General features: G+C 50.3%; 6 protein-coding genes, 2 long non-coding RNA genes and 6 other non-coding genes across 22 annotated transcripts; 8 read left to right on the top strand and 6 right to left on the bottom strand.

Annotated features, from left to right (window-relative positions):
• The first annotated feature begins 2,122 nt into the window (after positions 1-2,122).
• On the top strand, positions 2,123-16,696 carry FDFT1 (farnesyl-diphosphate farnesyltransferase 1). Of its 2 annotated transcripts, XM_054193760.1 has the most exons (8): positions 2,123-2,272; positions 3,659-3,756; positions 8,996-9,179; positions 11,105-11,233; positions 11,728-11,919; positions 13,184-13,360; positions 13,621-13,773; positions 14,954-16,696. In XM_054193760.1, the coding sequence occupies exons 1-8, from the start codon at positions 2,156-2,158 to the stop codon at positions 15,173-15,175; spliced, it is 1,272 nt and encodes a 423-aa protein (XP_054049735.1). In that variant the 5' UTR covers positions 2,123-2,155; the 3' UTR covers positions 15,176-16,696. The 2 variants fall into 2 exon arrangements, with proteins under 2 accessions (XP_054049735.1, XP_054049736.1); XM_054193761.1 differs by lacking the exons at positions 2,123-2,272; positions 3,659-3,756 and adding an exon at positions 4,684-4,871.
• Positions 16,697-17,624: 928 nt separating this feature from the next.
• Positions 17,625-30,946, bottom strand: CTSB (cathepsin B). Of its 5 annotated transcripts, none has more exons than XR_008465191.1 (10): positions 24,647-24,798; positions 23,722-23,807; positions 23,227-23,341; positions 22,874-22,992; positions 22,106-22,191; positions 20,976-21,122; positions 20,180-20,296; positions 19,140-19,268; positions 17,992-19,022; positions 17,625-17,789 (listed from the first exon to the last, which is right to left on the bottom strand). XR_008465191.1 is itself a non-coding variant. In XM_054193755.1 (10 exons), the coding sequence occupies exons 1-10, from the start codon at positions 30,912-30,914 to the stop codon at positions 18,925-18,927; spliced, it is 1,134 nt and encodes a 377-aa protein (XP_054049730.1). In that variant the 5' UTR covers positions 30,915-30,946; the 3' UTR covers positions 17,802-18,924. The 5 variants fall into 5 exon arrangements, 4 of the variants coding, with proteins under 4 accessions (XP_054049730.1, XP_054049733.1, XP_054049732.1 ...); XM_054193755.1 differs by lacking the exon at positions 17,625-17,789 and adding an exon at positions 30,830-30,946 and having other exon boundaries at positions 17,802-19,022; XM_054193758.1 differs by lacking the exon at positions 17,625-17,789 and adding an exon at positions 30,840-30,915 and having other exon boundaries at positions 17,802-19,022.
• On the top strand, positions 29,199-35,914 carry LOC128906514 (uncharacterized). 3 transcript variants are annotated; one of them, XR_008465193.1, is made up of 4 exons: positions 29,813-30,332; positions 32,492-33,551; positions 35,332-35,442; positions 35,754-35,914. It is a non-coding gene; the product is annotated as an uncharacterized LOC128906514 (long non-coding RNA). The 3 variants fall into 3 exon arrangements; XR_008465192.1 differs by lacking the exons at positions 35,332-35,442; positions 35,754-35,914 and adding an exon at positions 29,199-29,662 and having other exon boundaries at positions 29,978-30,332; positions 32,492-34,062; XR_008465194.1 differs by having other exon boundaries at positions 35,332-35,914.
• Positions 35,915-39,991: 4,077 nt separating this feature from the next.
• LOC128907145 (uncharacterized) lies at positions 39,992-62,544 on the top strand. Its single transcript, XR_008465488.1, has 4 exons — positions 39,992-40,069; positions 56,503-56,606; positions 57,022-57,144; positions 57,597-62,544. It is a non-coding gene; the product is annotated as an uncharacterized LOC128907145 (long non-coding RNA).
• On the bottom strand, positions 51,299-56,670 carry LOC128907143 (gallinacin-13-like). Of its 2 annotated transcripts, XR_008465487.1 has the most exons (5): positions 56,538-56,670; positions 55,198-55,387; positions 54,754-54,844; positions 54,295-54,412; positions 51,299-53,122 (listed from the first exon to the last, which is right to left on the bottom strand). XR_008465487.1 is itself a non-coding variant. In XM_054195608.1 (2 exons), the coding sequence occupies exons 1-2, from the start codon at positions 56,596-56,598 to the stop codon at positions 55,266-55,268; spliced, it is 183 nt and encodes a 60-aa protein (XP_054051583.1). In that variant the 5' UTR covers positions 56,599-56,670; the 3' UTR covers positions 54,851-55,265. The 2 variants fall into 2 exon arrangements, 1 of the variants encoding a protein (XP_054051583.1); XM_054195608.1 differs by lacking the exons at positions 51,299-53,122; positions 54,295-54,412; positions 54,754-54,844 and having other exon boundaries at positions 54,851-55,387.
• Positions 62,545-64,124: 1,580 nt separating the features above from the next.
• On the bottom strand, positions 64,125-66,442 carry LOC128907142 (gallinacin-12-like). The gene is given in 2 exon segments (XM_054195606.1): positions 64,125-64,585; positions 65,806-66,442. Coding segments are annotated over 2 exon segments (282 nt in total). The 5' UTR covers positions 65,939-66,442; the 3' UTR covers positions 64,125-64,436.
• Positions 66,443-69,751: 3,309 nt separating this feature from the next.
• Positions 69,752-72,032, bottom strand: LOC128907144 (gallinacin-11-like). The gene is made up of 3 exons (XM_054195609.1): positions 71,975-72,032; positions 70,884-71,012; positions 69,752-69,879 (listed from the first exon to the last, which is right to left on the bottom strand). The coding sequence occupies exons 1-3, from the start codon at positions 72,030-72,032 to the stop codon at positions 69,752-69,754; spliced, it is 315 nt and encodes a 104-aa protein (XP_054051584.1).
• Positions 72,033-85,301: 13,269 nt separating this feature from the next.
• Positions 85,302-85,373, top strand: TRNAW-CCA (transfer RNA tryptophan (anticodon CCA)). The gene has a single exon. It is a non-coding gene; the product is annotated as a tRNA-Trp (tRNA).
• A 964-nt stretch (positions 85,374-86,337) lies between these two features.
• On the top strand, positions 86,338-86,410 carry TRNAR-ACG (transfer RNA arginine (anticodon ACG)). Its single transcript has one exon. It is a non-coding gene; the product is annotated as a tRNA-Arg (tRNA).
• A 2,450-nt stretch (positions 86,411-88,860) lies between these two features.
• On the top strand, positions 88,861-88,933 carry TRNAH-AUG (transfer RNA histidin (anticodon AUG)). The gene has a single exon. It is a non-coding gene; the product is annotated as a tRNA-His (tRNA).
• A 1,801-nt stretch (positions 88,934-90,734) lies between these two features.
• On the bottom strand, positions 90,735-90,807 carry TRNAR-ACG (transfer RNA arginine (anticodon ACG)). Its single transcript has one exon. It is a non-coding gene; the product is annotated as a tRNA-Arg (tRNA).
• Positions 90,808-91,771: 964 nt separating this feature from the next.
• TRNAW-CCA (transfer RNA tryptophan (anticodon CCA)) lies at positions 91,772-91,843 on the bottom strand. Its single transcript has one exon. It is a non-coding gene; the product is annotated as a tRNA-Trp (tRNA).
• Positions 91,844-92,524: 681 nt separating this feature from the next.
• Positions 92,525-92,596, top strand: TRNAW-CCA (transfer RNA tryptophan (anticodon CCA)). Its single transcript has one exon. It is a non-coding gene; the product is annotated as a tRNA-Trp (tRNA).
• Positions 92,597-106,319: 13,723 nt separating this feature from the next.
• Positions 106,320-106,859, top strand: LOC128907844 (gallinacin-10-like). The gene is made up of 2 exons (XM_054197186.1): positions 106,320-106,475; positions 106,723-106,859. The coding sequence occupies exons 1-2, from the start codon at positions 106,418-106,420 to the stop codon at positions 106,857-106,859; spliced, it is 195 nt and encodes a 64-aa protein (XP_054053161.1). The 5' UTR covers positions 106,320-106,417.
• Positions 106,860-107,992: the final 1,133 nt, after the last annotated feature.

Below are 107,992 nucleotides of genomic sequence, written 5' to 3'. Positions count from 1 at the left end.
CAAAACAGTGTAAATAGTTTGAGTTCTGAGGTTTATTGGTCCCCGTGTTCAGACTACGGTGAGCAGAAAGCGTAGGGTATTGAGCAGGTGATTACTGTGGTCTGAAGTGACCTTCCCCCTTGACTTTAGTATGGGTGCAATAGCTTATGGTGGAGTTAGCAGAAAAGAATATATCCCTCTGCCAAAACAGCTTCACTAATTCCATATTGGATGATCCTTCCTCTGCTTGTAGCCGAGTACCTGTGTGCTGCGATTAGGTGTGGTTAAAAGTGAGCGGCTGTTGCCTCTGTCAGCTCTTACAGGAACGGCTGCCTCCTCCCAAGGGCTGAAAATAACCCTCAGCAGTGCTCAGTGGAGCTCATCTCTGCCTGCCTGGCATGGGCTCTGCCCTCACAGGTTGGATTTTTGTGGTGAACTGCCAATTCCAGATCTCCATGTGTTTAAAAAAAAAAAATAATGTGTGTGTATATATATATTCTGTTTAACAGATTATAGGGGTGGCCACTAAGGATGGGGGAGACTGTGAGGCTCAGTCAAGTCACTAGCTACACCTGGGGTCACAAGCCTGACAGATCTGGGGTGTGTCTAACAATGTTTGTGAGAGGGGTTGCGTTAAAATTCATGATCTGCAAGATAACTTGAAAGCAGAAAGGTTTGGGAATAGAGATGACATGGTCCCTCCTTTGTTGAGCTGTGTGTCTCTATGCAGTAGGAAGAAGCTGTCACTGTCCTCTCTGGATCTTGGTTTATTTTAATAATAAATTGTTGACTTGAGTGAAAAATAAAAACTGGGGTTAGAACTGGTGATGTTCAGTGTGTCTTTTCTGGTATTTTCTTGGTCAAAAACTGAGGTGTACAGGGAAACTCCTGTGTTTGGTGCTGTCCTTTGGAGGATCGTTACCAGCAGCTTTCCTCTGCTGCATATTGGTGGCTCAGCAGGAAAACTCGCTTCATGGGAACGGGATTTAAACGTGGGTTGCAAATCAACAGGGAACACTGGAGTTAAAGACCTCAGCGATAGGCTGCTTCCCAAACAGGACCTGCACGGCCTCCCCCCTGTGAACCGCGATGCCCTCGAGTTGGTTGCAGGTTATGGGATTGCTGAATAATCCAAGTAGTGGGGTTACGGTGGTGAAGAAGATGACACGGAGATGCTGGGAGGGTTGGAGCCCCTCTGCTGGGAGGACAGGCTGAGAGAGCTGGGGGGGTTCAGCCTGGAGAAGAGAAGGCTCCGTGGAGACCTTCCAGCCCCTGCCAGTCCCTAAAGGGGCTCCAGGAAAGCTGGGGAGGGGAGCCATGGGAGGAGGGGGAATGGTTTTACACTGAAAGAAGGGAGATTTAGATTAGATATTAGAAAGAGACTCTTCACTGTGAGGGTGGTGAGCCCCAGGTCCCAGAGAAGCTGTGTTTGCCCCATCCCTGGAGGGGTTCAAGGCCAGGTTGGCCGGGGCTTGGAGCAACCTGGGCTGGTGGGAGGTGTCCCTGCCCAGGGCAGGGGGTGGCACTGGATGATCTTGAAGGTCCCTTCTAACCCGAACCATTCTGTGGGTCCTGCAGGGGAAAATGGCAGGAAAACCCTATTTTCAGTTCTGTTTTAAAACAAACAATCAAAAAAAAAAAAAACCACACAGAAAAGAAACCTGAAAGCGCAGCCGGGTGTCTGTCAGGTAGAGCTGGCCGAGCCAGAGGCGGGGAGCCGGGGGAGGTCTCCCAGCAGGCCGGGTCGATCCCGCTGAGCAAAGGGTGGCTCCAGAGGTGACAGTGCCACCGGTGACAGGGACAGACGGTGACACAATACAGCTTAAAGGGTGGTGTGCCTTCCCCGGGCCTGAAGGCAGGGGTGCTCCGTGGCGGCGAGGCCACGCGTGGGCCGTCCGCTTCCTCCTCCCGCCGGCGTGTGGCGACGGGCGCCGCCGCCCAATCAGCGCCGGCCGGCTGCCGTCACACCAGCCCTGCCGCCTTCCCATTGGCCGGCGCTCCCCTGGTGCGAGCGCACCTCGGCCAATAAGCGGCCTGGCCGTTTCACCGAGCGATGGGGCGAGCCAGCTGATTGGCGGAGGGGCGGGGCAGAGGCGGTGCCGCCCCGACTCCGGTTAAGCGGCGGGCGGGGGGGTGGCGGCGGCGGCAGTAGCAGCAGCAGCAGAAGAGGGGGGGAATGAGCGCGGCCCCCATGGAGCTGCTGAGGAAATGGCTGGGCCACCCCGAGGACATCTACAACCTGCTGCGCTTCAAAATGGGCGGCTACCGGGCCGTCATGCCGCGGATGGACCCGGTGAGCGGAGCCGGGGGTGAGGGCGGGGGGAGGGGAGGATGCGCTGCGCTGTCTCCGGTGCCCGGGGCGGGGGTGGGGAGAAGATGCCGCGGTGATGTGGGGGCCGGGAGGAGGAGGAGGAGGAGGAGGGTGGGGTGGCATCTCCCTGCGCGGCTGCGGCGTTGCCATGGGTGAGCGTTGCACCGGTGTTACCGGTGGGCGGCACCGGCTGCTTCCCGGGCATCGCACCGGCTGCGGGCACCCCAGGCATTCATTGCAGAGGGTCCGGCCTCACCGTGCATTGCCCGGGGCCGGTACCCTGCGGGCATCGCACCGGCTCTGAGCGATGCGCGGGTCCCGGTGCTTTGCACCGGCTTTATGCTTCCCGTGCATTGCACCGGCTCGGAGTGATGCACGATTCTCGGTGCTTCCCGGTCATTGCAGGGCTCCGGTGCCTTGCACCGGTTTCGTGCTTTCTGTGCGTTGAGTGCCGTGCCGCGGGACCGGTGCTGTGCATCACTCAGAGCCGGTGCGATGCACGCAGGGTACCGGCTCCGGGCATCGCACCGGCTTTATGCTGCTGGGGCATGGCACCGGTGAGGCCTTTCCGCACATCACACGGCTCTGGGAATCGCACGGTTCCAGTGCTTTGCACCGGCTTCGTGCTTTCCGCGCATTGCCCGGGGCCGGTACCCTGCTTGCATCGTACCGGCTCCGGCTGATGCCCGGTACCGGTGCTTCCCGGGCATCGCACGGCCGGGGGGATTTGCATCGGCTTTGTGTTTCCCGTGCATTGCACCGGCCCCGGGAATTGTACGGCCCCGCTGCTTTGCACGGGCTTTATGCTGCCCGGGCATCGCACCGGTTCCGAGTGATGCAGGGTTTCGGTCCTTTCCGGACATCGCACGGCCCCGGTGCTTTCCGTGCACGGCTTCGGGGATCGCAATGGCACCGGGCACGGCCCCGGTGCTTCCCATGCATCGCACCGGCCCCGGACCCCGCACGGCCCCGGTGCTCTGCATGTATCGCACCGGCCCCGGTCCCCGCACGGCCCCGGCGTTTCCCATGCACGGCCCCGGTCCGGCAGGGCGGCGGTGCCCCGGCGGCGCGGCGCGGGTTAAGGGGGCGGGCGGCCCGTGGGGGCGGAGCGGCCGCAGCCCCCCGCTGCCGCCGCCGCCGCCGCGCCCCATGGCGGCCAGCACCAAAGCCGTGTCCCTCTTCAAGCGGACCCTGGCCTTGTCCCCGCCGCGGGGTCCCCCCCGGGCGCTGGGGCGGCTGCGGGGCGGCGGGCGGAGGGTGCAGCAGCAGCAGCAGCAGCGCGGGGGGGGGGTCGCCGCCGCCCCCCCGGCCCCGCCGCCGGCCGCCCCCCGCCTCCAGCCGCCCCCCGGCACCCCGGTCTGCCCGCAGGACTCGCTGGGACGCGGCCTCCGGACCTGCTACCGCTACCTCAACCAGACGAGCCGCAGCTTCGCCGCCGTTATCCAGGCCCTGGACGGAGAGCTGCGGTGAGCTGGGGGCGGGGGGGGGAGGGGGGGGGGGCGACGGGGGGCTGGGGGTGGCGGGGGCAAGGTCTCTCCCAACGCTGAGGCTCCCCGGGAGGTGGCGGGGGCAACGGCCCGCAGGCATCGGGGGTACCCTGGAGGTGGTGGGTGCAATGTCTTCCCAGTGCTGGGGTTCCTCGGGAGGGGGGGTGTGTGTAGTGCTCCCCTTCCCCCGAGGTCGGGGGTCCCCATGAGGTGGTGGGTGCAGTGACTCGCTGACACTGGGGGTCCCCAGGAGGTGGTGGGTGCAGTGCCCTCCCCCGACACCTCGGGGCTCTTTGGGAGATGGTGGGTACGAGGGTCCCTGATGCCACACCCCCCCTGGAGGTGATGGGTGCAATGCCCCCCTGACACGGGGGTGCCTTGTAAGGTGGTGGGTGCAATCCCCACCCCTCCCCGCCCCGGCACTGGGATCCCCCAGGAGGTGGTGGGTGCAATGTCCCCCCGACACTGGGGCTTCTCAGGAGGTGGTGGGTGCAATGCTGCCCCCCAAGGCTGAGGGTCCTTGGGAGGTGGTGGGTGCTAACCCCCCACAGACACTGGGGCTCCTTGCGAGGCGGTGGGTGCAATGTCCCTGTGACACCGGTGGTCCTCAGGAGATGGTGGGTGCAATGCTCGCCCCCCAAGGCTGAAGGTCCTCGGGAGGTGGTGGGTGCAATGCCTCCCCCCACCCCGGGCTGAGCCGTCTGGGAGGTGGTAGGTGCGATGCCCCCCACCCCGTCACCGGGGCTCCCAGGGAGGTGCTCCATGCAATGCCCCCAAAATGCCATATTTCCTTAGCTGAGCCGCTGGGAAATGCTCCCTCTTCCTGCCTGTGCAGCAGATCCCCGGGGTGCTGGGCTGGGCTGGCTGGCGACAATCCGTGATGCAGCCCGTACGTGAGGATTTTCACGTCGGAGCTGGCTGGACGTGACGCATCCACCCTTCAGCTCCTTGGCCAGCAGACGGTTAAACGCAGCGCCTGGCCATGTGCTGTTTGTGACACCCTGGGAATGTGTCCTGGCAGTGCCAAGGGCTGGCGCTGGCCTCCAGAGAGCAAAATCCCAGGGCTGACCGAGGGTCTGCACCCAGCCTGGAAGGTACTTTTGGAAGCAGCTGCCTTAAAACCTAGGAAATCATGGGAGGGGGATTGCTGGACGCTCAATTTTTTTGCTGTACAAATTTTCCTGACCCAGGCGAAGTTTCAGATGGTGGTAGGTGCAAAGCTCAGCTGGCCTGCTGCTTTGTGCATGTATATATTATATATTTCTATATTATATTCATATAGAAATAACTGATTTCAGCACATAGATCTCTCTCCAGTTAATCCCAAACTGGGATTAATCGTCAAAATTAGGGGTTGTTCCTATAAATTCCACCAATCGCATCTAATGCTGCGGTTGCCAGCGCCGGGCCTGAACACTGGGTTTTCTGTTGGGTTTCTGAGCCCCGGTTTGGCGTTTTGGACGGTGCCCCATCGCTGTCGTCTGGCGTTTATGAAATGATGTCTGCAGCCGGTTTTACAGGAAAGGCAAAAAAAATCCAGCGGTTTGGCCGGGGTTGCGTGGAAAGGTACGAGTGGGGCCAAGAATAAATTTTTTTTTTTTTTTCCACGCTTGGTGTATTAGCTAATGTAGAAATTAAGGAAAAAAAAAAAAAAAAGAAAGGCGGCCAATCAATAAAACACCTTGAAAGCTTTTAGCAGTGCCTGCATGCCATGTGCTGGCTTCCATCGTCCTGCGGTTATCTTTTTTTGTCTGTCTTTTCTGTTCTTTAATCCTCCCAGCCATTGCAGTTTGCTGGGATCGGGGAAGGCTCCCTACCCTCAGGGCACAGAAACTTCTGCCTGGCATCCTAAAAATGCTATTGCCGGATTTTTGCGACCTGGGGCTGCCCAGGGGTTGCGGCTGAATTACAGCCGGCTTGTTGCGAATCAGAAGAAATTAATTTTCAAAGCCCAATTGTTCCGCTGAAGAGTTTTGGGACAAAAGAGGGAAATGACAAATAGGCAGAATATATGAATAGGCGGAGCAGCAAGTTTAGCAAAGGAATTAATTTTGCCGGATCGCGTCAAAGAAGTGTTTTCATTGATGTTAACCCCGTTAAGGGGTTAAACTGAACCCCAGTAGTTACGGACTGCTTAATATTTGCCTCTTCCTGCTGGTTGAAGGAGCTGCTGGTGTAGGATTCAAGCCCAGGGCCTGCTCCAGAGCGCTGTGTCCTACACCACAGCCCGGTCCCCTCCCTTTGCCGCTTCTTTGAAATTAAAATCTCCTTGTTTGAAGGCTGGGGAAGCGTGAAGCTCTTGCTGCCTGGTTCGCATCCCTGCTCCCAGGAGAGTTTCCATGCGTCCCCCCAAGGACTGCTGGAAGATGGAGAGGTTCTGGCTGAGTGCTGGGAGCGATGCTCCCTAGGCTGGCGCATGGGGAGTTGAGCTAAAATGTTTGCTTTCTTCCTGCTTTATTTTTTTTGGCCCTGTAAACCATGTGTTTTGCTGGCCAGGGCCCTGTCTCGCCCGTTGCTCCATGGTCAGGGCGTTTTCTTGGAAGGTGGAAGGCTCCAAACTGCAGCATCGTCGGCAGCTGAGCCAACATCGTAACTTTTTGGTGGTGGAGTTAGGAGCCAACATTGTAACTCCTGTCCTGGTGGTGGAGAGAAGAGGGATGCTCCTGCAACAGGATACCATGGTCCTGCCTGTCCGTAGGACCCTTCAGGATCAATTCCTGCAGGTTCAGCTCTTTGGTGGAGAGGACCAGCCTTGTGCATGTGGTGGCAAGGAGAAAGGAGACCTCCTCACCTGGGAAGTGTGGAGCTGTGCCTAGGACAGGGCTGGAGCTTGAGCCCTGAGATGAAATCATGCTTAGAATCATAGAATGGTTTAGATTGGAAGGGACCTTAAAGATCATCTAGTTCCAACCCTCCTGCCCTGGGCAGGGACACCTCCCACTAGACCAGGTTGCTCAAAGCCCCATCCAACCTGGCCTTGAACCCCTCCAGGGATGGGGACTTGCTCTTTGGAAGTGGATGCTTCCAGTTGTGCAAAGGGGAGGTAATGCTGGAGTGTCTTCCTCCTGGTAATGTCACGCGTGTTTGTTGGGAAGACTGAGTGGCTTTGGTTGGCCGCTGTCATCCCCATGGGTCTCGGGTTGGAGCCCAGCTGGGACCACGGTTCCTGGGAACCCTGCAGAGAAATGGGGAGCTGCAGGCAGACCACGCTCACTGTGTAATTGTTTTTATGATCTTACATTTCATAGAATCATGGAGTAGTTTGGGTTGGAAGGCACTTTTAAAGCCCATCTAGTCCAACCCCCCTGCCATGGGCAGGGACATCTTCAACTGGACCAGGTTGCTCAAAGCCCCATCCAACCTGGTCTTGAATGTTTCCAGGGATGGGGCATACATCACGTCTCTGGGCAACCTGGGCCAGGGTTTCTCCACCCTCAGCGTAAAACATTTCTTCTTTTGATTTGCCCAGATTGCCACGGAGCTGAATTCAGTGTGTGATGGGAGTTGGGGATGCAGTTAAGACTTGGATGCAGAAAAGGGGTTAAATAAGTGGAGTTATTGCTAGTTCTTCTCTTGGCATGGCGTAAATTTGAGAGGACCTCCTGGGATGGCATTTTGGATGGTGTTTCAGCTTCTGCTCCACCTTTCTTGGTTGCTGCCAGAGGAGGTCCTTGCTGAAAGGCCTTGGGAGTCCTGGGCACTTGCAACCTGCGGGATGAATGTTCGCAGCCCGGTTGAGACGGGAAAACTCAGCCATGCAAAGGAACGGGAGGGCACGAACGAGGTGCTCGTGAGCGCTCGGATGTGTGCTTTGACAGAAGTGTTAAATACCCTTCAATTAAGGAAAAAAATACCAAATTTAACAGTATTGGCTGTAAGAGCCGTTCAGTTTTCCCTGGCTGCTTAATCACCGCTCGTGCGTTGTCATCCCAGGAGAGCCACGCTTCCGCCTAGTAATTAGCATTGAAGCAGTCTGAGCAAGTTTCCATTTGTTAAACAATTAATAAATGCATCATCTCCTTGAAGTATCGCTGTGCTCCTTTAGAGCTAAGGGATTATTTTCTCTAAATCCTGGACTCGGAGCCGGTATTTCTCACCAGCGGGACTTTATTTTTTTGCATCAGCTGTGGAAATGTGGAGGCCGGGTTGGGGAAAGTGGCTTTCCAGCAGCTTTCTGCAGGCGTGCTGGGACATGTGGGCTGTGACACATCTTGTGTGCAGAGATACCAAATCCAGGGTGTTTTGGCTCTATTTTCCAGTCCTGACATTCCAGTTACACAGTAAGGGACCCCCTTATTACCTCCCCCCCTCCCCCCAAACAGGCTAAAAGGGTGCTGGGTGCAGAGAAGGGGAAGTAATAGGAAAAATCCACCTGCTTTTTTTCCCCTTCTTTATTTTCCATTTGGTTTTTCCAGGAGCAGACCTTGGGCTCTGTCCTCCCAGGTCCTAGTGAGTGTTGGTCGAGAACCTGGGATCTTGCCTGCAGGGTTGGGTCTTTCCTGCAGGATTGGACCTCGCGGTGCCCTGCCCTGCCCAGACCAAGGGAGACTTTACAGGCCCATCCCTTCCCTGATAGACATGTTAGAAAGCCAAAACCCATGCCGTAGTTCTCTGCACGAAGGGGAAAAACCTGGGTTTCCCACCCCGCTCAGGCATTCTGCAGCTTTTGTGGTGATCAGCCCACGGGGGGTTTGTGCAGAGGCACTTCTGCTGCTCAGAGTGAGGGTTCAAGGAGATGATGATCAAGGTACTGGGAAGCACTGCTGGTGGGGCTTTCCATCCCTAACCTGCTCCCGTGACCCTGGGATTTGAGGAGCACACTTCTAACACATTTATTTTACATTCCTGCACTGCAAGGGACAGCCACTGTCCCCAGACGATGGCTGGGGAAGCTGGTACCTTGGGTCTAGTTGAAGATGTCCCTGCTCGTTGTAGGGGAGTTGGACTATAGATGACCTTTAACGATTCCTTCCAACCCAAACCATTCTATGATTTGATGGAGGAGGGATTGGACGTGGGCATCCCTTGACCAAAGCTGGTTTCCAGACTGTAGGAGACACTGGGATCTTCCAAAAGCATCAACAACCTGGTGGTGCCAGCATGTGTCATGTGGAGCTGGAATCGCCTCTGCCGAAGGCTGTGCGGTTAATCGAAGCTGTTTGTCCCACCTAACGAGCAATCCCAAGTAAGGGATGATTGTTTTTTTCTCTCCCCCCAGACACGCCGTCTGTATATTCTACCTAGTTCTCCGTGCCCTGGACACTATAGAGGATGACATGTCCATCAGCTTAGATGTGAAGGTCCCGATGCTGCACGAGTTTCACTCCTATCTTTATCAACCTGAGTGGAAATACATGGAGAGCAAGGAGAAGGACCGGCAGGTGCTTGAAGACTTCCCAACGGTAAGGCACCCACCTCCTTGCTTCAGCCGCCTTGTGTCACCTTTCTGTGGATAGTTGTCCCTCCACGTTATGCCTGTCTGTGTCTGCCGAGCTCGTTCGGTCACTGGTGAGCCCGTAGCTCTTTGGAAGAGCTACATCACCTGCACGTGGGGCTGGATGCAGAGCTGGCGTGGGAAACCCAAACATTGTGTAATTCCCTACACGAGCCAGAGGTAACCCGTGCCAGCTCTGAAAAGTGGCTCTTTGCCTCTCCCGTTGGAAGAGCGACTGTCTCCTTGGGGAGAGCGATTGGGATTTGTTGCCCAACTCTGTATTGCCTGGGTTGGGTGTCCTGTGACCCCTAACAGATACGGAGAAGAGGAAAGCTGGGCTGGCGTCTGGCTTATGGATGGCCCAGTGTTTGCAACAGTCCTTGGGGATCTGCTCTAGAGCTACAGGAGTCTGTTTGCAGATACTTGATATACGTATTAGATAAAAAGCACCCTCACTCTTAGGAACGATGTTGTCCAAAATCTTGTTGCTCTAAGGATCCTTCTAAAAGGAAGCCGTAGGAAGTCTCCACTCGCAAGCTAAATCAGTATTGGAGCCTGTTCTCTGACTAGAGGCAGATTGAGAATGTCTGGCCGTGTCCAAGCCATTTAGCTCTCTCAGCATCCAGAACAGCATGGTTGCATCCCAGACTGTCCTTAAGAGAAAAGGTTTCTGGTCCACGCTACTTCCCAAGCTCCGCCTGGGGATTACTTGGGGATTACTTGGAGGTGTTCAGCCTGGAGAAGTCTCCCGGGAGACCTTCCAGCCCCTTCCAGTCCCTCAAGGGGCTCCAGGAAAGCTGGGGAGGGACTCTGGAGCAGGGAGGGGAGCCATGGGACAAGGGGGAATGGTTTTACACTGAAAGAGGGGAGATTGAGATGAGATATTGTGAAGAAATTCTTTGGTGTGAGGGTGGTGAGCCCCTGGCCCAGGTTGCCCAGGGAAGCTGTGTCTGCCCCATCCCTGGAGGGGTTCAAGGCCAGGTTGGACGGGGCTTGGAGCAACCTGGTCTTGTGGGAGGTGTCCCTGCCCAGGGCAGGGGATTGGAACTAGATGATCTTTAAGGTCCCTTCCAACCCAAACCATTCTGTGATTCTATGATTTTAATAATACCTAGTAGAGGTGTACTCTCAGGTCATGCTTCTCTGTATAGTGGAGTCAAGCCATTGAGACAGAAGAAGCGTCAACATGCTTATTTTACAGACAGACTGAGACACAGGGCGAGGAGGAGAGCCTGAATCTGTGGTGGTGTTCATGTCCGAGCTGTAGTTGTTCAGACTGTTGTCCTTACCAGATGCACACCTTGGGCTGGCTGTGGTTACCCACGGGTGGAGAAGAGCACTCAGCACAATAGGGGAGGATGTTCTTTGCAGCGTGAGAACGACTGAGTCATTAAATCATGTTATTGGAGATGTAGAAGAAGGATTTTGTGCTTTCTCGGTTGCTTGATGCCTTTCCAGTTGTGCAAAACGTGCCTTATGGAGCCAGAGCTGGAGAGGGTTCAGAACGGAGCAGCAGAAAGCTCCCTTGTCTCTCCCTGTGGTTGGCGTGATGGGATGCTCTCACAAATTACAAAAAAACCCACAACTGTGTCTGCCAAGGGTAGCTAGTTTTGGCCTGCAACTCCCGGATGATACTAGTCGAAGGCCACAGAGCCTTCTTGAAGATATTGCTGTGTCTGATCTACCGCCAGAGACGGTTCTGTTCAGACTGAGACGTGCTTTAGGGGCCTTGAAACAACTCCGTTTGCAGGAGTTGTCCTCCATCTCCAGCCAGGGCGGGATAGGCGCCCGGTAAACAGTCTTTTTCTGATTTCTTAATAAACATTGAGCTCTGCTATTTTTTTCCTAAAACTGTCATTTTTTTTTTTCCCTCACGGTGGTTTGTGCTGCCAGATCTCCATGGAGTTCAGGAACTTGTCAAAGGTTTACCAGGAGGTGATTTCAGATATTTGCCACAAGATGGGCGTCGGGATGGCAGAGTTCTTGGAGAAGAAGGTTGACTCTCAGCATGAGTGGGATAAGGTAAGTCAGCCTGGACAAGAGGACCAGACCAAACACGAGTAGGGTCCACCTTGTCTCTGGGGGAAGAGGAGACAGAACATCCCTGTGGGAAGAGGACTCAGATGTTTCAGGGAGGCTGTGTGGCCTTGGGAAGGCTTTGAGAGACTGCTGGTCCTGTGGGTGGCAGCAGGATGGCGTGGATTGTTGGTGTCACCCACCAGCACATGTTTTGGGTGACCCATCACATCAGCTGTTCCCCTGTGGGCGGTTCATTCAGCTGCCGGAGGCAGAGTGGCACCTTGGTGGGACATCCTTGGTGAGGTGTTTGCTGGGCATGGCAAAGCTGAGACGTCCCAGGGAGGGCCGTGCGAATGTGCAGAAAACATACTGTCAATTAATTCTGAGCATCATTTTCATAAAACTCACTGTGGCAAACTGGCCGCTCTTTCTAACTGTTCCTTTTATCTTGGTTTTTTTTTTTCTTTTCTGCACCTTCCTCTCTTGGTGCTTCACAGTATTGTCACTACGTTGCTGGGCTGGTGGGGATCGGCCTTTCCCGTCTCTTCTCTGCATCAGAGCTAGAAGATCCTATCATCGGGCAGGACACGGAGCTGGCCAACTCCATGGGCCTCTTCCTGCAGAAAACCAACATCATCCGTGACTATCTGGAGGACCAGCTGGAGGGAAGGGAGTTCTGGCCCAGAGAGGTGAGGGAAGGAAATTCTTTACTAGGAAGAAATTCTTCACTCTGAGGGTGGTGAGACATTGGAACATGTTGCCCAGAAAAGCTGTGGCTGCCCCATCTCTGTTCAAGGCCAGGTTGCATGGGGCTCGGAGTAACCTTGTCTGGTGGGAGGTGTCCCTGCCCAGGGCAGGGGGTTGGAACTGGATGATCTTTAAGGTCCCTTCCAACCCAAACTATTCTGTGATTCTATGAAAACATCGCCTTGGGGTGAGCGTTTCTGCTGTGCCTCTTTGGGAGATGTGCTCAGGCTGAAGGTACTGTTGTTGCTGCTCTGATACAGTGAGTTTTATCCTCTCATTGGAAGCGTTCCTGATGGAACTTCCTTCGAAATTCCCAAAGCCAGCATTTTTTCCACCATTTGTTGGTGTCTCTTGATAGTCTTTCATACTTCTGTCCAAGACCTGTAACAGATGGGGCCAACTGTCCATGCTTCCCAGGACACGTGTCTCGGGAATGCATTACCGGGTGCGTAGCAGAAGGTGCACAGCTAAAATTGTAGGGTCTCTGATGTCCCTTTAAATCAAAGTCCCTTTAAAACAGGTGAGACTTGACAGTCTGTTTTAATTTTGTCAGGACCCTACAGTAAAGCTGTGCTGCATCAGATCGCTACTGTTGGTTGTACATCTTCTTGATAATAGTTCTTCTAATGACGGCTGGGTGACAAGTTCCATATCTATCTACAGATGTGGGGATGAAATGATGTCTCCCCACACTGCCAAGAACTTGTTGTGCCAATTTTTCCCCTCTCTGTTATGTTGGTTCTGGAAATGAGGGAGGATAAGGCTTGGTGAGATCTCGGGAGGGTACCTAGTCTGTTCCCAAAGGCAGGACCAGCTCTGCCTGAGCCTGACAGATGCTTGTCCGCTCTTCTTCAGGCCCTCCAAGAATTTTTCTCCCCCTTTTCCATGTGGCTCACCTGTGTCATAGAGCATTTTTTGATGTCAGCCCAATGTGTGAGGCATCTTTTCCTTGCCCTGCCTAGAGAAGATGTGGAGATGAGTTGCATCCTCCTTCTTTGCAATCCCTTTGTTATATGCAAAGGCCACTGTCGTGTCCTTGCAGCTTGCCCACCCTTCTTTTCTTTAGCCTAGCAAGCCCTACTCCTTCAAGGCTTTCATGGGTCTCTGGTGGTTCTTGTTGCTTTCCCAAACCTCAGGCTGTGACTGATGTCTCTCTTACGGCACGAATGTACCCTCCAACTTGTGAGTCCTTATCTTGATGTTTAGGTTTGGAGCAGATACGCAAAGAAGCTCTCGGATCTTGCCAAACCAGAGAACATCGATATGGCTGTCCAGTGTCTGAATGAGCTCATCACCAATGCCCTCCACCATGTCCCTGATGTCCTCACATACTTATCCCGCCTGAAAAACCAAAGCGTCTTCAACTTCTGTGCTATCCCCCAGGTGAGTTATGCTTTCAAGTGGTTCTTCATCGTCTGCAGCCCAGCTGATGAGAAGCTGGAGGTGTTGGAGCATTATATATCATGTCAATATTAGCCTGTTTTATTCTCCGTCTCTCTTTTTTTCCGGTACCTGCCATTTCTGCTGGTGGTGAGATTGTGGCTCCACTCCTGAGTGTTTTGCCATTGATTTCACTTGGGCCAGGGTTACTCCCTTGGCAAGCTCCTTGCAATGCAGTAAGGCCTCTTGGTGTTTCTCCTTAGGTGATGGCTATTGCCACGTTGGCTGCCTGCTATAACAACAAGCAGGTGTTCAGGGGTGTTGTGAAGATCCGGAAGGGACAAGCCGTCACTCTAATGATGGATGCCACAAACATACAAGCTGTCAAAGCCATTATGTACCAGTATGTGGAAGAGGTAGGTTGAGCAGCTTCCTTTGAGTACTTTCTGTCTCATTGCTGCTATGGAATTGGGAAAACCCATGAATCTGTTGATCCTGTCCTTGAGTCTCTTAGTCATTTCATGGTGGCAGGGCATGGTGACCCTGATATGGTTTTGGCTTGGACCAAACTAGGTGCTTGATGTGTTCTCTTGGTCTGTGCCTGTGTTGAGAGGCAGAGACATAGGTCCTGCTGTCCTTCTGGTGGAGAACCGGAGGAGCCAGGTGTCACAGTGTAGGACTTCCCTTGACCTGAGCAGGCCCAGAGGACCTTTCTTGCAACACACCTTGGAACAGGTTGCATCATCTCACCACAGGCTGCACGCAGTCTTGTTTTCACTGTGTCCGTAGTTGCAGCTGGCAGCATGGTGTGGTGGCTCTTCTCTTGTGCTCCATGGCCAACAGTAAATGAGAGTGGCTCTTCACGGGTTGTTAAAGCAGTGGGACTCCCAACTTCAGGGTACTGTGGAGGTTAAAAGGTCATGTGGAGGAACATCTGGTGGATGGATTCATGAAAAAACCCAACACTCCAACCCCCAAAACCAAATCCAGCGAGGGCTGTTAAATAAAAAGACATTACATCTGCACCAGGGAGACCCCAAACCATGCATGATGGGAGGTCCCTTTGTGGGCTGGGCAGCCCTATGGCAAGGGACACTGACACCTTAGCACCTTATCCCAGAGGAGGGTCTTTGCTTGTGCACGCCTCCGTAAGAGTCAAGCAGACAAGTATCTCAAAGACCATCAGGTTTGAAAACCCCAGAGACCATGGGGTTGTCTGATGAAAGTGGCAATTTCCTGGCAGTCACACCAGCTGCTGGTCACACTGAGGGTGTCTTCACTGGTTTGGGGTGGGCTGCGGATTGCTGGGCAAGAAGCACTGGTCCCAGCAACATCACTTGGGGTTGAGGGACTGTGTCTGGGGCCATGTGGTCCATCTCCCATCATGGGGTGCCCTCAAGAGGCTGCTTGGCTTAATGCACTTCCCAAGGGAAATGGGCCCTGACCCCATCCAGACATCTCTTGCTCCATGGCAGTCCACCACTGAGGTTGCTCTTGAGGACATGGTGGCCCTAAGGCTTCCTCTTTCATGTAGTGGTCCCATTTGTCTCCTCAACCTTGGATGGGAACCATAACTCCTCCTTCTTCCCTCCCCAGATCTACCAGAAGATCCCAAGCACAGACCCGTCATCCAACAAGACGCAGCAGGTTATCGCCTCCATCCGCGCCATGAGCTTGCCTGGCAGCCCCATGGCATCGCGCCACCACTACTCCCCCATCTACCTGTCGTGCGCCATGCTCCTGGCTGCCCTGAGCTGGCAGTACCTGAGCACCATCACCAAGGCCACTGAGGAGTACGTCCAGGCGGGCGAGAACTGATGGGCAGCGGGGATGGCAGGGGGAGAGATGGTCGGTGGCTGGGCAGCGGAGGCAGAAGGCTTCCTCGTCCCCTGCCAGTGGGGATGGCCAGGCAGTGGGGTGCCACCGGGCCGGGGACGGTGACGAGGATGGGATGCCGGTGAGCTGCAGCCCCGGGGCGACGGTGTGGTTTTGCTCCTCACCACCCTTGCCATCTGCTTGGATGGTTACAAACGCTAATCGGAGTCTTACTGTTTGAGGTTGAATATTTTTTTTCCCCTTCTTTCCTGTTGGACAGTTTACCTGAATATTTTTTTTTTCTTTTGTTTTTGGTTTTTTTTTTTTGGTTAGGATGGTTTTCAATAGAAACTGCAGTTGCCTCTTTTCTTGCTTGAGATTTGAGACACCTTTCCAGCTCAGAGCTGAGGAAGACCTTCTGGGTTTTGCCTCCCTTTCTTAGGCAGCCTCTTCCCCCATCGCCTCTGGTGTCTGCTCCGCACTGGAAGGACGCTGCTTCAGCCAGGAGAGGAACACGCTTCCTTATCCAGGGAAAAGGCTCTGGCCACCTTCTGGCCCTCAACCCAGGCTGGTTGACATCCTGCGGCCTGGAAACAGGCAGAGGCAATCTTGAAGTTTCTGTTGTTGTGCTGAAGGAGGCTGCTAGGCTTGAAACAAGCCCTTTTAATGTTAATTGACGGTGGAGGTGGGATGCTCTGTCCACTTCGATGTGCCCCCAGCTGAAAGCCATCGACTGCAGCTCCCTCCCCTCTGGCAGACGGCGCTCTGCACTTGCAAAGCTTTGTGTTTCAGCAGCTGGGGGGTGGTTAAAATGAGAAGGGAGCTGCCTGCATGGCTCTGAGCTGCTATCCCCCCGCCTGACTCCAGTGCTGGGGGGGTCCGGGCTCTGCAACCATTTCTTCAGCCCAAGAGGATGGGTGGCCGTGGCAGAGCAAGGCAGGGGAGCGAGGGTTTGCACCGTGGGTTCCTCATGGGATGTTTTTTTAGGGGACCTTGGTGCGTTGGCCACCCTGAAAGGCAGCAGTGACCCCTGCCATGGGCTGGGAAGGCTTGAGCCACTGAGGGGGAACCCAGGGCGGGTGTCCCTGTCCCACTTGGCTCTAGCTTGGGATGATGCTTTGGGTAAGACCGACGCGGAGGCTGGAAGATGCTTCCACTGCTGTTCTGAAACACATCAGGCTGGACTTGCTTCAAGAGGAAACAACGCTTTAGAGGCAAGTCCTGTTTTCCTAGGGTGGATTTCAGTTTTCAGGTTGCCTACCCACCTGCCCCTCAAATGCTGCTTTGCCTTTGTGAAAGGAAGGGCAGCCTGTGTCCCGGTACGGGACGGAGCTGTCTACTGGGTGCAGTTTGGTGGCCTTTGCAAGGCCAAGCCCCTGTGGCCAGACTGTTGCTCAGAAGAAGAACCTCTACTCCACAGGTACCGATGTAGATAGTTTTAGGCTGTTGTTCAAAAGAAGCTTGCGATAGCTCTCTTTGTGCAGCTTCCTGTCTTGTTAAAATTAAAGTTTTCTTTGGGAAAAAGATTGTTTGATAATTTTTTTAGCTATCATTTCGTTTCCATGCGTAACTCTCCATCATGCCACAAGTTACAAGCCCTCAGCTCAGATGAAATGCAGATCATAGAAGGGTTTGGGTTGGAAGGGACCTTAAAGATCAACCAGTCCCACCCCCCTGCCCTGGGCAGGGACACCTCCCACCAGACCAGGTTGCTCCAAGCCCCGGCCAACCTGGCCTTGAATCCCTCCAGGGATGGGGCAGCCACAGCTTCTCTGGGCAACCTGGGACAGGGGCTCACCACCCTCACACCAAAGAATTTCTTCCCAATAATCTCATCTAAATCTGCGCTCTTTTAGTTTAAAGCTGTTCCACCTCATCCCATGGCTCCCCTCCCTGCTCCAGAGTCCCTCCCCAGCTTTCCTGGAGCCCCTTTAGGGACTGGAAGGTCTCCGTGGAGCCTTCTCTTCTCCAGGCTGAGATGCTTCCTTGCTGCCACTCATGGGCATCACAGTAAAGCCTGGTGTTCCAGACCCAAAGGACACGTTTTAACCAGGGTGAGGGACAGCTGAGGGTCAGTAAATTAACTTGTAATGCCTGTTGCCCTGCAGGCAGTGGGCATGGTGGCTCAGACCTGCCCTGAAGGCAGCTATCTCCAGTGCCTCGGTGCATTCTCTTCCCTGCCGGTGTGCAGAGATGCTGGGGCTGGTCCTGGCTGCACTCTGGTCCATGGTGAAGCACCTCCTCCATCACCAGGAGTAGGCAATGCCCAGGACCTCAGGAGTCAGCACAAGTCACATTGTCACCACTATGGCCAGAGGACAGGGCTGGAACCGATCCCACTTATGTGAAGAGAGAAGGGTCTCCCCCGGCTTCCACAACACACAGAGCAACAGGAGAATTATTTGAGGTGGTCTGAGGTCAAGCAGAAGCAACCAAGGGCCAGGAGACAAGACACTGGAGAAATCATTTATTGGCACAGTTGTTCCAATCATATACACCACAGCTCTCTCTCACTGGTGTCCCAGTAAGCAGAGGTCAGGGGTTACTGTACTGTGCAAGGGAGAGCCCGCTTCACGCATTTCAGGCCTGTAGCCTCTGCTCAGCAATATACTTTGTGCTTTAAAATGTAAAAAAAAAAAAAAAAAAAAAAAAAAAAAGGAGAAGCTCTTTCACTATATTAGTGTTGGCAAATCACATGATTCCTCCTACACAGCTATTACACCTCCCCCCGGTAACAAAAATAAGTTTTTTCTTCTCTCTTAATGCCTGTGGCTCAAAAAAAACCCAACCCCTCAGTTGTGTGCAAGTTAGCGAGATACCTCCAAGTGTTTGCATGAGTTCCCAGACGCAGCCTCGGGGAACATCTCTGCTCAGCATCACACCAGCTTTGGACACAGGACCTCGGCCAAGACATGACCCACCACGCTGCCCAGCCACCCATGGTGCCAAGTGGTTTGCTCTTCCCTATCTGCTCGCAGGACATTTGATCAAAGGCTCGTGGAGCTCCGGCCAGGCCCTTCCCAAGGATCAATAACCCCAGACTACAGCAGAAAAAAAAACAAACAAACAAACAAAAAAACACCAAACCCACCCAACACATCAAAAAAGCTGAGGAACAAGTGGTTTAAAAACAGCAGCCGAAGGGATGGAGTGGAGCAAGCGATGCACAAAGGACGTGTGGCAGGCAGGAGGGGCCTTAACGTGGCCTGGCCAGCCCCACATCAAGTTCATCAGTATTTCATCATGAATAGGTCTAAGTTTAACCAACTGAAGGCACACGCTCACGTACCCTGCTGGTTTTGGGTGCCAACAGTCAGACCAACCCCATCAAGGGTGCAGAAATCACATCTGGCCATGGCTTCCCAGCAGGGTCCACCTCTGCTGCCCCACTAAGTCCCTCGTCCCAGCACAAAGCTACCGCTTCCTACCCTCCCAGGAACAGACTGGGCTGGAAGGGGTCCGGGCTAACCCCAAACACCATGGTGCAAGAGGCCAGCGAGCCCTTCAGCAGTCCTTTGAGCAGGGAACGCCCCACAGCTGCGACCCACCAGGAGCAGAGGGCTTGCAGAGAGCAGTCCCACCTCCAGCTCCACCATACAATTAAAAAAAAAAAAAAAAAAAAAAAAAGATAAAAAGCTTTAATAAAGTAACCTCAACTATAGTCTCATAGAAGGGGGGGGGGCTCTGCACCCAACCCACTATCAGTTAAAAGCATCGGGGACTCGGCATTATTTGTGGTTTGATGAAGAGGGTTACACCCTCTTCCAGTACTGCTCCGGCCTGGGGATGCCAGCCACGATCTCCGACTCGATGCCGCAGTGGTCCTCTCCTCTGAGGATTTTAAAGAAGCCTGGAAGCACACCAAAGAGCAAAACTCAACCTCCCCATCGTGCCAAGAATGGGGAAGGGGTTCCCTCCGGCAGCCCCCACCCGCCCCCCGCAGGCAGCATTCCAGGGGTGGCCTCACCGTTGTCCCCCCAGTCGGTGTTCCAGGAGTTGGCGGCCAGCCAGTATGGAGTGCCGTTTTCCACCCCCCAGCCCAGGATCCGGATGGCGTGACCTCCAACCTGCTCACCGGACACGTGCTGGTAGACCCCTGCAAGGCAACAAGCCAACATGTCAACAGGCGCCTTGTCTCCTCCTGCTCCACACCCCCACCAGCTTGTGAGATATTTGATATCAAAGCACAGAGACCAGCTGAGGTGTTCTTATTTTTTTTTTTTTTCCTTTTGGTTAAGTAGAAACCTGAAACTACTGTAGAGTCTGGAGGAAGAGTTGGTGCCAAGCATCAGCTCAGCATGCAGGACACCCAGAGACACTTGGTCCCAAAGGTGGCACATCACAAGCAATTTGGAACAGGGAATTGGGGTCCACACCAGGAGAACCATCTGCCAGGATTTTACCTAAAATCTTAGCTGTTCTTAGCCGTGATTCTGGGGGGTGCCCACTGGGGCTTCCTCCCTGACCTGGTCCCAAGCACCTACTCCCCTTGCTATAAACCAATGGATACAGGAGATGGTATCTGCCCATGCTCTTGTAACACTGGATACTCAAGTGTGAACTTGAGATCTCCTGACAGGAGACCTCGCTCTCTACCACTCCCTGAAAGGAGGGTGTAGCAAGGGGAAGGTTGCTCTCCCAAGGAACAGGCGATGCGACAAGAGGAAGTGGCTTCAAGTTACGCCAGGGGAGGTTAAGATGGGATATTAGGAAAAATTTCTTCACCCAAAGGGTTATCAAGCATTGGAAAAGGCTGCCCAGGAAGGTGGTGGAATCACCATCCCTGGAGATATTTAAAAGACGGGCAGACATGGTGCTGAAGGACATGGTTTAGTGGTGATTTTGTCAGAGTTACGTTGATGGTTGGACTCAATGATCTGAAAGGTCCCTTCCAACCTAGGCAATTCTATGATTCAGACTTAAGTAGAGGGGCAAGGGCCTCAAAAGACAGACCCTATGGATGAAGTAGGGAAGAGGGCTCCCTACAGCTTCAGGGCTGGTGCTCACCAGACTTGTACATCAGGAAGTCCTCATAGACAATAAAGGCTCCTTCCACCGGACCGTTCTTGTAGATCTCAGCCATGATTTCCTTCTCACTGTGAGGGACACCGTAGGATGTGATGCCTAGGGAGGAAAAAAGTCCCACCATCAGTATGGCATTGTCAGACCACACAGGTCTTGGGACAGCTGGACAGTGTCTGCTCAGCATGGCCCTGCAAGAGGCCTTCGTCACTTAAAGGTTAAATTCAAACCCAGCTGCTCCAGAAGCACCAACAGAGCCAGACGGGGAAAGCAGGCTCCAACCATCCATCTTCCAGAGGGAAAGCTTTAAGCTGAGTCCTATTCTGTACCCAAAGACCTATTCCAGACACCTTCAGGTGGAAGTTTTCCCCTTCTACACCCTGATTTCCAAAACAACCCAAATTACTCAAGGTTAAGACAAATCTCCAAGAAGCAGCCAGACTCTCCTACAAGTATAGGTCTGGCTACCACCAAGGAGTAGGATGGACATGGCTTTGACATCAGACTTCCACAGGGCTCAGCACCATGCTCTTCAACCCAGGCATATGCACCATGAGGACTCAGATCAGTTCCCCCACCTCAGTTGAGTCTCGGCAAATACAACCTGCGCGTCTGCCAGGCTTATGGTTTGCTCCAGGGCCACCCACCCTGAGGGCACAGAAAATAACCACCGTGAAAGAGCTTAGGAAGAGGTCCAACCCTGTCAACCCCACCAAGTTACCACTAGGAGCAGCTCTGGAGCTGCTGCGCATCGAACAGTGTGGGAGGCCACCTCCCTTACCGTAGTGCTTGTCCTCCTTGTACGAGGGCGAGTAGCCGGGTTCACAGTGACGGCTGCACCTGGGGGTTTCACCCCCCTCCCCGGTGCATGGTGGCCGGGAGCCGTTGACGTGGTGCTCACAGGGTGGGATGGAGTAGGGACGGCAGCCTGTTGAGGACAGAGGCGGCATGAACTGGCTGTCCCCAAGCACCCCTGTCCCCAACAGCCATGCTGGAGAAGGCCCCAAGAAAGGGTAAGACCTTTCTGACCTAGAAACCCCACAGATCAGTGGGGTGCGAGCAAGAGTAGGTCTTCCTCTGCCAGATGAGCAATGCCTGCATCAGCGATGGGTTTCCCCTCTGGACCTGCCTCCCACCACCTCCCTCTTGACAAAGTGATGGACAAGACGGAAACGTGAAAAAACTCATGGCCATGCTAGGAGGAGGCAGAGGTTTCCAGTCTGGAAACTGTTTGCAAGGGCATGTAGCAACAGGACGAGGGGCAATGGCTTTAAACTAGCGCAGGGTAGGGTTAGATTAGACATTAGGAAGAAGTTCTTTACACTGAGGGTGGCGAGACACTGTCCCAGGTTGCCCAGAGAGGTGGTGGAGGCCCCATCCCTGGAGACATTCAAGGCCAGGCTGGATGAGGCTCTGAGCAACCTGATCTAGTTGAAGATGTCCCTCCTCACTGCAGGGGGGTTGGACTAGATGGCCTTTAAAGGTCCCTTCCGACCCAACACATTCTATGATTCTATGATTCTAACCCCTTTTAAAGTTCCTTCTTGAGGGGGAAACATGTCAGGAAGACTCCTGCCCTCATCCAAAGTGTACTGAACTGGTTCAAAACCAGCAACAACAATAAAATTAACAGCCCGATTCATTCCTGCTACGGAAGCAGAAGCCTTGTGGGCTTGTTAAGTCTGGCTACTGTGCTCCCTTCCTGGATGGGTCTCCTACCACTAGGTGCTGCTCGGGGATCCTTGTCCCCAGAAGGGACCGTGGGGACAGGAGCAACCAGCTGGGACAGCAGAGGTGTTTGAGCCCAGACCTGAAGGAGGGAGCAGCCACAAAGATGCTGAAGGACCCTGAAGGACATGAACCTGTAACCAAGCAGAGATGCTCCTCTCTGCTTTCACAGCCACAACTTACCCACATGGGAATCGTAGAGACCCCCAGACACGAGGCCTCTCTCTGTCCAGTACCTCCAGGCGCCGGAGGGGTAACCACCATTGCACCTGGAGAAAGAGACAACAGTTCCAGCTCCAGCCTGCTCAGAGACACCCTCTTTTGGGGGGAGGTGAGGGAAACGGAGCCAGCTTGGAACGGCTGCAGAGATGCTTTCAGCACGTTGAACCTTTTTAAGTCTGTCCCTGCCTTCCCCAGGATTTCTAGGCTTCAAGACACCAAAGCCTCAAGGCAAGAAGGAGCTAAGAGCACCCATGCCTCCAAATCCCAAAGCAGTGGTGCCTCCTTGCCAGGTCCCCGCTCAGCTTCTGCCACCAGGAGCAGCAGAAGCCACACAACCTGGAGACCCAACTCCTCACCCTGCTCTCAACAACCGCAAAAGCCACAGGCAAAAGGCTTGTGCCTGAAAACCAAGGCTTTGGGGCTATTAAAAGATCCTTTGGCTCAGGGACTGTCAACTCTGTATGGGAAAGCATCGCTATGTGCTTGCCCTCCCCTCCACCACCCACCATCATCCTACTGGAGGCAGCATGTGGCCCTGAGGGACCTTCAGTCCATGCTGTCACCTTTACATTCCCACCTAACTCCATCATCTACAGCACAAAGCACCGGTGGGGCTTCCTGCTCTCCAGGGAGACTAGGAAGACAGGGCTGAAACGATCAGCATCTTCAGGTTGTGTCCCTGCTCCTCCCACCCACCTTTTAAGTGCCCAAGAACCAAGAGCAGCTCACCCCATGCCACACTCGAAGCCGCAGCACGACAGCAAGTCCTCCGCTGAGACCTCCACGCTCACCTTGGCGTTCGTGTGAACGCAGATCCTGTCCGAAATCGCTTCTACAGCACCGAAAGCCTGTGGGCAGCCCCCAAAACCCAAGGGAAAAGCATTAGAGCTGGCCATGGGAGAGAAACCTTCTCATGAGTGCAGCAAGCATGAGCTTCGCTGGGAGAAGCCCATCAAGAAGCTCAGATACTGCAGGATCCTCCACGTCCCCCCATTTATGCAGTTCAGCAGCAAACTCAACAGCATGGGTTTTTGTCCAGCAGACTCTGGATCGACACAACCTTAAACCATCCATGCTCTTACCCAGCAAGAGCCGCAAGAGCCCTGGTCTCTTATCTCATTGATGGTAGGACAGTTAGGCCACTGAGTCCGTGAGTCAAAGTTATCGGGCAGCTCCATGTCTGCAGCAAAATCCACCCTGCAAGCGAGAAGAAGGAAGTCTCATTACAGGAACACCACAGGACTCTCCAACCTCCTCTGAAGATGACCTGGAGGACAGGCGCTCTTGTTGTTTGCTTACTGAAGGAGAATAAATACTGAAGTCCTCACACCAGGTCAGCAGTTACTCCAGTGTTTTAAGTTTCAAGGAGTACAAGTTACACGATTGGTCAAGCATCTGGCAGGACAGAGGATGGCTGTTTCCCCCACCATCATGCTTAATTCCATGCAAGATGTCCACCAAGCTGCACCCAGGGGAAACCTGCTCACAGCCTTCTGGGGAGACCCTCACCCACTCCAGACACATCAGGAGCATCCACACAAGCTTTTACAGGACCCTCATCTTCTCCCAGCACTCACCTCTCGGGGAGCTTGGGCCCACCCAGGAAGGTGCCACAGAGCTTCTTCACATAGCTCATGTCAGCATTGTGGAAGTTGTGCCCTGCCTGGGAAGAGACACAGAAAAATGGGACATGACTCTTCATGGCCACCACGTGCATTGCTGGGACCAGCCTGGTGCTCCAGATCTCCCTCACACCCAACCAGGGTCTGACATTTGCTATAAAACCCAGGGGCCAAGAGCCAAGCTACCTATAGACACAGAACACAGCCCCTTCCATCATGACCAGTAAGCTACGATCCAACTCTAGGCTTTGGCCACAGCGGCCTGGCCAAGGAGGTCACCGATACAGCTTGACACTTGCTGCTTGTTTCCAGCTTCCTACAGTTTCCTCCTACTCTACAAATTCATCAGTGCTGTGCTCCAAAGAGGAGAAGCTGCACAGTTACCATCACCGCAGGAATCCCTGACAGCATCAACTCATAGAATCATGGAATCATTTAGGTTGGAAAAGACCCTTGGGATCATCGAGTCCAACCATCAACTCCACTCTACAAAGTTCTCCCCTACACCATATCCCCTAACGCCACATCTAAACAAGTCTCAAACACATTCAGGCATGGTGACTCCACCACCTCCCTGGGCAGCCTATTCCAGTGTCTCACCACTCTTTCTGGGAAGAATTTTTTCCTAATGTCCAGCCTAAACCTACCCTGCTACAGCTTGAAGCCATTCCCTCTTGTTCTATCGCTAATTACCTGTGAGAAGAGACCAGCACCAACCTCTCTACAATGTCCTTTCAAGTAGTTGAGAAGTCAACTGGGACCAAGGCTGGTTTGATGCAACCATTGTGGTGAGGCTCCCAAAGCTTAGCTATTGACTCCTACAAAGAGACTGTTGAGCAATGCACCGAAAAAAACCCGCAAAACCCAACCTGGTACTCACCTTCCAGGTGGTGTTGAGCTTGTTTATGTGGTTGACCAAGTCGGTGGAGAGAGGAGGGTAGTAAGGAATGCTGCGAGCATTGGCGAAGGCCACCAGGACACACAGGATGGCCACGGACGTCCACATCTTGGCTAGAGAACGGGACACTCCACCTGCAGCCAGATATGGGCATCATTGGAAACCTTCCCATGGCAGGCTTGGACCACAAGCGAGGGCTTGGCAGAAGGACTGTCGCAGCAACACGTGGGAGGATAAAACACGTGGCTGCACCAAGTCTCTCCCAATCCCGATTTACCCCAAAGGTCAGGAGAGACGCAGGAGCGGACTAACAACCCCCCTCCTGCAGCTCAGAAGAAACCAGACAAGGCAACCCTGTTTGTCGACCACTGCAGGATTAGGGGCAGCAGGAAAATACCTTTTGAAGCAGATCCAAGGGATTTGGAGGGTATTAAAAGCTGTGTTTACTTCCATGAAAAATGGAGAATAAGGACTAGGAGAAGGAATAAGCAACACCCCACCTCCACGGCGAACTGCAGCCCCAGGGACTTGCTAGCCCCTGCCCTAAGTACAGTGCACTTCCCTTTGAAGATATCACTCCAAATCCCATTTTTGGACTTTACGTCCTCGTTTCTGGCCAGCCCATTGCCCTGAGGGCCCTGATTGGGGTCACAGCCCTGGGGTGGTGACCCCCTGCCCATGCAGAGGGGGGTCCGCATGCACCCGAGCTGCCACCAGGGCTTTTCATGAGGGAGGCTGTGAAACCACATTCCTTGGTGCTGGGCACCAGGAAAGTCCCAATTTGAGGAATGGAGAGGCAGGGGAAATCCAGGAGCATGGCAAGAGTGGACCACAGCCTCACAAGCATCACCCAGCCCAAAGATGCTCCAGGGCTCGCTGGTTTCTCTGCTCTCCCACCTCCTTGAGCCTAATTCACGTTAAATTGCCCAACTCCAACTTAACCCCCAACGCCAGCAGCCACCGCTTGCTCCGCGTCCCCACGCCTGACTCAGACAGGCCACGAGCGGCTCAACCTCTGCAAACACACCAGAGCACCCTCCTCCTCCTCCTCCAAAACCTCACAGCTCTCCTTCCACCAACACCACATCCACCCCGATGACCACCAAAAGCCTGGTGAGCAACCCAAGACCTCGGATATGCCACGGGAGCCTGAACAGCGGAGATACTCAGGCTTTAATTCCTACTCATCTCAACGAGCTGAGGTTGTAATCACCTTTGCGAGCCTGGGCTTTAAACCCTTCTGGGCAAATACGCCCGAGCAGCCGGACACGCAGCTCTTGCCAGTGGTGGCAGAGCTCGCTGGGCAGGCGATGGGGATGGGGAGACACACACGCATTTCCATGCAGGCCGCCTCCACCCACTCGCCGCCAAGTTTTCCAGAGAAAGAAAACCCAGCAGGAGTGCCCTACTTTCTGCCAGCGACAAGCCCAGGCGGCTGCAGCTAACTGTAGAAAGGGGCTTTTCTTTCTTTCTTTCTTTCTTTCTTTCTTTCTTTCTTTCTTTCTTTCTTTCTTTCTTTCCCCCTCCTCCTTACACCATTTATTTATTCTTCTTCCCACCCCCCGTGCTTCCAGTGGGATGCTCAGCCCAACAGCTAGTTGAGTTCCAGCAGCACGTGTGTCCTCCTACCCCGAAATCTCCCCTTTCTGAAGGGGTTCCATGCGTTTTTGCTCGCTTAGGAGTTTCTCGCAGGCAAGGGACTCGCTGGCATTGCTGGTGTTCCCGCCGTGCTCCCTTGCTTGCACAGCAGGAAGGAGGTTACGCCCAGTAAAACAAATACCCGTTTCTAAGGCTGGTGTGGTTTTCTGCCTTATGCCCCTTCAACGTGGCCATTGGAAGACCAGGTCGGATGGGGCTTTGAGCAACCTGGTCTAGTGAAAGGTATCATAGAATGGTTTGGGCTGGAAGGGACCTTCAAAGCCCACCCAGTTCCACCCCTCTGCCCTGGGCAGGGACACCTCCCACCAGCCCAGGTTGCTCCAAGCCCCGGCCAACCTGGCCTTGAACCCCTCCAGGGATGGGGCAGCCACAGCTTCTCTGGGCAACCTGGGCCAGTGTCCCTGGCCATGGCAGGAGGGTTGGAACTAGATGACCTTTAAGGTCCCTTCCAACCCAAACCATTCCATGGCTCTAAGAAGCCTGAGCTGAAGTACTTTTTCTAATGAAAAATATTTTTTTTTTTTAACCACAACCCTCTGTACTTCCTGCAGTCAACTTTATATTTTCTGCAGCAGTTTTGAGGCCAGAAGCTACCTGATACACATTTGTTTTCAGCAGGATGCCTCTAACTTTGCTGACACGCTGCAACCCGCCCCGCAAAGCCTCCCACATCGACACAACCGCTCGCACGGGGCTCTTGATGGACGCACACGGGACATCTCACCTCCTCCGGTTACCAGACCACACCGGCTGCAGGCTGCGAGCTCCCGGCAACCCGAAACCAAACCGAAAAAAGATACCAGGTGGTTTCCCCTCCGACAAACGCTCCTGTTTTAAGCTCTGCTGCACTGCAGCCACCCCCACGAGGTGGCCCACGGCCAGCAAGCCCAGCAGAAGCAGCAAGACATCACCCAGCGCAACCCAAATAGCCGGGAGCCAGTGGGTCGTTTCAGCAAAGAAACTTCTTGCCAAGTCTCCCAGGGGCATGAACCCCCCCGGCCCTGGGAGAGTTGGGGGGGTTCAGCCTGGAGAAGAGAAGGCTTTGGGGAGACCTTAGAGACCTTTCCAGTCCCTAAAGGGGCTCCAGGAAAGCTGGGGAGGGACTCTGGAGCAGGGAGGGGAGCCATGGGACAAGGGGGAACGGTGTTAAACTGAAAGAAGGGAGATTTAGAGGAGATACTGTGAAGAAATTCTTTGGTGTGAGGGTGGTGAGCCCCTGGCCCAGGTTGCCCAGGGAAGCTGGGACTGTCCCATCCCTGGAAACATTCCAGGGGAGGTTGGACGGGGCTTGGAGCAACCTGGTCTGGTGGGAGATGTAGGGGAGGGTTGGACTAGATGGCCTTTAAAGGTCCCTTCCCACCCAAACCACGCTCTGAAGTCTCCTGTGGGCACGAAGTTTGGGGAGGGGGAGCTGATATCCTCAGCTGGATGGCACGGAATATCCCAAGGCCTGGGTGGAGAAGGAAGGGGAAACCCTCGAGCTCATGTGATTTCTTCCTCCCTACCCGCCCCCGCGCTCCACCGCCGCCTCGCCTCTGCTCCCGGCTTTAGCCCCGTGCACAGCAGGTCTATGTATAGAGCGAGCGCAGGCACGGGACGCGCTGGATGTATTTCCACCGCCAGCAAGTCACGAGCAGCCGGAGACGCGCCGACCCCACGGCAAGCTGCTGGTTTCCACCATCACCCCCCGCCTCTCGTCCCGCAGATACGAGCGGTGAGACACTTCCCGTGGCAGGGGTGGTGGGGGAAGCGATAACGCTATCTCCTCCGCACACGCTTCCCCCCACCCCTAAACCCCCCCAGCTGTTTTAAAACACCACCAAAACAGCAACACCAAAACCAAACTTGCAAAACAGCTGCTGCACCCGACGGGTAACATGCTCTTCTTTCTGCAGGGTGATCAGGCCAGAGGAGTTTCTCCAGCAAGCCCAGGACATCCCTTCCCTTTTCACGCCCCCCCCCCAGGTCTCCATGGTGCCCCACAGCTTCAGGACAACCCTGGCAAAGGCTGTCTTCACAGCCCACATCCCACCACAGCTTATGAGCTGGGAAACAGAAGCAAAGCTTGGCTCTGGGACTCCTTAAGACACAGCAGCTTCACCCTGGCATATTCTGCAGATGGCAGGAGGGCGTTTGGGGCTTGCAAAGAGCCCCCCATCTCCCCCCCCGAGGTGTTCCACATCCTCTTGGGCTACAGACCTGGGAGCTGAGGACAAATCCCCTGCCCCCTGCTTTGGTATCCAAAATATCTGGTAATGCAACATCATAGAATGGTTTAGGTGAGAAGGGACCTTAAAGCTCATCTAGTTCCGACCCCCCTGCCAAGGGGGATGGTGGAGCACCTCCCACTGGACCAGGTTGCTCAACCTCTTGAAGGATGAGCATGAAACAACTCCGGAAAGCTGTTACCCACCAGCACACCTGACCCTGGTCAGGACTCTCACAAGTCAGCCAGCTGGCTGCTTAAAAAGAGGAAATTTGGGCTCCCTTGAGCCCTGGCTCCCAGCCAGCGAGCAGGAAGCAGCGAGGCCGAAGGCTCTCCCACACGAGCTGCTCGCTGCAGCGTGCGAGGGCAGAGGAGCATCTGAAGCGAGATGGCTGCGGCTGCTGCTGCACCACCCACCCGCAGTCCCTCTGCGCTGCAGGCAGCGAGCCAAGGAGGAGGGGACATCACCCAGGTGCCTTCTCCACCCCTCCTCACCAGGAGATCTTGGAGCCAGAGGCGCTTCCCTGACTGCTTTCCCCAGTTCCGACTGTTTGGACCACGTTATTCCAGAGATCAGCAGGATCCCACAGCCTCCTCCCAGCAGCCGATGGAGACACACAGTGCCTGCCACAGCAAACCCCTCTGCAGAGCCTTCCCATGAAGGTCTTCTCCACACCACCCCCAGAAATCAAAACCCATGAGTCCCGCTTAACTGGGCATTTCTCTGCAGTCAATAAAACCTCCAAAAAAGGCTATTCCAAGCCTGGCTCACATGACTCAGCTCAGGCAGACCAGGCCAGGAGATAAGTCCTAGCCCTGGAGCACCTCTCAGCTCCTCCGCTGTCTGGGCCAAACCCCTCCAGGCACAGACGGAGGCACCCACACCCCCTTTTCCAAGGGTTTGAGGAAGATAAAAGCCGTCCCACCCCCACAGCTAAAACACTCCCCCACGCCTCAGGGGGGAGAGGTGCTCAGCAAAGCCCAAGTCATGTGTCCTCCTCCTGCGAAGCTGCCCTTTACCCAAGCGGAGCTTTGTCCTTTGTTCTGGCTGCCAGGGTTTGTGCATGACTCTCAGCCACAATAAAGCCGGCGTATAAACAAAGGGATCCAGCTGAGCTTGCTGCGCCCGCCAGGTTAGCTTGGGTGCCCTAACCTCATGGCCTGCTGACTTCATTACGGCCATTACTGCATTATCAAAGCTTGACTTTTTTGGTCTTTTTAAAAAAAACAGTAAGAAGTAAACACGAGCCACTCTTTCCTGCACCCCTTCCTTTCCAGGAAAGCCATGCCATTAGCATAGCTTAGGCAAAATAAACACACCTGGAGACAAGTTGCAACACTTGCCCCTACAGCTTGCATTCACAGAAAGCGCAAGATTCCCCCACAATGGAGCTGCACTGATTTTAATTTTGTTTTGTTTTGTTTTTTTTTCCCCTTTGCTCTTACAGACCACACCATAAACCAGAGTCTTGCACAAGACCTCAGCCGCCGCAGGCACCCTGCGCTATGGAAATTCCTCGCCCTCAACTTTGCAACCTGGAAGGAAAGACAAGAAGGGAGCGACCTTCGCCGTATCACGCCCGCAGCCCAGCCCTGAGAGCACGATAGAGGGACGACAGGTATATGGCACACCAGAATGATGCGAGGCAGCTTCTATCCAGCTCCACCTCCACGCCGGGGTCCGAGTGCCAGACCCAGGGAAGTGATGCCAGACCCATGCTCGGCCGAGCATCACGGGATGTTCCCAGCAGCCCTTCGGCGGGTGCCAAACCCACCTCCTTACCGTCAGCTGACGAAATATGGGTTTGTTTTTTTTTTTTTTTTCTCCCCTCCATCTTCATGATGAAAACAAGGCTTCCTCTCCCCCTCCTCTGCCCCTTGCAGGAAGGTTTGCTGGTTTTGGAGGCGCACGGAGGGTTAAATACCGTTTCCGTCCCCCCCCTCCCCCTTCCCCCGCAACAAACCTCGCCAGGAGCATCCCTCCTGGACCCGCCAATGCTCCTGGACCCGCCACGGCCAAAAAACACCCTAAAACCGCAGCTGGAAGACGTGGGGGAGACGCTGCCGCTGCCCCAAAGCCGGGGGGTGGGGGGTGTCCCTGCCCGGCCGCGCTGTGGCAGTGGAAGGGGGTGCCCCATCCTCACCCCCCCCACGCCCCGCTGCGTGTCCCCCCCACGCCGGGCGGTGCAGCGCAGCATCCCCTGTCCCTTACCTGTCCCCGCCGCAGCGCCCGCATCCCCCCACCCGGCCCCGCTGCGCTCCTTATGGCCGGCCCCGGTCCAGCCCACCCCGGGACTCACCGCCCCGCACGGCCCCGCACAGCCCCCGCCGGCCCCGCGATCCCTCGGCGGCCGCGGAAGGGGCAGCGCCCGGCGGCTGAGTCATCCCGGACCCGGCCCGCCCCCGGCGTGACTGAATCCTGCCGGCTCCCCGCCCCCGGCCCGCCTCCAGCCCGCCGGCTTCGCTCCTCATCCCTCTCGAGTCCCTCCTCCAGCCTGACTCCATCGCTCCTCAGTCCCACTCGCATCCCAACTCCATCCCTCTTCAATCCCACCCACATTCCACCTGCTTCCCTTCTCCATCCTGCCTCCATCCCACCTCCATCCCTCTTGGTTCCCTCCTCCACCCTGCCTGCATCCCTACTCCAGCCTGAATCCATCCTGCCTCCATCCCACCTGCATCCCTCTTGATTCCCTCCTTCAGCCTCCCTCCAGCCCGCCTGCTTCCCTCCTCATCCCTCTCGAGTCCCTCCTCCAGCCTGCCTCTATCCCACCTCCATCCCTCTTCAACCCCACCCACATCCCACCTGCTTCCCTTCTCCATCCTGCCTCCATCCCATCTTGATTCCCTCCTCCAGCCTGACTACTTCCCTCCTCCATCCTCCCTCCATTACACCTGCATCCCATCTCTATCCTTCTTGGTTCCCGCCTCCAGCCCACCTGCTTCCCTCCTCATGCCTCTTGAGTCCCTCCTCTAGCCTGCCTGCATCCCACCTCCATCCTGCCTCTATCCCATCTGCATCCCTCTTGATTCCATCCTTCAGCTTGCCGGCATCCCACCTCTATCCTGCCTCCATCCCACCTGCATCCTTCTTGGTTCCTTCTTCCAGCCTGCCTGCATCCCACCTCCATCCTGACTCCATCCCTCTTGGTTCCCTCCTCCAGCCTGCCTGCATCCCAGCTCCATCCCTCTTCAATCCCACCTGCTTCCTTTCTCCAACCTGCATCCATCCCACCTGCATCCCATTTCCATCCCTCTTGATTACCTCCTCCAGCTTGCCTGCAGCTTGCTTGCAGCCTGCCTGCATCCCTCCTCAGTCCCACCTGCTTCCCTTCTCCATCCCACCTCCATCCCTCTTGGTTCCTTCCTCCAGCCTGCCTGCAGCCCGCCTGAATCCCATCTAGCTTTCCTTCTCCAACTTGCCTACATCCCTCCCCAGTCACACCTGCATCCCACCTGCTTCCCTTCTCCATTCTGCCTCCATCCCACCTCCATCCCTCTTGGTTCCCTCCTCCAGTCTCCTCCATCCCATCTAGTTTTTCTCCTCCATCCCACCTGCTTCCCTCCTCCAAACTGCCTCCATCCTGCTTGCATCCCTCCACTATCCTGTCTCCATCCTGCCCACCTCCCTCCTGCCTGCATCCCACATCCATCCCGCCTGCTTCTCTCCTGCATCCCACCTCCGTCCTATCTCCATCCCCTGCCCATCCCACCTCCATCCTGCCAGTGTCCTTTGAAGTTTTCATCTGGAAGTCCAGCAAGTTTTTACTGTGTGATTACCGTGTCAACCGACTTTTTTTCCCCCCATCTTGGCTGATTTTCAGAACAAGTATGAACAGCACAGAAAAGTTGTCTTAAGAGCCAGTTTCAAGTCCTGTTCTAAACCGCAATGATGCTAAAGATTCTCTTTAGTGAGAAAGACCATCCATTTTTTTTCCTTTCTCACCCCTCCCTGGGAGAAGGTGGGGCCAGCAGATCAAGAGAGGTGATTCTGCCCCTCTACTCTGCTCTCGTGAGACCCCACCTGGAGTACTGCGTCCAGCTCTGGAGCCCTCAGCACAAGAAGGACATGGACCTGGTGGAGTGGATCCAGAGGAGGCCACAAAGATGATCTGGGGGCTGGAGCCCCTCTGCTATGAGGACAGGCTGAGATAGTTGGGATTGTTCAGCCTGGAGAAGAGAAGGCTCCAGGGAGACCTTAAAGCCCCTTCCAGTCCCTGAAGGGGGCCTAAAAGAAAGCTGGGGAGGGGCTGTTTGCAAGGGCATGTAGCGACAGGACAAGGGGCAATGGTTTAAACTAGAGCAGGGTGGGTTTAGATTAGACATTAGGAAGAAGTTCTTTACACTGAGGGTGGTGAGACCCTGGCCCAGGTTGCCCAGAGAGGTGGTGGAGGCCCCATCCCTGGAGACATTCACGGCCAGGCCGGATGAGGCTCTGAGCAACCTGATCTAGTTGAAGATGTCCCTGCGCACTGCAGGGGGTTGGACTAGATGGCCTTTAAAGGTCCCTTCCAACCCAACATGTTCTATGATTCTATGATAAAATACATTCCCCACCACCCTCAGAAATGGACAGACTGTTTGCCCTGGAATAGAAAATAACAGCTCTAATAAGTGAGCAAAATTCTGCTAAAACCCAGCAGCCGGCGTGGAAAACCAAAGCTTTGCGATGTCTGGGAAGGGAATCACTTGGGACTTATTTCAGATATTGAAAAGGGGAACCCTGGGACCTTGTCAGCAGGAACTGAGACAAGCAGGGATGGTCCATGGTGCTTCAGGGATAGAGCAGAAAGTTTGGTCCCCAAAGGCCAGAGGGATGCAATACTATTGTCTGGCTTCTCCAGACTTTCAGGCAGCTTTAGATGCCTTGTAGGAGCTAAGACTTTCTGGCAGGGTACGAGGAGATGCCAAAAGGGATGGAATAAAACCAGATGATTAGCCCCCATTTCTTCCCAGCTTTGTCTGCAGCACCTGGGCAAGGCTGCCCCCATCTCTTCAGCCACCTGAGAGCGTTTCTGCAAGGTAACAAACGCACCCCTTGGCAGCTGGTGAGACCCCTCTCCCTGGGTTGGGTTTTTACAAGCATTGTGCCTCATTTACATACCTTTACACAGGCTTTAGTGTTTGCATTCTACTTTTTGCAAGCTTTGTTATATATTTCCTTCAGAAAATCAGTGAGTATAGTTGGTTTTTTTTTTTTTTCCCTGCTGCTGTTTATATCCAATCATTTTTGGGGGTCACATTCACATTTTAAAGATTGATTTTTTTTTTTTTTGGTTTAGAAGCCTTCCTAGTGAAGTGATGGAAAAAAAAAATCAGAAAAACAATATTGAATACACTAGACTGCGGTATTTAGGCGGTAAAATTGGAGATGTTGTTGCTGTGTTTAAGTGAATTTATGCTTCGATACACTGTGTGCAAAGGTCACAAAATCATGGAATCATAGAATGGTTTGGGTTGGAAAGGACCTTAAAGATCATCTAGTTCCAACCCCCTGCCCTGGGCAGGGACACCTCCCACCAGACCAGGTTGCTCCAAGCCCCGGCCAACCTGGCCTTGAACCCCTCCAGGGATGGGGCAGCCACAGCTTCTCTGGGCAACCTGGGCCAGGGGCTCACCACCCTCACACCAAAGAATTTCTTCACAATATCTCATCTCAATCTCCCCTCTTTCAGTGTAAAACCATTCTCCCTCATCCCATGGCTCCCCTCCCTGCTCCAGAGTCCCTCCCCAGCTTTCCTGGAGCCCCTTTAGGGACTGGCAGGGGCTGGAAGGTCTCTGCGGAGTCTTCTCTTCTCCAGGCTGAACCCCCCCAGCTCTCTCAGCCTGTCCTCCCAGCAGAGGGGCTCCAGCCCTCCCAGCATCTCCGGGGCCTCCTCTGGCCCCGCTCCAACAGATCCATGTCCTTCTTGTGCTGAGGACTCCAGAGCTGGGCGCAGTACTCCAGGTGGGGTCTCACCAGAGTGGAGTAGAGGGGTAGAATCACCTCCCTCGCCCTGCTGCCCACGCTTCTTTGGATGCAGCCCAGGATGTGTTTGGCTTTCTGGGCTGAAAGCCCGCATTGCCAGCTCACCAGACCTCCTTCTGTGTGTATCCACCCAGATTTTTCCAAATGCAACTTTGTCAGCCACTTTTAAACACTAAAATTTTCCTTCCCAAACTACAGAATTTGCTCTTTCAGGTCTTTAATATTCCTGCCCTCTCCTCCTTCCTTCACATTTTTATTCCTGACTTCATGTCCCTGTTCAGGCATCACAATTCACTCTCAAAAGTCAACATTGCCCTTCTCAATGACAGTTTTCCACTTCCCAGTCATCTTGTCATTGGGCGTTGAACAACCTAATCTACAAAATATTGCAGGTTACCCAACAAGAGCCACTTGGGAAATAAATTAAATAAATGAATTAATGGGATTAATGAGAGTAATGAAATAAAAATGCATTTTTGGCCTAAAAGCTGTCACTTCAAGGCTGGGTATCAGCATTTATTCCTTTAAATTGAAACAAATAGAGATTGTAGGGGTTTTTTTTTTGTGTGTGTATGGTTGGACTCCATGATCTCAAAGGTCCCTTCCAACCATGAAGATTCTATGATTCTAAATTGACAATTAGCTAGTCTAGATTGGTCAGCCGTGTCATTTTAGACAACATATTTGGGTTTTTCATCTGCAAAATAGAAAAGCATTGTCTCAGTGATTTGAAAGGGTACATCAGGTGTACATCTTGTGCCCATATTTGCAAACTAATTTATTCAAATGTGAGTTATGTCTGTGTCCCTAACAGCCATCTAATTGCTCCTGTAGAATTTGCAGCTGACTTGCGTGCCCTCGCCAGCGGCAGAGCATCTCCCGCGACTCATCGGTTGGGTTTTCATGGGGATAATAACGGTTATTACGGCATGATCGGCTGCCATAGTAAGTAACTTGCCCAGGGCGACTGGTAAGCAGGATTTTATAAAGCCGTAACCCTGCCTGGTAAATCCTTGCTGGAAGGGTTAGACACTGACATAATTCTCACCTCTCCATGGGAGCTGGGACATCCCGAGTTCCAATCCTCACTCTCCAAGCTTTCAACAGCTGCCAGAGCTACTGCTGGAGCACACGGCTTTAAAAAATTCACTAAAATATGCTTTCATACTCACCAAACTGGCTATTGGCTAATTCTGCTGGATTTAGGCTTTTTCAGTAGCAGATGGGGGTATGTTGACGAGATTTTTTTTGCCCAGACAGAAAATGAGCTCTGCTGCCCACAAAGGCCACCTGCATCCTGGGCTGCATCCCCAGCAGCGTGGGCAGCAGGGCGAGGGGGGGATTCCGCCCCTCTGCTGCGCTCGGGGGAGACCCCCCTGCAGTGCTGCCTCCAGCGCTGGGGCCTCGGCACAGGAGAGACACGGAGCTGTTGGAGCGGGGCCAGAGGAGGCCCCGGAGATGCTGGGAGGGCTGGAGCCCCTCTGCTGGGAGGACAGGCTGAGAGAGCTGGGGGGGTTCAGCCTGGAGAAGAGAAGGCTCCGCGGAGACCTTCCAGCCCCTGCCAGTCCCTCCAGGGGCTCCAGGAAAGCTGGGGAGGGACTCTGGAGCGGGGAGGGGAGCCATGGGAGGAGAAGGAAAGGTTTTACACTGAAAGAGGGTAGATTTAGATAAGATATCAGGAAGAAATTCTTTGGTGTGAGGGTGGTGAGCCGCTGGCCCAGGTTGCCCAGAGAAGCTGTGGCTGCCCCATCCCTGGAGGGGTTCAAGGCCAGGTTGGCCGGGGCTTGGAGCAACCTGGGCTGGTGGGAGGTGTCCCTGCCCAGGGCAGGGGGTTGGAACTGGATGATCTTTAAGGTCCCTTCCAATCCAAACCATTCTGTGATTCTATGAAACTTTTCAGGAGCAAACAATAGCCCTGCCATTGCCACCCCAAACCCAGCCAGGGTCAGCAGGCTCTGACCTCACCATCCCTCTGCTCACCCAGATCTGGATTCTGTTTGTCCCAGCAATGGTGGGAAGAAGCGTTTTGCTTATGTCACCCATTCCTGAGTCACCTCCCAGCAAAGTCACCCGCTTCCTCGTGAGCTCGGCTGAGTCACCAGGCACTACGGGTTTGCATAACCGGAGTTCCCTGTTTGCAAGGATTCACAGGGAATAGGGACGAGGATGCTGCAAGATCCTCCAGATCTAGAAGGGGCCTTCAGCTTCTTGAGGACCATCAGCAGTGTAAGGCAAAAGGGGTGTACAGGGGTTGGAGAACACCAAGACGCCCCCAGTTTCCACCTACATTGCTGCATGGATGGAAATCCAGGCTCAGTTGTCAGCTTTAGCTCTGCTGATGCCATTATGGCACAGCCGAGTGCTGTTGCTTTTTGGGACAAACCTGCAAAGGGTGAAGGAAAATTCTTAAAAAAACATGCTCTGCCCTCAATAAACCTTCTCCACTGTCATCACCACGGCATTGCGGTGTTTTTTTTATCTCTCATCTACAACAGGAGCACGCAGCCCCCTTGCTGAACTAGCAGCTGAAGCAGCCTGTCCAGCCTCTTGCTCCATCATAGAATCGCAGAATGGTTTGGGTTGGAAGGAATCTTAAAGATCATCCAGTGCCACCCCCTTGCCCTGGGCAGGGACACCTCCCACCAGACCAGGTTGCTCCAAGCCCCGGCCAACCTGGCCTTGAACCCCTCCAGGGATGGGGCAGCCACAGCTTCTCTGGGCAACCTGCGCCAGGGGCTCACCACCCCCACAGCAAAGAATTTCTTCCTCATATCTCATCTAAATCTCCCCTCTTTCAGTGTAAAACCATCCCCCCTCATCCCATGGCTCCCCTCCCTGCTCCAGAGTCCCTCCCCAGCTTTCCTGGAGCCCCTTGAGGGACTGGCAGGGGCTGGAAGGTCTCCACGGAGCCTTCTCTTCTCCAGGCTGAACCCCCCCAGCTCTCTCAGCCTGTCCTCCCAGCAGAGGGGCTCCAGCCCTCCCAGCATCTCCGGGGCCTCCTCTGGCCCCGCTCCAACAGCTCCATGTCCTTCTTGTGCTTTTGTCACTTTGCACAGTGACAAAACTGATCCTTGGCTCTAACAAGGGGAAAAATCCTTCTCTAAATTAAATATGAATAGTATCTTCCATATTTTCTACTGAAAAGCTCTCCTTGGTTCCCTTGTTTCATCCGTCTCAACTTCCTGGGTGTCTCCCCTCCTTTGACTTCAAGCAAACACAATCAGCTGTGCTAAGCCTATGCTGTGCCCAAGGAAGTGCCGAACTGCTCTCATCTGAAGGTGGAAATGTCTCTCTTCATGTCTGGCATGTAAGAGGCTGAGAGCAAAACTCATCCCACATCTGGTTTGAGACAGACCTTTGTACCTCAAATACTGTGTCCAGTTTTGGTCCCCTCACCACAAGAAAGACACTGAGGTGGTGGAGCGTGTCCAGAGAAGGGCAACGGAGCTGGTGAAGGGTCTGGAGCACAAGTCTTGTGAGGAGCATCTGAGGGAGCTGGGGGTGTTCAGCCTGGAGAAGAGGAGGCTGAGGGGAGATGACTCTCTCCCTGAAAGGAGGGGGTAGCCAGAGGGGGTGGGTCTCTTCTCCCAAGGAACAGGTGATGGGACAAGAGGAAACGGCCTCAAGTTGCCCCAGGGGAGGTTTAGGATGGATATTAGGAAAAATTTCCTCACTGACAGGGTTATTAAGCATTGGAACGGTCTGCCCAGGAAAGTGGTGGAGTTGCCATCCCTGAAGGTATTTAAAAGACATGTAGATGTGGTGCTGAGGGACATGGTTTAGTGGTGGACTTGGCAGTGCTAGGTTAATGGTTGGACTTGATGATCTTAAAGGTCTTTTCCAAAATAAATGATTCTATGGTGTGAACATTACTGCTCAATTATAACTCAGTGTGGCCAGACCTCTCTGGCCAGCTCTCCTGGCAATTTTTGACTGTGGCACTCTTGGAGCCAGAGGCTGACCTCTGTGTTTAGCAGTCCAGGACTGATTATTTTGATCCACAACTCCGTCTGATTTTTGAGTTTCCAGTAACTTTTTCCATCTACCCTGTTCCCCATAAAGGGGCCTTCTTCCTCAGCTCTTTGGGCTGGGCCAGCTCCTCAGTCCTGTCTCCCCCTCAACATGGGGCTTGGTGGGACATCTTCTATGGTCCCAAGTAGACCAAAATGTTCCTCTTGGGAAACACCTTACCTCCAGGGCACCTTCCCCATGTGCTTTCCATCCAAGGTTTCAGGTGGGTTCAGATGCTTTGGGGCAGATGCTGTGATGTCATTTCCCTTTGTGGTACATGCCTGACTTTGGTCTTGCTACTACCGTACCCCACCCTCCATGAAATTCAAGAGCGGTGGTAAGCACTGGGATCTCAGCTGCTCTCCCTGGGTGCCTGATCCTGACCTCATCCCTCTGTCACTTGCTGAGGTTGTGCTTTCGAGCCACAATCTCTGTTTTTCTGTCCTGGCTTGTGAGAGAAAGCAGGAGCTGACTTCCCCTCTGTGCCCCTCTGTGGTCACCCCACACTCAGATGACAGGTTTGCGTAAGAAAAGCCAAGGATGGGGACAGCTCTTGTGCTTCAAAAAGAAACCTCCAGCTGGCCTCGGAGGAGGAAATCCACCGGAAAGAAGAAGTGAGAGAGACGTGGGGGCAGTGACACGCGCCACGAAAATTTGCATCCAGAGCATTTTTCTGGGGGTGCTGGACAGAGGGATTGTTAAAGCAAAAACCTCTCTTCGTGTCCTTTCCTCTTCTGCAGGACCAGCATGTCAGTGCCTTGCATCAAGAGCAACTTTGACATCCTGACTATACAGGGAGAGCTCTGGGCACAGCTTTTTGGGGGAGTGGTTAATGATTTTGGCCTTTCTCTGCAGTCTTGGAGGTTGACCGTGGCCAAGACAAGACCCTGAGCAAGGTGAGGTCTTGGTTGATGGGTCTTGCTCCTACACTCAAGTGAGTCTTCCATCATGGTACGGGGTTGGGAAGATGCTTTCCCAAAGCATCTGGCCAAGGAACAAAGCTGTACTTTCCCTTGTCTATTCAAAGAGACGCCCAGACTCTTATCTGTGCCACCAAATTTATCTCCATCTCTTGATGTCTCCTGCTCACAGCATGAAACACACATTGGGGGGGGTCCTTAGGCCAAAATATTTGTCCTTTATTGTGTTTGGGTTTGCTAGACGATATAGGAATGGAGGCTGTGTCTTGTATGTGTAGAATTCAGGTTCAAGGAGATATCTGTTTCTCTGCAGAGCCATTATCAGTGTCCACTTTGCAGAAGGGAAACTGACGCACAAAGGGTCCATCCCGTGGTGAGTCCTGTTGGAGAAATGAGCAGTCCTGACCCATGGGAAGCCCTGCTGCAACCACTTGGCCATGCTGCCTGCACCCTTTGCCTGCCCGCAAAGCTAGAAGGGTTGCTGGCTCCTGGCAGGAAGGGAAATGTCCCAAGATTCCTCGGAAATGGGTGGGTTTTGGTGCTTCAGTGAAAGGTTATCTCATCAGGCACTGTGCCAGGCTCTTGGTGACGTCTGCGGGTCCATCACACGCCGCTGGCCACCCGGGACCCATTTTCTCCTGGTAACCCTGTTTTTCCCTGTTCTTTGCTTTGTTTATACATGAGCCTCAGAGGGGGAAATGGAAATAGGAGGACAACTGGTGGAACTGGAAATCGGGGTCATTCGTAAGGAGCTGGGGCAGGAAGGGCAAAGTGCTGGGAGCGTTTTCCGAGGGTCAGTGGCGAGGGACTATGGACCGGGTGAGACGGGTACCTAAGAGCCAGCCTGAGCCTGTTCTGGGTACGGGGGGGGACGGACTGGAAATATGTTTTATTTCATTTTAATTTATTTATAAAAGCTGCGCAGGACGGGGAAGCCGAGGAAACGGGGAGTTTCCCAGGGGCAGGAGGGACACGCTGCACCTTCCATCCCAGCAGGATCCCACTCGGGACCTCTCGGTTTGCTGGATGAGGCCAGATCGGAGAGGAAACCAGTCCGGTTCAGGCTGCACTGTTTTTTCATGCCACCTTGTGGTCCGGGAAGGCTTTACAAAGGGATGTGTGTGGAGCACATTTGCTTGGCTAGGCAGAAAACTGCAGAATCAGCCAGCTCCTGCTCCTGAGCATCGCCAAAGCTGGCCCTGGCCCCATCACTTTGAACAGGAGTCATTCCTGGAGGATGATTTCCACCACCTCGACCCCTGTCTGTTTGGGAATTGCGACCTCAAATACCTTTAGGGAGCTGAGACATCTCATCCCACCTCATTTTAAGGTCCAATGGGGAAAGGTCCCTCACCCCAGCATCCCTCCAAGGGAGTGGGGAGAGGTGAGCAGGGAAGGTTCACCTCACTTCGAGTCCCAGCCCTCTCCAGATGTGGTCATTGCCCTCTGTCCCCACTGAGCAGCCTCGAGTGGTCCCCTCCCTAAAAGAAACAAAGGCAGATCCGCTTCAGAAGTGAGGAAAATCAGGAGATGAGGAGATAGTGGAGTTGCAGCACCCTTATCTGTGTCTACAGGAGAGAGATTGAATCAAGTCCCAGCCCGGTGGTGATACCATTGTCACCTGCTCAGGCTGGAAACAGCCTCGTTGGACAGCATTTAGCAAGTATTGACCCTTGAAGAAACTGGAGAATTTAAAGTGCTTGCTGGCAGCTAAATAAGGCAACTGCAGAGCCCTCCTTCATCGCGGCAGAGAAAGAAAAAAAACACATCAGCGACTGAAATGCAAGGGGGGTGTGCAGCAGGAACGAATGGGAAGCTGAGGTCCATAAAATCTCCACGGCAAAGGGGATTCAGCTTCTGTTGCTGCAAGCCTGGTTGCCCAACAGGAGTCCACGTGCTGGGGTGTGCAGCAGAAATCGCTTGCGAAGCTTGCTCAACTCCGGCAGCTGCAAACAGAGATATGAGCGAGTATCTCCTGGCTGGTGCGGGCAGGGCTTCCAGCTGGGAAGAGGTTTTGCCAAGGGATACAAAAAAATGAGGAGCAAAAGGCAGCTGCACGCTGTGCTTTCTCATTGTGGGGTTTTTGGAGAGGTTTCGCGTGTTATTTTCCTCTGGTCTCACTGCCACAGGATCGCATAGAGGTGTCAAAACTTTTTTAGGTACTCTAAATGCACTGATCTTGCTTTCATCAGCAAGACTTCCCATTTTCATAGCATCATAGAATTGCCCAGGTTGGAAGGGACCTTTCAGATCATCGAGTCCAACCATCAACCTAACTCTGACAAAAGCATTTTAGGCTGACTATCCCTGTGGTTTCTGAGGGACAGGGGGAGGACAAATTGCTTTGGACCGTCTCCTGGGCAGAAGAAAAGTGGCACCTCATCCTGGAAATCTCCAGTTGGAGATGAGGATTGTGAAGGTTTAGGAGATGAGAAGATCTCTAGGACAAGGAGAACAAGCCCAGCTGGCCACGCACAAAGCTGCTAATAAAGACTTAAAAATTATCTGTAGAGCATGAGCAATTCAACGAACGATGAGCAACCTCCCAGCTTTACACTGGAATGGCCCCGAGGGAGACGTGAGAGCATCTCGCAACAGCCACATCAGGATGGAGGCGGCTGCAGGTTTTCTCCCATGGCTGATTTCCAAGGTCTCTCCACCCCTGCTGCCTCCCCAGGCACTTTCCAACCAACTAAATCATTCTGATAAATATAGCAGGAGGAAGGCAGCAGGTTCAGCTTGGGAAAAGCAGATGGAGCTGGCTCTGAGACAGTGAGCGTGCTTCGAACTCATTGCAACGGAGTCACGTGCATGTATTTAAACTGAGACCTAAGCGTAAAATTATGCTGTTCTGGGACTTTGGAGAAGTCTTGAGTTTTGGAGAGGAAGTTGGCAGCTGGGCTTTTTCCTACCTAGATTGAAGCGTGTCTTCAGGGCCATGAAGGTGATCAGAGGTCTGGAGCCCCTCTGCTGTGAGGACAGGCTGAGAGAGCTGGGGGGGTTCAGCCTGGAGAAGAGAAGGCTCCGTGGAGATTTTTCACTGTGAGGGTCATAAGACCCTGTCCCAGGTTGCCCAGGGAAGCTGTGTCTGCCCCATCCCTGGAGGTGTTCAAGGCCAGGTTGGACGGGGCTTGGAGCAACCTGGGCTGGTGGGAGGTGTCCCTGTCCATGGCAGGGGGTGGCACTGGATGATCTTTAAGGTCCCTTTCAACCCAAACCATTCTATGACTCTTTAGCTAAGAGGTGGCCTTCTTCACCTGCGGAAAGGGAGGCAGATGTGCCAACACACAGCCCTTGTGCACAGCCCGTTTGTATCTCCAGCTATGTCTGTGAAGTGGGGGCCAAGGCCCTGTCCCCTAGGTCCTTGTTCCTGTTCCCCACCCTGGGGCATCACTTGGCTGCAGGAGGTTCCTGGGATGGAGAGCCTGTGGGATAGGGAAAGAGGTGGTGGTAGCTTCTGGCAGCACCCAGTTGCCCACCTTTGAGAGCTTACAAAATGCCATGGGGTCTTCCCAGAGGGACCTCGCTGCATGCTTCAAGTACAGGGAGCATTCTTAGCCTCTCCAAGAACTTGTAGCTGAAAAATACTATGTGCTGTTGTTTGCACAAGCCATGGGCTCCTGAGACTGGCCCACTAAGGTGTATGGTGGACATCATCTATGGTAGTCCTCACAAGGCAGGCAGCTGTCCCATGGGATGGGCTGTGTCCCCATGGTGCCATCTGTGCATCGAGTGCCTGTAAGTCCCACCAAAGGGGCAAGGGATAGCCCTGAGTCTTATCAGCATCAAATACAGTGAGGTCCTGACCCTGAACTGGCACCCACCCAAGGCAACAAACACCAAAAAAAGAGGGGACCATTTCTTGACAACTGCTGTGTCAGGGCTTGGCCCTCCTAACATTATCTCCCCATGGCCTTGAGCATCTTTCTTGCTGCCACGGTGCTGAGCTGCACATCCCAAGGTGAGCAGAGGCTGTATAAACCATTTCCCCCACTCCAAAAAGGATGCTGGCGCCTGCTGGGAAAGCCCAGACCAGTGTTTATGCCAGAAGACACGTAAACATCTCAGATGAACAGCCCTGACCTCCTTCTCCTTCCCCACCAAATGAGGCTTTTTCTGCTTATCTCTGCATCCCTAGGGTAGCCATTTTCAGAGATATTCTGGTAGTCCAGTGTTGTCATTTCCTCCCAGCGCCGTTTCCTTTGGTATGGGGTCACCGCCGCCACCTTCTCCCAGCGGGGCCCCTGTGGGATGCCTGCAATCCCCTGGGATGCTCGGGGCTATCACTGGGAGGACATCAGCTAGAGGAGGAGGAAGCACTTCGACAGGAGCCGATGGTCCAGGAGCCAGGGAGGCTGGAGGGTGCTGGATGAGGAAGAAAAACAGGAAGGTGGTGGCAGATAAGGAAAAGACCCTGGAAGGGGAATATAGAGGAATAATGGAGGGTAGGAGGGAAATGAAGATCATGGCTTTTCCTACAGCAGACGTTGTGCCGCAAGAGGAAGCTGACGAGACAAAGGCAGCCCAGAAAAATCTTTCTCATCGTGTTAGGAAACAGATCTCAGCCTCACGGCAAGGTGGGAGCTGGGATTGGTCCAGGAGATCTGTCTGCAGGGGTTTGTCACACACCCACAGGGTCATACCTGGCTGGGACACTTCAAGTACAACCCTGTGGGAAACTGTTAATTATCCTGTTGTGACACCCTGCTAATTGATGTATTAGTGGCATGCTTCCCATTGTGGCGAGACCAAGTAACTGCCTTGTGCATAGACAGCCCTAGAGAGGGGGTATCCTGGGGACAGGACTTGATGTAAACCCAACACCGCGCTATCCTGCTGGGAGAGAGATGGGGGCTTGTGTCCATGTCCCAGGTCTGTCCTGCCTCAGGGTTCCCTTTGCAGGTGTCCTGGTGCTTAATCTTACTGCGGTAGAGCGTAAAAAACGTGTTTCCTGACCGATTTCTGTAGACACCACCACTTTCCTGCTGATCACTCAGGCATATGCTCTTGGTATCACCTTTGAGTAGGTCTCACTTGCAAATCTTGTCCTTTTGCACAGTTTCTCCAAGACACATCCTTTCTTTTACAGGTGTAGAAGATGGATAAAACTCCAGTCCAGATGCTAACTATCTTTCATCCTGATTATGGCTGTAACCTTTGGTGTAACTCTACCTAAAACACAGGTGGGTGTGATGGAGGGACATCTAACCTGGTGGTACTTCAGAATCGTTTCTCTACCGACAGGCTCCCAGGACTGTACCAGGAGAGCTTGTTGGGAATGTAGTGATGGCCCAGAGCTTGTTTAGCTCAGTGCTTATTGGTCAGCATTAAAAGCAAGGACCTAGTAATTTAAAAGTGTAGAAAAAGGCACTTATTTAATTCCGTCCTTCATAGGAGGGATTATCCGTGTCCTGCCAAGGTACCCTGCCAACAGTGAGGGTCTGGTAGATGACAGCCACAGAAGGGAAGAGGTCAATCCTTCAGATGCACCAGAGGCTGAAAAGATCTAGAGAGTGACTGCATGCCCCGTGATGAGATGGGATGCAGCACACCTGCCTGCGCTACCAGGCAAGGGATGGGGCAGATGAGCCCAAGCAGAATCATCTCAGTAACCTGATCCAGAAGCCATCACTGGTGGTGCTGGGGATAGAAACCAAAATCCCAGTCTAAGAGTGACAACCACGAGCACACAGGGAATCGACTGACTTGGCCAGGAGATGGCTGGTGTCCACCAAAGGCAGAACCAGTTCCTCTAACACCTAGGAGGTGGGACATGGGCCAAAAGGAATGGAGGTGAAATACCTGTGGGTTAAATCGTTTGTCTTCTGTTTCTCTCTTTGTGTTTTCCCTGGGCTCCTCATCTCTCTGGTTCAGGGTGGGATATCTTGTGGTGATAAGAGTTAGGTAATGGTAGCCACACTCCCCTGGAATTTCCAGGAATGGCTTGGGCAGCCATGAGAAGAGAGGACAAAGTAAGAGCTTGGCTACAAGCCTTCTCTAGAGACAGTCCATCTCATGCCACCACTAACATCAGTGATATGCTGGAGCTGAGCCTGTGCTCATGGTACCACTGGCAGGTCTCCAGCTGGCATCAGTGAGGCAGGGCTCGTGTGGACCACAAACACTTGGTGGTGATGTCCAGCCAGGTCATGTGGAGAAAGCAATGAAGGCACACAGGGGGCTGTGCTATCTGTCCCTCAGCCTCCTACTGCTGATCTGGATGTCTCCAAGCATGCTCTAGAGATGGATACCATGACTCCTCTCCAGATGGGTCTGGAGGTTGGACATGTGATCACATCATGGGCATGACATGGAGGGTAATCTGTGAGAAGGCGGTACCTGAGATGGGCCATGACAAGGGAGAACCATGATCCTAAACTGCACTTAGTGAAAGAAAGGTGGGTTCAGTGAGTCATTGTCATGCCAGCATTGTGGTCTCTCGGCCAAGGAGGCCAGACCAACTTCTCCAGGCCTGATCAGAAAGCCTTTGGAGGGAAGGGTAGGCTCCCTCATGGCTTGTTAGGTGTTAAAATGCCAACAATAAGGAAGTCTGGGTAACTCCACACATGAAAGTGGCAATGCCCAAGGCTGGGTCAGCTCCAGAGCTGTTCTCCAGGAATTTCTGGGCCCAGGACTGGGTTTGTTTCCTTTGCTAAGCCACCCAAAGGGCAGCATCACTGGAAGAGAGAAGGAAACAAGTGAGAGCAGAAGACAGTCCTTGAGGCATGGTCTGCTCCTTGCAGCGGCTTCTTTTCCTCCATACATATGTAAAACAGCCAAACTCCATCAACAACACTGTTATGAATGGTGTTGGGTTTGTGAGAGTGCTTGGTTACCCATCATCCTCCAGATCTTGCACGGGCATGCTGTGAGACCTCAGTCACATCACCGCATCCCTTCTGCCCTGCCTGCAGGGGACGAAGAGGGAGATGAATAGAGGTCCTCACCAGATGGCGGTGGCTGGGCTGTCCTCCCGGAAGGGGTGGAGAAGATGCTTTTCTGAATGGAAATTTGTCTCTGCCTGGGTCCCTGCCTGGGTCGCTTATCTCTGCTGCTATTTCGGTCGTCAAGAAACAGCTGAGCCCGTGCCAGACGCGGCAGTGGCAGGGGCCGGAGGGGAGCGGCGTGATGGGAGAGGGTGGGGAGCCAGGGCAGGTCCTCTGCTGGAGGAGAAAACCACAAGACCCCACCAAGGTCTCAACTGGTGCTGGAGATAGCAGGGGTCCTCTGGAGATGGGGCTGGCCCCGGGGTGGGCTGGTGGTGGCTGAGCTAAGTGGGATCGGTGACAGGCAGCACATGAGTGCCGATAAGAGCCGGGAAGCGGTAGCCAAACTCCCACGGTCTCTTCAGGCATGGCTGGACACCCTGGGGATCGGCTGAGGGGGCGGCAGCCCGGGGGGCTCGCCACGGGGACACCCCGATGGATGGCTTTGAGCTGCCCTGCTCGTGGGGGCTGCGTGACCTCCAGACAATCCATCTTCCCCAGGGTGGGGAGGGTGGGCAGAGAAACAGGTTCACCCCCTCCGTAACCCCCAAGAAGGAAAGTTTTAGGGTAGGAAGTGAAAAATCACTTTTTTCAACCTTTTTTTTTTTTTTTTTTTTGGGACAGCATATGAAGGAATTTTCCTGCTGAATGCTTTTGCTTTTCAGTTTGCACAAGGGGAAAAAAAAACAAACCAGAGTCACAGGATGTTTCTGTGGGAGGTTTAATCCTGTCAAAAATCACTTTCTTCAGTATGGATGTCCCTAGCAGCCCGTGTCCCGAGATAGCCTTTACTACTGTTAAGATATTGTAAAGATAATATTCTAAGATACTTCTTAAAAATCTAATAAATGTTTTTTGGTACTCTGGGACACCTCCTTCAGCTTTCCCTGAAAGCAGCTGATCTAGGTTGCCTTGGCTGGAGCAGGGGGTGGATCAGAAATCTCCTGAGGTCCCACCCAGCCTCAGTTACTCCGTGTTTTCATGAGCTGTTCTCCATCATTCACCTTTGGGAGAGAGAGTTGTCCTTGCTCCCATCTGTAAGATGGGTAAACCGAGGCAGGAAAGCTTACAAAGACGCTCAGAGGCAGGAGTGGAGACTGGCTGTCCACGTGCCTGGTCACATGCTGTAGGAAAAACTCTATCCTGGAGCTGAACAAATGCCAAACCTCAAATAAGGTTGTTTCCCACAGCAAGCCTTTACTGACCTCCTGTTTACCAGGATGCTGGCTCAGGCAGACTCAGCCCAGAACAAAAACCCCAACTGATTTTTGATTCAGCATTTCTGTCACTGTCTGGGAGGAGCATCTGGCACCAGGGATATTTCTGGACTGGTGCATGCACTCATCCAGACCTCCTTGAAAGTAGTCATTGTTGGTAGTTGTTTTGCTGTGTGTCTTGATCGATGGCGGGGCTAAAGAAGAAGATCTGCTTTAGTTCTGGGATTTCTCAAGGAGGACAAACCATTGGGGTTTGCCTGCTCCTCCCCTCTGTACCCCACCACGACTCATGCAAATTATTTCACTAGGCAATCAGTGCATGGTTGAATGTTAATTTGGGAGATCTCTCCTTCCAGAAATGTATTACTGGGGTCAGCCAGTGATGCCCTGTGTGATTTTGGCAAAGCAATGACGCAAGCATGCACATCTCTGCATCACCCCTTCTTATAGAGGGAAGAGGGAACCCTGGATTTGGATTTGCTCGTGGTCATTTTGCATGGTGCAGGATTGGGTCTGCAGCCTCATAACCTCTTGCTGGGTGGTTGCCTGATCCAACCCAGGATGGGCCCACAAGAATGGGTTCCCAGAAGCCTTTGTGGTGCATGGATGCCTTGGCTTTACCATCTGTTACATCAGGTTTTCCCAGCTAAAGGAGGACCTTCACCACGTCCTTCAAAACAAGATTATCTGTGTACTCGCTGCCCTGTGGGGAAAAGGAAAGAAGAGAGGAAAGGTCTTCTGAGTCCCTCCTCCATCACTTTTGGTGCCCTCCAGTTGTTTGCTGATACATCCTGAGCTCAAAGGACAGTCCCAGGCACAGGGAGAAGAGCTCAGGTGATGTGACTCTTGGGGACAGCTCACATAGACACATGAGCACGGCAGGTTGAAAAATACAGTCTTTTCAAGGAAACCAGGATTGCTCTTTTGCTATACACGAGAACTGGCTTCGTTCTGTTCCTGATGGCATGTGGCGGTCTGTCCTCTGACACTTGACCAACATATTCCTGTCTGGTTCCAAGTTTCTTGTGCCATTGTGCCTTGGTCCATGCTTCACCTATGTTATTAAGCCCATGACCCCAGCAGTCAGAGGATCCCCAGAGGGACCTTACCGTGGATACCATTAGCTCACCTTCCTTCCCTGGTGCAGATAGCACCCTTCCAGAGCAGATTCTTCCCACTTGGGTGACCTACAAGCTGTGAAGACAGAGAACACCAAAGAGATGGGTAAGTAGCAGTGGGGCAAGAAAAGAACTGGAGGTGCCTCTGTCCTCTGCTAGGCTGTCACCCCTGCAGTCCAGCTGGACTCCTTATCTGCTGGATAGCCAGGTTTGGAAGACCTTCTGGGTGCTTGGGGGAAACTCTTCAGCCTTTCAGTTGCCTGGATGGTGAAAGGGTAATCTGGGAAAAGTCTTCTGTTCTCAAGAGCTTCACAGCGTGGACATGGATACATTGTGCTTAGGTACAGATAAGAGAATGTCCAAAAAACCAAGGCACCTTCTCCTTCCCCACTCCACAGGATGATATTTATTGGCCTTATGACACCACCTTCCTTCACAAACCTCGTTTATTGGCCTAAGGATGACCGCTGCCCTCATGAGAGCGTTACTGCTGCAGACAGACTTGTTCATGAGAAAACCATTTGTCTCTGTCCCATGCTTAAGTCACAGAAGGTCTCCACACATATTTTGAGGTTCAGTTTTATGTCAGGATGGTCCGGGTGGAGGCTTGGGGACTGGCAATGGCTGGTGGGATGATTCTTCCTGTCTCTGAAGGCATTTTGAAGGCTTTCACCACGTGACTCTGGTGAGTGACAGGGCCGTTGTGGAGGCTGACAGCTGGATTAGCTTGAGCCAAAATTGCTTCTGCCTACACTCAGCAGGACCTTGGCTCATCCCCCATTGTGTCACTAAATGTAAAAGGCTTTTCCAGCCTGTGCTTAACCCACCACGGCCAGTCACCTCCCAGGGGACTCTGCTAATGAACTGTGCTTGAAGACCATCCTCTCCCAGCAGATAGCAGCTCCCCAAGGAACAGACAGCCTGGAAGTGACAATGCTGAAGGTTAAACCTCCCATCGATCACAGAAGCACAGCCGCCACCTCTCCACACCAGCTACCAGAAGTAAGGACATCATTGAGCAGACAAAACACGCACATTTTTCCCCCTGCCATGAACTTCCATGCATTTTCTCTTCCATGTGCTCAGTGTCAGGAGATGTCTGGTGCACAGATAAGGGCTGCCCCTTGACTGTGGACCATACGTTGAAAGATTGTATTGTCATCCAGCCCAATCCTTGGAAACACCAGCCTGGAGAGTCCGTAATGCACTTAATGGGCAAATCCATAACTTTCCTCCTTGGGGAGATAAACTTGCTCACATGCCAGCTCAGCTTCACCTCTGCCTTCAGAGATGGCTCCTTTGGGCAATTACCTCCCCATGGTCCCGAGATAACATTGCCAAATTTCTCTCCTTGAAGCAAAACCAGGGTAGTGTTGTCTTGGGTTTTCCTTGTAAAAAGCTGAAAATAAACTCTCAGCTTGTCAGGAGAGATTATTTTACCTTTTTTTTTTTCATCCCAGGAACCATGTTTTATTTGAGGTGGGTGCTTCAAAGAGCTGCATAAATCCAAAGCTTGGGAGGAAAGGGGCTAATGGCAAACTTGTGGTATGCTTGAACTTGCCTACCCTGGAATAAATCCGGTGATTTCCAGAGCAAATGTAGAGACCCCCTAAAATCACACCTGTATCCTCAGCTCCTTGTCCTGCAGACCTGAGACGCGTTGCCATTGCAAGTGCCAACTCCAGACCTCTATTAGAAGATTCACCAAGTCTCGTAGTTCCCTAAAGCCTTCCCATCGTCCAGCTGCAGGTTTGGTTTACTCCCCATAGCTCCTGTAGCTGCACAAACTTCACTGTTTTCTGGTGCCCCAGGACCATGGAATCAGGTCCTTCAGGCTGGAGATGGACTGCCAGGCTTGAAGAGCCATGCCTTACTTCTGCTGCCCCTGTCTTCTCCTGGTAAAGACCTAGAAAGCCAGGTTTCAGGTTCTGCTCTGCAAAACAGGGTTGTGGGCCAAGACCTTGCCTTCCCAGGGCTTGATAAAAGTGACCATTGCAAAAACCCAGCAAGATGCAACCCTCAGTTGTCAACTGCAGCCACAGTGACTGGGTCCCAGTTGCTCTGTCCGTGTCTGATACAGCTGATTTTTTTACTGTATTAATATTTTTCCTGCTGGCTGGAGTGTCCTTCCCCCAGTTCTGGGAAGGATCAGTCTGAAACCAAGGAGGGGTCATACCCCTTGGGGTCTTGCTAGCCCAGCCAACATCCTTGCAGAAGGTCTCTCCATTTGTATGTACACCCATATGAATTAAGAGACATGTTTTCAGGAAGAGTGTGTTCGGATCTTACCCAAGGAATGTAGGATTGTCTCTACTAGTCCAGGAGCCTGTACGTCTGACACAACTGCTTTGCCAACACATTCTTCCAAAACCCCATTTTTCATCTCTTTCTTTCATAGAGTAGGGGAGCATGGGGTGGGTGAAGGATGGAGTGGGTGGGCTTTCATGACAATACACCTTCCCTCCTTCCCCCACCCTCCCCATCACCATCCCCAGCCCCTTCCCCTCTTCTCAGCAATGATAAGCTCACCAATGGAAAAAATGTTGTCACACATATCTCACTTCCAGTGCGTGGGAGTTGCTGATAGTGGCACGAAGTTCTGGACAATAAAGCCTCCTGACAGCTTTCGTGTCTGTCCCAGGCGCGGGGACCTGGTCCTGGAGGAAGGGCTGAATGCTTGCAGGGCTTGGGGTCAGGTCCTGCAAGCGGTGGCCCTGGGGAGGAGGATGGAGAGGGGAAAGGGGCCCTTTATCCCCCTTTATCTGGAATGCAAAGCTTTTCCCCAAATTCAGCACCACGTCTCATCCCTGGGGCATCTTCAAACCAAGAGCCACAAACTTTTGGCTGCAGGTGGCTTTGCCGGCATGATGGGGAGCAGCTCGGCAGCTGCTCGCCGCGGTGTTTGTTTTGGAACATCCCCACCGGCCAGCACTCCCTCCTTGGGGAGAGGGGGGCTGCGTTGCTCCAGCACTGCTGTTCTTCCGCATGGGGCTGCCGAAAGAGCCCAGAGCACCTTGCCAGGAGGGTGAAGTCATTTATTTACGCCTAGAAAAAAATGTACTTTATTACACAGCCTCTGAGACATTAGGGCTGAGCAACTGCCAGGCTTTCATTCTGACGTGGACAGCTGAGGTCAGCATGGGGCAGTCACGGTGGCTGTGTCTTTTCTTAGTCCCCTTGTAGGGGTGTACAAACAGGACATCAATTTGTTCATGTGAAAAAAGTGCCAAGTGCTGGCAGAGGTTCATTTGACCGACAGAAGTGTCTCCATGGTGGCGGGTCACCTTGTGCTCCCTTTGCCATCCACAGAGATAAGAAAACCCTTGTAAGACATAACTTCTTGCTGCACAGAGCTGGTTTCTCCAGCTCTCAAGGGAGCTGTGGAGGCCAAGGAGATGGACATCTTTGCTTTGTGGATGTTCAAATCACTTACCCAAGGCAAAGGCTTGGCTCTGCCTGAGATGAGAGGGGCTCTTCTGAAACAGGGTTTAGGTGTGAAAGACTTCCTGAAGGTGACCCTGATTTTACAGCACTCCTAGTTTTCCAGTGTCTATTTTCTCACTGTAATTACAAGTGAGAACGATTTTTACAGAAAATCTTGTTTTTCCAAGCGTTTTATGAATTTTCCAGATAGAAAGAGAACCACTCAGTGTTTATATTACTGCCCTATGCCTTAGGGGCTCTCATTCCTGTCTGCAAGCAAGTCATTCCATAGGAGTGGTAGAAGAAAATATTCTTTGTACCCTTAATAAATAATATAAAATAAAATAAAAATATTAAAAGACCACTGCTGTAGGGAAGTGTTTCTCTCCTTGGGCTGCAGCTCCCATGTCCCACAAGGCTTTTCCCTCCCAAGGGCTGTGCTGTAGGAGATTGGAAGCACAGTTTGTTTGTAGGTTTAGCCAAAAATATTTCATTCTTTTCTGATTAAACCACTTTTCTGGAGGGAGAAAAGAAAAGACGGGGTGGCATTAGGGATTATTGCTGTTTTATGGAGCATTAAGGTTTTCCATTTGAAGTTGGGGAAAAATTGCCAAAAACATTTAGGTGAGGATCAATGCGCCATCTCAATATCATTTCCACGGCAAATTTGTAGCCAGCCTTGCTAGAGATCACTCCCAACCCCAAGCTTTGGGTAAGGGGCAGATGGATTCACCTCCCTCCTTCTGCCTTTGATGACAAGGGGAATCTTTTAACCCTTTCCAGGTGGTCACACAGGATTTTCCAGGTTGCCTGCCTGGGACGTGAGAGGTTGAACTCTCCCAGGACTTAGCAGGAACAAAGCTGGGTGACAGCATTGCCCTTTACTCCAGCTGAGCGGTGGCACAGAGGCGCTTTCTTCTCCTCCGCGGCGGCTGATAGCCGGCTCCATCCTGCTGGGAGCAATTTCCCTCTGCAGCTCCTGCCAACGAGCACACACACACACACACACACATCCATGCGCACACCCAGGCGTGCAGGCTTCTCACAAGGCTCACATTCAGGGGCTCCCCACCTCCTTTCCCTTCCAACTCCCGGCAGCCCGTCCCGGAGATGTCATCCTGCCCCTGATAAGGCGCAGAGGCGGCTGCGAAACGAAGGCTCCCAGTTGCTCCCGGCGCCAGGCAGGTTAGAGGCAGACACGTCTAACCCTTGCCTCTTCTGGCAGTGGCCAAAAACAGATGACATCACCCCCTTGTCCCCCGTCCCCCCCCAGCATCCCTATCGGCCCCACTGAGAGGCGTGTGCATGGAGAAGAGAGAAGGAAGAGGGAAGGTGGAGGGGGAGGAGGTGGGGGAAAAGGAGGGAAGATGAAGGTTGGAACTGGAAGTTGGTTATTTTGGCAAAAAGACAAAGTTCTGCAAAACTTCACCGGTCAGACTTCAAAAAGGTGGAAAAACTGGAGGCTCATTTCTGGCAGGTCTTGTTATCAAGGGGAGCCTTATCTGCTCGATGGGACTGATGGCTCATGTGAGCCGGAGTGGCTGCTAACCTCTGGCTGAGCTTTCTGAGGCCCCTGAGGAGCCGGACTGTCACTCAACGGAGAGGACAACCATCCGGGAGATAGCACTGCATGAAGGCATTGCCTCCATGTTTGCAGCCTGCAGAGAGAGAGGAGCAAGGACACGGGTATCCCCAGCCTGGAAGTGCACAGAAACCCAGTCCCTCACTGGTTTAATCCATGGTGGTAGGAGGAGTGGGGGAATCCCTGCTCAGAGTCCAGACAGAGATGGGACAGATCCCCACTGGGTGCCAACTGACACATTTGAGTCACTAGTTTTGCTGGTTTCCTTCTCTTTCCTCCAGGACAAGACTGGTCGCTCTGGTGTAGATAGTGGAGTGGGTTTAGGTTAAAGTCAGGTGTGTAGCTGGAGGTTTTGCTGTCCAAGGAAGCTTTTGGGTGGCAGTTTTGGCCATTCCCTTGCTTACATGTCTCAAATACCATGATGGGTGTTTTTCAGAGGTGAACCTTCCAGCTTTTCTCTTGAGGACACTTTCACATCCTGTCATGCTCACTCTCTCCTCACACCTCCAAGACATTGTATTCTTGCTTACACTACCTCACCTCCTTTCCTAGGTGAGGACCTGCTCCTGGGGTCCTGCACAAGAGCACAGCATGGTGGGAAATTCCCCTTCCGTCTTGGCACCACAGTCAACAACATTTACTCCCTGGTGAGTTGTTGCTGTAAAAGAACATGGCCTTGGCCCATTACCACTTGTAATTCCACCCAGTAGATCAGCAGATACAGGAAACGAGGCGGTGATGCCCTTCTTGTGATGTTGGGATATGGTGTGAAATACAAGAGTTTATTCTCTTTCACCTCCCAAAACATTTTCCTTTGCCTTGCCTTGCCTTCCCCTTCCCTTTCTTTCCCCTTTCCCTTCCCCTTGCCATGGGAGTGGGATTTCTCCATCTCACCCACCTTTACCTTGTCTCAGGGGTGGATAAACTGAGCCATCCACCCAGGATCCCCTTCATCTTGTTATGGAGGAGGAAGAAGCCCTCCTAGAAGGAAAATCGTACCTCTGTCTTGGATCCATCCTCTTGAAGAGGACGGATCGTGCCTTGGTCTCTTCTGTAGATGGATGGAGCAAGAGGTAGAGGTTGATAAAGGCTGTGACAGAGACAGAGATAGAGGCAGGGGTTATAGCAGAGGCTTCATAACCACTTGAACAAGCCCAGTAGATCCCTCTCTTGCTGCCCCCCTGGAAGGGCACAGGTGTCCCCTTGGTCTTGTGCCACATCTGACAGCCTTGTGCAGATGTTTTGGGTACCCCAGTGCATCTCAAGTGTCTCTGAATGTGGACAAGTGCATCAAAACCTAAGCGTTAGGCAGGTCGATCTCAGAGGAAACAACAGCTGCACTCTGGACTCAGAAGGATATATAAAACCAACAGGTTTACTGGTGATGGACAACCCAAGTTGAGGGTGTGGGCATGGAGGTGTCCAAGAGCAGATCCTATGTACAGCTGTAGTTGCAGGGTTGCTGGGCTGGTCTCCCTGGGGTTCCGGTGTCCATCCCAGCGTGGCCACTCTCATCGGCAGCAGCGCAGACGGCCGCTGCTGCAGGTCCCTTCCCAGCGCTCCATGTGGAAGCAAAGCCTCCGGCAGTGGCCGTGGTTGCTTCTGCACTGCTGGCTGTCTGAAAGGCCCCTTGCTGCAGGGGAAAAGGGGATGTGAGACCTTCTTAAGGGACTTGGAAACCCACCTGGAGCCCTGCTGGTGTCACTGGCTGAGAAATTAAATGCTTGTACTTGGCAACGGGGAAATTCAGTTGGCTTTGTGGTGAAGGTCAGATGTGCCTGGGAGGAGCATCTCCATCCAGCACGCATTGGGAATCTCTTAACGACCAGCCTAGGTGAGACGGCCAGCTTTGGGTTGGCCAAGTTAGATTAGATGAGTCAGGTGAGGTGGATCCCTTGGGCAACCTCAAAAGTTAGAAAAGTGTATTTTTGGAACAGGTGTTTCATCTACTGGTTTGTTTGTTTAGTTGTTTTTTTGTTTGTTTTTGTGATTGATGGTTTCTTGATGTTTTGGGGTTTTGGGTTTGTTTGTTTTAAATCTTCCTGTTTTGATAAAAAAGGTGTGTGCTGCTTCTCTTTACACGCAGTAGGAACACCAAGTTCAGGATTTCTGGAGGGATACACTGAGGGGTATCCACCATCAGTGGAGTGGGCAAGCCCTTCTCTCCCCTCCCTTTATCCTTAGGACTTCAGTTAAATAAAAGAGAGCATAAACAGGCTAAGCAAGTAAATCTCCTCTTCTTGGTTATCAGGTTTGTTTTCTGTGAAAGTTATAGCCCTACTAACACCATAGTGACCTTGTTCCTAACATATATATACAAGAAACCAGTGAAAAAGCCCAGCCAAGGAAGATTTTTCTGTTAAACAGGATCCCAGAAGAAAACAGACAGACAAAAAAATCCCCAAACGAGCAGTCTTCCCCACCAACTTTTTCCCCTGGAAGCTGCTTTTTTGATTTCATGGGGTTCTCCTTGTTTTGTGGAGGATGAGGCTGGTCAGGAGCAGATCTCAGGCTCCTGTCTCAGGCTCAGCTTTTCTGGGTGGCTTTTGAGGGGATGGAGAGGAGGGGTCGCACAGTCTACGAACCAGAGACACCTGCATTCAGGAAATTCATGGAGACCATTTCAGAAGAAATTGGTTCTTTGGAAGCAAGAGTCAGGTCAGCCTTGACTTCACTTGGTTTGACTTGAGGGTCCTGTCTTGTTCTTCCCTACCTCGAGGTAGGAACCCGACTTTTCTCTCTCCACAGTCCTGCAGAACCCCCCATGAGTATTTTGTCCTTACCGGGAACGTCCTGGAGGAGGAGGATGACAATGACTGCAAAGAGCAGCTGGAGCATCCGCATAGCTGAACGTGAGTGGGGGTTCACCACGAGGAGGAGTGAAGGGCCGAGAAGAGGTGTAGAAGCGGGGAATCCTGAATTTATAGTGCCCAGGGGTTATGTAACGCTCCTGGAGTGCGGGGAACTTTGTCAATCTCAGATGCATTTCAACATGACAGCAAATAGTTGCACCTGGATGTTCCTGCTCTCGAACACACCACGTTAGCAGGGGAAAAAAAAAAAATTAAAAAAAGAAAAAAGAAAGGCAGGGTTTTGTCAACAAATTGCACTGAGCACTGGGGAGTCTGCTACTGCTTGCTGCTGGAGACAGGACGTTGGGGCTGACCCAAACTGGCTCTTCTTGTGTTTGTAGGCTCGAGCATGTGATGTTAAAATGCCGTCCAAGTGTTTGCAGTATCAAAGATTATTTTTTTTTTTTATTTCCAGCTCCCAGTCTCTGTGTTTAGCATGGACACAGTCAAGCGTGAAAAAATCCAGAGTATCCTCCTCCTCAGCAGTCCCCAGCACACAAAATTGGCTTGAAAATCATGGGATCCTTAAAAATCAAACGTCTGTTTGTATTTCCCAACTTCTAGGCTGCAAAGAGACTGTTTGCCAAGGTTTTGTTTACAACTGCCAAGAAAAATGGCAATTTAGCATCTTATTCATTTATGCACTTATTAAATGGGAAAGCTGGGATAGCTCCCTGTGATTATCAGGAGCAGGAGCATTAGGAAAGCTTGTGTGTTACAACTCTCCCAGGAATGCTGGCAGGACCTCTCGTTTGTACTAGTTCTCCAGGTCCATTCCAGGAAATTAGTAGAGGTGGGACCTGAGTTTCAACTTGGGAAAACAACATAAAGCAAATAACGAGCAGAAATCGCCTCCAACCAACAACAAACAGAGGAAGAGGAAATAGAAACTCTATAAAGGTTTCTTTTTACAGCAACAACGCGGCTGGGGGCATCACCAAGTCTTCCCTTTTCCCTTTATAAGTCACCTTGATGGCTTTTTATTTGCAGGCTGGGTGCCAAGTAGTGCTGGAAAATGTAAAACCGACGGCCTTTGGTTTTACACTGAAGAACAAGGATCACCTTCATCAAACAGTGCAGATAAGTGGGGTCCTTCACCAGCTGGACTCTGGATCACAGGACACCGAGCATTCAAACAGGGTGTCGTGCAAACTGGCCACACGTAACCTGGTAAAGAAAATGGGTTTGTGACCCCATCTGCAGAAGGAACGGTTGCAAGGATGTGTGTAGAGCCTCTCTGGAAGTGTTGGTGCTTTGCATATCATAGAATCATAGAATGTGTTGGGTAGGAAGGGACATTTAAAGGCCATCTAGTCCAACCCCCCTGCAGTGAGCAGGGACATCTTCAACTAGATCAGGTTGCTCAGAGCCTCATCAAGCCTGGCCGTGAATGTCTCCAGGGATGGGGCCTCCACCACCTCTCTGGGCAACCTTTTCCAGTGTCTCACCACCCTCACTGTAAAGAACTTCTTCCTAATGTCTAATCTAAACCTGCCTTGCTCTAGTTTAGATATCTGGCGGTACTGCTTGGTGCAGTTGGTGGGAGACCATAACCCACCCCGTGTGCTTCTGAGGATGGATATCTCCAATGTGAGAGATGGTGCAACAGGGCTGGGGCACGGTTTATCGAGCAGAAATGAGACTGCAGCTCTTGAGCTGAGCAGGGAGGAGCGTGCGGATGCTCATACGAGTGTCCTGCTCTGGGTATGTGACCTGATGTGCCTGAACACGTGTGTGCAGGCGGCTTGATGCACTCTAGACAGGAGGTTTAGCACGGAGCCAGAGCACCACATGGCCATGGTGTTCCCAATGATGGATGGCAAAAGGCCATCTTTTATCTCTAGCTCAGCTGCTCTCCCTCGGTGGGAGTAGCACCATCTCAGCGGATGGGCTGTGTCTGGAGCTGTTTGAATGCTGCAGGCTCCACAGAAGCAGGCACAAAGGTGGTCAGGATGAGTCCCTCACACCACCACACGCCCCCACTCTGCAGCCGTGGTGCATGGGTTGAGTTGCAGAACATGCCTTGGGAAAAAGAGACAAAACCAGACAATATCAACATACACCAGATTTCCCCCAGAAATCCGGGGCAGGAAGTCTCTGTCCCCTGGGCAATTGCTCTGACAGCAAATGGGCTTGCTCCCTCCAGCGTGGTCCCTACGCCTTGTTGGCCTCAGCCTCTGGTGAGCCTACTGGGGCTGGTCCATCAGCCTCCCGCCCTTCCCTGCTTCCCAACTTGCCGCCAGATGTTTTTTTTCTCAGACCCCACTGTGCACAAAGGCTGATCTGTGCTCAGCGACACGTGGCACAGAAATTAGCTTTTGGCCATCTCAGTGGTTTTGAGGCTGGGGAAGGGTCAAGTCAATCCGCATCCACCCCATGGCCCCAAACGGGAGGGCCGTCTCCACTGACTTCATCTGCTTTTGATCCAGAACCTAAGCAGCCTGATTTATAAAATGGAGCCTGGGATAAATTTACACCTGCAGCACTGCAGGTGATGATAGGGGCAAATCTTTCAGTGATGTGAAAGGCTCCTGGTGCCCCTTACCAGTTTGCCCTGCTGCCTCCACGTCCCCATCTCACCAGTGGCTGTCTACCAAACCCAAGCCAAGCAAGTGCTGATACTGCCTTGCAGTTCAGCTTTGGAAGAAATTGCCAGTTCTGGCTCAGCTCTGGACCAGAAAACCTCCATGGCTGTGGGCAGGTTTTCATTACGGACCAGCTCATGGGACCATCCACCTCCTGCCTATAACAGCAGCCATATGGGGAGGCCTAAATTAGAATAAGCCCATTTGTGGTATTTATCTCAAATTTTCTCCTGCTCTCAGGCTATTTTCTGGGATGGGGAGAGAAGTTGTGCATGGCAATATCCTTCAACGGGGAGTTTCATAGGTCTGCAATTGGTTATACAAAGGAAAATTTTTTTGGCTTGTTTGTTTTAAATGTGTCTCCCACCAGTTTCCCAATAGTTCTTGTGCATGATGAGACCGTGAACAGTCAGACCCCTCAGCACGTTTCAGCAGACTTTCCTGATCCTTTAGACTTCTGCCATATCCCCTCTAAACCACCCATTGCCAGTCGTGCTTTGCTAGAGATGCTTCTGGACTCACCTCTGTCCAGAAAGATCTGTCGTGCCTCCTGCCTGCTCTCCAGGTCCCCCATGAGCCCAGGAAAGATGTTTGTGGATAATCCCAAAACCCTATGTGTCTTCAGGTCTACAGGCATCTGGTGGGTCATGCATATCCCTTAAAACATGGAGATCTTCAGGCTCATGAGATGTCCAAGTGCTCACTGAAATTCGTGGAGATCTAGCTCTCATGTCAGTCACCTAAGCAGGCATCTGTTAGCATTTGGGATGTTCTGGGGTACCCGAGACACTGGACTGGTAGGTGTGATGCTAGATCTATGTGCCCTTCTGCTGTGGCAGCTGGAGGTCAGGGCCAATACGCTGGATATCTAAAAGGCATCTAGTACCTGGTGTGTGAAGCACACCACGCTGGTTTCATTGGCAGCTAGACTTCATGCCGGCCTTCTCCTGCACCATGCTCCACTCACAGAATCACAGAATGGTAGGGGTTGGAAGGGATCTCTGGAGATCATCTAGTCCAACCCCCCTGCCAAAGCAGGATCACCCAGAGCAGGTGGGTTTTGAAAGTCTCCAGGGCCGGAGACTCCACCCGTGAAACTCACTATGCTGCTGGACTCAAAGCCTGCTGTAGATTACTTGCTGTCCTAGTGGAAAAAGACTTTGTTTTATGTGGTCTGAATCTGCAAATTCCTCCTTTCTCCCTCTTTTTTATTTTTTCAAAATGCTGTTTTTTGACCCACATCAAATGGACACAGCACACCTTGTGTCTGCACAGCTAAGCTCTCCCCACCAGCTACATGGCCACATCCAGACGTCTATTACAGATTGTCCCTGGCATATGCCCACCTCCAAACTGTGCCAAGGAACAGTTTGGCAAAGTGCTAATTTGCTGATATCTGGGTATCTGCTAGTGTCTGAGCCTGAGCCTCACGTGACTTGATTACTTGTGTAGATACAGCCTCTGAATCCAGACCCATTTTATCTTCCTAGCATGTCCCCGGAGCTGGGCTGTGGTAGGGTGGTGATGTCTTTCACTCCACAGGAGGTGGAGGAGCAGCCATGTCAGTGGGCTGAATACGACCCCCTTTCTCCTGCATGGGGGTGAATGGAGAGCCCAGCATGCAGGTGGTTGTGCTGGTTTCCATGGGATGGCTGGGGCTGTAAGGAACAATCTGAATCTAAGGAGCTTGCACAAGGCTATGAGATCCCACCTTCCCCAAGCAGGAGCCTATCTGCCTACCATTGTGCTCCTGGTTACGCAGCTCTGTTACAATGACATTTTTAGGGCGGAAGCAGAGGATCTCATCTCCGTCTGTCTGTCTCTGCCAAAAAAACACTGGCCTGTTGCCTGGGAACCGCAAACAAATTCCAGCGAGGAGGATGTTCATGCCATGCTTTAATGAACTAATATCTCCAGTTATTCATGAGGCTTGTGCTGGATGACAGACTGGGCATGAGGGTAGGGCTCTACCCTGGCTGTCCATATGGCTGCAAAGTCCCCATATATACCTCCCAAGGTGTCTGGATGGTTTCTGGGTCTCCCTTAGGAGCTGGTATGGGTCTGCTAGGGTAATACTGAAGAACCCCTATTTTGTAGCCTTCTGAGCTCTGTCAGGTACAGGTAGCTGGAGCTACAGGCTCAACTAAACCTTTCCCACAAAAATCTTTTTCCTCATATGGCCTTCTCCCATGAGGGCAAAAGCTTACTGTTTTTTCAGAGTGGACCACTAGCCTGATTTAAATTCTCACCAGCCTGCATCTCTTAAGGGACAGTAGACTTCACTTTCTCGTTTCTTCTGCTGTTCTGGTTTCCCCCTTAGCTTGCCTGACTGTCCCTTCTTGTCCTCCGTGGAATCCTGCAGGTAAAAGGTTGGATTCAGATGAACTCCACTTACTACACGTGGGTCTGCACTCTGGGAAACGGTCCCAGTTGGGCAGGACTGCTGGTCACGGGTGGAAGTCCTCTGGCAAAGGGTCACACTGGGGGCAACTTTTACTGAGGGCCTCAAACAGTGAGTACTTTTTGTCTTTTGGATATAAAGGGCTGGAAAATGGTGTTTGAGTCCTGTAGGAGTGAAGTCTCATGGTGAATGAAAACACACAGGTGAACATCTCAGTGGTGAGGGGATGGACACGGTCACTTAGCCAGAGGAGTTTAGTGCTACCTTCTTCAGAGGGTTATGGGGTACACCAACCTGGGGGTGATTAATTTGAGCAGTATTCCCCATCACACCCTTACACCAAAGTATCTCATACTGCTGTTTAAGCAGCTCCTCAAGAGCTGTGCTGGTGGCGGGGTGCTCTGCTCCAGGCGAGTTAATGGGTCAAAAAAATATGTCAAGAAACAGTTGTGAAGGGTTCATGGACTGGAGGGTGCTGTTCTCCACTCTCCACCATGTCCTCGGTGCTTTTTCTCTCCTCCCTCTGTGTCAGACCAGGCAGCTAGAAGGGAAGTCAGTTCATCTTATTCATCAGGCAGAAATCATGATGGAATTTTGTGCTTTCCTTTTTTGTTGGGTTGTGTTTTGGGGTATTTTTAGGCTTATTCCCAGCCAGATCAGCAAGCAAGGGAGAGTGGGACCTTGCCTTTCAGCAGCATCATGTATTACGTTACTGCCAGAGGGACAATGTTGCCTATAAACTGCCTGAGCTTTTCCACCTTCCCAGGCTGAAATTTGGCTGGCCAACAGGTCGAAAATGTATAGGGGGCAGAAGGCCCAGCAGCTGGCAGGGAGATGTACAGGGTGAGCTGCATGAGCCCATATGTTCTGTTTTCTTAGGAAACCGGGCTATAAACATGGTGGCCGAGCGTCCCCCACATAAGAGGCACAAATCATGAATTTTGTGGACAAATGCGAGAAATAAACTGTTTGATTTGGAAAAAAGCCTGCCTGTGCTGTACTCATACATCAGCATGCGTCGGAGAGGCGGGCTGGATCTGGGAAAGAATTTGGCTCCGGATTCAGCCCCGTCTCTGTTTCCAGCAGCAGTTCCCAAGCTGACAGCCGTCTCTGGGTAATCCGGCTCTCCTGATGGCTCATCCAAGTGCAGGGGATCTCCAGGGGAGCACTGGTGTCTCCCTGCGTGTGTTGGTGTCCCGGACTGTGTTATGATGACCCAAGGAGAATAGCTGGGCTGCTAAGGGGAGAATGGAGAATGGATGAATTAATTGTTGGACCTCTGGCGATGGGTCCTGACCCTGGTGAGGTCAATGGGAATGTTCCTGTTTGATTCATCACAACAAGAATTTCATCTCCCAGGGAGGACTTTTCCCTGGCTCTGACCACCCTGCCTCGGCTAATTGGCATAGCTCTCTCATTACATCATTGTTTTCTTGCTTTCACATAAATGATTGACCCAGAGAGAAATATTTTACCTGGAAAGGGAGACCGAGAGCTAACTGACAGAGGCAGGGGAGTGTCAAAATTTCATGCTGAAAAAACACAGAAGGGCTGAGAGGGGATCTGGACAGCTAGTGGATTTAGACTGATGCAGCTCATAGGTGGAAAGCTGTTAGGTGCAAACAAGATAATTGCTTTGGGAGTATTGCTGGGTGATTACAGAGGAAAGTGGGAGCACCAGAAACGTGGATGAGGAGAGAAGCCTGTCAAGGGCAATGGTACACAACTTTCAGATCCATTCCCTACCATGTTTAAAACAAGCAATCTTCCCCAAATTGAAGGAGGGGAGATTGAGATGAGATATTGTGAAGAAATTCTTTGGTGTGAGGGTGGTGAGCCCCTGGCCCAGGTTGCCCAGAGAAGCTGTGGCTGCCCCATCCCTGGAGGGGTTCAAGGCCAGGTTGGCCGGGGCTTGGAGCAACCTGGTCTGGTGGGAGGTGTCCCTGCCCAGGGCAGGGGGTTGGAACTGGATGATCTTGAAGGTCCCTTCCAACCCAAACCATTCTGTGATTCTGTAATAAGACTGGGCTTTTTCTTGGTGTCACTGCATTGTGGAAGAGGGATAAACCTGGTACAACCTTGCTGGGTTTTCCATTTTCTGGTCTAGGCGGTGGCTGATGGACAGCACATTCCTGCTGTGAACCATGGGCAAAGGGGCCTGTATACATGTGGGGAATCCCTACTCCTTTTCTGTGCCTTATTTCTCCGACCAGCCCTTCCCAGAACCCGTAAGAACCTGGCACAGCCCAGAAGGGAAGAGTAGATGTGGGAGCGGTGCCTGAGAAACACAGACCACGCTTGCCTTTATGTCAAACTGGGTAGCTTTTGCACCAAAAGTGATTGAAAAAGGCTGCCCCCATTGCAGCTGCTTTCTCTGGGGAGGGAAGTAAAGAGACGGAGCCACCCTGCTCTGCTGGGAAGGTGTGGGCAGCTATGTTCACTCCTGGTCAGTGGGAGAGAGTGTATCCCACCACCGACAGCTTTGCTGAGCATCAGCAGGAGTCACAGACGGGCACTTGCTGTTCTGTTAAACTTCAGGTTTATTGCTTTCAGGCAAGGGGAAAGGCAATTTCTCACCTGTGCGTGACAGGTAACAACCAGATGCCAAAAGGGGCAATGCACAGTCTGGGTGGCCCCAGTTTCTCCTTGTCACAGTGTTTCCTAGAAAGTCACAGTGAAAGCAAAAAGCAACATGTTGAGAAGTCCACTGGTCAATCCACAGCCATGTTCTCCCAGGAGAGCAAGTCACAGAAAGGCACAACATCTCCTTCCCAACAGCAGACCATTCCTTCATAGTGGAGCCTGCAGCTCTTCACGTGCTGCATGTTCCTCCTTTGGAAATCTTCAGCTCTTTGTGGTGGTGGGTGACAAGCTTTTGCAACAGAGAATGATGGGTTCAAAGCAGTAGCTGGCCAGATATTCACCAGAAACACAGTTTCCAATTCGGCACAAGCCCCCTTCATGGTTACAGCTATCTGGTCCATGAGCGTCTCCTGTACAAAGAAGCAACAAGTTGGTGGGTAAAATGCATGGAGTGGGTAAAATCATAGAATCACAGAATGGTTTGGGTTGGAAGGGACCTTTAAAGATCACCTAGTTCCAACCTCCCTGCCCTGGGCAGGGACACCTCCCACCAGACCAGGTTGCTCCAAGCCCCGTCCAACCTGGCCTTGAACCCCTACAGGGATGGGGCAGCCACAGCTTCTCTGGGCAACCTGGGACAGGGTCTTATGAGCCTCACAGTGAAAAATTTCTTCCTGACATCCAATCTAAATCCCCCGTCTTCCAGTTTGAAGCCATTCCTGTCATCCTATCACTACATGTCCTTGTAAAAAGTCCCTCTCCAGCTTTCTTGTAGGCCCCCTTCAGATACTGAAAGGGACTGGAAGGTCTCCGCGGAGTCTTCTCTTCTCCAGGCTGAACCCCCTCAGCTCTCTCAGCCTGTCCTCCCAGCAGAGGGGCTCCAGCCCTCCCAGCATCTCCGGGGCCTCCTCTGGCCCCGCTCCAACAGCTCCGTGTCTCTCCTGTGCCGAGGCCCCAGCGCTGGAGGCAGCACTGCAGGGGGGTCTCCCCCGAGCGCAGCAGAGGGGCAGAATCCCCCCCTTGCCCTGCTGCCCACGCTGCTGGGGATGCAGCCCAAAATCCCCTCTGGCACCATGTGCCCTGCCAGCCAAGCCAGCACCGTGACCGTGCACAGAGCCTGGGCGTGCACAGCTGCAAAGAGCACACCCGCGATCCCTGCCCCAAAGGACAGCTTCAGACATCTGTTAAAAAAAAACAAGTTGCAGAGCCAACCTCACTCAAGGAGCATTTTATCACGGGTTTGTTTGTTCAGGACGTTGGCAACGAGTGTGCACGGGAGGTCAAAGCGGTTGTTCTCACCCCACCAAGGAGGCAGCTGCAGCCTGAGAAAAGGCAGAAATATTTTCCCAGAGCACAGGACATCTCCTCTAGGGCTTCTCCAACCTGTCTGCTCCTAGAAAGCCAAGGAGGTGCCCTGTTTTCACAGCTTCTTCTCAGCTCATTTTTGCGTTACCCCAAGGGATTAAATCATGCATTTTGCCAAAGTACCTCACTCACTATCTCATCCAGAAACCTGAAGGCGCTTTTCCCCCTCAGTACCTGTTACATTTTGATTTGATTACACAGTAAGGAAAGATTACTCCTGTGCTCAGACACCTCTGTTTACCACCCTCGGCCTTCCTGTTCTTACCGTGACTGGTGAGGGAGATGAAGATTAAAATGAACCAAAGGATCCCCATTGCTTTGGTCCTGCTGGAAAGTCACAGGGCTCAGCGTGAGAATTTGCAGAAGCCTCTGCGTGCAGCTGGCATGCTGGATGGCATCCGGGAAGAGGGAGGGAATAGGCAGGAGTTAATTATATTCCAGTCTCGGGAGTGACATTTGCTGCTGAGAAACCCTCTGTGTCGTTCTGACCCAGCGCTGCGGCTCCAAGCAATGTTGACTGGCTTCACATTCGCTGGTTATCTTCTTCCCCGATGCCTCTCCCCAGGAGTTGGCATTTTGGACTGGTAAATTGCCAGTTGCAGGCAGGTCAGTGGAAAAAGAGCCTCGGGGAGATCCTCTGCCCTTCACCTGCAGCCACCGAAGTCCCCAGGGAGCTGATGGGTGGGAAGGTGGCAACCTGCAAGGAAAGACTCCCAAGGAGCTGCAAGGAGGAGAACGGTGCAGTCTAGGAGTGATTCATTTTCGATCTGAGCTCATGCGAATATTTTCTCCGGCTGAAACCTGGGCGTGATTTTTTTTTCCTGCCAAAGAGGCTATTCCAGCTTTGGCTTGCGAGGAATTTGGGAGGCTTCATTCCTGAGTGTGATGAGCACACAGCACTGGTGGAGGAGGTAGCCGATTAAGCTCAGCAATGCACCACTTGGTGGGAATTATGTGATAGATATGCAGCTCTTGATGTAAAATCAGCTTGTGATGTTCCAGCTACCCTCGCCTGGCTGCTGCCCCTGCCTGGTCCTGCTGTTTGCTGTCCCTTCAGCTGTGCTAATATAACTGCTTCTGTGAATACATCCTAGACTGGATAGTTGAAAGATCGTGGTTAAAAATTCCCTTCTCCCAAAGAAAATGTAGATCAGAGGCACTTGATAGAGTCAAAGTTTGCTGTCCTGGATCAGAAGGCATGAAAAGCTTGATTTATGTACCCTTAGGTATTGGGGATTTTTGCGTGAGTGACAGTGGCAGACAAGACACTCTGGAAACCTGGCATGATACCCTAAGTCATCTCAAATAACATCAATGCCCAGCTGTGGGCAACTGAGTCTGGCCCTAAACCCAAGAAGGGCAAAAGACAATTTTTTTTTCTTTCTCTAGGCTCAGGTGGGTTAAAAAATCTTGTTCAAAGACTGACCAGTCCTGTTCCAGGGCAGTCAAGTGCTGGACAACCCCTAATTTTCCTCATCCACTTATTACCCCATTACTCCATGGTCACCTGTTGGACCAGAAATAGGTCCAACCACTAACTTGGAGTGAGAGCAAGTCCCTTAGGAGTGGGATTGTTTCCTTGGGTCTACAGCAAGGAGCCGGTCTGGGACCTTTACACAACTGTTTGCACATTGTAGTGTTTGGACTTGCGCCTCTGGGCTATGTGGTGGGCAAACCTGCAAAGCAGGTTTGGCAAAAGGGCTTGAATCTGTGGACCATTTTGTGCTAGAGAGATACTGATCTTGGGGGAACAACAGAGTCAGCAGCCTGCTGCACTCTGATAATAATTTCTAGATGAGCCTGCTCAGGTTTTGCAAAGGACTGAATTTTTTCACCTCCTCTGCCCAGGCTATTTTTTTTTTGATGTGTTGCTTTCTCAGCGCATTTCCACTCCAACAGAGGGGTGCGGGTTTGATTTTTCCCTCTAGTCCCCTCCCAAGCACCATTGCTCCCCTCTCCTCATCCTCTTTGTGCCTTATAACTGATGACAAAGCTTGGCTTGTCCCACATGTCACTGTGTGCTGTATCCTCATCTCCCTGTTGTGAGGGTGAGATGTACTTTCTCTTGAACATAGAATCATAGAATGTGTTGGGTTGGAAGGGACCTTTAAAGGTCATCTATTCCAACCCCCTGCAGTGAGCAGGGACATCTTCAACTAGATCAGGTTGCTCAGAGCCTCATCCAGCCTGGCCTTGAATGTCTCCAGGGATGGGGCCTCCACCACCTCTCTGGGCAACCTGGGCCAGTGTCTCACCACCCTCAGTGTAAAGAACTTCTTCCTAATGTCCAATCTAAACCTTCCCTGCTCTAGTTTAAAACCATTGCCCCCCATCCCATCACTACATGCCCTTGCAAACAGCCCCTCCCCAGCTTTCTTGTAGGCCCCCTTCAGGTACTGGAAGGCTGCTATAAGGTCTACCCGGAGCCTTCTCTTCTCCAGGCTGAACAATCCCAACTCTCTCAGCCTGTCTTTGTAGCAGAGGGGCTCCAGCCCTCTGATCATCCTTGTGGCCTCCTCTGGCCCTGCTCCAACAGGTCCATGTCCTTCTTGTGCTGAGGGTTCTAGAGCTGGACACATGTGGTAGAGCTGCTTGCTGCTCCTTGCTGTCTCTGAGACTGGAAGGTGTGTGGTAGGTCAGGACCCTTCACATGCTGCCTCACATCCTGGTCCATTCACTAGGGATGTAAGGAAGTGAAACAACCCTGGAACTGAAAGAGCTTTCTTCCCTGTGGCCCATGACAGTGTGGATCAGGTCAGCCTTGCAAAGAGAGCTTGGAGGGTCTTTTGTAATCTAAAGAGGGTGCACATCCGGACATCTTTTGTGGCTGAATGATGGGACAAGAGCTTGCATGGAAGGGGCAGGACATAGAATCATAGAATGTTTTGGGTTGGAAGGGACCTTAAAGATCATCTTGTTCCAATCCTGTTAAGCTCTTGGTTGGTTACCTAGACTGTCACATGGAGAGGTGATGCTGCAATGGAAATAAAGTTTTCCCATTGGCAAAGGTCAATATAATTTTACACACCTTTAAAATGAAGGAAAAAAGTGTTAGACCAAGGTCATCTCACCTGTCCAAATGCTGGCTGACTAAGAATGGATTCACTTTGTGGTCAGTGAGGGATGAGTGTAATGACATTGCCAGTGGATCTGTTCCTCTCTGTAGACCAGAGGAGCAGCTTAGGATGACTAGGATGATGGTTAACACACTGATTTAGAGAATGACCTTTCTGGAGTGTGTGGTGGAGACACAAATGAGCCATTTGCATTAGTTCAGACCAGAGTAAAGGATACTTCAGGTGCTGAGAAACAGGATGATGGAAGATGGCTGCCTCAAGGGGCTTTCTGTCCTGTATGGGGAAGGTTTGAAATCCTTCCATCCAAGGAAGGTGCTAACGCTTATGCTCCAAGGGTCATTTTTAGATGCTAGGAGATGAATGCCACCCCTCCTCATGTTCATCTACGAGATGTCCAGCTACTCAGCCTTCAACTGGAGAAATCAGAAAGCCAGCTGTTGTGACTGGGAGCTGCTGAGCACATGGAGATGATGCTCAGAAGCAAACACTTTTTTTGCCTACATTTTGAATGAAACTTCTGTAGTTAATAAACTCAAACTTACCACAAAGGGAAGCCCAAACTGCATAAAATAGTTTTAAACAGATGGTTTTAGGTAGATTTGCCCAGAATATCTTGCATGAAGACTTCCCGTACATGGCACCTGTGCTGAAGTGGGTACAGTATATTGGTAGAAATTGGGAAGCAAGGAAGAGCAGTTGACTGGAATCCTGCTTTGGAGAATGGGAGTTGAATAGTGTAGGCATGCCCTGACCATGCTAGTTGGACAGCCCTTTTTTCTATCACGTTGTCTTTCCTTCTATTAAGAAGGAAAGGAAGGAACGAAGAGAGAAAGAAAGACAGAAAAAGGAGGGAGCTGTAATTTGGATTACGAGGGAATGTGGATTCCAAGATTGTTACAGGAAAGTTTCTGTGGATTTCTGTGTGTGGGTGTAATGGAGAGACATTCTGCCTCTCTCCATACATATATGACTGTTAGACCTGTTTATTTAGTATTTATTGCCCTTGTTATATAAAGAAACATTTCACCTCTAGTTAATTATACACTTCACATGTTAATGAAACCAGACATCTTCTATACAACACTAGGAAGAAAAATTGTTTTCTTGTCCATGCATTTCTGTGTTTTTCTGCAATTACAGTTCTGTGCAGCACTTCCATTCTCTGTGAGGGCAAAGTCCCACTTGTTCTTGCAGACATTTGATTTCTGGAGGTACACAATGACCCCCCTCGTCTTGACAAGTATGGAAGTTTGATGTCGTGTCTGCAATGAAAAGGATTTTAAGTCAAAACAGAAAACATTACACCACCATGTGAACCAACTCATACATGGAAAGGGTCATGAAGTTCTGGTTACTTTCTCTCCAAAAGCAAAGACACAAAAAAGGACTGTGGGTGTCATCGGAGGACTTCTGTAAAAAGAGGAATTTGTGACCCACCAACTTGGAAAAGAAACAACTGAAGGATGGATATTGTAAAGATATGAAGAAAGTGGTTACAGAATGACTCCATTTCATCGGCAGTACAGAAGTAGGTGGTACTGAATAAAATTATGAGGGAAAAGGTTTGAAAAAAACAAACAGAAGGAACTCCAAATGTAAGGTGGAAAAATCCAGTAAGGACTTTTAAAGACAAAGGTGCCTAAATCTAAAAGTCCTGAGCTGCAAATTCATGAAAGCCAGGAGAATATATAAGGAAGTGTAATTATATGCTTGTGGTGTTCATTAATAGTAATTTTACACATAGAGAGTAACTGTATAGAAACATCCACTTCTGGCCATGGACAGATGTAGGACGCGGATCAGATGAACCTTAGGTCTGGTTAACACAGTTGTCTATAAAGCATGTATTGACTCAATTTTACATGTTGACTATTGAGGAACTCCAAAAATAAGCAAGTTCAGAATGGATTAGATCAATTAACAGGGAAGAGGTCATCTGGCAGCTATTAAACATAGCAGTGTGGATGCGGTCAGCAGTCCACCAACAGATATATCAAGCAAGGAGGACTCCGTGTGGGCCACAATTTTTATTTTATTTCCCTGGGCATCTGTTCTGTTGGAGATGGGACGTTGGTCTACGTGATATTTGACCAGGCCAAAAAGGCAATTCTGTTCCTGTGCTCCACGCTGATGTTATGGAGGAACAGACAGCTCAATCTTTGCAGGTGGGAGGAGATGGTTTGGGCCATTTGGAGACAAAGAGAGTAAGAATGTGTTTTGCTTCTTCTCCAAACGTTGCCTGCCTGGATAGTGTTTCCACACATACCTATGCAGCAGGTTTTCTGACGCCGAGAGCAAGTTCCAAACGCGGCAAATGGTTCTGGGCAGGATTTTGAATGGAAGCAGAAACCATGGTATCCAACACAACGTAAGGTGTCTTTGGGCAAGCCGAGACCTACAAGGAAGAATGGGATTCCCAGCTGTGCTGCACGATCAGTCTGTTTCTCATGGTCTTCTTCCTGCTGAAACCCCATGAATCCCAATTAGGGGTCTGATACAAATACGCCCAAAGCCCAAGGCAGCATTTCCAAAAGTTTTGAGAAACCTCATGAAACCTCACAGGACTCTAAGGAAGGTCTTTGTACAACTAGACTAAAAATGTAATTTTTGATGGCAAATTTCTGAACATATCCTGGGCATATATGTCAAAGTCGTTAGGGCTGGCCAGCCTTTAGATGCTTCTAAGTTCTGGGACTGCAATGCTGCAGTCTGGTCAGGCAGGGGACAGCATGGTGCTCGTAGACCCTGAGATGTATCTATGACTTAAAAAGAAAATCAAAAGCTGGGATCTGCCCCAGTTAACAAGGACAAGAGGTTTGCCCAGTTCCTTCTTTCTCTGAAAGACTTACTCCAAGGTGGGGAGTTTCATTAAGCGTGAAGAAAAGCAAGGCTAAAAGCACAATGAGTGAATGAGTCAGTGCAGCAGAAGGGCTCAGGAAGAGGAATCAGAATATTCAGAGAGCTTAAGTAAACTTCTCCGACGTAGTTCAATTTGAGTAATACAAAGGAACACCTCTGCCGCTCTTTTGCTGTACGCAAAGGAGACAATTTATGATCCTGGGGTAGGAAGAGGCAGATGATTTCCATGGTACCATCTTCCAGTAGTCCCACAAAGTGGAAGAAAGAGACTTCAAAGAGTCCTACAGAGCCAACACCTAGTAGTGGCTTCTGTGGGGAGGTTCTGGTTTGGCATTTGGTCACCATAGGTTCATTTTTCACTTCTGCTTCTAAACTGAGAAATAGGGAACAGCTCTAATGAAAGGAGCTGAAGAGCATGGAGGAGTACAGTCTGCACCACTGCACAAGCTAATTGTACCTCCTATACAGGCAGACCCCAGCGTGGGTCTTGCCCCTTACCTGGAACAGCCTCGAGGAGGAACAGGAGAAGAGCCATGAGGCAGGAGAAGAGCTTCATGGTGGAAGGTCTCAGCTGCAGCATGGAGACAGGGCTACAATGCCAGAACCTTTGAGCAGGGAAGGAGGGAGCATTCTGGCATTTATAGGGCTATGGGAACAGAGCTGCCTGTCCGGAGGACCTTGGCAGTGGTGAATGTGGAAGGCAATGAGTACAGCTTGACCGCTGCGCACGGCTAAACCTGAACAATGCCAGAGGGTCACAAAAGCAAGCGGAAAGGTAACTATACCTCCCTACCTAGCCACTGGGAAGGTTCCTTCTCAATACCAACCCACCCAGAGAGCTTCATTACTTGTTAAATTCAAAGAAGGTGGTTGGTAATGGATGACCCACAGAAAATTAGCCGTTGTTTTGGTGAGAAAGAAAGTGCCTGAGAATGCCAGAAGACTGTTGATGGTGATGAGTATAGAAGAAGGTCCAAGGTGCTGTTTGCAGTCTCCATTCATCAATGCAAATAAATGATTTTTTGCATCATTTCCCTAACTGAAAAATAAAATTTGAACCAACTAAACAACCAGTTTTCTTTCTGGAAATATTAGTTGGTTGATATTATGGACTCAATTTAGTTGCCCAAATATACAGGTCTAATTCCTGCGGGCTGCCCTAGGGTATCCCAAGAATCTCATGGGACTACCCAGTAAGACACAGGACCTCTCGGACAACCTGCATATGACTAGAGGGGCAAACAGATGGCCATGTGTATGGCCTAACTTATTTTAAATGGCACTGGAGAGTCACATATGGTCAACAGTGGTGGTCAGCACTAGACTCAGATACTGAAATGTAAGCCTCTACAGTGGATGTGGCTGCATGGGAATGAGGTGTTTAATCAGTGGTTGTAGGACTCAAATCACACCTTTAGCTAGAGTGGGACCTTAGGAGCCAACACACATGCAGAAACCTGCACCATAGATACTCATATTTAGCTGGCCAAGTCCAGAGCTAAGGGCATCTATTGTCATTAAAGATGCCTCAGGGATCCCATCTGGCCTCCAGCTGCTGCTCCATGAGGGTGCAGATCCCCCATAGCTCCTGCATGATATCTGCCAGCCCCAGGCAGACATTGACATTTCTAATGTCACAGGACCTCTCAAATGGCTGTAGTCTCTATGTGTCAGCAACCGGGTCAATTCCTAAAAGTTTTTCTTAATTGTCATCTTCTGGTTGTGGACATTTTGTAGTAAAAAGAAAATAAAATAAGAGAAGGTTATGGAATTTTTGTAAGGTCCTGCTTTGTGATGCAATGATCAAAAAGTTTAATACGAAATAAAGCAGGGAATCCTGTCCCGAAACATCACTCTGCTCTCTAGACCACTCCCTGTGCAAGCCAGGAGACCTGGGGTACTGTCCCTACTCCAGCAGGTGTATGATTATTTTTTTTTTATACCACATACAACAGCATAAAGAATTTTCCTAATTTTCCCTAATTTTCATGCTTGGATATCTAGTTTCATGTATCTGAATCCATCTGGATTTAGATACCCAACTGGTTTAGGTTTTTTCCCTTTTGAGATACTTACCTGAGAAACTACATTGAAACTTCTGGTAAGGTGACGTGTAGAAGATATTTTTTTCCAAAGTCTTAATCTTATATATTAATCAAAATTGTCTTCAGACAAACTGGGAATATCTCATGAATGATATGTATATGGTTTTTTCTCAGTCGTTATGACAAATATGATTTACAGCAGAAGCTTAATAAGTTAACAAAATAAAATACAATCTTAATAAAATATGAATCCTCCTCCTTTGTGCGAGATACAGAAATCTGGCACATTGTCAGAACAACATGTCTTAATTTGTTATATCTGCAGGGGATAAAATTGGAATTTTCCCCCTTAAACCAAGTTATTGCATCTAACGGTGTGAGAAGATGCAGAAGGAAAGACTCCAGAAGGAAAACAGGGAACTCATGTACTCAATGTCAAAAATAGAAGAAAAATTCCTTTATTGAAGAATCGTGAATGAGCCTGAGCTAAATAGCAGAGATACCTTCAAAGCTATTAACACACCTCTTTTTTCCTTTCTTTATTCTTTGGGAACATAGAATATTCCTGGTTGTTTCTTACAGGATCTGCATTTGTTATAGACTCAGCTTCCAATCAGACACTCATTTACGTGGCAGTAACGTCTGCAGCTTCCTCTTAGACCACACCGGAAAGTGTCCAAGACGTCCCAAGTCCTGCTGCCTACACATAGAAAACATTTTGTACTCTGATGAGAATGGATAGGCACAAAATGTTATCAGATCAACGGGTTTGTGGTCAGCTTGTCTGCAAGTAATCTACAGCCTGTGTTGCATGCAGAGCTGAGCTTCTGAGTGACGCACCAAGCTGGAAAACAGAAAGAGGTTTGATTTGGGCTGAAGTGAACCGGGACTTTTCCAAGTTACTGCTATGAAATTGCCATTGGAAAAAAAAAAAAAAAGCACATTATTTCACTGAACGTGGACATTTCCGTTCATATTGAAATGCTGTGCTGGGCAGGCGTAAGACACAAAGTAAATAAGAGCTGGGTCTTTGGAAATCCCTCCATGAAGTGGTGCTGCCTTAATTTTATCCAGGCAACAGAAAGAACCAAACTCTCTTCTGTATATAGAAAACAGATGAGGAACAGTCAGCGTCTCCAATGGAAACATTCCACTTGCGGTTCTGTCTCCAGAATTATTTAATAGACGTAACCAATATCTGCAAACAGTTTGCGGATGCCCTCAAAAATTCATGGCCAAATTGTTGCAAACTTCATACAAGCATCAAACTATTATTTCTTAACTAAGAAAGGATTCTGAGTCTACTCTAGGATGGCCTGAGGTAGTTCTCAGGACCATGGCAGCTTAGATCCAAAACTTTCTGCTGCTAGTTTTTGACGTTGCCTTCGCCAACAGGCTCTTCTGAAACAAGCCTCTCATGATGTCTCCTGCTGTTCCTTCTGCATTATAGAAGTGCATTGGAACAGACTGCCCAGAGAAGTTGTGGATGCCCCATTCCTGGAGGCCAGGTTGGACGGGGCTTTGAGAAACCTGGTCTGGTGGGAGGTGTCCCTGCCCATGGCAGGGGGATGGAACTAGATGATCTTTAAGGTCCCTTCTAACCCGAACCATTCTATGATTCTATGAAGTGGCGGGCATGGCCCAGAAAACAGGGGTGGGCTTCAGCCATCTAGTCATAGGCGTCCCAATATAATCTAGGTGTCTGAGCTCCAGTTTTCAACAGTGGGTAGGGGATTTCTGTGGCCACAAGGCAGTCATCTAGTGGTGTTTTAGGCACCCTTGGGTATGAGGCTTGACAAATACCATACCTCCTCACCCTGTGCAAATGACTTGAGTACCCCAGGATAGCCAAGGGTTCACTAACAGGATCAAGTGCCTATGTTTAGGCAGATGAAGCCTGCTGGGAAGAGCAAGGCAGGGCAGTTAGCACAGTCAATTCAGCTCACCTTTACTGTGAGGTGCACATGTGAGCTGCTGAATAGGTCTCCAGACCCACTCCAGATCCACCAAGCTCCACTGAGACATCTGCATATGGCAGCACAGCGCTGTTTGAGGTGGGCCATGGTACCCTGCCGGGCTCCACGGCCCATCTAGAAGGCCTCAGCTGTCCAACAGGGTCTCTGTCCCATCTGCCTCCTTGAGATGATGTCTCAGATACACTAGGCCATCTCACACAGGTGCCTACATCAAGCTATTGATCTCTGGAGACCATAATCCTACCCCAGATCTTTCATTTTGCAGGTGGGTTCTCTAAGCATGAGGGGACTCTGTGGCAGATTCTATGATTCTATGATTGGACCCTGATCTCCAGGCTGCAGCTGAAAGTACAGATCTTGTCAGTGGCTAGGAACTATGTCGCCAGGATGCTGCACTTGATCATTTTGTTTTCAAACACCTTGGAAAATATCCAGATGGTTACTTAACTCATTCAGGTCAAGCCAGCACAGACCACGGGTCATTTCCTGTCTCCACTCTTATGTCACGCAGAAAATCTGGAGAAGTCAGAAGAACTTGCACCTCAGAGACAAACTACCAGGTTATTAAGAAAAGCTGTGCAGATTAATTAAGGTTCTTCTCACATGGTTTCAGTTTGAATGGGTTGTTATCTTACGGAAAACACATCTGTCAGTCTGAATCCATCAACCTGCACTTCTATAGGGAGCTCACTTGGTTTCATAATGCGTGTAAGTAAAAGTGTGTGGAATTTCCCAGGAAGTCTCCCCAGGGCTGAATCAGTCCCATGGCTCTCCCACGCCTCAGTTCCTCAAATGCTAGGGCCTTACCCCAAGAACCAGGTGTTACAGCAGTCTGGAATTAACTGTATTGGTTTGTGCTCGGACTGCCAGGACTTCATTTCCACAGAACATACTGTATTATTAAACCGGCCGTTTTTCTAATGAAAAAGTAAGATCTTGCTGTCTTAGCAGTGATCAGCACTGTGGGTTCCTATTGCTTGAAGCCATTGTTCAGCCCCGGAGTGCTCATGCTGTTCTCCTTAACAGGATCAAATGCTTTAGGGATGCCCATAAACTAGAAATGAGTATTTGTCCACTCCCCGACGCAGGGAGCCCTGAGGAAATGCTTTGTCACTTTTTTGGCTTTTCAAGGACAGTCTAACAAAAAAGGACTTTTTTTTTTTCTTTTTTCCTTCAAAGCACCTTTCACAGAACAAAACAGATTTATTTGCTGTGTCTGTGGATGGGATGCCCATTACTCCTTATTGCTTTCTCTTGGGAACCAGTGTTGCATCGCAGGACATAGACCAGGGTCGTACACAATCATAGAATCATAGAATGTGTTGGGTTGGAAGGGCCCTTTAAAGGTCATCTAGTCCAACCCCCCTGCAGTGAGCAGGGACATCTTTAACTAGATCAGATTGCTCAGAGCCTCATCAAGCACATTATCAGAGTTTGCAGATGTCACAAGCAGCACCCTCAGTTTTGTGGGCGTACGAAGAGCAGAGGGCAAGTGAGATTCATGATACAGTTTCCACATGGATCTGTCCTTACAGTATTTGAATTGTGCTACAAACATTCATACTGAAATGGGAGCTGACAGCTCACGTTCTCCTTCAGAGCAGAAGAAACCAGTGTCACTTACTGGAGCCTGTTTCTGTATGTGATATTTATTGATGTTGTTCTGACCCAGTGGCCTTGATATCAACAATATAAACCTTCCCCTCAGTCCAAGTGCATTGTTCTCTGCCTTTCTGGTTTCTTTGCTAGCTTTTCATTCCAAATTTGCAGGCGCCATGGAGTCTCCTGGACAGCCATGCGGCAGGAGAGCTGTTTATATCCATTTTCAGGCACTCCAGGGAAACGGATGAAACAAAGACCTTGACAAGAAAACTTCGGTTGGCTCAGGTTCCCACTGAAGCCAAGGGGAATATCTCAGCTCTCAGACAGGATCCGACATTGTACTTTGTCAGACTGGAGAAGGAACCCAGATTCTTAATTCTGTGAAGTTACTTTAAAAATCGCAAAAAGTGGACCATTTCTGTTTAATGGTGGACTGGAAATGTTTGCCTTTTTTTTTTCATGGGAAGTGAAGGACCAATACAACACCTCAAGTGTGGCAGTAACCTGGTAGAGGAGGAGTACTTGTACAATAATCTTACATTCAAAATCCTTCCTAATAATTTCCAGCCATTGCACTGACAATGTTCTCACCATCAGGCTGTAAGCATTTATATGAACATGATTCCCTTCAAATTATCATAGAATCATAGAATCATAGAATGGTTTGGGTTGGAAGGGACCTTAAAGATCATCTAGTTCCAACCCCCCTGCCCTGGGCAGGACCACCTCCCACTAGACCAGGTTGCTCCAAGCCCCATCCAACCTGGCCTTGAACCCCTCCAGGGATGGGGCATCCAAAACTTCTCTGTTTTATCTCAGGAAAAAGCTTTTGGAATTGGAGTGAAATTCACTTTGGTAAGGGGTTTCCCTCCAGAGTCCCTGTTCCTTGGGGCAGGTTGGATCACCTCTTCTGACTTGGAGATGTCCTGTGATTGTTCAGGCAAAATGATGCACAGAGCTGTTCACTAGCAATTTTGGCCAAGGGTTGCACTATATACTTTAAAGCAAAAACCCTGTTTGCAGACCTTCTTGCTCCCAGAAGGCCTGTAATCACTGGAACTCTGTCACCACCTAGAAAAGAATTGCCATCTCATTCTACCTTGGTGCCTCTGCATTCCATTTCAAAGAATCACAGAATGGTAGGGGTTGGAAGGGACCTCTGGAGATCATCTAGTCCAACCCCTTGCCAGAGCAGGTTCACCCAGAGCAGGTGGCACAGGAACGCGTCCAGGCGGGGTCGGAATGTCTCCAGAGACGGAGACTCCACCACCTCTCTGGGCAGCCTGTGCCAGGGCTCTTGACACCCTCAAAGGAAAGAAGTTCCTCCTCGTGTTTAGGTGGAACTTCCCATGTTCAAGTTTGTGCCCGTTACCCCTTGTCCTGTCCCCAGGCACCACTGAGAAGAGCCTGGCCCCATCCTCCTGACACCCACCCTTTCAGTATTTACAAGTGTTGATAAGATCCCCCCTCAGCCGTCTTTTTTCCAGACTGAAGAGACCCAAATCCCTCAGCCTTTCTTCATAAGAGAGATGTTCCAATCCCATCATCATCTTGGTAGCCCTTTGCTGTTCCCTCTCCAGCCGTTTCCTGTCCTTCTGGAACCGGGGAGCCCAGATCTGAACCCAGTAGTCCAGGTGCGCCTCACCAGGGCAGAGCAGAGGGGAAGGATGACCTCCCTCCACCTGCTGGCCACGCTCTTCTTGATGCACCCCAGGATGCCATTGGCCTTCTTGGCCACGAGGGCCCATTGCTGACCCATGGTCATCCTGTTGTCCACCAGGACTCCCAGGCCTCTTTCAGCTGAGCTGCTCTCCAGCAGGTCAGCCCCCAGCCTGTACTGGTGGATGGGGTTATTCCTCCCCACGTGCAGCACCCTACACTTGCCCTTATTGAATTTCATAAGGTTTCTCTCCACCCAGCTCTCCAGCCTGTCCAGGTCTTGCTGGCGGCACAGCCTTCTGGTGTGTCAGCCACCCAATTTACTCGTGTTTATTCTCCTCCTCCCCTCCCAGGTTATTCCAGGTAAGACATACATTTTATGCAGATCACAGAAGAAATACTTTAACAAGGGGAAAGCTCTGCCTCCTGCCCAATGACCAGTTCTGCAGCTGACCTACAGCTGGGGCTGGAGAAAGTCACCAATCCTCCGTACAGTCAATAGCTTCCTCATGCTCGGTGTTACAATGGTCACGGCAAAGGCCTGTTCCCAGTTCATCCAGTTTACCAGCAGGCTGGTAAAGACTGCTGGAGACTTTTTCATGCTTTTCCATGCAGGGTATGAAAATGCAAACAACTGCAGAATTCTGGACAGGGTTGTTTTAATCACTATTTTAGTCATTAGCATTATTAAGATGAATCACCCATGATTTGGGATCTTCTGTTTTGTGGCTTTTGGGGGAGTAATTCTCACATTAGATAGATGCAAATTATAAGTGTGGTTCCCCTCACCTCACTTGAGATGTCTACAGTTTAAAGCCTTGTACTGGAGCCAGTCATGTACTCAGCGTCCTGTCTACAGTGTGATATTCTGTCAGACTCATCCAGTGCTTGCTTCTCTTCATTGACTATGAAGGAAATACAGAAGATAATTTCAGATGAAGGGATCTGTACTGCCAACCTCCCAAAGAGGTGGGATGAAACTCATTCCTGCTATCTAATCTAACATCATCTTCTAGTTCTTGGAATTCTTCTTCTTGGAGTCAATGGAGACACAAAGACTTCCAGAGGAGACTTCAACTGTGCCCTGAGGTATGTGTCTGAGGCAGGTGGGATAAACACTCTTTGGAAGATGGTTGCTTCTCTTTCATCTGGGGAACAGAGATAAACCCTTTAGTGACCTTTCTGCCTGTGGAGTAGATCTTGCTAATCCAACCTTCCCTGCCAATATAGACTATCCATATAGTAGAGTCCCTACCCACCTTATCCAGTTACTTTAGCTAATTTAACAAAAGCCATAGCCTGAAAAGTACATTGTATGGATACCAAACCCACCAGCAGGGTTGTCTCTTCTGATGGGAGCGTGGGAAGCGATGAGTAGGTATTTACAGGTATTTCCAGAAGACGCTTGCTTCCCTGCTGCAATCAGTGGGGAAGCATGCAGAACACATCAGTACGGGATGAAAACCAGGTGACCCAATGGATTGACTTCTCCTATAGTTGCAGAGGGTCTGGCCATAGGAGAGCCTCCCAGTGTTGCAAGCTTCTCAGCCATGGGTCTGACAGCCATAGACATCTCCACTAGGCAGTTCTCACTTTGAAATCACTGTGATGGCTCCTGAAAAGTGTCTGTTGGGTGAAATCATTGTAGCTACATGTCCTGGAGCAGGGAGATGCTGAAGAAGATGTAGAACCATCTGTGTGGCAGACAGCAACGAGGGACAAGCTTCTGCCATCGTGCAAAATGTTTGTTCTCTCCTTTCAGGAGATTCAGAATATTATGAAACTTTTCCCAGGACCCACATCCATTTGAGACCGTGAGGAAGGCAGTATGCGTGAGAAGGGAGGATTTCTCTTTTATTTTGAAGTTTTCAGTCAATGGGCCTGGTCTAGCTCTGAATTAATCTGAGATACTAAAATTATGGGAAACATCTGCTTCCCCCAAGCACTAGTACAGATTTGTGCTATGGCAATGTAAATCAGCAGAACTTGATTGCAGTTGGGGTGCAGTGCTCCTCAAACTAGCTGAAAACCTGACCTTAGTTATAACATCGTGACAGGTTGGAAAGGGATATTGGAGGGAAAATGGGTGGTCTGCTGAGAAATTTCGGTATTCTTTCAAACTGCTATCATACAGACATCAGTATATTCTGCTTAAAAATTAAAAATGAACACACAGCAAAGCCAAGCATCCAGAAATACCTCCTGCATCGCTTCAAGACGCTTTATGGCCCTAGTAGTGTATCATCCATCTAACATACAAATACACCCCTGCGTGGAGACACCTATTTTAAATGTCCAAATCTTTGAGCTGACACCCACCCTCAGGCAGGATTCAGTTGTCTGGACATAATATCATGACAGATGTCCTGGAACATCCAAGATATCTACATGGGCCAGAGGTCTGTGGGATACTCAGATGTTTCTGAAGGGACGAACAGAGACCGGGCAGCGTATCCCATAACACAACACTAGATATCTGAATTTAGGCAGCTGAATCTCTTCCGTTATGTCATGCAGTTGGAAATTAAGCAAGTACCAGAGTGGGATAGATGAGGAGAGGTGCCACCGCGAGGTGGTCAATGGGAAGCAGGCTGCAGGTGAAGCTGCACTTTAGAAAACTGTGGGCTGATGGGGAGGAAAGTCTAACTGAGACCAGTGGGACCGAATAGAAAAAAAATAAATATAGGCTGTGGAGAAAGAATCATAGAATCACAGAATCATAGAATGGTTCGGGTTGGAAGGGACTTTAAAGATCATCTAGATCCAACCCCCTGCCCTGGGCAGGGACGCCTCCCACCAGACCAGGTTGCTCCAAGCCCTGGCCAACCTGGCCTTGAACACCTCCAGGGACTGGGCAGACACAGCTTCTCTGGGCAACCTGTTCCAGTGCCTCACCACCCTCACAGTCAAGAATTTCTTCCTAATATCTAATCTGAATCTCCCCTCTTTCAGTTTAAAACCGTTACCCCTTGTCCTGTCATTACACTCCCTGATCAGTAGTCCCTCCCCATCCTTCCTGTAGCCCCTTTTAGGGACTGGAAGGCTGCTATGAGGTCTCCCCGCATTTCCAGGGAGGAAACAAGCTGAATTTCCAGTCTGGCCCAGGGATGGAGAGCTCTTCACGGAGCAAAATGCATTTCCAGCCTGGCTTTGCCTTGCGGAGCTCATGAGCTGGTTCATGGCTCCCTCTTGCGGGAGGACATGCTGGCGGAGGAAGGGACAGCAAAGCCCTTCCTGTGGGCGAGGTTTTCTCAGATGGAAAGGTGGGTGCCTGCTTATTTGCTCCATCTTCAGCACTGATAATTCACGGAGTAAATATATGACTGTTATTAGTACGTCTGTAGAGCAGGGATGGGTTTTGGTTGCAGACACCAAATTTTAGGGACTGGAGTGAGTTGCCCACACTCAGGATAAGTGTATAACTGTAAAGTTAACCTTTTTCTAACTTCATATAATTTTATATAACTTTATAAATCTTCACAACTGTAGTAACAATGGGAGCTCTGCTGCCTGGGGCACAAGCAGGCATCTTCCTTGCAGACACATTCAGGTGTCTAAAGCTGCATCCCACCCCAGGAGACCTTTCCCTAGCACTTCATGCCTTGCTAATCAATGCTACTTGTACAGTTGGAGATCAGTAACCACACGATGCCAGTTATTTCTTTTAAAAATAAAACTCGTTTTCAAAAGCTTGAAAATGAAGGATTTCAGAACGTCTTCTGCTGAGATTTGGTTTTTTGCAAGTATGTTTCCATGTAGAAATATATCCTACCACCAGCCCAGGTGAGATTGTTGTGACTTACTCCCAACCAATTATCCATAAATAGAAATCTAATAAAGTTCAGCAGCGGTTTTTCTCTCCAAATGAATATTGTGTACCTCATGTATTTGTATATAGTGTATACATATGGTGGACAAGTAGCTCATTGGCTATGCAATGAGCAAGCAAACTGCCTTAATTGTAGCTAGATAACTAAATCCGCTGCAGAGAATAAATGCATTTATTACACTATCATCTGTGCCGTTATTCATTTGGACGCTGCGGTTTTTATTTGCATTTATTCATCATTTTCTCATTTTTATATCCTCGTTTGTCAAGGATTTTCTGAAAGGGATCATTCCCTTAAGAAACGTCTAGATGTGGCACTTCAGGGCATGCTCTAGTGGCAGAGATTGGAGGTTGTTTGGTTGGACTCGATGATCTCAAAGGTCCTTTCCAACCATGAAGATTCTATGATTCTATGATTCTTAACAACAATAAATTCTCCTTCACATTGCAAATTTGTACACTTACATTAAATAGCATATTTTCTTTAAAAGTAAAGAGACATATTAGTAATGTCTCAGAGCTCTGACACAAAGATTTTTAACATGAGCACTGGCGCAAGCAGGAATTGAGTTCAAAAATGTCAATCTGTGACACTAGGCAGCAGGTAGAGCAGTGGCGAACAATATGGGATGAAATGGAGGTGGAGCAAAGCGAAGGTGGGTTGAGCAGAAAAAAAACATGCTCTGAAAGAGAAAGGGAATGGGACAGATAGAGGTGCAGACACCATGCCTCTATCCAGTCCTGCAGGAGGTCCAGGTGAAATGGGACATTCGTGAAGAAGGTGTAACAACCACTGGTTTTGAGAAAAAAAAAAAAAAGCCTGATGGACTTCTGATAGAAAAATGTCTTATTGATGGTAGAACACATGACAAAGCAAGGGAATAAGCCAGTACCAGGGCAATACCCAAAGGTGGTTACCCACCACTTCCAGAAGGCCACCAAGGCAGCCTGATTCCCACCACCTCCACCATGGTCAGGCTGTGGGCAGGATTAGGTAGAGTCAGGCAGGATTCAACCCTGCAGTCTCCTGCTGCATTGTCCATTGCACTACTGGCCATATGGTGCCCCCACTATGTCCCTGCCCCAGCCAGCCTAGTATCCAGCAGACTTGCTCCAGCATGCTGGGGTGGGCATGGAGTTGGAGAGGAAGAAGGAAAGTTTCATCCCCTCTCTGACATCTTTGTCCATGACAACCTTATACTAACCACCCATGGAGAAAGAGCAGCCAGAGCTGGCAGTGAACCTTGCCTGCACTGTTGATGGACCTTGCCTCCACTGGTGAGATGTCTTCCTGCCCTTGCAGAAGGCCCAGCTGTCATTCCCAGTCACAACAGTCACATCATTGTCTGTGACATGGACAGTGGGATTGAGTGCACCCTCAGCAAGTTTGCTGGTGACACCAAGCTGTGTGGCACAGTCGACACACTGGAGGGAAGGGATGCCACCCAGAGTGACCCCAACAGGCCTGAGAGGTGGGCCTGTGAGAACCTCATGAAGTTCAACCAGGCCAAGTGCAAGGTCCTGCACCTGGGTCAGAGCAATCCAAGGCACAAATGCAGGTTGAACGGAGAATGGCTTGAGAACAGCCCTGAGCAGAAGGACTTGGGGGTGCTAGTGGATAAGAAGTTCAACATGAGCCGGCAATATGCACTTGCAGCCCAGAAAGCCAACCTCATCCTGGGCTGCACCAAAAGAAGCATGGCCAGCAGGTCGAGGGAGGTGATTCTGCCCCTCTACTCCACTCTGGTGAGACCCCACCTGGAGTACTGCATCCAGCTCTGGAACCCTCAGCACAAGAAGGACATGGACCTGTTGGAATGGGTCCAGCAGAGGGCCACAAAGATGATCAGAGGGCTGGAGCACCTCTGCTATGAGGACAGGCTGAGAGAGTTGGGGTTGTTCAGCCTGGAGAAGAGAAGGCTCTGAGGAGACCTTATAGTGTTCTTCCATTCCCTAAAGGGGGCCTACAGGAAAGATGGGGAGGGACTCTTTATCAGGGAGTGCAATGATAGGACACGGGGTAACGGCTTCAAACTGAAAGAGGGGAGATTCAGATTGGATATCAAGAAGAAATTCTTTACTGTAAGGGTGGTGAGGCACTGGAACAGGTTGCCCAGGGAAGTTGTCAATACCCCATCCCTGGAGGTGTTCAAGGCCAGTCTGGATGAGGCTTTGAGCAGCCTGGTCTAGTGGGAGGTGTCCCTGCCCAGGGCAGGGGGGTTGGAACTGGATGATCTTTAAAGTCCCTTCCAACCTGAACCATTCTGTGATTCTGTGTAACAGGGTTCAGTTACTTACGTCAGGAGCTATAGTGTCCATCTGTGATGGGGCTGAGCCCATGGGCTGTCTGCGCTTAACACTGTCCACTACCACTTCTGCATACGTACCCAAAGCTCACCTCAGGCTGTGCTAGTGGAGGGGACCTGGTCCTGTGTCCTGCCCTGGGCCACCACTCACCCTCACAGCATCCCTGAGCCTGGCTCCTGCCCAAACTGACCCCACAGATCACCCCATCCCACCCTCCAGTTCATCCTCCAGCCTGGACTCCTCTCTGCAGCCAGACCTTGGCCATCCTCTCCTCAGGTTGCTACTTCCCTTCCATAGCTACAGCCTTGCTGGAGGGTGCCTGGACACCTCTGGGGTGGTCCCCATGGAGAGGACATCCCCATCACCCAGGCCTGGGTCCATGTCATGGAGCTGCATCCCTCCACCCTGGCCTCGTGGCGCAAGGGCAGCGCGTCTGACTCCAGATCAGAAGGTTGTGTGTTCAAATCACACCGGGGTCAACCTTGGGCCACCATTGGCCACCCTCTGTATTGCCCCTGCTTTTCTCGGGGGCTGCCCTGCCTGAGGGGTGGGGATCTGCAAGGCATTGGCCAGCTCAGCTGTAGAGGAGCACCTCAGGGAACAGCTGGTGGGGAAACACGATGCCCAGACCTTTCCTTTCACCCAGGCCATATGGCTCTCGTTGAGACGTTATTGGTCGTGACCAGAGTGGAGGGTAAACAGGGAGGTGTCTGCCACAGTATTCCTCATCAAGAAGCTGAAGGAAGTCAAATCTTCCTCACGAAAGTGCAAGAAGATCCATAAGTGCATGCTCAGTCCCTCCTGAGGGACCTGGGCTTAGCCCCAGGCAATATTTGCCTGAGAGGGTAACACAAGGTGGTACAGTCAGACCAGGGAATTTCAGGAGCGGATCGAGGACTATTATTCAGTGTAGGATTATGGAGATAGGGACAGATTTCTGCTGAACAACGTGAGAAGTTTTATCAAAAAGATTCAGGAGGAGGATCTGGGGAGCTCTAATGTGGTCAGCTCACCTCAGAGCCCAGACGAAGACTATGGAATAATATACCCCTGAAAGTCATGCCCAAATGAAGGAAGGATGCAATGATGATTGGAAAGACGGATTTACCCAAACCAGACCACTCTTGGCCAGCATGATAGATTTCTTTGAGGAGATTACTTTCTTGGTGGTCAAGAGGACAACAAGGAACATCATTTATCTTGACACGTCACTGTAGCAGGACACAGAGACAAAACGCCCAAGCTGAATGTCAAGGCAAAGCAAAGTGGCTGGACCAGGGGGCCGAGGGGGTTACGGTCAGCAGCTGGCAGTCCAGTTAACGTTCCTCACTGCTTCATGTTGCACTGGATGTTCTTTGGTGTCCTCGTGATGGGCACAGAGGATGTTCTACAGAACGAAGGACATGGGCAGGCTGACAGGGTCACAGGGATGGTGAGGGGCCAGGGCCAGTGGCGCAATGGACAACGCGCCTGACTACGGATCAGGAGATTGCAGGTTCGACTCCTGCCTGGCTCGACACTTTTAGCCTGGCAATGGCACCTCCTGCTCCCTCCGCGAGGGCCTTTCTTCTCCTGCCCATCGTCGCTGCCCCTGGGCCTTCTGCAGGGCAAAAGTGCTGGGCTGTCTTCTTGCCCTGCAGGATGGAAAGAGTTCCTCCAGACCTTATGGTGGAGCTGGACACTTTATCTCATCACTCTTCTCTGCTCACTACTTATGTCCCTCTACTCGCCCTGCTTGCTCATATTCTACACTGGGAATACTGCATGCAGCTTTGGAGCCCCCAATATAAGGGCATTGAGCAACTGGAACAAGTCTAGTGGATGGCCATCAAAATGTCCTGGTGTTCTGACACTCACAGTATGAGGAGAAGCCATGGGAACTGGGTTGATTTGACCTTGGGAAGAGAAGGTTTTAATGAAGACCTGATAGCTACCTTCCAGTACCTATGAGGCAGTCATCAAGCCAGGCACTTCATAGCATTTTATGATAAAAGAATGGGAGACAATAGGTATAATTTGAAATGGGAGGTTCTGGCCAATTATGAAGGAAGAGTTATTTTCCTGAATTTTTTGTCATTGATGAAGGTAGGAAGGAGAGAGGGATAAAGGGAAGGAGTGAAGAAAGGAGGGGGCTGTAACCAAGGCATGGGAATAGAGGCTCAGCAGGTAAGTTTTCAGTTGGCGCAAAGAGGTCCCAGTGGGTTCCAGGGACAGTGACTGAGGCAGGGGAAACATCTCACCTGCCCCAAAGGAGACTCAGCTGCAATGCCCAGCTTATAAGGGTTGGGTTCAGGCCTGGGTCTCCTGGGGGCTGTAGTGGGCAGCTCTGGGGTAGTCCCCATAGGGACCATGTCCCCACCACCCAGGCTGGGTCCATGCCTAGGGGCTGCATCCCTCCATATTGACCTGGTAGCACAAGGGCAGCATGTCTGACTCCAGATCAGGAGGTTGTCTGGTTGAATCACAACAGGGTAAGAGTTCCCCATTTCTGCAGGGTGCTGCTGGGGTGCTTTCTCCCAAGACTTTGCTTTTGAACTCTCTAAGGTTCGTGAGATCCTATCAGCCCGTTTCTCATGCCTCACAAGGCCCCTCTGAAGAGGAATCTTGCCCTCCAGCACACCAGCTTCTGCCCCCAATTTGATGCTGTCTAGAAACATGCTGAGTGTGCACCACATCCTATCATGCAGGTCATTAGTGAAGACATTTAAGTGTCAGTATCAGTATCAACACCTTCAAACTCCATTACTAATGAGACACTTGCTACATTTCCAACTGGTGATCCCAACACTGCATCTGGTGGTCCAGATATGTTTTCACCCACCTTCTTAACCTCTCCTTCAGTCCATGTCTTTGCAATCTGGCTATAAGAAGACTCTGGGAGACCCTATTTAAAACCTCACCTAAGACAAGATAAACAAGTGTTTCTTTCCCAGGTTCCAGCAAAGTAGGCAGTTGGGTAGGTCAGGTAGGATCTTAGTAAGCCTATGGTGGCAGTTTGCGACTACTTTTGTGTCCTTCATGTGTCCATTTTGCTCAAGTGATTCCTGACTCGATCATCCTTGTCCATGAATAATCCACTGCCATAGGCTCTGTCAGAAGGCAAAGGAACATAAAGATGAGAGCAGACCTCATCAATAAAGATAGAAGCAGAGAAGGCATTGAGTACCTCAGCCTGCTCCATGTCTGTTGCTATTTTCCTCCCTCACTCAGAAGTGGTCCCAAACTTTCTTTTAATTTTCTATTGCTGCCAGTGTGATTCTAAAAGCCATTTTGTTGACCTTTTACAGGACTACCCATTTCAACTCCAGCTGAGCTTTGGTTTTCCTGTGTCAGCAGCTAATTCTAACCATCAGATTGAAGGAATGATTATCACCCTGTTTGACATTTGTGGAACCACATCTGGAGTCTGTGTCCACTTTTGGGATCTCCAGGACAAGAAAGACATTTATGGACTGCATTAAGTCCCAGAGATGGTCATCCAGATGAGAAGGTGGTGGACTGCCTGATGAGGAGTGGCCTAGAGAGCTAGGTTTCTATAATACATAGAAGAAGAGGTCAAGGAAGGACTATAATCTTGTTTTATTCTATACGTGCCTGCAGAGGAATTGGAGTCAGGCTTTTCTTGTGGACATAGAGAATGGATCTCAACAAAAACAGATTTTGTCAAAGAAAATCTCTATTAGATGACAGGAAAAATATTTTACACATCAGAGGTCACACATTAGAACAGGGTCCCAGTGAGGTCTTGGATTTCCCACCGTTGGAGACATTCAAAGCTTGACACTAACAAAATGACCTAATGTGAAAGACTTCTGTGCTCTGAGCAGGGGATTAGATCACCTGCCTTCCGGGGATCTCACAAAATCTAATTTTTTCTATAATTCACTAAATCCTCTTGCACCCTCCCCTGCTCCCCTCTCAAAACCCATCCAGTGATGGGAAGCCCCCAGAGCTCCAGGAGGGCAAGGGCCAGTGGTGCAATGGACAACATGCCTGACTATGGATCAGGAGATTGCAGGTTCAACTCCTGCCTGGCTCAGCCTAAAACTGCCTGGCTCTTGTGGAGGTGACAAGGGACAGCTGTCTTCATGAGGTCCTTCCTCTTCCGGGTTTTTGGTCCATCTTTCTGGCATCAGCAACACTAGAGCATTATTTTGCGACACCTCGCATCAAAGCTGTGAGCATGTCACCTGCTGTAAGAACCACCACTCCTCAATTCCTTTTTGATCTGGCCTGCTGATTTCCTGGACTGCTGAGCAGCACGATTGCTCCTGAGGTCTCTGAGTGCGTGTTCTCCTCATAAGCCCTGTGCAGATCTTCTCTCTGTCTTCCTGAGCACCACTGAGTGAAAGCTACCTGAAGCTTCACTAGTAACCGTCGGTAAGGGGTAAGTGAAAAATGGTCTGGGATATTGGGCTTGAAGGGTTGTGGTCAGGGACTGGAAGTGCAAATGGTGGTTAATTGCTCCTAGTGCTCGTCAGGTGTCAATGCTGACGCTGACACTATTGAACATCTTTGTTGACATAGTAATGGGGTAGGATGAGTTCTGTGTGGGTTCATGGATGACACCAGTGGACAGGGAAGCAGCTAACGCTGTCAGGGACAGCTGTCATTCAGAGTGACTTGGGCAGGGTGAAGGAAGTTCAGCAAAGGCAAACAACACCCTGCATCTGGGATGGGATAACGCCGTGCAGCACTACAGACTGGGGGTGACTCTCAGAAAAGCAGCTGTGCCAAAAGGGGCATAGAGGGTCTTGGAGAACAGCAACTTGAACAAGAGTGAGCAGTGTGCCCTTGCACCCATGAAGGCCAACCACGTGCTGGGCTGTCCTACCAAGAACATAGCTACCAGCTCAATAAGAGGGATTATTGCCAAGCATCCGGCACTTCTGAGACCATCACTGGGGCACTGTGTCCAAAACTAACCTCCTTGATACAAACCAGACACTGACAACATGAAGTAACTCTACTTTTGTCCTTTTCCCTACTTTTCCATGCCTTTTTGAGCTTCTGCCCTAGTGAATGCTTTTTTAAAGCTCTCCTCAGGGAATTTGCAATTCTGCTGGAAGATGTAATTTTACCCTTTCTTGTCTGATATAACTTGTAGTCTCCTGAGCAATCCTAATTCCTAAAAGAAGGTTGCAAAGTCATAAAAGTGAGGAGTGTGGGATGCCCGGGTGCTGCATCCCTCCACCCTGACCTCATGGGCAGTGTGTTTGCATAGAATCATAGAATATCTCAAGTTGGAAGGGACCCATGAGGATCACCAAGTCCAACTCCCTGCTCCTCACAGGACTTCCTAAAATTAAACCATATGACTAAGAGCATTGTCCACATGCTTTTGAATGCTGCATCTGCATGACAAGGTTGGGTGTCTGAATCACACTGAGGCCAGGCTTGGGACAGTCCTACACGCAGGTGGCCTGTCCATGCTTTGCGTGGGGCTCATCGATGTTGCATGCAAAACTTTACAAGGCATTGAAAAACATCAGCAAGACCAATGTGAGCCTCAAAGGTGGCTGGGGATGAGGGCACATGGTGTGCCAGAACAGCTTGGGTGCACTGGGTCTCTTCAGCCAGCAGTGTGGCAGTTCAGGAGGCATGTTCATCCTCCTGTGGGATTTGCTGTGGTGCCACTGGCTGTGGAGTGGGCACCGGCTCTGCCCCTTTTGCAGTGTCCAGCTCCACCATAAGGTCTGGAGGAACTCTTTCCATCCTGCAGGGCAAGAAGACAGCCCAGCACTTTTGCCCTGCAGAAGGCCCAGGGGCAGCGACGATGGGCAGGAGAAGAAAGGCCCTCGCGGAGGGAGCAGGAGGTGCCATTGCCAGGCTAAAAGTGTCGAGCCAGGCAGGAGTCGAACCTGCAATCTCCTGATCCGTAGTCAGGCGCGTTGTCCATTGCGCCACTGGCCCCGGCCCCTCACCATCCCTGTGACCCTGTCAGCCTGCCCATGTCCTTCGTTCTGTAGAACATCCTCTGTGCCCATCACGAGGACACCAAAGAACATCCAGTGCAACATGAAGCAGTGAGGAACGTTAACTGGACTGCCAGCTGCTGACCGTAACCCCCTCGGCCCCCTGGTCCAGCCACTTTGCTTTGCCTTGACATTCAGCTTGGGCGTTTTGTCTCTGTGTCCTGCTACAGTGACGTGTCAAGATAAATGATGTTTCTTGTTGTCCTCTTGACCACCAAGAAAGTAATCTCCTCAAAGAAATCTATCATGCTGGCCAAGAGTGGTCTGGTTTGGGTAAATCCGTCTTTCCAATCATCATTGCATCCTTCCTTCATTTGGGCATGACTTTCAGGGGTATATTATTCCATAGTCTTCGTCTGGGCTCTGAGGTGAGCTGACCACATTAGAGCTCCCCAGATCCTCCTCCTGAATCTTTTTGATAAAACTTCTCACGTTGTTCAGCAGAAATCTGTCCCTATCTCCATAATCCTACACTGAATAATAGTCCTCGATCCGCTCCTGAAATTCCCTGGTCTGACTGTACCACCTTGTGTTACCCTCTCAGGCAAATATTGCCTGGGGCTAAGCCCAGGTCCCTCAGGAGGGACTGAGCATGCACTTATGGATCTTCTTGCACTTTCGTGAGGAAGATTTGACTTCCTTCAGCTTCTTGATGAGGAATACTGTGGCAGACACCTCCCTGTTTACCCTCCACTCTGGTCACGACCAATAACGTCTCAACGAGAGCCATATGGCCTGGGTGAAAGGAAAGGTCTGGGCATCGTGTTTCCCCACCAGCTGTTCCCTGAGGTGCTCCTCTACAGCTGAGCTGGCCAATGCCTTGCAGATCCCCACCCCTCAGGCAGGGCAGCCCCCGAGAAAAGCAGGGGCAATACAGAGGGTGGCCAATGGTGGCCCAAGGTTGACCCCGGTGTGATTTGAACACACAACCTTCTGATCTGGAGTCAGACGCGCTGCCCTTGCGCCACGAGGCCAGGGTGGAGGGATGCACCTCCATGACACGGACCCAGGCCTGGGTGATGGGGATGTCCTCTCCATAGGGACCACCCCAGGGGCATCTGATCTCCCCAAGAGAAGGCTTACGGGAGGAGGAGAGGACAGAACCACCCCTTGAGGAGAGGGCATCCATGTCCTGCCTGCAGCATGGTGACCAGGCTGGAGGGTCGAAGCCCAGGAAGAGATGTGGCAGAGGTGCAGAGTCAGCAGCATGGGTCCAGGATATGTGGGGGCAGCTGAACTCCAAGCACCTCCATTCTTCTGTAGGGAGGAAAGTGACCCTAGACAGGCCATACAAAAGATGTGAGGCTTCCTCTTGCCACAGGGCTTGGTGTGGTGGCAGTGCATTTGCTAGGAGAGTGGTGCTTCTCTCCCCAGAGAGGTGGTGGTCACCATCCCTGCTACCCCTCTGGAGACACCACTCTCAGGAGCCTGTTTCTCCTGGGAGAGGCCCCGTAGGGCTGCTCTGGGCAATGGTCCTGTTTAGGCCTTCCTCTTCTGAAGTACCTCATTTAGAGCCCTCCTTGCAGGCTTATCAGGGCAGCTGGCAAAGATGCTCCCACTCCTCTGTCCAATGAATCAAAAGCCCCCTTCCCTCAAAGAACAGTCCATGTCCATAAAGTCCAGGATGACATTTGGGAAAAATAACTCCCAGCTGTGACCTCGTGGCGCAATGGTAGCGCGTCTGACTCCAGATCAGAAGGCTGTGTGTTCAAATCACACCGGGGTCAGGATGTCCTATCTCACTGTGATATGGACATCTCATCAGCAAGTTGTTTTTGCCCTCCTACCCCCTACCCCACAGTCCTGGTGAAGGGCAGTAAATGAGCCATGGTAGAGTGGTCTTTCCTTGCTGGACCAGTGTTGGGAAACTGGGTAGCTTCAGCCTTCTCTTGTCATATGTCTACAAAGGAAACAGGATTAGTGTACATCCCAGCTGTGGCTCCACATCTGGGTACCACTTCTGGTCCCAATCCCTTTCCAGAAAGGCAAGGGCATCTAACTGCAGAGGAAGACTTCTACAAAAAACCCAGCGGGCAGTCTCCTGATCCATAATGGGGCGCATTATCAATTGCAGCACCAGCCCTTGCAAGCCTGGCACCTTGTGGCAACATATTCTTTTGTTGCTATTTGTGATTTTTAGCTCCCATCTTGGAGCATTGGAACAAGTTGCCCAGAGAGGTGGTGGAGGCCCCATCCCTGGAGACATTCAAGGCCAGGCTTGATGAGGCTGTGAGCAACTTGATCTAGTTAAAGATGTCCCTGCTTACTGCAGGGGGATTGGACTAGATGACCTTTAAAGGTGCCTTCCAACCCAACACATTCTATGATTCTATGATCTTACCACTGTGCACTCTGAGAAATATCTAGGTCCATCTACTCCATATCCTGCTGTTAGGTGGTTGAAGTGGGGATAAGATCCCTTTGCATATTCTTCCTCAGGCTGAATAAACCAAGTTCTTTCCACCTTTCCTCACATCTCAAGTACCCAAGTCCCCCACCACCTTGGTGGTTATCGCTGGACTTGCTTCATTATGTAGGTGTCTTTTTGTTGATTCTGTTGAAACACTCGGCTGTAGGGAACTGAAACCAAGATTTCAGGAATAGTCATCGGGATCTTTAACTCTCTACTTATTGGTCCCCCATGCATTTCTTGGTGAGATGGGCAGAGGATGAAGAGCCAGAAAAAAAGGAGACTTGAAGCTGTGGGAATGACTTTATATGAGTTATAGTTCATTAGAAGTATCTGAACTCTTTTAAGGGAATTTTAAAGGTGAATTTTAAAAGACATAAAGAGGGGCATAATGAAAAGAGACAATGGAGCAATGAGAAAGGCAAGAAAAGACTAGTGGGGAAAGAAAAAAAACTTACTTTCTCCAGCTGTACCCACACCAGTGGTGCACCCTCCCACAGCAGGTCCAGGCAACTATGCTTGTGCCAGAATCAGGCATTTAGCAGAAAGTCCCACAGTTCTGCATCCTGCACATAGACGACAACATTGATCCAAAAGACCATGAGAACAACACAAGTGTGGGACTCATCTAACACGGCAGCCTTGAGCTCACACCTCCAACAAAGTCAGGTGTGTTCCTGATGTTTTGGACAACAGCTGAACATAGTACTGGATTACCATCTTCAGAAGGTCACATAGCCACCCAAATGTTATTTAGGCAGTGAGGAAGATCAGCTAAGAATATCTGGCAGATGGAGTGTCTCGAAAAGTTCATTTCCATGGATTCATGGGTGGTGGGATTACATGTCAGCTTTGGCAATGCTGATGACCTGAAAGTGCAAGGGACTTAATCTATCTGGACATAGTCTGTCCTATCTGACCACCCAGCCCTACCTCCTTTCTGCCCGTAGCTTGCCTGACACCAGCAACAAGTGTCTTAGGGGATGGAGAAAGAGGGGGAAATAGACAACCCCTGGGCTCAGACTGTCCCATAGCTGGACATCACAGCCCTGGGGATGCCCTAAGCCCAACACTGCCTGGGAATCAAAGCCACAGACAGAAGGCAGAAGAATCTGATGAACCAAGGAGGGCAAGGCACTTCAGGTGCTTTGACTGTCCCCAACCCCATGCCAAAACACTAAGTGTAGGTCTTTCCATGACTCCCCTTATGACTTATCTGATGAACGTAGACGTATGGGCCCCTGTCCCATGTCCCAGTACTTCTGGTGTGTCACCGATGGGTTGAGTGAGCAGAGGATTTCGTTGCTGGCTGTCCTCCAGATGTCGCTACCTCACTGTTGTTTTATGACCTTAGGTCTCCCAAAGACCAAATAAGCAAGAGGAAGGGCCTCCTGACTGTGGACAAAATGCATGTAGGTGTGACATAGGGAAAACACTGCAGCTGGAGTCTTTACACGCCAAACCCTGAATGCACTGAGTTCATTCACTGAGCCATGAGTGCTAAAGCAGAGGAAGATCTATCTACGCCACCACTGCTGTCTCTGTAATGTGATATTCTGTCCCTTTGACTTCTCTAAATGGAAAGGAACTCAGATATTTCCTTTTGCAGATCTTCCACAGCCCAAAAAAACCCATGTAGTACAGGTTGCTAGATGCTTTTGCTGGGAGTGCTAGCACACTCTTGGAGGACTGGTATCTGGTAAGAAGTATTATTCTGGTATACTTCTGGTTGGAGGTATTATTTTCACTGCAGCCAATGTGAACAGTTCTTACTTTTCATAAAAATGTCTGAGATTTACAATTATTGTCTCTCTTCAACAGGCTGAAATTTTAAGACTTTTTAAAGTCTTTTTTTTTTAATGCAGGAATGACTTGAGTCACAATATAGGAAAGAGCTGTCTATTGATGAGGTTTAATCAAAGGGAAAGTTTACCAGGCAGTAGTACTTGATGTCTCCCATGCAATGAAAGTTGTCACAGGTTATTTAATAATCTTGCGGGTCTTTGAATTTTTCTATTTAAAACACTCTATCTTGCAAAAACAAGGAAATTTTTGAAATAAACATTTTTGAGAATCTTTATTTTCCAGTTAAAATCCAGAAAATGTTGATCTATCCTACTGAGGCCCATTATACAAAGCAGTTTACTCTAAATATTGACATACAATGAGCTTGACCAGAGGAGGACATGAAGCCTGTGAGCACAAGCCCAGTTTTCCAGATATGGGACTCCTGCTCAGACACTAGGGTGGGTCCAACTCTGGATTTTCTGTGTTTGGTGAAAGCGATTACAAAAAGTTGAAATATATTGCCAGGCAATGAGGACTTTTTTACAGCTGTCTGAGCATCTGTCATAACATCCAGATGTCTAAGCATTTGTGCCACTCTTGTGTCGCTGGGCTATGCTCACTTCTATCACGATCCCCTGACTGCACTGGAAGCTGAAGTTTCATTTTCATTTCTCTCCACCCTGTTAACTCAAGGTTCAGTGTCTAAGCTGAGGACAAGGTCACATCTCCCCTTTAGTGATCAAGGTAAGCTCATTTTTATTCTGCTGGACCTTTTTTAAGAATAAAGATCCTCCTGTTTGTGGAGGAAGGCTAACCCCTAAGCACTGGTGCCAATAATGTCTTTAGCCTCCTTTTCCCTCAATATCTGAATCACTGATGAAGAGGGTGATGGAGGAGTCTATTAAGATCTAAATCCCAAACTTTGTGTCTCTTGTTTTCTCTGATCAAGCCTGTCCCTTGTGGTTCTTATCCCTACCCCTATTTACACCTAAGGCTCATCCCTGCCTTAGCGCAGAGAGGATGGCGCTGCCAGGGCTCTGACCGCCAGTCACCCATTGGGTGCCCCAATCTTCCATGTAGGGACAAAGTTTTGTTAGTATCTTCAACAACGGCATGGTAAAAAGAATAAAGAGTGAAATCCCCAGCTTTGCAATTTTATTTCAGGTATTTAAAAGCTGTGCCAATTGCAAGGAACTTCATAAAATGGAGTGAGTGGGAAAACAGATGGCAGAAGTAGACTAGTGGAATGCATCTAGGGAAAAATAACCCAGACCATGACACTGGACTGGCTGTTACAACTCAGGAAAGACATCTTGACATTTGCAGGCAGCAAAATTCTCAACCTTGCTGCCAGGAAGGCTGTGAAGGCAGATGGTACCAGCAAGGTCAAAAAGGTCAAGACATTGATGGTCCGCTAAGGCATTGCTCTGTTCTTACGTTAAAACATGAGGTCAAAATTGCCCCAGCAGAGAGTTGTTGGGGATTATTTCCTTCTTAATGTATATTTTGGTGATAGCATGTGGCTGATAGTTATCTTTTGCTGTAATCAGGAGACAGAAGGGCTTTCAGACAGTACACTGGTATTTTAAAATCAGACCATAAACCAGTTGTGGTATGAGATGGATTATCAGACAAGAATCCACAAGAGCGGAATATTTGTTTGGAATTATTTCAGGTCAGATTTTCTTTCCTTTGCATGAACTTTTCCCTGGGATTTTGTCAATTCTGTAAGAACAGGAGATGTCTCCCAAATGGGATTTGGTCCCACAGCTTGCTTGATTGCTTCCTTCCTTCCTTCTTTTATGCTTCTAAGGCTTTAAATCATATTCCCGTACTCAAAACTGTTCTTGCAACTAAATCACTACACAACACCTATATCCTTTATATTGGTGAAATGGCTGATCAAATAAAGAAATGTTGTAATCACAAGGGCCAATTAGTTGCTATTAGTAGCCAGAGATTTCACTTATTTGTGGTGTGATTGCAACAGCTTTGTTCCAAATAGTACACCAGCATAACTGATGAGTGTTTTGGGGCAAGAGGAGTGAGTGCAGGGGAAGGAGCGAGGAAAAGGCTTTATCTACCCTCTCCTGTGAGAACATCCTTGCAGGTGTTCAAGCCCAGGCTGGACGGGGCTTTGAGCAACCTGGTCTGGTGGGAGGTGTCCCTGCCCAGGGCAGGGGGGTGGAGCTAGATGATCTTTAAGGTCCCTTCCAACCCAAACCATTCTATAATTCTATGATAACAAAATTCCCTGTGACAGCATCACGTCCATGTTGGCAAGCCAACTAGAGTAGGGGCAGAGGTACAGGACCATGGCTCTGTAATACCAGCTAACCTGGTCACAGTTTGGGCCCAGGCCAACTAGCACCGACCCGAACTATCCCTGGGCACAGCTGGGGGTTGGCATGGGCCAGGGACCATTCCCAATAGATAGCTTTAATTCAGCCACCTTGTTCTGGAGGGTGAAAGAGTTTAACAGTATGGATGTGGCCAACCATCCTAGTTGCCTTAGGAATGGTCCCTGTCATGTTTAGTTGCATCGTTGACACCACTCTCCTTCATGTCCTTCCTCTGACAACCTCCATCTGACCCACTGTTGGACTGGCTCCACTTTCAGCCACCACAAAACTCCATCAACATGCAGGAAGATACACCAGAATAACTTTTGCCAGACCAAAATTTCCCTGTTTGTCACCTATCCTTTTGCCCCAACCCAATGGAAAGAGGTAGACAGAAAAGAAAACCCAGATTTTAAGGCCAAATATGTACCTATTCGCAATCAGCTTCAGATGATCTGACTAGGCAGACCAGACGACTCTGCCTTCCAGGTCCTGCCTAAAAAGCAGTGATCCATGGGGCTTTCTTGTGAAGAGGTGACACATTTTTGCATTGATAAAGAGCTTTTGCTGTATTTTTCTAATTCCTTAACAAAGCCAAACCTTTATGCATGCTCTTTGTACCAATGCCTGCAAAACCAAACACAGTGCCCCTCTGAAGGGCTGGAGTTGAAGGTGAAGGGTGGGTGGAACTGTGTTCTACACCCCCAGCAAAGACGTGGGCGTGAAAACTGTGCAGAGGACTCTTGAGAAATGCAGCCCCTAATGCTTCTAGCAAGTCTTGGCCTTTCCAAAGGTCATTTGCCTGGCAGTGTCTGGCTCATTACCCAGGAGGAATCCCATCCGAGGAGGGGGAGGTTGAGGTGGTGCCGTTACAGGCATGTTTTCCCAGCAAAGTCATGCACGGGGGAGCGGGAGCTATTAGCCGTGGGTGGTTCTGTGGAGACCTTTATGCAGAAGGCTGGAAGTGTCTCTCTCAGCTGCTGTGGGGTTGGGTCCCTGCAAACTGCCTTGAGCATTTTGCCAACTTCAGCAGATGAAAATCAGATTGGCTTATGCCTTGTAGGTGTGTCTGTGAACAAGGGAGTTCAAAAATTAACAGCTTAATGGTTTCCCTTTCCTTTCGAGGGACTCTTACAGGTTGGCCTCTGCAGGTGCTGCAGCATCAGTCCTCTTTCCAGCTAAGATTGGATCAAGCTTCATCCCCCAGCATGGGGACCAGAGTGGTGGGGAAATGAATGGGGATAGGGAGATGGGGAGATGAAATAAGGAGAGAGGCACTCTCTTAACGGAGTTATAAACTGTGTTAAAAAAAAAAATAAAGAAACTCAACAGGGAAGGAACCTAAATTCTGAGACCCAAAGTAAAAGTCAGCTTTGGCGGTTCTCAGAGTGACACTGAGAGTTTTTGTGGGGAAGGGGAAGGGTGGTCGGAGATGGGTTCTCTTGTTGGCCTTTGTGTCTCACTGATTTTCATCTTCCATATCCTGCAGCACTTCTTTAAGTACTTCTTTATTTAAAGCACTTCTTTAAATCTTTACCAGATCTACATGATGCTTCCAGAGGCTCACCTGATAGATGCTTATCCATCCTTATCCTCAAAGAGATATTTAAGGGATGGAGACAGCAAATATTAAGGAGAAGCTTAAGGTCATCTCCCTGGCCTCTAAGAAACGGTATAGTCATATATGGAGGTGTTTTCAACGCAAAAAGGGCACAATTGCAGCAAGAAAATTTACTGAAACTTGTCTTGAACTAGAAATTGGGAGGTAAAAATTTTGGTGATGAGGACACAAGGAAAGAGCTCTTCGTCCCCAGCCAGGCTCTGTCCCTTTTCTTCCCATCCCCAGCAGACGTAGCCCACTGGGTGGCGGAAAGCAAATACTGCATACACCTCCAGCCCCTGTGTGTATTACACAATGCACTGATTAGTTCATTGGAAATTGATTATGTACTTGATTACGTCATGGTTTACATAACTGGGTTTTGCCTGTTATATTGACCTCAGAAGATGTGAGCTGCTTTCCAGAGGGCTAGAAATTAAGTAACTAAGTAAATTGAAATAATTATGTATTTATTATAAGGGAGTCCTCCAGGTGGCTTGTTTTCTTTGTTCTTTAAAGGGTTACAATTCAAGTCATCTTTTATAATTCCATGGACATATTTGGTTTGTTAGGCTAGTGATGCATTTTCTATTAATATTATCCCTGACTGTGTGTCATCTGTTCAAGTAGAGATCTGCAATGCTTGCCTTCCAACGTGGGTTTTAGATGTCACTAATCACCATGACAGGCACAGTGAGGAAACCCTGTGCAACTCCAAACTTTAATCGGGACACCGACCTGCGTAGAAGAAAGTTGTCGTAACCCCAAATTGTTTATAGCACGGGAAAGATTGCTAGCAGCAAGGCAGAGGGGCATCCAAGACAGCTGAGCTACGAGGAGGGGCAAGGGGGACAGTTGCTCAAGCACCTTGTTAAAGGCTCACTCGCAATTGGTGCAAAACCAGACAAATATGAACACGTGTAATACAATTAGTTGCAAATACAGCCTGGAAAGCTATACTTCTGTACTAGTAACAGCACCTTTCCCTAGGTCCTGAGGTCCTATGGCACGGTGTGACCATACCCATATTGTGCAACTGGCTTGGCCTCCAAAGCAAGGTGACCACATCAGACTGCCTCCTGCAATAGTTCCTAGCCAGGCCTAATCATTGAAACATCCCAGCAATTTTTGGCAGAGAGTGAGTAGGGGCTAAAACTGCCAGGGCTGTTCTAATAATTTAATATTATGGATGATCAAGTTTCAGTGATCATGTCCTGGCAGTGTTTAATCTGTTTGTACAGACACAGAGAAGTCAGCTGAATCACTCTTCAGGCTCTACTAACTGTATTAGCTGCAACTCGATAGGTTATAATGAGATTTTGGGTGTAGCAGACACAACAGACTTGTCTATTACACATGGAAACAAGCATGCATACGCAGGTGAAGGTCAATGCCATGCTGACTTGTCTGATATATATGGTTCCAGTTCTTGTGGCTGCAGCATTAGCTGCAAAAGGAGCCAAAGGATGTCCAGTGGTTTTATTTTTTATGATGATGGTGCCAAAATCAACAGAAACCCACCCAACACACCATAGGAGTAGACATTGAGAGCTACCAGGCTGGTGAGGGGTCTGGAGACCAGGGCATATGAGGAGAGGCTGAGGGAGCTGGGCATGTTTAGCTTGGAGAAGAGGAGGCTGAGGGGAGGCCTCATTGCCCTCTACAACTCCCTGAAAGGAGGGTGGAGAGAGGTGGGGGTTGGCCTCTTCTCCCAGGTGAATAATGACAGGACCAGAGGAAATGGTCTGAAGCTGCGGCAGGGGAGGTTTAGATTAGATATGAGGAAGAATTCCTTTACTGAAAGAGTGGTCAGGCACTGGAACAGCCTGCCCAGGGAGGTGGTTGAGTGACCATCCCTAGAGGTATTTAAGAAACATCTAGCTGTGGCACTTCAGGGCATGCTCTAGTGGCAGAGATTGTAGGGGTTTTTCTTGTGTGTGTGTATGGTTGGACTCGATGATCTCAAAGGTCCTTTCCAACCATGAAGATTCTACGATTCTATGATTCTATGATTTTGGTGCTGCACAGAGGGATGTGTTTAGACACTGCTCACTGCCTAATAAAAACACTTCTGGTGTTTTAGTTTGTCATCAACTGCACAGCAATTCTTAAAAATTAAAGCTTCTGTGCTATTTCATGTGATACTTTCCTTAATCCCTTCCAGGAAAAGCATCAGTCCATCAGCATTATTGACGTGTGACAGATCGGGAAACTCATCATGCAGAACCAGAGAAGTACTAGTCTTTTCTCCATACCATAATGGAGATCCTGCCTCCTACTCTTCTTCTCCAACGCTGATTATTATTCCTTCTCACCCACATCTCTATAGAGGAATCTTCCTTTTGCGTGGGCTTTAGAGGCGCAGAGAACATTACATTCGCTATGCTGATTTTCAGCGTTGTCATGTAAAGGTCTATTTGATGTTGACTCACTGTACGGATTGCAACATGAGGACACACGCAACTGAGATCAAAGCAGCCAAGGGTAGATAATAATTGACTAGGTTCCCAGACTTCAGCATTGCAGCATCCCTGAAGCTTACATGCACAGAGACTCTGCAGCCTCCTCTTCTGCCCACCTCAGGTTTGTGCCTTTTCAGTGATGCTAGGAAGTCTCTCACACCTCAAGATTCTTTAACTGCTGTACTTCCTCTAAAAAGTTTAAGAAGTTTCTCTAATAGAGGACCATTCTAGTTATCACAAGCACAGTGAGGACGGATGGAAGAACAGAGGTAAAATGCGCCTGGTGGTCTTTGCTTTGAGCCTTGTGCGCCCATTTAGACCATGTGAAGTGCCATGAAGCTCTCTACTGGCAAGTCCCATGTGGGAATATTTTACACAAGAGCAAAGTGTATAGATTTGGCACTTCAGGGCATGCTCTAGTGGCAGAGATTGTAGGGGTGGCCTCTGTGTGTGTATGGTTGGACTCGATGATCTCAAACGTCCTTTTCGACCATGAAGATTCTATGATTCTATATTAGAGGATTTATACTAACATAGGTCCATGAATGAAGCAACATCAGCCCTCATGTTCCCATCCTCATTGTACCCTTAGCAAGGCTGTCCCAAAGGATATCCTGTGGGTTGGCATGTTAATAAATGGACGTGGCAGTGGTCGTGACTACACATGGATTTGCAGATTGATTGATCTGAGCTCCTCCTTCCCTGAACTTTGAGTGATATGCCTATGTGTCAAGAGATGTAAGATGCAACGGAGAAGCATGTTGAATGCCAGCTTCACCTATAGCTACCTGCGCAGAGGTGCAGAGAGTCCATGTCTCTTACCACCAGCCATCTGCAGTCAGCTAAGGGACAGAAACACCCCATTGCTTACACTGCAAAGGAAAGAGTTGTAAATTTGATTGGCATTGATTTCTTACATAGAAAAGTGTAAAAGAAGAATAGCCAGCTACAAAAGCAGGAAAACCCAAATGCATTTGGTCAAATTTCCCTGTGTGTACATGGTGATGATGATAAAATGAACTTAAGGTTTCAGTCTATATTCTTTTATCTTGTTTGCAAAGTCTTGGAAGCGTCAGTCAAAGGGCAAAATTGAAGAACATATTATTATCATAATTAATCAACTAATGGGTGACTAATGGAAGACGAAGCACTGCAAACATAAATCACTCTTCATGTATTGCAAAGATTTGTGCCATAATAAGAAAGCCAGGAGAATACTGAAGTATGTGCTAACATGAACTCGGTTTAAATGGCACATAAGCATATGCTTTCCTAAATAACCATGTGCCTATGGGGTTTTAAAGGAATACTTATAGTTAAAATGGCAAAATCAAGTCCTACAATTGTCCAAATGCATGTACACCATTATAAATAACCATTTTCAAAAGTATAATAGACCTTAGACTCTAAAAACCAACTTTATTAGCCATCAGCTGTTGTGCTTAAGAGAACATCTTTGAGAAAATGTTGAGGCAAAATGCAATCAACACGAGATATGGTGCTCTTTATGAACTATTATGGGAGGCAGTTTGTCAACCAAGAAGGGAAGAAGAGGAGAAAAACACCTACCTTGCAGAAGACCGAGAGATCTACTCAGTCACTGGGTACTCCTTTATCAGGATAAGGTGGTGTTTGCAAGGGTTGGCGCCACTCAAAGAATCACAGAATCACAGAATGGTAGGGGTTGGAAGGGACCTCTGGAGATCATCTAGACCAACATTCTGCCAGAGCAGGGTCACCCAGAGCAGGTGGCACAGGAACGCATCCAGGTGGGTTTTGATTGTCTCCAGAGATGGAGACTCCACCACCTCTCTGGGCAGCCTGTGCCAGGACTCTGCCACCCTCACAGGAAAGAAGTTCCTCCTCATGTTTAAGTGGAACTTCCCATGTTCAAGTTTGTGCCCGTTACCCCTTGTCCTGTCACTGGGCACCACTGAAAAGAGCCTGGCCCCATCCTCCTGACACCCACCCTTTCAGTATTTATAAGCGTTGATAAGATCCCCCCTCAGTCGCCTTTTTTCCAGACTGAAAAGACCCAATTCCCTCAACCTTTCTTCATAAGAGAGATGTTCTAGTCCCCTAATCTTCTTCGTAGCCCTTTGCTGTACCATCTCCAGCACTCCTCCCAACACCAATTTGCTTAGAAAAATTTCTTTGGGGTAGGTACCTACAACTTTGAGTTCCCAGCTCATTTCTGGAGCTTAACGTTTCAACAGAGATCTCCAGGACTCCTTCCTGTCCCTGCTACCACGGGACACAGCTCCATGCACACGTTCCAGCCCCAGGTCACTACTGTACTGCACAAATTGCTCTGCTCCTCAGGTGTTTTATACAAGTTTGGCCCGGTTTTGAGAAAGCAGCTTGCACCTGTCTGTCTTTGTTGTTACTAGGAGTCAAAGTCATGGAATTTTCCTATTGCTCTGAATGACATTTTCAGGCTGCCTGTGCTAGCAGGGATTGAAACGTTCCTCACTTTCCTAGAGGGCTACTTACCTTCTGCAAGAAATAAGGTTATTCAGCAAAATCTATGAATGCTATGGCAATTTGCACCACTGAAATTTAAACAATTTGACTCTGATAACAGATTTATTCTGTTCCACCAGTGGAAAAGAGTACAGCCCTGAAAGCGAGTGGAGTTTGTTCAAATACTGCATGTGATAGCAAAGAGTAGTCACCACCTTCCCTAGTGACACATTCAGACTGTATTTGGGGAAAACATTACTCCTCCCTAACATGAACTATTTATGGATAAATTAGTCCTCAAAAAACACGCTTTCATTTGCAAAACATTACAACACTGTTGTCTTATCTAAATAAAAGACAGATGGGGGAAACTTATATTTCAATGGGTCTTCCTCCATAAAAATAAAAGGTGTTTGTTTCCTGGTTTCTTCATGTTCATGTTCAAGTTAGGTGTCTGTCTCTCTGTAAGGGTGTCCCACTGACAACTCACTGAAAGAGAAAAGAATCATAGAATTGTTTTGGTTGGAAGAGACATTTAAGATCATTTAGTCCAACCACAAACCCAACACTGACAAAAACCATCGCTAAACCATATCTCTAATCACCACGTCTACCCGTATTTTAAATACCTCCAGGGATGGGGACTCAACCACTTCCCTGGGCAGCCTGTTCCAATGCTTGATAACCCTTTCAATGTAGAAATTTTTCCTAATACCCAACCTAAACCTCCCCTGGGGCAAATTGAGGCCGTTTCCTCTTGTCCCATCACCTGTTACTTGGGAGAAAAGCCCGACCCCCCCTGTCTAACCCCTCCTTTCAGGGAGCTGTAGAGAGCGAGAAGGTCTCCCCTCAGCCTCCTCTTCTACAGGCTGAACACCTCCAGCTCCCTCAGCCGCTCCTCACAAGGCTTGTGCTCCAGACCCCTCACCAGCTCCGTTGCCCTTCTCTGGACACGCTCCAGCCCCTCAGTGTCTTTTTGTGGTGAGGGGCCCAAAACTGGGCACAGCACTCGAGCTGGGGCCTCACCAGTGCCCAGTACAGGGGAACGATCACTGCCCTGGTCCTGCTGGCCACACTATTGCTGATACAGGCCAGGATGAGAGGAGTGACAAATCAACTGTCCTCTCCACTAGAAATGGGGAAAGCTGTAGAGATGCTGGCAAAAAAAAGGAGATAATTTCCAAGGCAAGGGTACAAAAAAGGACATTCTAGAGTGCTTGACATTTCCTGGTTAATTAGATTTTATGAGTGGAAGAGGGAAATCAGTGTTTATCTTACTGCTATTCGCTGCATACACACTTCAACTCACCTTGTTGCTACTTTCTCAGCTGCTTAAGCTTGCCCGTTAGTATGCAGATTAAGCATAAACATTGGTAATGTTTTCATCCTACGAATAATTCTTAGAACAAAAATACCATTAACTCTGAGTTAAATATAATAAACGAGGTAATAAGGAAGCAAATCACTGAACCAGAATGCCAGAGCTAGAACTGCAGAAATGCCTGGATTTTGACAGATTAACCTGTTTATTATGTGTGATGGTATTTGGGCAAAGGGAGGATTCCCATGGGTGCAAAGCTCTTGCAGCCATTTGACACCTACAAGCCCAGAATGTCGTGAAGAACCTTCAGTGCTTTGATCCCCTTGACCAATGCTTCTCGGAAAATTTACAGCCATGGGGATCATGTTCTGAAGTGAAGCCCCAGAAGATGTTGCACTTCAAGGTGTTATGTCGGCTGAGATTCTTATGGAATCAGACCATTCTTCCCAACCTTTTGGGGCAGTATGAGGGGAAACAAAAGGGGACATCAAAAGTTGGTAAAAATGCAAAGCACTCAAGATGGGATGTGAGAATTAAAGGAGGGAAAAAGCTTTGTGTCAGCCCTCTGCAGTGGGTGAGGATGTCCTGAAACCTGTTGAAAAAGTGACAAAGCAAAGTTGCATCGTCTCACATGTTTCCCAATGCTTTCCTCTGCCTTTGACATCATCTACCTGGTGCCAGGGATGGGGAGATGGGAGACAAAAGGTTACATGACTTGTCAGCGAGTGATGGATCCAGGGTCAACAGTGGGAACAGACTCCAGTGCTGGCTGACTCCCAAGTCCTCTGCCTGACCCATTCCCGCACCTGTGTTGGAAACTGGTCTGTAAGAACCAGGGGAATCAGCGTGGCTCGGCGGAGCTTGGCTGATGGTCACATTATACAACTGTCTGGCACGGTCAGTGGAAATTCACCCTTGGGGATTGCAACATGTTCGCTGCGCGTTTCATTGCAACCCACGATAAGGGGGATAACCAGTCTGCTTTCCAGAAGGTTGGTTGCTGTTACTTATTGACAAAGCACTCAGCCATCAAACTTGCACAATCCCGTGTGCCCTATAAATACCAGCTGCCTTTCCTAGCTTCTTCCTCAAACAAATTGCATCCTTCGTCGATCTTCCAGACGCTCTTCAGGGGCACGCAGTCCACAACTGACTAGCAACCATGAGGATCCTGTACCTGCTCTTCGCTGTCATCTTCCTCCTCTTCCAGGCTGCTCCAGGTGAGAAGCAAAGTAAATCCTACAAAGAAAGAAAGGGCTTGTAAGCAGAAGTGTGTGCATGGGAGGAAAAAAACAACCACCAACTAACAGGCAGAATTTGATGCTGTTGGGATGGTGCTATTGCAGTGGATGGGACCAAGTATATCCGTGCCCGTGATGGCTGCCTTCCTAAAAACGCCACATATTCTTGTATATTTACCCATCATAATTTTAGACTGAAAATTGACAATTTAATGTCTTCCCACAGGTTCAGCAGATCCTCTTTTTGCTGACACCGCAGAGTGCAGGAGCAATGGAAATTTCTGCCGTGCCGGGGCATGCCCACCCACCTTTGCTGTCTCTGGGTCGTGCCACGGGGGGCTGCTGAAATGCTGTTCAAAGTAAGTGCCGCAGGACAGAAGGACGCCCTTCAGAGGGCACTTCTGTCCTTCCCTTTTATCTATTGTTTCTTTGAATAATATGCACAACTCCACGGGGCTTGCAGGGCTGTTGTTTGTGAGAAAGTCCAGGTGGAAGATGAACATGTGTACAGCACAGATCTGTGTCTAAGGAGACAATTCAATTTGATGGAAGTTATGTATGACAGTAAAAGTTCAGGAGGGTCTAAATTTCCCAGAATTCATTATTTTTCACTTTATTTTAATTTTTGATCGGGGAAAAAAAAGAAGTTTTTTCAAGAAATTATTAGAAGAATATTTCTCACAGTATTTTCACCCAGCAGGGGAAACAACGTGTCATTCCTTCCTCTGTTCTTTTCGATTTCCAAAATTACCTAGAAAATTGAATTTTAAAGGGGAAATATGTTCACAGAATTCTGCTTCTCATTCTCTTCTCATATCTCCTTCCTTCCACCACCACTGTTCAGCTCTTAGAAAGGTGAAGAAGAATGAATATCTTAGTGACTGCAGACAGCTGGGTGTGCATTTCACTTTTGACTTTGGAGACCACTTTCTAAAAATGTCTGGAGTTTCCCTGATAGCAAGATTTTTTCTTTCCTTAAGGTTTTGAACATGCTTTGAGGGAATGCATTTCAGTTTACGATAACACATTCTCCTCAGCCATTTAATTCTTACAACAGTTTTGTTCAGCTGATTGCCATGTGCTGATCATTGCCATCTGCAGTAACTGTCTATCGCATACACTAAATCTAGTAGCAAATTAGGAGACGTTCCTGTGTCCTTTGGGGAAAAGGACAGGTGTGATGACAACTCATCGCAACAGATGTTCAGTCAGATCCTCAGCCATTGATGAGAGCAGGCAGAACCCGGTTCAAAACAAAGGGAGAGCTCAGATCTGTATTTTCTGAAATTTTCAGAACTCCTCTTTCTGTTATTTATAGCATTGCCAGGGTTTAAAGGTTCCCAGAACTGAAGAAAATGTGATGAGATGGCTCAAGGGAAGAAGTTTCATAGTATTTGTTCAGCACTTGGGGATCCTCAGTCAGACAGTGGTTTCAGGAAACCACAGTCATCCCAATATTAGGACATGTTTGTTGTCAGGAGATTAAGATGCTAAGG

This window comes from Rissa tridactyla, chromosome 3 (genome assembly GCF_028500815.1).
Source record: "Rissa tridactyla isolate bRisTri1 chromosome 3, bRisTri1.patW.cur.20221130, whole genome shotgun sequence".
Lineage (NCBI taxonomy): Eukaryota > Metazoa > Chordata > Aves > Charadriiformes > Laridae > Rissa > Rissa tridactyla.
This window is presented reverse-complemented; position numbering and strand designations above follow the sequence as displayed.

Excerpts from the sequence above, each read along its gene's own strand:
- FDFT1 (XM_054193760.1), top strand. The coding sequence starts at position 2,156 with ATGAGCGCGGCCCCCATGGAGCTGCTGAGGAAATGGCTGGGCCACCCC. Across the intron at positions 9,180-11,104 it reads TGCTTGAAGACTTCCCAACG|ATCTCCATGGAGTTCAGGAA; the intron begins GTAAGGCACCCA and ends TTGTGCTGCCAG. Across the intron at positions 13,774-14,953 it reads TGTACCAGTATGTGGAAGAG|ATCTACCAGAAGATCCCAAG; the intron begins GTAGGTTGAGCA and ends TTCCCTCCCCAG.
- CTSB (XM_054193755.1), bottom strand. The coding sequence starts at position 30,914 with ATGACTCAGCCGCCGGGCGCTGCCCCTTCCGCGGCCGCCGAGGGATCG. Across the intron at positions 23,808-24,646 it reads AGCTCAACACCACCTGGAAG|GCAGGGCACAACTTCCACAA; the intron begins GTGAGTACCAGG and ends GTCTCTTCCCAG. Across the intron at positions 23,342-23,721 it reads GGGCCCAAGCTCCCCGAGAG|GGTGGATTTTGCTGCAGACA; the intron begins GTGAGTGCTGGG and ends TCTCGCTTGCAG.
- LOC128907143 (XM_054195608.1), bottom strand. The coding sequence starts at position 56,598 with ATGCGGATGCTCCAGCTGCTCTTTGCAGTCATTGTCATCCTCCTCCTC. Across the intron at positions 55,388-56,537 it reads CCTCCTCCAGGACGTTCCCG|CAAGGGGCCTTTCAGACAGC; the intron begins GTAAGGACAAAA and ends TTTCCCCTGCAG.
- LOC128907144 (XM_054195609.1), bottom strand. The coding sequence starts at position 72,032 with ATGAAGCTCTTCTCCTGCCTCATGGCTCTTCTCCTGTTCCTCCTCGAG. Across the intron at positions 71,013-71,974 it reads CCTCCTCGAGGCTGTTCCAG|GTCTCGGCTTGCCCAAAGAC; the intron begins GTAAGGGGCAAG and ends TCTTCCTTGTAG. Across the intron at positions 69,880-70,883 it reads TCAGAAAACCTGCTGCATAG|ACACGACATCAAACTTCCAT; the intron begins GTATGTGTGGAA and ends TTTTCATTGCAG.
- LOC128907844 (XM_054197186.1), top strand. The coding sequence starts at position 106,418 with ATGAGGATCCTGTACCTGCTCTTCGCTGTCATCTTCCTCCTCTTCCAG. Across the intron at positions 106,476-106,722 it reads CCTCTTCCAGGCTGCTCCAG|GTTCAGCAGATCCTCTTTTT; the intron begins GTGAGAAGCAAA and ends GTCTTCCCACAG.